Below are 144,179 nucleotides of genomic sequence, written 5' to 3'. Positions count from 1 at the left end.
TATTGGCGGCGACATTTGCCATTTACACCTGTATTGTGTGCGTGGCAGTCTAAGGTGACCTAAAGGCTTTTAAACAACTATTGAATTTTTTTAGATACATGGTGATTATATCAATGTATTTCATACCTAGTCACTGAACTATTACACAAGTGAATAGATGCATTATGCTATTAAATATATTTTTTACAGACACAAGGGAGGCAACATCAACAAATAATGGTGGTTTTTATGAGATTTGATGAATAACAATACATACATATGTAGCTTGATTATAGGATTTAAATATCAAGCTATACTACCTGGCATTGCCCTGGTAATAAAAAATCTTTAGACAGAAAACTTATTTTTATTTAACATACCGTATACAACATTTACCATTTTAACTTTTAAACTTCATATCATGAGAAAACATTTTTATGCAGTCCAAATAAATGAAGAGGAAAAACAAAACAACTGTACAAGTTTTCAAGCTTTTTCAGAACGTTTTTACAGAACTACAATTTTTAAATTCCATATAATGAAAGAAGTGTTTTGTTGAAATAAATTAGGATGAAAAAAAACTTTAAATGTGTTTAAATGTAAATGTTAAATCATTAGCAAGTAATGGCTAAATATAATCTGTTTAGCTATGATTACAATAAAAAATTAGTACAATTAAATGGTTACAATAAAATAGTCTTTGGACAGACAATTTATTTTTATTTAAAGTATAACAACATTTGCCACTCTAACTTTCAAACTACATATTATGAGAAAAGTGTTTTGTGTAATTGAAATAAATTAAGATAGAAAATAAAAACAACTGTAGAACTTTTTAAACTTTTACAAACAACTGTCACTTTTAAACTTCATATCATGAGGAAAAGGTTTTGTGCAGGACCACTAAATTAAAAATAACTTTACATAAATCTTATTTTAATGAAAAAAATTATTTTGGGTTTCAAACAACCACACACGTCGCTGAAAGTTATGAAATTTTAAATTTACAGTGGTTTGAAAACCTTTACAAATGTTTCATTTATTTGTAATTTAATTGTCCTGCAGAAAACCTTTCTCTCATGATATGAAGTTTGAAAGTTACAGTTGTTTGATTTATTTTTAAGAACTTATCATTTTACACAAACACACTAGACTTTTGTGTACTCTGCATAAAACAGTTGCATCTCATATATACATAAGTCTTAACTAGAACAACAAACATCTGATCCTCTTCTAGTGTAGCAAAACGTACTAAACTAAACTATGCCAGATTGTTGTTTGAGATAGTATTACTCAACTCCCTTCAGTTCTCCTTTGAACAGATTGTAACGTTTTTTTTGTGTGAGTGAAATGGCTGTAGCATTTCTCATCGCAGCTGAAGGTGATATCATATTGAGATGTGTTGGTGGTGGTAGAAGATGATGATGCTCCCAGTCCCTTAGAAGATCTTTGCAAATAGAGTCTGGATAAACTCCTTTGTTGCTCAATATAATAGTTAATATATTGCTGAGCATAGGACTCAGCAGTGCTGAGCCGCTTGGATGATAAAACAATCAAGTTACAGTTGTCATTTTCTGATTTATTTCTTACACTGAAAAGTATTTCAACTTGCAAGCATGCATGCAGCCTACACACTCAGGCCTGTATTCCCTGGTTGCAAGTTGGGGCTGCAAATGTTAGGCGACTAGTTATGAACAGTTGGGGGTTTAGGGGGCAGTGTTAGCCCCCCTCTTCAACGGGATACGGAGCAGCGCCTAGGAGCTCTGGACTTTTTAGGCATCAACAGCCCTCAAAGTATGCATATATGCAATCAATTGGAAGCATCAAAATCTACATAAATATATTGCTAGTCAAAACTTTTTCTTTATTTAACGAATGATATAAAACTCATGACAATACAGATTTCTGTAAAAAAAGCATTGAAAGAACAAGAGCTATTACTTCTTTATTGCAATAGCTTTTGTTCTGTCAATGTGTCCATGGCAGAAATCTTTCACAACTGATTCTGTATCTACATGTATTTCAACATCTTTATATATGTGTAATATTAGAAAATTATTTAGACGAGCCTGCCCGATAGTGCTCCTCATCGCTGTTTTGATTTGCTTCAATGCAGAAAAGGATTTCTCACTCACTGCATTAGTGGCAGGCAAAACCAATACTAGATTAGTGAGCCTCATCGCTAGTTGCACTAGAACGCAACTAGCCCTCGGAATTAGTAGTTGGAAATTCCAAGTGAATGAGCTTATACTGAAATTCTTAGTACTTAGCCGTTAAAAATTACTAAAAGGCTAGGGCGGCTCAGCCGCCTAACCGCTCCAGAGAGTACGCGCTACTTTCTTTAGTAATGACAAACTGGATCCCTCATGGTTTACATGGCGTAGTAATTATGAAACTGTGACTGCGCGTTGCTAAATAGTACAACTGTATTTTTAACTTCTTTACTAGAAATGGCAAGTTTTCAGTTTCCCAAAGTTTAAGTTTAGTTAATTTATGCTACATTAATAATTTTCAAGCAATCAAAAAAAATTCTGCTGGCCGTTTTCTGCTCTTTTACGGTTAAGCATCACATGCACTGGACTGTCATTTCATCTAGAGTTTACAGAGGAAGCGAGTCAACTAACGAACCGTTGTAGCGAGAAACGAACTTTTTCGATAGGAACTACAGATTTCGAAGTTTTGTAAGGATACTTCATCCGGGTTCTCTTTGCCGTTGCCAGGACGCTTTATCCGGTTTCTTGAGCGTATCGATTAAGTATACATGTATATGAGCAATCTTTATTGTGGTAATCAATAGTCATATTTTACAATATGTTTCCCACAATGTACCACAGCAAGTAAAGATTATTAATTAACAGAAGTACTTAATAATCTCCTATTTTAACTGCATGTCCAGAAGAAAAGGTATTGAATTCAACTTCAGATCAATTGAGATTTCATGGGTAAGTAGTAAGCTAGTTGTGTCGTTTTTAGCGCGGTACTTTCTCTTGATATACATGTTTATATAGTTGTTTGTGCAGAAGCTTCTGGTTATCTTTTCTGTAAACCTACATGTATGGCCTTTTGAGTTTATTAAGTTACTGCATATAATTATTTTAATAATTTTTTATCAATGTTTTTTAATTGTGCCTCATTAATTCACCGCCTCATAATGCGGTTTTGTTGCCTGCAAAATTTAGTTGCTTTACATATTAAACGCGTTCATGCATACCAAACAGATTATGTGATAAAATGGTCAGCACAAACGCTTGATGCGCTGTATACGCTGTAAGATTTCATAGTGTTAAGCTTTTGATAGTGCAGTCTAATAGTGCTACTTGTTTATTGACCAATTACCTGTCAGTCAGATAGCATTACTCCACAAGATCAATTAAACAGAATAGAATAGTGGGCCAGCGATTGCCCACTAAGCTTTCATATAGATAAATGAACACACATTTCAATTTTATCCCGTAGCTACTTATACAACCTATCATTTGGTGGGTACCCACTACTACATTCAGATAGTGTTTTTTATGTTTAGAAGACAGTGTTTCAGTTCATGTGATCAATGATATACAGCCCCCCCCCCCCAGTGGGGGCTGTATATCATTACTATGATATACCTTGTTATGATATCATTGTTATGATATACAGCCCCCCAGTGGGGGCTGTATATATAACTGTATATATAACATATATTATCATTGCTGTAATATAATTACCATATTAGAATTAAAATTCAAAAGGCGAATGCCACACTATATATGTTAATGAAAATTCTAATTTTCTGCCCAATAAATTTCCTTTTTTAGTTTTTGCCTGACATTAATGGAGTGCGTTTTTGGAATATGATGTCCATTTAATAAATCATTGATTGATGAATATGAAAGAATTAATACAAAAGCTTTTAGGTGGACTTACCATATAAAAATATGATAATAACTCATTGTAAATGCAAGAGAGAAATGGCCCACACTGATCTCGAGAAGAGAAGGGTATCTCTACCATGAATAAGATACTTTCTGGGGAACTCAAAGTTGACTATAATAAATTCCTAATCCTCAACAAATTGTACGAGACAAAAGTGTCGTATTGTGTTTAGTATTAGGCACACCATGAGTACGGACTTTATAAAGCATTTATTTTTCAGTTGAACCGTTAAACCTTAGTCACACTTTCGGTACGTCACACTTCAAAATGCTTAATGTCAACTAACCATGTCAGTCTATATGCATATTTGCTTTTCTGAACCGAGAACCTCTCAGTACCCTAGGACACTTATGTATTCGCGGCATCTAACTTTCGCATTTTCGCGGTGTCATCCTCTCGCGAAAAATTCATGAGCGAAACTAAACTATCATAACGAACGAGCGAAAACGCCGAAATTAAATAGCTTTGTTCATTGATATCCATAATAAAATCTTCATATCATAAATGCAAGCAATTTTCGTCTGTGGTTGGGCTCAATGGGAAATTTCTGGTAAACTCATTATAGCTAATACACCGACTGAGCAGCATGGCAAAGCAAATTAAGATGATATCAGTTTAGTCACCGAATTTGTAACTGATGAAGACGAAAGTCTGGTAGGTGAAGTCATAAAATTGAAGAATAATTATTGTAGTGAAGAATTTTATTACCAACCAAAAAAAATATCAACCCTCACCAGGTCCAACCACATTATACAGTTTTGGTTGTGAACAGACACATTAAAGACAGTGCTGCTACTTTAATTATCTGTATAATCACGAAAATCTAAATATTCATTGGCTATAATGTCATCAACAACTAATTACCTGTTTTATGACTCGCGCGCGGTAGTTAATGAACTCACAGAAAAATGTTCGTTTGTAGATTAGAAATTCTCAAACAAAAGTTTGAAATTGTGTCGTTGTTTTAGGCTGATTTTATAGAGAAATCTTTGGACAACACAGTCAATTTCATAAAACTCTTAAGGACCGTGGGTTATGTGATCAACAAATAATAAAATCAGATTACCACGCAATTGCTAAGAAAGTCCAAAAATGCGTTTATGGCAGTGGCCCCTAGAAAACGCATAAATGCGTTTATGGCTGCCAAAGGGTTATACAGTTGTGAAGTTGGTTGTTACCTATATATTTTCTTCTTTTTGGGATTCGAGTGTGAAAGTCACGGCGGGAGGGACCTAGACGTCATTGATAGTCCAAGAAACAAATGGCAGCAAGTGATCAAATTGAATTATCGATCTCACCCACACATTTCAACTTGCGGTTTACAAATACGAACTAGTCCCAAATTGAATTTTTTCCTTATTAGCAAACTGGACCTCAGGAATGTAATCTGTTTTTTTCCACTGTATTTATTTTCACATCACTATATTTTCGCACTCATCAGAGCCGCGAAATTAAGTTGCAGCGAAATTTTACTCTGTGTGCTACTCACGAAACTAAATACTAGCGAAATAAAAGTGTCCTAGGGTAACATTTTACTTCCTCAGACCTAAATTTCTCACAGGAATTATACCCGAGAGAGAGAGAGAGGGAGAGTGAGGAAGAGAGAGGAAGAGAGGGCGGGAAAAGAGCTTTTGCACAGTGATTTGAACATGCGCTGCTCGCCTCTTTTGTGTCATGCGCTGAGTTACATACTTTTGTCATTTGCTTTTAGTAATGTTGGCGATATATTTAGACGATCATATCTAACTCAAAATTTGGAGTTGAATATGATGCATGCACATAAATCGGCTGAACTTCCGTCGATAGGTAGTTGCTGGTGAGATGGCAATACTCCTAGTTGATTTGCATAATATGATCATACATTTTAGCTGCTCTAAGGCTTTTGAGACAGCTTGTGACAATCTGCCCCTTGCAGAGTTTATAATCCGTCTAAGCTCTACAATAGTAGAAAAAACATGCAATCTCTTCTAAGTCGTGTAGTTTTTTTCATACCCCAAGACAGCTCTTCATTTAAATGTTAGCAAAGTATTATGGATAGCAATAAACACCCCACCATATACGAAGTGGACAAATTAGTTTTATATCTTAACTTACAATGTACTGATAATCTCGGTAATTACACACAGTTTAGTAATTGCTATATGTGCGTTTGTTTTGGTAGTATGCACAGTGCACCCTCAGGATACGATGCTGATCCGTTGCAGGGTTGGCATCATATAGTGAAAAATTTGTATGTAGGGTTATAGAATCCATTGTAATTATACAATGAAACATCCCCTGATGAAAATGTAAAAAATTTCTAAAAATGTGTACATATTGAAAATTAGTAACAAAATAGTGTGCTAACTTTAGTAATTATAGTTATCTGCAGTAACTGTATTGTATTTAGTGTATTTTAATGGTTATGGTCTGCAATAAAATGCAACATTATAATGTGTGTGCCAAATGCAAGTACGTACAGTAAGGAGTTTTTACCTTCAAGATGTACATATAACATAAACTTTGAATTCACTTCAAATAGGTTTAGCTTGCTAAACTCACCCCTAAAACTAAGTTCTAGTATGTATTTTTAACTATTTCACTGAATTTCAACTTTTTATCACAAAATTTTTATCCTTCATCAGTTTCTGTCTTCACTTTCACTATAACATTTAGCGTGTCTGGTTAAAACTTTTTTCAACCTAATTCAACAAGAAAGGCTGAGCGATGCAGTTATCGAAAGCGGCCTCTCGCACACTCGACCATTTAATGACTATCGAAAAGAAAAATGAAATTTTATTTACTATACATGATGTACATACCTTTGGAGTAACGTGACTTGAGCTGGTACATGTAGCGAGTAGAGCAGAGAGGAGGCAAAGACGTATCAATGCTAATTATGTTACTGTACGCTTAAAAATAAACTTAATACGTAATGAAATGGAATTTTTTTCAGCAGGCTAAAAGAAGTTGTCTAATCCTGTTCATTCTTTTCGAGTGGTTTTAAAAGAAAACGTTTATCACTTTTTGAGTTCTGAAAAGCAGAAATTGCTAGGAAGACACAGCTTTCCTGTTGGTGCAGAGAGTGCTCTAAGAAAACAAGCTAGTTTAGTGCAATGTAGAAGATACTATACTTGATCATTTATTATGGATGATGATTGCTGGTGCAGTGTAAATGCTGGTGCAATGCAGAAAATTGCTAGCTAGCCAACGCTTGTAAAAGGATCCAAATAAGGTTGTACAGTAGTTTGTCTTGTATGACATGTGAACAAGAATCAATGTAACCATACATACAGAGGTTTCTACGTAATTATACCTTAGAGGGCATGGCTTTAGCGAGTTTTAGAAGGAAATGCTGACAAAAAATGTAAATAAAACATGAAATGAATAAAACATGAAAAACACGCCACACAAAGAAGATAAATTAATGATATACGTGATACATACATTGTACAGTATCATTTTTATGTACCAGTCTACATCAGTAAATTAAACACTTGAAATGTTTCTACCTATGTAGGTTTTTTTGTCTCTTCTACTACCTTTCCACTACTAAATGGTTGCTTCACTTGAATATTAATATATTAATCTCGGGCATGCTCTCCAACTCCTTCAAGTCATCAGTCGTAAGCTCCTCCTTGTGCTTGCTTTAATGGATTTCTCGTTTTAATAATAATTGCAATTGTGGATTGGTCGCGAATTATCCTTAGCATCATTAACAATACGAGCGCCTCCTTCCCATTTATTTATGACCTCCAACTTTGTTATCATGGAAATCAAGTTTCCTCCATCTTGTAACGTTTGTATCGGTCTCAGATTTCATAGCTAACTAGTTAAATATAGATACTTGCAGTTATATACAGTCATGTGCGAAAGTATGGAGCCGCTCTGAAGTATTTACAATTTCAAACTTCAAGCTGTTGTTATTCAGCTTAGAATATAGCTACAGCGAATATATTAGTATATCAATTAATATATCAGTTTGCTTCAATGAAGTTCTTGTTTTTAATAACAATAATCGCAATTGTTAATTGATTGCGACCATTTTCCTTGACAATATTAACAATACGGGCGCCTTCTTCCTATTTATTTATGACCTCCAACTTTGTTGTCATAGAAATAATTTTTCCTTCGTTTTGTAACGTTTGTATCGGTCTCAGATTCCGTAGCTAACGAATTAAATATAGATACTTGTAGTTATATACGTATTCTGAATAAAAGCTTATAGCAAAATGGAGTATAACGCTAAAAATGAATTTTTGCTCTAGCTTACGCACTTTTCGCAAAATTTTCCACGGGAATGCCGACCTGAGAGAAGTTGGTCATTGTGTCTCTTCTAAACAAATGTAAAAATGTTTTCAGCGAACCGCATTTCGGCGTCTTTGTTATTTTGATGTATGTAATAAGCACACGGACTGCCAAATGTGAACTCCAGCGAAAGGTTGTTTGAATCGTATGCTGGAATAAAATTTGTATGGTGAGGTGAAAATTTCACCATGTTCAGCTCCGTAAGGTGAAAAAATTGTATATCAGGGCAATCGTATCCTGAGGGTGCACTGTAGAACGTCAAATCAATAACTGGCTCAGTGAAACTTCATAAGTTAGAGCTGGTAGAGTCTTGAGTCTAAAAAACTTTGGTGAGAGTGCCATAATCAAGCCTCATAGAATTTATAACTGTTAATATATAAATTATTAACTTCTAAACCGTTAAATGCACATGCAATAGAACATAGTTTTATGTATTAAAGTTCCATAACTTCGTTAAATTTTATTATTGTGTGTAATTTGGGACTAGAAATATGTAAATGATACAATGTAGTTACATGTTTGCATAGGTTGGCTGATCCCAAATGCTATTATCGTAGTTTTCACTCTTCTTTCTTCGTTAATTACTGGAATTGCCTGATTCATTTGTTTAATTACAACCTTATCAAGGTGTTTGACTTGAAAGAAATTTAATTGATGCATTATTAATAAAATATCTTCTTTTAACCGAGCCATATCCTCGACTTGGTTAAAAGGTTGATGAACTTCCAACTTGAGCGCAAAATGGGTGACATAATTGGTTCCTGATTGGTTTGAGAATAATTTTACCAAGTCAAATGATAAGAACATTGTGTAACATTTCCAAAGCGATGCGGACTCAAAACTGCGGATCAAAACATGACGCGTACTTATCAAGCAGTGTAATCATATTGCTTAACAGCTTGTTTACTGGAAGAATAACCACCCTATACATTCAACCTCGACATACGAAGCTGATCTGTTCAATTATTTGGTTTGTATTTTGGGTGCAGGTTTGTATGTTGTAGGTTAAAATATTTTTATTTTGATGACTTACTCAACACAACTCAGTTATTGTTTTGACATGTGATGTTATCACGTGAATTGAAAGGCCAATAAAATGCTCAATATAAAACAACTCGTAGCACTAGTTTATGACAAATACTTCGGGTTCTACCGGAAAGCCTGTATCAAATATAGATGCTCGCTACTTTACAGTTTCGTTTCAACTTGGTCTTATCATCTAGTCGTAATCTGATCGTGTGACCCATACTTCCTGCCAAATGGCGCAAACAATTTCTGCAGCATTTTTCCAACTATCACAGGTGACCAACAGACTCGTCGTGTTTATCATAGGATGATATGCACTCCTTCGAGCTAAGGTTAAAAAATTAAACAAATTTTCAGGTTTTGAAATATCAGTGCTCAAAGCGACAGCATTACAATGATGATAAAATAAACACGTAAGGACAATAGACACGGTTTTATTGAATGCGTGAAGTATATTTATGAAAATATTTTGACGATTGAGGTTGCGTGAAAGTGTAAACAGAAGCCATTGTGTTCAGGTACGTCTAGCCTGTCTTGACAAACTGTTGTTTTTGCGGAGTTGTACCCCCGTCGAGCGGGCGAGCAACACAACAGCTTATCAAAAGATGTACTGCACCTGATGCATCAGCTGCACTTATAGGAAGTTGTTCTCTTCTGTCTATGTGGTTTGGTTGCGATGTTATGTCGGTTGCTCCATTGGTAATCATAACGAATTTCGTGCAAAATTTTTTTTAGAAAAACTAAGATTACAAAACGTTTAACCAGCAACCAGTCTCTGCGGTAAACTTTAGTAGAACTTCAGAACTTAGGCAACAACTGCGACTAAAAATGTCGTTATTTGTGCGCTCAGTCAGTTTTAATTCTATTTTTGTATCAGTTAGTTTTATGTGTTCTTATAGATTTTATTTTCAATTTACTTTATTCTTAAATTCTATTAACATTTAAAAGAGACCGGTCTTTGGTTAAACGTTGTAATCTTATTTTTTTCTACATAAATCTTTGCGCGAAATCCGTAATGATTACCAATGGAGCGACCGACATAACATCGCACCCAAGCCGCATAGACGGAAGAGAACAACTCCCTATAAGTGCAGCTGATGCATCAGGTGCAGTACGTCTTGTGACAAGCTGTTGTGTTGCTCGCCCGCTCGACGGGAGAACAACTCCACAAAAGCAACAGTTTGTCAAGACAGGCTAAGGTATGTCCCATTTGAGCCGTTTTGGAAAGAGATTCTAATCTATGGAGGTTTTGTGATGGCGGCGATTAACTGTTCGTTTTTGAGATTTTAAGAGCTTTTAATCACACTGCCACATATTTTGTACCTACAACACAGCAGAGTAAGACATGGTGAATCTTTTGATGCCAAATAACTGTAATGTGGATTTTGTTGCAAGTCAACCTTTAAATGCATTTATTGTATTTTATTTAAACAACAAAAATTTACTTGAGGAAATTCCATATAGAGCATTGAAACAGTTGCTTTACATGAAACTACGTGAAAAACCTCAATTTTATACAAAGAATTAAGTTACTCGAGTAATACTCAGCAAATAGCTTTTTATTGATATTTCACCTTAAAATGAGTTTTGGGTTCAACTTTGCTCAGAGTTGGTGGCAGAGAGAGTTATGGATATACATTATGTAACTTACTCTAGTTTACACTAGGTAGAGTTTACATTACCTTAATTTGTGTATTGTATTGTTCACCATAGTAACCATGTTCACCATTAACCTGAGTAATACTCAGCGAATAGGTTTTTAATGATACTTCTCCTTAAAGATATGATTGCGCCAAGTTCTAGCTGATTTTAAAAGAAAGTATCGATGTTTTTCTATCATTTGAGATGTTGTTTGATGTTTTAGGCAATCTCACTGTTAAGATATTTGAAGTTTAAAATCGATAAAAATTGATCATGGTAAAAACGTTCAAAAAAGAGATGTGCCCTGACTTCCCCAAAAATGATGTATGTAGTGGGATAGATATCGGCTATTGCGATAAACGTCTTGTCCTACGAGGCTCTATTGGCATATATTTTATTTTGTAATTGCTCATGATTGCTAGCATCAAATTTTCAATCTAGCTACAGATACGCTACTATAAATGTCTCAAACGCTTCGAATAAAGATAGTTACAAATTTTTCGTATTAGTTTTTTCTAAATGCTCTCTAAACATCTGCGTACCGACTACGATTCTGCCAGTCTACGGTAATTAGGTCTTCGAGTTAACTGATTTCATTGCAGCCTTTGTATTAACGAAGTTCTCAGTCCGCTATCCACACCGGAAACTAGCTACTGGATAAAATAAGCAAGCCACATCTTTGAAAAGAATATGTTTGAATATATGGTGAAATATATATCTGCATCCCTAAAAAGTCATGTATAGTCAACATTATCTAGTCATTATTAGTATCAACTAACTGTACTACCCGGCGTTGCCCGGGTAATAAAAAAGTCTTTCGACAGAAAATTGATTTGTATTTAATATATAACAACATTTGCTATTCTAACTTTCAAACTACATATCATAAGAAAAGTGTTTTGTGTAGTTAAAATAAATTATGCGTAGAAATAAAAACAACTGTAAAGATTTTCAAACCTTGTCAAACAACTATAACTTTCAAACTTCATATCTTTAGGAAAATGGTTATGCAGGTCAAATAAATTTAAAAAAAATTACTGTTCCATCAAAAACTTTCCAGCAAAACTTTGAATACGACGATATTGGTACTTCTCGATACTGGTAAAAATGAGATATCGTACTGTCTTTGTCTGACCGAACGCAGGGAGAATGTCGAGGCTTTTCCTACGGAGATAATACAATTTTCCGTGTGAAAAGAATTGGCTTTGACGGCGGATGTAGCAATTGAACTTTACGAAAAACCGAAAATAGTAGTTGAAAAAAGCATCGTGTTTCATAGAGTTAAAATAACTCATAGAGTTTTAAATAATACATCATTTAGCATGTGCATACGCTATGTGGTATATGATAATGTCTTTGATAAATACGCCCTGTATTATAGCTCGGTGGTAGTGCGCGTGGGTTTAAAATTTCGGTTGCTATCACCTAGCATGCAAATCCATCAGAATGCGAAATTTTAATTCCAAGGTATTAATAGCTATAGCTGGACATACACAGCGACAAAAACACACACAAACTTTGAAAAATATAGATTTGTAGAAAAAAAAATTATATGGTCACAGTTGATTAGTTAATTCAAGTATAAAACCAATGGTTTTTTAGTTGACCAAAATAGGGAACAAAGCAAAATTTGTTTGAAATCGAAGTCAATTTCTTTGAAACCAATTAACCCACCGATTTTTGCAAATGGTTAATAAAGCCATTATTGCAACTGTTCTCACTTACTAGTATGGAGCATAACATTTTTTGAGTAGCTCTTGATATTTGGTCTATTGGAATTGAGTCAAGCTAGGCAAAAATACCTGTCAATACAGCTCTAATTACACTTCATAAATCCATCTATCAGACCAGATTTCAGCGCAGATGGCAATGGGGCTATTATGTATTCAATATGTTCTGCAAATAATTTTTTACATCATCTTCAACATTATTATTTTATTATGTTATTTTTACAAGCCAAAAACATTTCATCTCAGCGAAAAATTTTCATTAAAACCATCCATCCAAGTCATGGCCACTCACATTGTTTCAGCTCATATATAAGAGGACAAAGTACTCTACTGCAGTAAACTCAAACTTTATCATATATGGATATTCCTCTTCCTCTTTAGTTCTAAGAGATGTAGCTCTCATTATGTTGTATATGCAGGTTGGTAGTGATCACAACTCTGCTCATATAAGTCCTTCTGGGTATGGAAAACAGAATACCACATATCATGGTTTGTGTCGCAGACATTCATGTCTCTCTTTCCTGTGTATGGCAGTTTCCACACTGACACAACTGCTGCACTGGTGACGCCACATAAACATGTTGTAGTCAATAAAACAAACGTAATAATTATATGTCATTCATAGATATGTCGTTCTAACGTGTATCCACTGAAAGTTTTTAATTTGGGAGTTAGATAGTATGCGAGTGTAATTGGCAAGATGAACCAATGTTTAACAAAAGCATAAGTACGTCAAGCCAACAATTCGAAGCTTTGTTTCTGGGAGTTAAAGATGAGCATGGAACAATCCATTTTCCTCACTTTCTACGAGTAAGAAGTAAACATAATTCTAATCATAAGTCTAATTTACTAGCTAAAACTGCCAAAGAAAATTTGAAGCAAATATTATAAACTATATTGTTAACGATAGAAAAGTTATGGAATGATGGTTGCTGATAGCAAAAGGTTATAATTTTATTAATTAGTAAATGTATTCATGAGTAGTAAAATTACTACCTATAGTTTAGTATATATAGGAAACTCAAAATTAAAGATAGATTTACCTCCATTTTCCTATCTTCCTCTACAGCATAATGCTGCTGACGTCTGTCAGCCCCAATCATAGGCAGTCTGCCCCAAACTTTAACCACCTGTTGCTCAGAAAACTCTGAGTCACTTTCGATGGAACTAGAAGCATTGTTAAAATTCTGTTTTTTGTCAATTAAACGAGTCGACGCAGCATGTGCCATTTATCAATTCAATAAATTTCCTAACGACGAGAATGTTCGATATCACGGACAATGCATTTTACTAGCGATAACATTTGTTATGACCGATATAAAAATTTTGTGCTGATGATTGGCTAAAGAAGAGATAGTATATCTATCGCTCACGGTCTGTTTTACATACGCTCACTATACGCATCACAAATAAAGCTCCCGCCTGAATCTGAGCGTTTCAAAAAGGGATCTCATTCAAACGCTTATATCTCTGGAAAAGGTTAGTCTACAAAGACAAAAATTACATCAAATTGTAGCTTATGTTTTAGCCTTATATTGGTCTTGATTTCATTTGAATGACTTCAATAGTGCAATCACATCTTTAAATAGAATTTCAAGTTCAACTTTGCTCAGAGTTGGTGGAGGAGAGAGTGATGGAAATACATGATGTAATTTACTCTAATTTGCACTAGGTTTAGTTTAGATTACCTTAATTTATGTATTGTATTGTTCACCGTTTTTCAAACCATCTGTTTTAAGGCAGATGTTCTGATGTACTTCTGACCATATAGCTAATTTGAATGCGTAATAGGTGAAATAAAAAGTTGGAGCAGTTAGGTAAGATCTTTTTGCACACTTGCTGGCTTCAGCCTACAGCTGAGTTCATATGTAAGCCTGTTACACCAGCTAACACATCTAGCAGCAGGAAGGCTAGTGAGTTTGTAAGATGAGTTGGTTTCAGAGCTTCGATATAGAAATGGCTATCATTTTTGGCTCAGTAGAGCCACTTCACCTTTCTCTTGTGTTGAAGTAAGGTCTTTGTAAAAAAGTGAACTTTTTAGAGAGTAAGATCTTGATAAATGTTCAGCCAACCAGCTTTTTGCTGTTTATAAAGTTAGCAATTAAGTACGTATTAAGAATGGCTTACGATAAGTAGGGAGTTGTCTACCACTTTTATCCTTTCTTATCTTCATTTTTTTCTTTATCTCCACTTTTATCAATTATATCAATTATTTACTTAAATGGTGAACGATTTATAGTTGTAAAACTTTATAGAGCTTCATCAGAGTGTATCATATCACACCATAGTCATGTTGAAGGGATTTTAGCTATATTGTTAAACCATAACTGTCACGAACAGCTTTTATCATATTTATTAGGTAAATCAGACACGCTGATTCCGATTTTGTACTCAAAATAAAGATTAGTCCACTAACCTTCAAAGTCATTTAGGCTTTTTTAAAGCGTTTCAATATCCGCTTCGAAAACAACACAATCGGCATTGCAAGCTCCGCCCAAAAATATGTGACGAAACCTAGCTTTTTCAGGAACGGAAGTTAGGAATGTTTAGTCCAATTTAGAAGAATAGAGATTGGTGTCTTAAAACCCATTATTATCTAAATCCAGCCTGTAAAATAATTTCAGTTTTTTTATGAAAGGTATATAAACTATTTAAAATTGCTCGTAGCTTGTTACTTAACCATCCCTACGTAACTTCTGTTCCTAAAAAACTAGGTTACGTCACGTATTTATGGGCGGAGCTTGTTATGCCGATCGTGTTGTTTTCGAGACCGATATGAAAACGCTGTAAAAAAGCCTTCATTACTCTGAAAGTTAGTGGACTAATCTTTATTTTGAGTACAAATTCGGAATCAGCGTGTCTGATTTACCTAGTAAATACGATAAAAGTTGTTCGTGACAGTTATGGTTTAACAATATAGCTAAAATCCCTTCAATCATTATGGTTTAAGCATTTTCCATCATAAACTCTGTTCTTTACAACTGCAACATCAGCTAATACTTTACATTTGATCTGTTGGTTCAATGGTTTCAGATACAAGGTATTATTTGTCATGGTGGGATGAAAATGATGAGATCAATGATCTCTCAGATTGGCTGCCATTCAGGGATGGAACATTGGACTGCGATTACAGTTCCTTGCCAAGATTGGCATATTACACTCGGAACCAGTTAGAGGCAGAGTTCAATAATCGTGTGATCACACACTTAAATCTTACAAAGACACATGAGCTACCTTCGGAAATATTCCATCTCACACCTGATCTAACACATCTTTCGATAACTCAGCGAAGCATTGACAATATTGAAAGGTTGTTAGAAAGGTTAGTGCAATGTAATCCATTAGCATTCCTCTTCTATGTGATCTTTGCCATGGTAAGTCATTAGGCAATAAAAATATTACAAATATAACTGGTTTTGTCTAGCAAAAACTTTTACATAATTTTTTCTCATGATAATAGTTGCATGCCAAGGTATTTTATTAAATAAAACTTTGTTTACTAGAAATCTTTGTCTATCATGCTATCTATCACATGTATAGCACATGCTATATATCATGTATAGCACATGCTATCTATCACATGTATAGCACATGCTATCTATCATGTATAGCGCATGCTATCTATCATGTATAGCACATGCTATCTATCACATGTATAATACCGGAGACTAGCAACAATCACAACTAGGATCAGAATATAAGTCATTAGCTATAATCATATGCATTACTTGTAATGCTGTATTGTAGACATCCAGGTGGTTTGTTAAAGCTAACGTGTCTGGTTGTATCCGGACATATTTCTGATGAATTCCTGGATCAGCTATCTAAAGTCTTCCCGTCACTCAAGGAGCTACATCTTCAAGTTGACAACACTCCACCTGAAAAGTATGCAGAGCAGTAAGAGTTAAAGGAATTTATGATTACTTCAATGTATTTTGGCTAAAATGTCCTTTTCCAGGTTTTAACTTCTGCATCTATAAATCTCAGTGTTGGTTGTCTGTCATCCGTAGGTCCAGCTATAGTGATAGTGTTCTAGGAACGGAAAATCTACTTCGTGCTAGATCTGAACTCGGAACTTCCAGTTCTGCAGGCAGACATACTATCTATTACAAAACTCGTCCAACTGACAATATTAATGAATAATTGTACTCCTACTTATTACACCCTTTAAAATACGCATGGTTAAAGAGCTTGCAAAAATACTATTAGTTACTACTAGCACGCTTGAAGATTATGATTGCATGAGAGGTTATGATGTGTAGCTTAAAGGTTGACTTGCAACAAAATTCACATTACAGTTATTTGATAATAAAAGATTCACCATGTATTACTCTGCTGTGTTGTAGGTGCAAAATATGTGGAAATGTTATTACAAGCTCTTAAAAGCTCAAATACGAACAGTTAATCGCAGCCATCATGAAAACGCCGTAGTTTGGAATCTCTTTATTTCGATGACGTACTCAAACATTGTGGTTATTGTTTTGACACGTGATGTTATCACGTGAAATAAAAGGCTCGATATAAATTGTCTCGTAGCACTAGTTAATGACAAATACTCAGGATTTTACCGGAAAGCCTGTATCAAAAATGCTCGCTACTTTACAGTATCATTTCAGTCTGGTCTAACCATCTAGTCGTAATCTGATCATATGACCCATACTTTCTGTCAAGTTGCGCGAACAGTGTCTGCAGCATTTTTGACTATCACAGGTGACCAACAGGCTCCTCATGCTTATCAGAGAAAAATATGCACTGCTTCGAGCTAAGGTTGAAAAATTAAACAAATTTTTATGATAGGTTTTGAGGTTTAAGTGCTCAAAGTGACAGTATTACGATGATGACGAAACAAGACTTATGCTTTTGTATGATGTTTTTTTGTCTAGTGTTATTACAATGTCAATTAGTTTGAATTCAAAACCTTTTTTGGAACACTAGTTGTCATTATTTTAGGTCTTTGCTATCGATAATTATATCTTGAACGATACAAATTTATTTGTTAGTCAACCTTACATTTTTAGGGCTTCACTTCCGATTTATTTTCTATTCATACTACATTATATAAATATGTGTTAACTAATCTAGCTTTTTCAAACTGTTTTTATGTTATCTTAACACTTCTAGCAGTAAAATAAATGGCTAGCATTTATGGAATATGAACTAAAGCCCTGGCAGTTGTACTTTTTTTCAAAAACATGCTTTTTAGTAATTGGCATCATCTGGTTTGTAATAAGGTCATCTAAGTCAGGTACTATTGGTCTTCCTCTGTTGTTGAAAAGGTTCTAATGATATATTGTTCGTTTGGGTTAGCTAAAACAAGTAACAACAGAGCAGGAGCCAAAATAAGATGCAGCATTTCTGAGTGAAAAAGTGGCACTTGGCGCAACGAGTAACGCGTCAGTCAAAGGGTTAAGATAGTTTTTTGGTTGGCCTCGTGCCCATTTCCATCTGCTATCATGGCAAAAACCACAAGTCAAAGATGTGCTATAAGAATCAGAGAAGGCAGAAAGAAGTATTCAATGATGAGATTGAAAATCAAATGGACAGCCTCTATCTCAGTTCATTTTGAAACGTCCTGTCCTCAGTAAACATGGACAGCATAGACTCATCACCAAGGCATCAAAGGCTAGGTTTGTGAAACTCAAAGTGAACAACCTAGCTATATTTTTAAAATTTCAAGTATCAGCTATTCTGGAGGAGATGACGAAGAGTATAAGGCTGCATTCAGAAAAAGAAGATAGTGTTTTTTGCAGCCAGCAACATTCAACTAGTAACCAAAGGTGTAGCTACCGTGTAAATGCTATCCGTGTCTAAAATGATAAGGAAGACTATGTTATTAAAAGTCTGAGTAGAGCACTTATTGGGAAACCAGCAGGAAAAAAGGTGAATGTCTTTGCAGTAGTTGATGTTTTATACTGTGATTAGGTATGAGGAAATCAGAATTTAAACTCGAGTTGAATGGTGGTTTTACTACATTCGCTCAGGCTGTGTCAAGGGGAGCAACGGCAGCGAGGTGACGTGCTCTTTAAGATGTGTTGTTCTCCTTTGGATAAGGTAGGAATCATAGAAGGAATAGATGTGCCAACGGAGTTGTCCTTCCTAAAAGGAATCGCAAGATTAGTATGTATTGACTTCACATGGCTGAACAAGGAAGTTACCGTAAAACCTCTAATTGAACGCCACCTCTATTTGACTGCTACTACGAGAAATGGGTTAAAAAATAGAGCGCCAACCTCTATTTGAATGTCACCTCCATTTGACAGCCACTTTGACAATCTCTGATTTATATGAACCCATAATATCAAGTGATCAATAAAAAGTGTCCACAAAATCGTATTAATAATGAATCGTTTGCATTACCCTAGGACACTTATGTATTCGCGGCAGCTAACTTTCGCGTTTTCCCGGTGTCATCCTCTCACGAAAGTTTCATGTGCGAAACTAAACTATCATAACAAACGAGCGAAAAAGCGAAACTAAATAGCTTTGTTCATTGATACTGTAGAATGGAATTTTATAATGACATTTATTTTAACGTTTTTAACGACCACTATAGCATCGTTAAAATATAAACCAACAAAATAATTTGACTGTCAAAATTTATTACGTTATTATTTTGCAATTAATTATGATTATTTTCCCATTAAGAATGATTTATAATGATAGGAGTTTGATGTCAATGCACACGAATTAGTAGATTATCGTTTGCTGGGGACATCAATCAATGCAGTGAGCACCGTGTGTTGAAAGAAAATAAGACACATGCACTGACACTCGCAGTACTACACAAGCAGCATGGCTCTGGAAAGGTTTGGATTCACCACTGACACCTCTTCAATAACTTGTAATTTTTTGAGATTTCTTTTGTTTTAAGTGATGTGACTGACGAGACCTTTTTAAATTAAAATAGGCAAAACATGACCGCAGTTAAAACGCTCAGAAAAAGACATCTTTTTTCTTTTGAGCGCTTTAACAAAGATCAATTTTGCGGATTTTATTTTAAGTTCATTTGGAGGCTTTTACGTTTTCGATGGGACATGGCCAAGCGGGTGTTTGATAAAACTTAATCTTCCGCAAACCTTTATAAAAGTCGTTAACAAAAATATTTTGCTTCTGATGATGATAATAATGATGCCTAAGAACTACTAGAAGTTGATGTTTGTCTCTATGGCTTGGAATGAAGTGATATTCCACAGCGATAAAAACCGCGTCCATGGCCGTTGGGCAAATAACTTTTCGAATAAATGATGTTGAGGTCGAGTTATCTGAAGGAATCTATCATTGCGTTGGAACTGACCAAACAAATCCGTTTGAGTTGACCTTGTGTTTGAGATGAAATGTTACATTTTATCTGAGGACGAGTTATCCAAGCTGGACTGCACTTGCCGTAAAAAATTCCCAAAAAGTTGGGGCGGCTCAGCTGGCCAGCTAGCTGTCCCAGTGAAAACGGGCCTGTTGATAGTCCAAGAAACAAATGGCAGCAAGCGATCAAATTGCATTATCGACCTTGCCCACACCATTCTACCTGCGGTTCACAATTACAAACTAGTCGCAAATTGAAATTTTTTTTTATCGGTGAACTGAACCTGAGGAATCTAATTATGTTTGTTCCACTGCATTTATTTTCACATCACTATATTTTCGCACTCATCAGAGCTGCGAAATTAAGTTGCTCCGAAATTTTACTCTGCGAGCTACTCACGAAACTAAATACTAGCGAAATATAAGTGTCCTAGGGTAATAACAATCAATTCTCTCGATGTCCAACTCCAAAGCTTTCGCGTTTTTCGTTGAAACTTTGAAAGCTATGCTATAGAAATAATCAATAACGGTCTCAGGCTAAAAATAGGTCCTACATCTTTGTTTAACGCGGCTTTGATACTTTGATGTACATATATAAAAACCGGTTTTAATTGGAATGGAAGATCAACTTTGAAAGCAACACCATAGAAATAATTAATAACTGCCTCAGGCTAATAGTAGTTCATTGTTGAACGTTTTCTTAATACTTCGATGTACATGTATAAAAAAATGACTTGCAAGTTTTGGATCAAAGATTACGTTTAGTGAGCAAAACTTTTACGCATTGCATTTGATATAAATACAGCACGTAAAAGTTTGGCTCTGCCAAAAAATTGTTTGGCCGCTAATATCGACTAGTTCAGCAGTGCAAATGAAGAGTTGAGGTAAGAAGACATTGTCGAAGGTATTGGACAACTAGATGATGTTCGTTCCCTCGAAAGCATCAATCAGAATGCAGCTATCCGAGCAAACGATGAAAATATTTGTTTTAAAAACGTTAATTTTTGTTTCTGCATGTAACAAGAAGTGTGGTTCGTTTATGTCACTCATTCATGAATATATATTTGTAGCATTTGGTAGATTAGCATTATATAACTTACAAATAGCATATTATATAATAGCATCATCGCCGTAATCGGATCATACAATTGATCGACACTCGTAACTCCTTTTTTATTGCACATAAAAAGCTAGTTTTGGCTGCAAACTGTAGCAAACATCAAGGAATGCAATGTTTTTATGCAACATTGGCAAATATAAAATAAAAATTTCTTAAAATTTAGAATGAATTAAAAATGCCACACCAATTTCAAAGAAGGAAACATGCTATAATATCAACGCATGTCAATTGCAAGCCATAGATATCAACTGGTAAAGATATTTCTCGATTTCTCAATGCATATTTATTAAGAGATCTTTGACAAGTTGGAGGTAAGTTAGCAGATTTATTGCATCCAAAAGGTTTAATATCACTCCACCGGAAAAAGAGAGCAGAATATGTATAGGTGACATTCGCTTCGCCCGTAATAGGGGTAAATTTATTTTCCCAAAATTCTGATGTTCCATTTGAAAATTACATCGCCAGCCTGTATTTGAACACCACCTCCAATTGGTCACCACTATAGAAAAAGAGTAAAAAATTAGAGCGCCATGGCGTTCAATTAGAGGTTTTATAGTAAATGTGCCTACCACCTACTTAAACAACTAATAAAATGTTTGTGGCTCTTGGTAACTCGAATATTTTTCTATGTTAGATGGAAATAGCTGATATTGGCAGGTCAGGCTTTACCCTGACTTTCAGAAATGGACGACTTGTACCACACATTTTGGTAGGTACATATGCAAAAGATTTATTTTTAGAATTAAGCTCAATTCTAAAGAAAGTTGATTTTAGAATTAAGATTTCAATATAATGATACAGAATTCTATCATAGGAAAATGTGAAAAGTATTAAAAGAACTAAACGGAGTCATCTGCCATACGGAAAATACATGTCCATGTATCTTGACGCACAGCTTTGGCATGGAAAATCATCTCCGGAAGATTAAAAAAGTGATGACCATGCTAATGGCTGCTGGGATTGCCCTGAATGAAAAAATATGCATTTTTTTAAAGACAGATGCAACATTTGACAATCCATCTTGATCCAGGGAAGGTAAAGGCTACCAATAATTCATAACTCCAGCATAGGTAACAAGTTCGAAAGGATTTGCCGGTGCAGTGAACTACTTGAAAAAGTTCTCAACTTTGCCAGTTGATACTTAAAATCCGAAGTTTCTTCTAAGAATGACAAAGAATAATGACTAGATATGGAAAATGACAAAGTATTTTCAGAACCTAAGAGAAACTGTGAAATCTTCCTATCTTTGTTCCCTTCAATCCGAATTCTGAGACTTGAATGTCTACAGATGCTTCTTTATTTGGATTAAGCCAGGGGTCGGCAACCTGCGGCTCTGGAGCTACATGCGGTTTTTTCATCCCCCCTGAAACTCCTTCCAACTTTTGATTTTTTCCATTTTTTTCTTTTAATTTTTTTTACCATATGATAAGTACATAATTCATAAAAAATATAAAAGTTTTATCACTAGATTTTGCAATATAATTTAAAAAATTGTAATTATTGTGTTAAATCAAACATTGTCGCTTGAAAATGATGACAGCTTGGGATCCCATGTAAAGTTGAAGGTGAAGTCATACAGCCCCGAGGTACAGATGCTATGCGATGTGGTCCAGGAGCAGAAATCACATTAACCAAGTATTATAGCTTAATATTTTAACTGGCTATTTTGCATATATTCATATTTTGTCATTGTTTGAATAAATTGTTTTTCATTATTCAGGTTGACAGCTTACTCATCGTATGCGCCAAATGACAGCACACAGAAGAAATGTAGCACATTTACTGCAGTTAAAATTTAAGTTCAACGTCTTATTAAAAGAAGGACTGAATTAAACATGATGCTGCAATCTTTTTTGAAAGTAACCTTAAAAACAACGTAATATTTTTACGTTACGTTCAAGTAATTATTAGCTATTTTATTGTTCTTTGCAAAAATGTAATTTTGTTTTTTCAGCAGTTAAATAATTATACATGCCACACCTTTTCGTTTTATGGTGTAAATATTGTATAAAAGCATTAAAAGCTAAACAAAAACGTTACTTGTAGAATTTTTTTTAACGCAAAATATCAAAGGGGGTTTGTGGCTCCCACTGCGTTCCTTCCTGCGGAAAACGGGTCCAAATGGCTCTTTGAGGGGAAAAGGTTGCAGATCCCTAGATTAGGTGCTGCTATCTTCCTTAGGACAGATGTGGGGCTTAAGCCAGTAGCGTTTACCTCTAAATTGATGACGGAGACAAACAGCAATACGTTCAGGTGTAAAAAGAAACATTGGCAATATGCTGAGCTACCAAGAAGTTTTACTACTACCTAGCTGGTAGGCAAATCAGCATAGAGATTTCTCACAAACTTTTAGTGCGAATACTCAATGAACTGGAACTGTTTAAATTTCCTACTTGTGTCCAGAGATTCAGATTACATACGATTTTATTATCAAATAAAATATCATAAACGCCTGGAGAAAAGATGACATTATGTATGATCTTTTTAATTAGTGGTATAGTTGGTGATCTAAAGGTTGTTTAAAGCATCTACATGGAGTGGATTTAAAATTATTTATTAGGTTGTGACTGTTTTTTCTGTATCAATAAGTCTTTTTGCCTGATTTATATATACCGGTACATACGTAATAAAGTTTGGGTACCCCCTTCAGCGAATATCAGTTTTGAGTTTTTTCAAGCAGAGAGTCTCTGCAATCAGTGCAACACAGAACAGAAGTTGTGAATGTTTGGCAACTCAATATGTGCTATCAAGAGTTATGAACATAGCATGTCTTGATCCCTGTACGTAGCAGTAATAATTACCTTCCATCGTTGTACTTACGGCAAACGTCTTTACTTTTATATACATGCATGTATGTATATCATGATCTATGTCGACGCTTATGATTGGCATCATCCGTTTGTCTGAACAGTATTTAGGTGCAAGCTGGACAGAATGAGGTATAGTTACTGAGATTATTATAGCAGTTATCAGAGATGTTTATAAGGCTTTAAAAATTACCTGATTCAGTTCTTATCAAAATATAATCAATTCACTTCCCAATTCTTCAGCATCATTTGTCGTGTAAGGATCGATTCAATTTACAATTCATTGCAAAACGCCACAGTTCAATTTTTAATACTTTAGCTGTCCTGCCTTCATTGACTCAGTTCAATTCAATTCTCCCAAAAAACAAAATCACTTGTCTATCAAATCGGACCAAAAATTGACTTATGGCAATATATAAAAGATAATAATTTACCCACAATTGCTAATTTAGCTTCTCGCATGAGGTTAGTCCATTGACTATTTGTATAGCGAATATCAACTATTTCACTACAGATTTCTTTTTTTAAAATCAACTCAAGTCATGTTTAATATTTCAAGCTGACATACACTCGATATTTTTGTTAGAAAAGCAGAGGTTCTATCTTATAATTTCAACTTGAAGCTTTTTAGAATCGGCAAAAAATTCTGCACATGAATCAAAGCATTTGAGAAACAAAATGCCTGTTTAATATTTTTGTAGTTTGGTAAAACCACTTGCAAAAGAAAAACGCCATCAATTTTTGCAGTTTGACCAAATTGCAGACATGCATTATCTAATACAAAATGTAATAGTCAAAAATATCTTTGGTCCTTAGATCCACCAAAGATATTTTTGACTGGTGTTGAAGAATTTCCCTAATTCTACTGGTGTTGAAAAATTTCACCAGCAGAAATATGTTAAGGTTGCTCTTTACATTATTGCTTTTATATTGCCTAAACCAGAAATAATAAAAATGAAACCACCATTTTATGCTGTTTTGTGAGTAAAGAAAAAACTGTTTAACTAGTTCATTTTTGCTAAATAATAACATAACTTCCTAAATTTATCGGGACAAAGTTTGGAGTGGATCTGTTAACGCTGTAGTTCGTGATCATAGATTTTGTATAGGTACAAAGATGAGTCATTATAATTGCTTTTTAGCAGAATGAACTGTATAATTTAGCAGTTATAATAAAACTTATAAAGAAGCTTATTGTCAGTGCGCAGGCAAATCATAGAGCTATACTATATTACTGCGTTGTACATATTATTGACCAATAAAATATACAAAATGATATCGAGGTCTTGTAAGAACTTGTGCGGCTGAGAACAAGGGACTGTACTGACATCTTCGCTTTGATGCACATCAAGTAACAGATTGGGTTGCTTAAAGGTTTTACTTGCAACAAGATTCGCATTACAGTTATTCGGTATCAAAAGATTCACCATGTCTTACTCTGCTGTGTTGTAGGTGCAAAATATGTGGAAATGTTATTACAAGCTCTTAAAAGCGAACAGTTAATTTCAGCCATCAAGAAAACGCCGTAGATTACGTCATAGAGTACGTCATCAAAATAAAGCGATTCCAATCTACGGCGTTTTTGTGATGGCTGCAATTAACTGTTCGTTTTTGGCTTTTAAGAGCTTGTAAACACATTTCCACATATTTTGAACCTACAACACAACAGAGTAAGACATGGTGAATATTTTGATATCAAATAACTGTAATGTGAATTTTGTTGCAAGTAAACCTTTAAGGCTGACTCGAGCAAGCATGTTAACTCGAGTGTCCATTTCTGGCAGTTATCAATTCAGCTTACCTGATGAATGCTTCTCATGATGCTGGGGAGGGAAGCAGACACTGTTCTCTCCCATCACATGTTAAAACTAGATCCTTTCGTAATGATGATTTTTGATTTTCATTGTAGCATTTCTCAGTTTAAATATTTGGAAAAGCTGGCGGTATCATTGTCGCTTAAACACGATCCTCGCTTCCTTACAAAGGTTCCAACAATTCCATCACTCAAGACCCTGAGTGTTAATCGGTTTCTCTTGAAACCAGCCACCCTGAGGTTAGTAAAAGCTGGTATGTCACTTACTTATGTTTGTTTACAACTCAATTGTAAGTGTGTTAAACATACCAAAGTACAACTTACATCATCTCAATACTTAAGTACAGATTTTATTCACCCAGCCAATATATAGAATATATAGGAAGGTAGATGCATACTATTGAAAGTAATGGATAACCTAGCTACTTTCTCACTAAACACTTCAGATGAATGATGTTAGAATATTGTTTTAGGAGCATTCACAAAACTTTGACTCTCTTAAAATATAATCTAAAGAACACCCTATTCTTTTCTGATGTTGGCTGAAATGAAAAATAAGACATTGTATAATTTCATGCTTCCTAACTAGTGATGTACAGTTGTATGTGATACATTCATGCTTCCTAACTAGTGATGTACAGTTGTATGTGATACATTCATGCTTCCTAACTAGTGATGTACAGATGTATGTGATACATTCATGCTTCCTAACTAGTGATGTACAGTTGTATGGGATACATCATGCTTCTTAACTAGGGATGTACAGTTGTGTGTGATACATTCATGTTTCCTAACTAGTGATGTACTGTTGTATGTGATACACTCATGCTTCCTAACTAGTGATGTACAGTTTTATGTGATACATTCATGCTTCCTAACTAGTGATGTACAGTTGTATGTGATACATTCATGCTTCCTAACTAGTGATGTACAGTTGTATGTGATACATTCATGCTTCCTAACTAGTGATGTACAGTTGTATGTGATACATTCATACTTCCTAACTAGTGATGTACAGTTGTATGTGATACATTCATACTTCCTAGCTAGTGATGTACAGTTGTACGGGATACACTCATGCTTCTTAACTAGGGATGTACAGTTGTGTGTGATACATTCATGTTTCCTAACTAGTGATGTACTGTTGTATGTGATACACTCATGCTTCCTAACTAGTGATGTACAGTTGTATGTGATACATTCATGCTTCCTAACTAGTGATGTACAGTTGTATGTGATACATTCATGCTTCCTAACTAGTGATGTACAGTTGTATGTGATACATTCATACTTCCTAACTAGTGATGTACAGTTGTATGTGATACATTCATGCTTCCTAACTAGTGATGTACAGTTGTATGTGATACATTCATACTTCCTAACTAGTGATGTACAGTTGTATGTGATACATTCATGCTTCCTAACTAGTGATGTACAGTTGTATGTGATACATTCATGCTTCACTTTGTGAACAATTACCTAAATATGTGTAAATTGTGTATATCTCCTTTAGCCCACATTCTTCTTGTCATTCTTTACACTGGTATTATAATTATATTAAACTAATTGTATACACATGACTATCTATGAATAAGTAATATTGTTACAATATCGTCAGCTGCATAAATAACTGTAGAAAACCCTCACCCAAAATCACTTTTAAAAAATTTAAATTTAGTTTAACAAACTCCCCTCTGCACAGCTGCTGAACAAGTATTGCAGTTGAACCAAAAATATTACAGTTAAAATTCGTAAATTGATGCCATTTTCTGTATAGAAATTTCTACTCACGATCATTTCAACATTCAAATGTTTCAACATACATTGTATGTAAAATTGAGTAAATATTTTCATGTTTTAAGTTTTTATAAGCAAATTAATTTTGAACATACCATTGCTGCTTTTGCTGACAAAAAGTATAATATGGTGATTATACAGTTTAAGTTAGTACACTAGTAATAATTCTAATTAAAAGACATAGTTTAGTAACAAGTTATAAGTTAATATAATGTTAATATCATCTAATATATGTTAGACTAAATTGTCTATACATATTTCTATCTGCATCTCTACCTCCAAATCTACACACTTCCTTGTTTATACACATATTTTCCCTATCTCTTTTGTAACAGTAATACTTCTTTTATTCAGATATACTTTAGTTTAATTTATACTTACAACTATGTAGTTTTTTATGTCCCAGTTTTTATTTTGTTTTATAAAATTATAAAACATATTTGTATTGCTGTGTAAGTATTTGCAGTATTTGTTATAGAAGTTCAAGTGGAATGAACTATATAATTTGTAGTCTACTCCTATAGGAATCTTTTCTCCCCCGTGTTCAACTGTTAAACAAAGGAAACTTCTTAATATATGAGCTTCACATGGAGCAGTTTGACTGCATACATTTAGTAATATAAAAGGTGATAAACGCAATTGTTTTTATATATATAATAATGTTACGCGCATGTATAGTAATACCGCACTGTAACACAGCCCAGTAATACTAATGCTAATACTGTAATATACCACCACTGGAGCTACTAGTAATATTATGTACATGTATGTTTGTGCTATTTATTACATATAGTAACACCAATAGTGGTATGTGTACATCTTTCATTAATAACAGCGCTGAACTCTCTCATCTGACCAACTTGGAGATTCTCGACCTGTCAGGCTGTCATTTCACTGATGACATAGATAGATGGGGATCAACATTGTCGGAGTTAACATTGTCGGAGTTGCCAGCTGACTTTACATTTCCTTCATCACTTAAGCAGCTTAATCTGTCCAAGTGCAAATTGTCTAATCTGCCAAGGTAAGTTGATTTGTAATTATAATCTACAAGATCTCGTGAAACATTTTTATAAACTTTTCTGCTGAGTCACTTTTATTTGAACAAAATTGTTCAATCTTTATTCAGTTTACCCTCTGCCTTAGTTATACAGGCCATAGTGTAGTATGATATGTTATGATATATAAATACATATAACTACAGTGGAATGCATGAGCAGTTTCAATTGTTTCATATTTTAGGTACTTTTCAAATTGCTCAGCTTTAATGTATGATTGGTTAATAATTGCTACAAGCCTGCAGACCATATACTTCAACTTTAGCAAAAATGTACATGTTATAAAATGGTTTTGTTGATGTCAGCATTTAGTCTTATTGAATGATGTGATTGAAAAATAAACATTCTAGATACTGTTAACAATAAACAATTAGATACAAGGTATGATCCTAAAAAAAGAAAATTATTTATAAAATATATATTACTAAGTCTATTTTTAAATACTAGCATTGTTTATCATAGTAAAACTAAGTAGAAAGTAGTAATAACAGCACTTCCTATCATAAAGCTTTTTAATGCTGCTCCTGTTCATCATAGAGTAATGCAAGTTGAACTCTACTTGTATGATTTTACCTTTCCTGTATTTAATATACTTTGTATACCTACTGTATTTAATAGCTGGTCGATTATACCAGATTTGGTCTTTAAGATCTGTCATTTCAAGGAACATAAAATTGTTGAGCTAAGCGACTGTCAACTATTTGTGGTGCCTCAATGGTGGTTGCTAAAAATTTTTTTACTAAGCTGTAAACCTTATGTATAACCGGTTTGCATATTAAGATAAATATACAGTGAAACTCGGATAACTCAAACTTCACGGGACAGAGCAAAAGTGTTCGAGTTATCAGAGCGTTCAAGTTATCAGAGCACTGTCACAAGTCTGTGTATTTATCAGTAGATTCATGTACATATACTAACTATATAAATCAAAAGCATGGATTGCTTGTTGAAAGTTAAAGGGCCTCTCATGTAGTTTTAAATACTTTATCAGAAGGTATAGATATTTTTCTATCATTTGAGATTTGTTTGTTGTTTTAGGTGATGTGACTGCCATGACGTTTTCAGATTAAAATTGGCAAAGCTTGATCGCTATTAAAACGCGCAAAAAATAACATCTTTTTCTCCTGAGCGTTTTAACCAATATTAATTTTGCCAATTTTACCTCAAGTTTATCCAACGTTACATTGCTTTTCCATGCTTTCAAAGGGCCATCGCTAAGCGGATGTTTGGTAAAATTTGATGTTTTTCAAACTTTTAGACAAGTCGTTAACAAAAATATTTAGCCGATGATGGTAATAACGACGCCTGAGAACTACTAAAAGTTGATGTTTATCTCTATGGCTTGGAATAAAGTGATATTCTAAAGTGATAACAACCATCTCGGTAGCCGTTAGGCAAAAAACTGTTTAAGTTAATGATGTTGAGGTCGAGTTATCTAAAACAATTTATCATTGCGTGGGAAGGGACCAAACAAATCCGTTCGAGTTAACCATGTGTTCGAGCTATCCGAAGGCGAGTTATCTGAGTTTGCCTGTATTAAAATGTTTTGTGCGTAGCCACTATTATTTAATGACACACCAGATACGATGCTCATTGACTCGCTTACCTAGGGTCACGTAATTTATCTGGTAATCTTTTTGGAAACTGAATTTTTGGAAGATTATACCAAATTGTCCAATCCCAAGGAGCTGGCTCTTATCAAATACTCAAATGTACCATCTACTAGTCAGGTCATACAGCACTTCACACTTTTCATTACATTGATAGATGTCTACATGTATTTCTTTGAATGTGATACTTTGTTAGGGGCTTGGTATATTTACGTATTTTCAACTGTCTTTTTATCTAGCAATAACTTGTAGAGGTATTTTTCAACGCCATTAAAACATTCAAGGTTTTGTGCCAAGCTCGACAGTATAAATTGTGTCACCAATATGCTAATTTATAAACTGATTCCTAGATTTATCATTAGATAAATAGGTATATAGTGAGCTATTTAATTTTTTATAATTGTTCACGATGAACATTCAATGAAGTTCTGTGTATGGAGTTATCAATACCTTGAAACCTGTTATATTTGTAGCTGAATAAACTTATTGTTTTTAATCTTCAACAATTAAATCAACTTGGTCCGATTGTTCAATATTTTTTGTTGGTTTTAGATATTAATACATTTAAAACAGAAAATTTAATTTGGCAGTCTATAGCCAAGTATAAAAATTTTTTTACAATTTCCTACATACAGTGCATCCTCGGGATACGATTACCCTGATATACGATTTTTTCACCTTCCGAAGTTGAACATTGTGAGATCTTCACCTCACTATACAAATTTTATTTCATGATATGATTTTGAGAAAAGTTTCGCCCGAGTTAAAATTTGGCGGTCGGTATGCTCATAACGCACGTCGAAATAACAAAGATGCCGAAACACGGTTCGCCGAAAACATTTTCAGAACTTTTAGAAAAGACGCGATGACCGACTTCTCTCAGGTCAGCATTCTGCGTGGGAATTTCGTGTAAAATACACAAGCGAAAGCAAATATCCATTTTTAGCGTTATACTCTCTTTTACTATAAACTTTTAATCAGCATACGTATATAACTACAAGTATCTATATTTAATTAGTCAGCTATGGAATCTGAGACCGATACAAACATTACAAGACGAAGGAAAAATTATTCAAGGAAAAATGTAAAAATGTCAACAAAGTTGGAGGTCATAAATAAATAAGAAGAAAGCGCCCATATTGTTAATATTGTCAAGGAATATGGTCGCAACCAATCAACATTTGCAGTTATTATTAAAACAAGAACTCCATTAAAGCAAGCACAAAGAGGAGCTTACGGCTGACGATTCGAAGGAGTTGGAAGGCCATGCACGCGATCAGCATTTAAGAGGAGCAACCCTTTAGTATAGGCGAAGGCTGAGGAAGTAGAAGATACAGAAAAACCTACATTAGCAGAAATATTTCAAGCGTTTAAATTACTAATGTGAACTGGTACATAAAAACAATGTGTGTGTAATGTATATCATTATTTATCTTCTTTGTGTAGGATTTTTTTCATGTTTATTCATTTCATTTTATGTTTTATTTATTTCATTTTGATTTCATGTTTTATTTTCCTGTTTAACCATGTATTTGCAGTCGGGCCTGTTCTCTACTACGTAAATGCATCTCATCATATGTATGTAACTCATATATAACTAGCTACTCAAGATAGTTGACGCATCCACATTACTTTCTGGAACTTGCTAAAGCCCTGCCCTCTAGGGTATAAATACAAACAAACTTTGTATGTATGGTTACATTGATTCTTGTGCACATTTCATACAAGACAAACTACTGTACCACCTTCTCTGGATCCTTTTACAAGCGTTAGCTAGCTAGAAATTTTTTCTTTTAAACCAGTAGAAAAATTGGACAGGAATGGACAACTTCTTTTAACCTGCTAAAAAAATTACAATTCATTACCTATTAAATTTATTTTCAAGCGTACAGCAACATAATTAGCATTGATACATGTTTGTCTCTTCTCTGCTTTACTCGCTACATGTACCAGCTAAAGCCACGTTACTCCAAAGGTAGATACCTCCTGTATAGTAAATAAAATTTCATTTTTCTTTTCGGTAGCCATTAAATGGTCAAGTGTGCGAGAGGCCGCTTTCGATAACTGCATCGCTTGGCCTTTCTTATTGAATTAGGTTGAAAGAGGTTTCAACCAGACCCGCTAAATTTTATAGTGAAAGTGAAGATCGGAACTGCCGAAAAATAAAATTTTGTAATAAAAAGTTGAAATTCAGTAAAATAGTTCAAAATACATACTAAAACTTAGTTTCAAGTGTGGGTTTAGCAAACTAAACTTACTTGAAGTGAATTCAAAGTTTATGTTATGCGTAACTTTTGTAGGTAAGGACTCCTTTCCGTACGTACTGCATTTGGTACACACATTATAATTTTGCATTTTATTGCAGATCATAACCATTAAAACACATTAAATACAATACAGTTACTGTAGGTAACTGTAATTACTAAAGTTAACACACTATTTTGTTGCTAATTGTCAATATGTACACCTTTTTTATAAACTTTTGACGATTTTTACCAGGGGATGTTTGCATTGTATAATTACAATGGTCTCTATACCCCTACATACAGATTTTTCACCATGCGATGCCAACCCTGGAACGGATCAACATCGTATCTCGAGGGTGCACTGTAGTTGGAAACATCAAAACACTAGTGTACAGTCAAACATGGATAACTCAAACTTCACAGGACCGAGCGAAAGTGTTTGAGTTATCAGAGCGTTCAAGTTATCAGAGCACTGTTACAAGTCCATGTGTTTATTAGTAGATACCTGCACATATACAAACTATAATATAAATCAAAAGCATAAATGGCTTGGTTTGAATTAAATGCTTCTAATGTAAAGTTTAGAAATTTTTTACCAGAAAGTATAGAGATTTTTCTATCACTTGAGATTTGTTTGTTGTTTTAGGTGATGTGACTGCCAGGACGTTTTTCAGATTAAAATTGGCAAAACTTGATCGCTGTTGAAATGCTCAGAAGAAAAGACATCTTTTTCTTTTGAGCGTTTTAACCACGATCAATTTTGCCAATTTTTCTTGAATTTTATGCCAAGATTACCTCGCTTTTCCTTGCTTCCAAAGGACCATCGCTAAGCGTATGTAGAGTAAGAGCGTATGAACCGTTCGAGTTAACCATGTGTTCGAGCTATCCAAGGGCGAGTTATCCATGTTTGACTGTATTTATATAGATATATAAATATATATACAGTATATGATTAGCTTCAGAACTACAAGCTGTCAGTCTATTAAATGTGGAGAATTTATATTAATTATTAGCTCGATCATAATTGTGCTTCACTTAAATATCCTTTATTCTAAAATGTTAGTTTTATTTAAGATAAACTTTATTATTCCTTTAATGTCTAGAGACCATATGATTAAATCTTGTTTATATTGTTATATAGTGTATCACAGTTGACTAACCTGGAGATACTAGACCTGAGTAGTAATCAGTTTAGTGCTGGTTTACCAGATATTATTGGGAACTTGAAATCGTTGAGAGAGCTGAATCTGTCTTCCTGTGATTTGACAGCTCTACCTGAAAAGTATGTAATTATCTATGATAATATTTATTCTTTTAGTGTCTAGAGACCATATGATTAACTCTTGTTTAAATATTGTTATACAGTGTGTCACAGTTGACTAACCTATAGGTACCCTACTTGAGTAGTAATCAGTTTTGTACCAGTCTCCTTGAAAGGTTTGGAATTATTTCTAATATATCTTTATTTCTTGTATGTAGCAAAGCTTATTTAATAGCTACTTTGTTCTCTCACCTTCAACACACTGTTGATAGTCAATCACAAGGAGACTGCTACCTTGGGTATACGTGAAATATATTTGACAAAATCTTGGGGTATTGGGTTACGTGTACCTACACATCAAAAGTTGAAAATATTTCTAAAAATATATTTCAGTACGTCTATTTTACATACTAGCATTGTTTATAATGGTAAAACTAAATAGAAAGTAGTAAGCAGCAGCCTTGGCTGTCATAAAGCTTTTCAATGCTTTTTGAATTTGCTGATAATTTATTTTATCTACCCAAAAACCAGTGAGCAAGAAGAAGAAAACCTTTTTCTTATCTCATAAACTTTAAGATCTTTCCTTTCAAGTAACTTGAATTCTTTAAACGAAGAAACTGTCAACTAAGTGTGGTGCCCCAAAGATGGTTGCTAAAAAAATTTGTAATGATATGAAAATTGTCTTTTCATAATTTTCTAGTTTTGAATATACAGTGAAACTCGGATAACTCAAACTTCAAGGGACCGAGCAAAAGTGTTCGAATTATCAGAGCGTTCAAGTTATCAGAGCACTGTCACAAGTCCATGTATTTACTCATTTATTAGTAGATACATGTACATATACAAACTATAATATAAATCAAAAGCACAAATGGCTTATTTCAAATTAAATGCTTCTAATGTAAAGTTTTGTTATGTTTCTGCACAGAAGCAATTAAATAGAGTATTAAATTAGAGAAATGGTTTATTGCACACTCCAGAGACAACTGATTTGATAACAGAAAACCCAAGTATTTATATGTTTGGTCATAGAAAAGCTTTGTAAAAAGCTACAAGCATTATTAATAGCTATAATGAGACAGTACTATATAATATTAGCTTGTATAAAGCTTTAGCTAAAAAGCATAATGTTTGTTGGCAAAGTACCAGTAATACTTGGCACTTGCATGACACCTCCTCACTAAGCTAAAGGTTCTTTCTGGTTCTCTTAGACCTTCGGGGTTTGTCTCTGCTATACTCATCTCCATCAGGTAGACGAGGGTTGCGTGGTCTTCTTCTAGACGGAGGTTGCTCTGTTACAGTTGTAGGGGCTGGTAGTTGCAGTTTTGTCTCCTCTGTTATATCAGGTTTATCTCCAGGGTCTTGATCTTCTTCTGTTGAGTATCTTGGTCTGAGTTGTTCAACATGTCTTCTCCAAGTAGGTCCCTTTGGTACCACTTTGACATTGAGACTACGAGTTCCATATATCTTAGTAACAATGGCTGGAACCCATCTAGGTTGTCTGTTGCGTCTAGGTCCATGATACAAGGCATAGCATGGTGCTCCAAGATTGTAGTTTTGTATCTTGCTAACTGTCTTTTCTGCCGATCGGTTGACTTCTCTGGATTGATGAAACTGTGCTATGTGTGCGGGTGATGGCAATAGGGTGTCAATCTTGCATCTCATCTGTCTTCCATTCAGCAGCTGACTGGGAGAGTATCCTGTAGGAAGTGGTGTCCTTCTATAGTGCATCAGGAACTGTTGTAGTGCAGATTTAGGTGAGAGTGACGATTTCTTCATGGCTTGTTTGAAGGATTGTACTAGTCTTTCAGCTGCGCCATTTGTAGCTGGATGGTAGGGTGCTCCAGTGAGGTGAACAATGCTTCTCTCTTGACACCACTGCTGAAACTCTCCTGAGGTGAAGCTGGTAGCATTGTCAGTGACTATGGTGTGAGGGTATCCAAAGTGTGCGAATATCTCCTCTAAGATGTCTGTGGTAGCTCTGGTAGAAGTAGATGACGTCCTGTGTATGCATGGATACTTTGAGTAGGCATCTATCATCACTAGCCATTGGCTGCCCATGAAGTTCACTGCATGATCTAAGTGAAGACGACTCCATGGCTTCTCAGGTAGCATCCAGGGATGTATAGGATACTTCTGTGGAAGCTTCTGGTGTTCAGCACAGGCAGTGCACTGTCGGCTTGTCCCCTCTATATCAGAGTCAATGCGAGGCCAATAGACAGCAGTTCGAGCTAGCTTCTTCATTCTTTCCATTCCAAAGTGTCCAAGGTGAAGGATCTTTAATACTTCCTGTTGTAACTTGACAGGAATGACTACTCTGTTGCCATATAGAAGACAACCTTCAGTGATAGAAAGTGAATCTGAGATCTTGTGGAAGAGTGACAGCTGAGTCTCCTTCATCTCTTTGTTACCAGGCCATCCTTCTGCTGTGTAGCGCATTACTGTGGCTAGTGTTGGGTCTTTCTTTGTCTCCTTTGCTAGAACATTGTAGTCTGTAGAGTTGAGCTGTTGTCCAATAGTGTGAATAGTGCATACTGTATCAACATCATCGTCATCTTCTCTTGCATCAAACTCTTTATCAGGTCCAACTGACAGTCTTGAGAGGACATCTGCATTTTGATGATGCTGGGTAGATCTGTATTCTATGGTGTAGTCATACTGATTTAGTACCAGTGCCCATCTTGCTAGTCTGTTGGCTGCTAGAGCTGGAACTCCTTTGGTAGGTCCTAGAAGTGTGAGAAGAGGTCTGTGGTCAGTTACCAAGATAAACCGTCGACCATACAAGTACTGGTGATACTTCTTTAGAGCAAATATGATTGAGAGAGCTTCTTTTTGTATTTGTCCATATTTCCTCTGTGTGCTGGTCAGTGTTTTTGAAACATTGGCTATTGGTCTCTCACTTCCATCAGGATAACGATGAAATAGTACAGCTCCCAGTCCAGTTTCTGAAGCATCACATGAGATTCCAATGTCAAGATCTGGGTTGAAGTGTGCTAAGACACTATCAGTTGATAGCATATCTTTCAGTTTGTTGAAGCTCTTTTCTTGTTCAGTGCCCCACTTCCAGGTCTCTCCTTTGCGTGTCAGTTTGTGCAATGGTCCTGTGAGTTGTGACAGATTGGGTATGAACTTGCTGTAGAATTGTGTAGCTCCTAAGAAAGATCTTAGCTGAGTTAAGTCTGTTGGGACTGGCATCTGTTGTACTGCATCTGCCTTCTTTCCTTTAGTGATTCCCTTTGAAGTGAGTTTGTGTCCCAGATACTCTACTGTAGGTTGAGCAAAACAGCACTTGTCTTTTCTACATCTGAGCCCTCTTTCTTCTAATCTTTGAAGAAGTCGACGTAAGTTTTGTAGATGGCTCTCTGCATTGGCTCCACTCACTAGTATATCGTCTAGGTATACTGCTACTCCTGGGAGGTCTTGTGTCAGTTGCTCCATGATTTCTTGAAAATACCCTGCTGCTGAGCTTATGCCAAAGGGCAACCTCTTCTGTAGTAGTACTCCTCGGTGTGTTGATAGTGCTAGTCGTCGTTGACTTTCTGGTGCCAACAATATTTGATTGTAGGCATCTGCTAAATCAATCTTTGTGTAGCAATAGCCTCCACCTAGTTTTCTGATTAGATCTTCTGGTAGTGGGATAGGTTTCCTATGTGTTTCTAGCTGATTATTGATAGTCTTGGAGTAGTCTCCACATACTCTGATCTTCCCTGCAGCTTGACCTGTTGTAGATTTGCGTACAGGTACAACTGGTGTTCTATACTGGTTGAATTGAGTTGGTTCCCATATGCCTTTAGCTACACCTGCTTCGTATGCTTGGTTGAGCTCTTCTGTCAAGGCAATAGGAACTGGTCTGGGTCGGCAGAAGACTGGCTTTGTTGAAGGTTTGAAGTTTATCTCTAGTTCAAAGTTCTTGAGACATCCTAGCTCGTCTTTGAATATTTCTGGAAATTCTTTGCACATCTCCTTACACTTGATTTGTAACCTCCCATCTGGCTGGTTCTCTGTGATTGTTGATACAAGGTTCTGTTGTAGCTTGTCATCAATAGAGATGCCTAGTTGCTGTATAGCAGTTCTTCCTAGTAGGTTGAGATCTTGTACAGCACCAATCACAAATGGTAGTCTGACTTCTTTCTGTGCATCCAATTGGGCAGTTAGCTCACATCTGCCAAGCGTCTCTATGAGATGTCCTGAGGCTGATTTGTAGTTAACTGTAGTAGGTTTTAGGTTTGGCTTTCCTAGCTTCTCCCATATTGATTTACAGATGAAGTTGTCACATGCTCCAGTGTCCAGTTCAAGTGTGAAGTTGTCTCCCTCCAGTTTGATGTTTTCAGCAAGTTTCACCATCTTGGTTGATGTGCATTCTATCATCTTTACTGGTTTTTCTGCTGCAGATGATTTCTTTTTCTTGCATGCTCTTTCTATGTGACCTTGTTTAGAACAAAAGTTGCAGGTGGCTGCTTTGAATCTGCAGTCATCCGCTGTATGGTTAGTTCGGTCACATCTGTAGCATAGCTTTCCTTCCTTCTGCTTGTCAGGTGTAGAGTTGTTTTTCTGGATTGGTTTGTATCTTGATTTCTGTTGAGCAACCTTGTTGACTTTAGACGAGTTTCCATAAACTGTCTCTTTGGCAACTTTAGCTGCTTCTTCAGTTTCCTGTGCTACCTGTATAGCTTTGTTGAAGTTGAGTTCATTGTCCTTGACCTTGAAGAGAGATTTGAGAACTGCTTCATTGTTTACAGAGCAGATAAATCTTGTTCTGAGAGCCTCATCTAATGGATCTGTAATGTCTGTGAAGGCACATGTAGTTGCATCTTGACGAATTCTGGCAGCTAACTCTTGAATAGTTTCTCCAGGTTTCCTCTGCATGTCACTCCAATACTTGTAACGCTCTCTAACAATGAAGCGCTTAGGGTCATACTGGTCTTTGAGAAATTCCAGTATTTCATCCATGTTGAGATCGTTGATCTGCTTGGGTGTTGAAAGCTGAGCTGCCATATTACTAAGCTGCTTGTAGAGTGTAGGCTGTTGGTTGGTGAGAAAAGTGCCAGCAATCTTGTCTTGATGAATAGAATTTGCTGCAATGAATGTGTTGAATCTGTCTATGTAATCTGTTAGTAGCTCTGCTGTTGGGTCAAAACCTGGGAAGGCTGGAACAGCGGTTGCAGCTGTTTCTTGTTTCCGTTGTAGGTTTTGTAGTAGTAGCTCCATCAGAGCACTGTCACAAGTTATTAGAGCACTGTCACAAGTCCATGTATTTACTCATTTATTAGTAGATACATGTACATATACAAACTATAATATAAATCAAAAGCACAAATGGCTTATTTCAAATTAAATGCTTCTAATGTAAAGTTTAAAACGTTTTTATCAAAAAGTATAGAGATTATTCTATCACTTGAGATTGTTTTGTTGTTTGAGGTGATGTTATTGCCAGGACGTTTTTTAGATTGACATTGGCAAAACTTGATCGTTGCTGAAATGCTCAAAAGAAAAGACATCTTTTTCTTTTGAGTGTTTTACACACGATCAATTTTGCCGATTTTTCTTGAAGTTTATGCAAAGATTACCTTACTTTACCTGGGATTCGTTAAGAGCAACACTCCGAGGCAGTTCAATTATAAGTTTTACGAGGTTTTACGGTACATTGTATATCACTCACGCTTTTGGAATGGATACTTATTGAATGTACACTCGTATTCTGTGTTCAGGTCAAACGATGAATAGTTTTTTTTAGCTAAGACAACGTATACGTTTAATTACAACAATTTTTAAGACGTTTTAAACATTCAACATTCCGACGTTGATTCAACACGGAATCAACGTCGGAAAACTATTCATCACGGGTTAGCCAGGTCACTCACTCGAGGATTTTCGCCACGCAAATACAAAACAAACACAACATGCTGTTTTTGTTTTGTATGTGCATGGCGAAATCCTTGCGCGCGTGACCCGGCTAGCCCGTGCTATTCATCGTATAGCAGTATAAATCAAATTTCACCAAACCTTTAGAAAAGTCGTTGACAAAAATATTTTGCCGATGGTGGTAATAACGACGCTTATGAATTACGAAAAGTTGAGGTTTACCTCTATGGCTTGGAATAAAGTGATTTTTTAAAGCGATAGCAACCGTTTCGGTAGCCGTTGGGCAAAAAACAGTTCGAATTAACAGTGTTGAGTTCGAGTTATATAGAGCCATTTATCATTGTGTGGGAACGGACCAAGCAAATCCATTCGAGTTAACCATGTGTTCGCTATATCCGAGGGCGAGTTATCCATGTTTCACTGTATTAAAAGTTTTTGCGTTTATCCGCTACTATTGCTCGTCACACCAAGTCTGTTGCTCATTGACTCGCTTGACTGGAGTCATCTAATTTATCTAGTAGTTCTTTTAAAACTTTGAATTTTTGGAAGGTTTTACTCAACTATACTAAACGATTTTACCAAACTGTAATCCTAAGGAGCTGCATCTATCAAATACTCAATTGTAGCATCTACCAGTCAGGTCATACAGTCAGTTAACACGTTTTTCATTACATGGATAGAGGTAATAATAGTTATCTTTATTTATATGTACTATGTTTATGGACATGAGTCTTCGATAGCGTGCCAGAGCTGTATACCTCATTACCACATATCCCAATCCATATTAAAATGTCTTTAAAAAACTTGGTAAGGATTGTATAATGTACTGCCCGATTGCGCCATTGAATCTACTGTATAGTTGAATTTTTGACAACATTTTAATCGAGACTCACAGTCACCACAAGAAGCAAAAAACTGTGAAGTAACAGCGATACTCTTTTTTATACATAGTGAGCCAGTTTGAGTAAAAACAAATGTAACCTCTGATAGAAATACTTTGGTTTATCTTGTCACTTATCTAAAAACAGAGTTATGGAGTGGCTAGCTTTAAAATGTTTCAAGGAAATATTATGACCGAAACAATTTAGTAAATAAACTTTCAACAAACAACAAGCTAGTCTAGCAATGTTTGTTGCTCATAAGCTAACAGTGCACCTTTTTATTCGCTCGAAATATTGTCGAATTTTTGTTTACACCACATCCTTCTTCTGTGATATGTATGTTAACCTTGAGACTATTAAACCATAACTGTCACGAACAACTTTTATCGTATTTACTAGGTAAATCAGACCCGCTGATTCCGATTTTGTACTCAAAATAAAGATTAGTCCACTAACCTTCAAAGTCATTTAGGCTTTTTTAAAGTGTTTCAATGTCCGTTTCGAAAACAACACAATCGGCATTACAAGCTCCACCCATAAATATGTGACGATACCTAGCTTTTTCAGAAACGGAAGTTCGGAATGTTTAGTCCGATTTAAAATAATAGAGATTGGTGTCTTAAAACCCATTATTATCTAAATCCAGCCTGTAAAATAATTTCAGTTTTTTATGAAAGGGATATAAACTATTTAAAATTGCTCGCAGCTTGCTACATGACGTTTAAATGGGCTGGACGCCGAGAAAAATTAGCTCAAAAAGCGCGGTTTTATCACAAGCTAGCGTTGTTATCGCGCTTTTTAAATATGCAATGCTAAATAGCTTATCTACCTTTCTGAAAAGACTGATATTATTTTTAAGGCTGAATTTAGATATTAATGGATTTTAAAACACCCATCTCTATTATTCTAAATCGGTCTAAACATACCTACGTAACTTCTGTTTCTAAAAAGCTAGGTTACGTCACGTATTTATGGGCGGAGCTTGTTATGCCGATCGTGTTGTTTTCGAGACCGATATTAAAACGCTATAAAAAATCCTTCATTACTCTGAAAGTTAGTGGCCTAATCTTTATTTTGATTAAAAAATCGGAATCAGCGTGTCTGATTTACTTAGTAAATACAATAAAAGTTGTTCGTGACAGTTATGGTTTAAAAATATGTGACTAACTTATTCTACAAAAGGTTAGTTGTAAAGTAGCGAGTGGTTCATCCTTTATTCTAAAGTGTTCAGTTCATTAAAGATAATCTTCATTATTGCTTTAGTGTGTAGAGACCATATGATTAACCCTTGTATATATTGTTATATAGTGTATCACAGTTGACTAACCTGGAGGTACTAGACCTGAGTATTAATCGGTGTATTACTGGTCTACCAGATGGTATTGGGGACTTGAAATCATTGAAAAAGCTGAATTTGTCTCGTTGCTGTTTGACTGCTCTCCCTGAAAGGTATGTAATTATATCTTATACATGTATCTCTTTATTTCTTGCATGTATCAAAGCTTATTTAGTAACTACTCGGTCCCCTCACCTTCAACACAATGTTGATAGCCAATCACAAAGAAACTGGTAGCTTGGGTATAGGTGACATCACCTTGGGTATTGGCTGACACGTACCTACATGTCAAATACTCATTCAAATATAAAATAGCAAAGTCACAGTACAGTTGTTTTTGCATGTTTATAGCATCAACACATAGTTTTACACTGACATATTACCTTCATAAATTTTTATTCTCATGAAATTATTTTTTAACTTATTTCTTTAAAAACTTTCTGCATTAAGCTTGACTTTAGTTCACTTTTGTAGATTTTCCTTTTTTCCAAACACAAACTTCTCTATTAATTTGTAGTTTAATTTCAATTGTCCTACTCTTTTCATATAAATAAAAGTATTTTGTAGCCAACTACTTTCACTACACTAGATGTTTTTAATAAATCTCAAGCTTCTAACTAAATGTGGTTGTAATACTGGAAAATGAGTTCCTTCAGTTGTGGTTTCAATCTAGTCATTTATTATTCCTTTATTGTCTAGAGACCGTATGATTAACACTTGTTTATATTGTTATATAGTGTGTCACAGTTGACTAACCTGGATATGCTCAACCTGAGTGGTAATCAGTTCAGTACTGGTCTACCAGATAGTATTGGGAACTTGAAATCATTGAGAGAACTGAATTTGTCTTTCTGCAATTTGACTTCTCCCCCTGAAAGGTATGTAATTATCTCTGATAATATTTATTTGTATGTAACAAAGTTTATTTAGCGACTACCTTTTTCTTTCACTTTCTACATAATACTGATTGTCATTCTGACGGCTGTAAGAAAAGAAGAATTTCTTGCTCACTTTTAATTGGTTTCTTGCTCAACGAAAAATGAAAGAATTGCAAAGGGTAATGTCTCCCTGTTTTCTATGTTCCAAGGCAATTTTGCACCATTCCTGGTTTATATTTTTGAATGGAAGCATTGGTTTGTGGCTGTCAAAAAAAATTATGATATAGCAAAATGACATTATATGTAGTCCAATAGAAAACAAACTAAGGCACTGAACTTCAACATTTAACAATTGCTCTGAAAACATCTTTCGTTGTTTAGTCATTCATGTTCAAGAATGGCTTAGATTGAAACCCGTTAGCTAAGGTGTTGTATAAAGAGTGTAAGCACATATTGGCATATACAGTGGACCCCTGTCATACAATATTAATTTGTTTCAGTGTTGGCATCGTAAGGTGAAAATATTGTATAGAGGGGTATAGAAACCCATGGTAATTATCTAACGCAAGCACCCCCTGGTAAAAAATATGAAAATTTTATATACGTACTGTGCATATTGAAAATTAGTCACACGTATAACATAATCGTTGAATTTAATTTAAACGAGTTTAGCTTAATAAACACACATTTAAGCTAAGTTTTAGTACTGTATGTGTTTTACTGAACTAAACATTAATTTTGTCATCGTCTAAGAATTTATCGCCTATCTGTTTCCGGTTTTGTTTTCACTATTACTTGAAGGAAATAACGCTGAACAGAGGAAAAGCGAGCAGCATATCACTCAGGCGTTGTGGGAGGGATTTTGGCAAATAGCATATCGGCATCCTTATTCTGACGTATTCAGCCCACCGACTGCCGAATTTGAATTTCAAGAAAAACTTTCGATGATATCGTATGGCGAAAAAAAAAAGTCGTATATCCGGGACGAAAAATCATCGTGTGTGACATCATAAGCCAAAAACATCATATAACAGGGAGATCGGAACTCGGGGTGCACTTGTAAATGTTCAGCTTTGGAACTGCTTGTATTTAGGCTATTATCATATTAGATGTGGAGAGGTTATCGAAGTGGCTCTGTAAATGGGATATTTGAAGGCTTGTTCAACAACATTTTATTCTAAAGTGTTATTAAGTTTTATTAAAAATAATATTTACTATTCCTTTAGTATTTAGAGACCATACGATTAACTCTTGTTTATATTGTTATATATAGTGTTTCACAGTTGACTAACCTGGAGATACTAGACCTGAGTATTAATCGGTGTATTACTGGTCTACCAGATAGTATTGGGAACTTGAAATCATTGAAAAAGCTGAATTTGTCTCGTTGCCGTTTGACTGCTCTCCCTGAAAGGTATATAATTATATCTTATACATGTATCTCTTTATTTCTTGCATGTATCAAGGCTTATTTAGTAATTATCCTATCCTCTCACCTTCAACACAATGTTGATAGTCACTCATAAGGAGGCTGATACCTTGGGTATAATGTTCTTGAGTCTGATCAGTAGATACCCAGTAACTTCTCATGTAGGTAGCTTATGATATCCCATGTTCCTCCATATTATTCATAATTGTATACCTTCAACCATTGCTTTTGAATCTTTGAAACTGAAGTAGCTGTGGTGCTACTAGCCTGGCACAGACAGACTATGTAATATAAGGAAAAAATATGAATATAAAGGCAATAATATAAAAACCATAATATGAAGAAATAAGTATTTGCTGATGCTTGGTGTTCATTGGCCATCATGTAATTATCTCGTGACATCTGTTGCTTATCTATTAGTTGTTTGTTAAGTTCTCCTTTTATTCTTATCTATTTGGGTATTACCACTTATAGCATTTTGCGTATTCCCACTTATAGCATTTTTCCAGTTCTAAGCAGGATTTTATTAGGAAATGTGGTGGAGACCAGCAGACCATTAGCATCGAGTGTTCAAGCGAAAAGGTTAACTAGTTACATAGGCTATCAGCCAGAGTGATCGTAAACTAGCCAGTCGGCTGAGTACAATCGGCACAGCTGTAGCCAGCTCGGCTTAAGCCTGGTTCCCATATACCTTACAAAGCACTGGCGACAACACCACAGGCTATTAGCGGTGAAATGAGAACTTAAGCGCCGGTAGGTAGGTAGCGGTACCTACTGCCGGTAGGTACCGCTGGTAGTTGCCGGCGCCAACGCAAAAGTTTGGCGCTGTTCAAATTTCGGGAAGAGCGGCATGCAAAACCTTCTCGAAATGCATTGTACAGGTGAAGGTCAGCATTATCAAAATGGCATGGCGAGCGAACATTTTTTTGCCGTTATTGGCGATGCAGCTTTATGTGAACATAAGCCGCCTAGCGTCGCAAGCGTTTTTTTGCGCAATTTTACCGCTGGAGTCTCGCAATCGATATGGGAACCAGGCTTTACAGGACCAACGTTGGCACGGCGGAGACCATCTCAGCTATGAATGACAAAGTTGACTCGGCTATCAAGGCTATATCCGGCACGACTAAGGCTAGACACATTATAGCTTATAAAGCTTAGCTGGTTGATCGTATGTAGTGACTCAGCTGGCTGAGTCACTACATACGATCAACCAAACATTTGTCTATTAGAGCTTATTATATAAATCGCTCTCAAGACTGAAATACTTTTTTCAGTTATATCATTTGTGTGCTATTGGTTTTTCAAGATGGTAAAATATAGTTGTACAGAATTTATAAATATGTTAGTAAACCGCAACATACATGTATATTTGAATTAGTTTGAAGCCGTGACTTTTTTAATCTAGCAAAACAAAACATTTGTGTTATTCAACTTTTATGGTGGTGAAATGTAATTGGCATACGAGTGTCTCAACATTCAAGATATTTGAGACACGAGGAAAACTCCAAGCAAATTTTTACCTTGAGGTGCGAGACAAATTTAAGATACGAGCATATGAGATGGTTCTCGATGCAATCGCTAACTGGACAAGTTTATGATTGGCCACCTATATGAGAACAGCATTATCCAGTCTTTTCCGCTGGATCAGTTTGAAAATTATATAAAAAGCTAGCTAAAAGTGAAAGAGAAAAAGAGGCAAAAAAAGCCAAGCTGGTAAAGAAAAGTAAAAATTGAAGCTCAGTTAGTAAGTTAAGTTTATTTAATTTAATGTTTGTTGTGTTACGTAGCATCAAAAAAGTGTTGCGTACTGGATGTGTTGCTATCAAATCTCTCACACCACCATTAGCCGTACCATCCGTCTCAATGATAAGAACTCTATACCTTGCTTTACATAATAATGATGCATTTTGTTGCAGATAGAATCGCTAGATACATAATCGCTAAATAGATATTTGTTATTTTGGGAGCGTAAATGGTGAATTAGAACAATTAAAAACACAATTTTCAATGTAATATCCTGTTTTAGGTGTTTTTTTCAGAGTGTGAAAACAGATTAATTTGTATTTGGCTATGTTACGTAGGAAAATTTGCTTTGAGATATGAGAGAATTGACATATGAGCTCATTTCCGTAATGCATTAATGTCGTATGTCGAGGTAGGACTGTATTTCATGTTTCAAAACTCCTCATTGACTTAAAAAAAATAATGCTTGGTTTACATATATTTAGAATACGCTGCACTATTTACTAACTGAAGTAGAGATATATTAGGTGGTGTGAGATATAGTTTAGTATGCGTCTCCTCTAACTTTCATAGCAGTTGTATCCTGATAATTCCAGCCTTATTCAAAGCTAGTAAAGAGTTCATTGAAAATTATCTAAAAGGCATCAGCACCCATGGTTAAATGTTCTATCAATATTGATGTAGAGATTAAAAGTACTTCATTTATAAAGATGGGAACTACACGTCTTTCTTACAGTTTAGGAACTCTGACTAAACTGGAAGATCTGGATCTCAGCCATAATCAGATTTCTGAATTCCTAAGCCTCATCACTCAGCTGGTGAAAGTGAAATCTCTCAACTTGGAATCGTGTGAGCTCATTGATCTACCTGTTAGGTAAGTTATGCATTGTAACTAGATTTTCAGTGACTAGTTGGAATTGGAAACTTGGTGAGTTACATTCCCTTCAATGAAAGTGTTTCTTTCCTTCAAATATATAGTTAAATGTTGACTTGCAACAAAATTCACATTACAGTTATTTGTTATCAAAAGGTTCACCATCTTTTACTCTGTTGTGTTGTATGTGCAAAATATGTGGAAATGTGATTACAACCTCTTAAAAGCTCAAAAACGAATAGTTAATAGCAGCCATCACGAAAACACCGTAGATTGGAATATCTTTATTTTGATGACGTTCTCAAACGATGTGGTTACTGTTTTTGATCACAAGAAATTAAAGGCTCAACATAAAACGCCTCGTAGCACTAGTTTATGACAAACACTTCGGGTTCTACAGCAAAACCCGTATCAAATATAGTCTCGCTACGTTATAGTTTTGTTTCGGCTTGGTCTAATCATCTAGTCGTAATCTGATCATGTTACCTATACCTCCTGCCATATAGCGCAAACAATTTCTCCAGCATTTTTCGACTATCACAGGTGACCCACAGGCTCGTCATGTTTATCAGAAGATGATATGTATTCCTTCAAGTTGAGGTTGAAAAATTAAACAAGTTTTTACGGTAGGTTTTGAGATATCAGTGCTCAAAGTGACAGCATTACAATGATGATGAAATAGACGCATAAGAACAATAGACATTGTTTAATTGAATGCGTGAAGTATATTTGTGAAAATATTTCGACAAATGAGGTTGCAGGAAAGTATAAACAAAAACCATTCTGTTCAACTATGTCCCATTTGAGCCGTTTTGGAAAGAGATTCCAATCTATGGCATTTTCGTGATGGCTGCGATTAACTGTTCATTTTGAGCTTTTAAGAGCTTGTAATCACATTTCCACATATTTTGCACCTACAACACAGCAGAGTAAAACATGGTGAATCTTTTGATACCAAATAACTGTAATGTACATTTTGTTGCAAGTAAACCTTTAAAATCAGTAATCACTGGGTTTCTTTGCTTCAAAGATACCTTCATTCCATCTTTTCTTGTTGTTTTATCAGAACGAAAGTAACAAATATAAATGCTAACAATGCAAAACCTCATGAAATCTTTTAATGCTATTTTTATCTAAAAGTATAATAGCATTCAACTTTTATTGCTTTTATTTAACAATCAACTTCCTCAACACAAATGGTCACTGTTTTTAGCATTTATTTTTGTGACCAAAGATTCGGTCTTTGATCATTATTGCAAAAAATTGACCCACAATCATGGCTTATAATTTATCACTTTTTTCTCAAATGCAGCTAGCGCATGCTCTCGACTCGAAGGCGAGCGAGATGGTTGCTTGCTCTTGGAACTCTCCAGAATTTCTTTTTCTCACATTACACACTAAGTGGCTCACACTAACCCTGCTCGCCTGTTAGTGGCTCATGTTACTTAGCTATCGAGTTAATTTAACTCCTGCTTACAATTACACAATAACTTATGGGATGTAGAGGTCAAAACATACTAATATACAACTTCCTTTGAAGGATGAAATAGTTCTTAATTTCAAGCGAACAGACTGTATTTATTGATTTAAGAAATGTGACTCTGTAAAAACAGAATATATCTCTATTACTTATATACTAATCATTTCTTTATTTTCATTGTTTATATATTAATCATTTTTTTAGCTTTAGAAATCTTGTCCATCTGAAGGTTCTAAGTATGAGAGAGAGCAGGTTGTCAGAGTTACCGCAATGTGTGTATGAGTTGTCCAGCCTAGAAAGACTGGATTTGTCAAACTCAAGTACATTGCAATCTCTACACCCTAAGATAGTCACAATGGAACACTTGAATACAATCGATATCATGGACTGCAAATCGTTGATATCTCCGCCTGCCGCTATGTTACTTCAATCTTCACTATCACAACTGAATACTGTGCATCAATACTACCGCGATGAAGCCAGACGTGCCGAAAACCGACCATCAATTGTCGTTGCGAGTGTCATTGGCTGTTCCGGTGCTGGTAAAACTTCTTTAATCAAAACGCTGCAATCAAAGACGAAGCAAAGGGTGCTCACTGAATCAGTTGGTGCATCTACAAAAGTTTTCAGTTTTGAAGAGGTTTTTCTAAAAAACGCTGACAAGACAATCTTACGATTTATTGACATGGGAGGCCAAAATATCTACCACCCCGCTTATCATCTTACTTTCCGTAAAAAATGTCTGGTAATTGTGGTGGTCAACATGAGACAGTACAAAACACTAAAATCTGCATATGGAAAAAAGGAAGCTGTAAGGCGGTCATATTTTGATTGGCTGGCCCATCTCTATCTCTCTGAGCCTACCTTGCCTCCTCCCAAGCTGGTGCTAACTCACAAGGATGAGTTTTGTGAGAAGGAGTTTCAAGATTTGAAGAAAAGTATCACATCTACATTCAATTCCTTGCGAAATGAGATTGTGGCTGAAGACAAGCGCACACACGCGCGACCTCTCTCATCCAACAACTTTGGGCATACTGATCTACCCGTGTTTTGCGTAAGTGATGTGTTTGAAGTTGGTCAAGAGCAATGTTATGATGAGTTTGAAAACTTGAAGGATTCACTCTCTCAGGCCTGTTTGCAATATGTTGAAAAACCAGAAAAGGATTGGATGGCTATTGCCACTACTATTAGTCAATTAGGTGGCTGTTTTCTGGATCGAGCCGAAACGTTTGATAAACTTCGTGAAACCTACTCATTGAATCAGAAGCAGCTTGAGGATGTATTGGAGTACATGCATGACTCTGGTCAAGTCTTATGGTATAAAGATTTGAGTCCACTTTCGCAAACCGTCTTTCATAAAATCTCAACAGTGACAAGCCTGATAAAGGTGTTCTACGATCATCAAACGATTGCTAAGCAAGAAAGTCAAGAGCATTCACTCGTCCCTTGTCTCAATGATGTTGTTCAGAAGTTTCAATTATCTGGGATCATAGACAAAAGTTTGCTTGGGGATCTTATTCATTCTGAAAGTGAGTTTAAGACAGATCTCCAAGTTGATATAGCAATAGCTCTGCTACAGTCGTTTCATCTTCTTTACGGACCAGTTCAACTCACTTCTCATGATAAAAGTTACTTGCTCCCTTACTACTTTCAAGGCTATATGGAGAGTTTCACACCTCCAGATGAAAATTTGGTTTTTCGAGTTCAGCTAGAATTCGGAGGCTATGCATTGCCTCATACTGCGTTTCATAGCATGGTTCTGATGTTCTTGGAAAAGTTTTTTCATCCGCTTGATAAGGTGGTAGTGAAAAAAAATGGAGCAATGGTTGAATCAAGTCACACGGACTTTGCAGTTTCGTTTGTGCATGATATCAAGGGCCAAGTCGCTACAATAGAGCTATCTGATAAGGCACACAGTATCAATGATTTGTGGAAGCAGCTGGATGTCTTCACCGATGAAATCATAACCAAGGTACTGAATACCTGGAAGGCAGTCAGAGTAAAATGCATTTTCTTCTGTCCACATTGCCTACTAACGTCAAAGGCTCATCCTAAAAAGGAGACGAATCCTTTCTGGTGCTGTCTCTCACCTCAACTTTCACGCGATTCAGATGGAACTCGGCTGGTCTCATGTGGCGAAGAACAAGGCATAATGTCTTGTCTTCGGTATCCATGTAAGCGGAATTTTCATTGCATATTTGATGTGTTTGGTCTTTTGATGTGCTTTATACTTCATAGCTATTGTGATGTGTCAACACAAGTATCATATTGTCTTTCAGCATTTAGATTGGCCCATTGTAGCAGCTAAATGACTGCAGGCATCTACTTGGTTTGTTTTTCTATTTTGTACTCCGGCTGTTATGTGTTAATTTACAGGCAAACCTCTTACTTCTGATGGGATGCGTAACCTGGAGAACTACATCAGGAAAGTAACTACACCGACGACAGGTACATTTTTAGACTGTCTAAAACTATAAGTGAGTCAATTATGAGTATCAGCTTACATTAATCAAAGTAAACACTGTGTAAACTGTGATAAGACATCAACATAACATAAACTGTTTCCAAGGGCAGGACGAGAGATAGCATAAAATGTATTAATATCATCAATAAGTGTTCAGACACAAATCTAATTGGTTGTTGTTCAATGCAGCCAATTACTGCACAATTCATGTTAAAAAAATCCAATAAAAAGTTAAATTATAGTTTAATGAAAGGCATGGTTTTGATTTTTTGGCTGTTTTTAATGGTGACTATGTTCTTAGATGACATGATAACGATATCTCAGCTGAGGTGATGGGACTTTTTCCTGGTCATATTTCAGGTGTTCAGTGCTCTGAAGACATGGATGATGATGCTGCCACCAGATTAGTGGGTGATGAGGATGGAGTAAGTGACATATCAGATGGAGAAGACTACTTGTATGGAGACCAGGGTGAGGGTGTTGATTTTGTTAATATGGAGACTATTTCTCTCATTCCAACATCAAGGAGAAGCATTAGAGAGCTCTACCTTAACACTGATCAGGTAATTGTTTACTGACTGTAACTATCAAACTACAAAATATTCTACTGGATATGGCCAACTCACACACTCATCTGCATCACATTTTTTTAAGACTATTTTATACCCTCTTTCCATTAGAGACGCCATAACATTAGTTTTTATTAAGCTGTACGATGTTCCTAAATAGTACATATTCTCATCATTCATTGAAGCAGTTTACTTTATGGTCTTCATGAAAATAGATTGTAGATAGTAGAAGTAGATAGAAAGTAGATTGTTATTTTATTAACCGTTTACTGTCTAACCTTAGACGTCACGTTTTATGGTAAATATCATAATACTTTGAAGGTTGACTTGCAACAAAATTCACATTACCGTTATTTAATATGAAAAGATTCACCGTGTCTTACTATGTTGTGTTGTAGGTGCAAAATATGTGAAAAGGTTATTACAAGCTCTTAAAGGCTCAAAAACGAACAGAAAGTCGCAGCCACACGAGACCGCTATAGTTTGGATTCCCTTTCCAAAACAGCTCAAATGTGATGTAGTTGTGAGAGATGGTTTCTGTTTACACTTTCTTGCAACCTTATTCGTCGAAAAATTTTCACGAATATGCTTCACGCATTCAATAAAACTATGTCTATTGTTCTTACGCGTCTGTTTTATCATCATCGTAATGCTGTCACTTTTAGCAGTGATATCTTATAACTTACCGTAAAAATTCGTTTAATTTTTTAGCCTTAGCTTGAAGGAGTACATATCATTGTCTGATAATCATGACGAGCCTGTTGGTCACCTGTGATAATCGAAAAGTGCTGCAGAAATTATTTGCGAAGTATTGGGTCACATGATCTATATTTGATACGAGGTCTTCGGTAAAACCCGAAGTGTTTGTCATAAACTAGTACTACGATAAGTTTTATATTAAGCTTTGTATTGGCCTTTCAATTCACGTGAGAACATACGTGACAAGACGTTCACCAAATTTCGTGGCTACGTCAGAGAAATAAATAGATTCCAATCTACGGCGGCTTTTCGTTTTTGAGCTTTTAGGAGCTTGTAATCACATTTCCACATATTTTGCACCTACAGCACAACAGAGTAAGACATGGTGAATCTTTTGAGACCAAATAACTGTAATGTGAATTTTATTGCAAGTCAACCTTTACTAGTATGTATTTACAGCCTTTTTGTTGAAAAATCTTCTCCATACAACATTGTTATACAACTTGCTTCATGAAATTTTTATTATTAAGTTGTGGTTATGATACAAGTTTAGTTTATAGAATAGATCTGTTTCCATGTTGATTAGTTGAAGAGCTGCCATAGATAAATATTGCTAGGTGCAAGCTACAGCAGTTTTGCAAAACACACACAGACAAGATGTAATCTAGGAGTGTGTTAATCTGCTCTGTCATATGCCTATATTATATGCTACAGAATGCAATTACAAAATTAACTAACTTGTTTAATGATGCTAATTATGAAAAACTAGTTTGTAAAAAACTAATCAAATAATAGTAAGATACATTTTTATTAATTATTGTAGCAATTTGTTCCTATTGTGTAACCAAATTGGGTACTGGTCACAAGGTGGCATAACTTGCACAAGGTGTCATCACTTTTACAAGGTGTCATAACTTGCATAAGGTGTCATCACTTGCATAAGGTGTCATCACTTGCATAAGGTGTCTTCACTTGCATAAGGTGTCATCAATTGCACAAGGTTTACGTAAGTTTTACTTAAGAGAAACAATATTCGATGTGTTTTGAATATTTGTTAATGTTATTTTAGTGAAATTTCTGTAGCTGAACACCTTTCTCATAAATTGTGTTGTCGGAATTTCATAAATCTCTATCATCTCTTTTTTGAGAACGTAACATTTTCTACATACTGATTGTCTGTTTAGCCTACCATTTGCATTGTTTACCTCTGGCTGTTCACTTCACTGGACAGGTTTATAAGATGTCGTCTCCCCTGAGAGGCAGAGCACTCATTATTAACAACAAGACTTTTTCTGTACCTGGATATTCCATGCGAGTCGGGTCAGATGTGGATGTGCAATATCTGTGTGATCTATTCACTGGTCTTGGTTTCGAGTCCATTGTGAAGATGGACTTGACTGCTCAGGTTTGTCAACTAAATAATAATACCATCTAATGGCATAATACACCATTTCTAATTGTTTTTTACTTACATGTAATGTAAGTAAAAAAACAATTAGTAACTTACATTTTACTCTATGTACTTTTTACATGTATCTAATATAAGTTTAATAATAGCAGGTATTTGTTACAGTGGATCCCTTCACATAGTCCTCTACATGTATTAACTTTGTAGTGATTGGGAGAATTCTTTCAGAGGCCTCCGCCAATTTGTAGTGTGCTCGATATTTATTAAATACATATTAATATTTATTTAATAATGATAATTATCTGGGCAGTTTTTAAAAGTTCCTTATCATACATTAGTCAAATAAAAGACAGCATAAACATCTCTATTCTTGTTTAACCATTGTGAATCATCCGTGAGTCGCAATAGTTAATTATATCTTCATAGTTGTTCATTGTTTGTGATCACACACAACATCCATGCTGGTGACTCGAGTATTTGATAATCTTTTGAATAGTCAGGTCTAGCAAATTTATATTTGTGTCTATAGGCTAACTGTTATGTATTGCTGTGCAGGATATGAAATCTGTGATCCGTGAGGAGACAAGAAATGAAGACCATGGTGATTATGGCATGTTTATACTCGCCATCATGAGCCACGGTAGTGAAAATGATCGCATCTCTGGTACTGATGGACATGACATCAAATTGTCAGACGTTCATGATTTGCTCTCTGCAGGCAATTTCTCAGGAATGAGAGGAAGACCAAAATTCATCATCATTCAAGCTTGCAGTGGAAGTATGTATTAATAAGTACAACCCCCAGAGTCACTGTTTCATCACCATTCAATCTTTGAACATTTCAACGTTCTAGGTTACCCTCTTCTTGTTGTGTTCGTCCATTAAACTTAACATTTGTTCTACATCTCATAAAGGTGGTGACTCAGACAGTTCAACATTGATGAGGTCATGTGAAGTGATAAATAAGGCAAGTTGAATGGGCAAGGAGTAACTTTGAACACAAATACTTGTCCCAGGGTGATAGATAACTGGCTAAAATACTCAATTTATATCTGCATGTTGAGTTACCTGCTTCGGGTGATGTTTGCAGCTTTCCCTCAGCTCCCTTCCATCTCTAGACTAATCAGACTATAATATAACATTGCTGAGGCAATTATTATCAATAACTGCTGGAGATGAAAATGTCAGTTCCATGCTCTCATATCTCATATTATCAAGAGTCTCTGTCTACTGGCTAAAATACAGTGAAACTCGGATAGCTCGCCCTCGGATAGCTCGAACACAGGGTTAACTCGAACGGATTTGTTTGGTCCGTTCCCACGCAATGATAAATTGCTTTAGATAACTCAACCTCAACTTCGTTAACTCGAACATTTTTTTTGCCCAACGGCTACCGAGACGGTTGTTATCGCTTTAGATTATCACTTTATTCCAAGTCATAGAGATAAACATCAACTTTTAGTAGTTCTCAGGCATCGTTATTACCATCATCGGCTGAATTTTTTTGTTAACAACTTTTCTAAAGGTTTGCAAAAAAAATCAAATTTTACCAAACATCCGCTTAGCGATGGCCCTTCGAAAGCAAGGAAAAGCGAGGTAACCTTCGAACAAACTTAAATTAAAATCGAAAAAATTGCTCTTGGTTAAAACGCTAAAAAAGTGTATTTTCTTCTTAGCATTTCAACAGCAATCAAGTTTTGCCAATTTTAATCTGAAAACGTTTTGGCAGTCACATCACCTAAAATAACAAACAAATTTCAAGTGGTAGAAAAATCTCTATACTTTCTAAGAAAATTTTTTTAAACTTTACATTAGAAGCTTTTTAATTTGCAACTAGCCATCTATGCTATTTATTTATATTATAGTTTGTATATGTACATGTATATACTACTAAATAAATACATGGACTTGTGACAGCGCTCTGATAACTTGAACACTCTGATAACTCCAACACTTTTGCTCGGTCCCGTGAAGTTTGAGTTATTTGAGTTTGTCTGTACTCAATTTATATCGTGCATGTTGAGTTACCTGCTTTGGGTAATGTTTGCAGCGGTCCCTCAGCTCCCTTCCATCTCTAGACTAATCAAATTATAATATAACATTGCTGAGTCAATTATTATCAATAACTGCTGGAGATGAGAATGGCAGTCCCATGCTCTCATAACTCATATTATCAAGAGTCTCTGTGATACAGTATAATATATCACACGCTGATGTTTGTTCACAATTGTTATTAACGACTGTTTATTCCACTCTTAGTTTATAACAGGTAATTGCCAGTGATCGATAGAAAAGGTATTTTAATTCAGTTTCAGAGTTACTAAGTGTTGGGTAAATGTTCTTTCACAGTTAATGAAACAACTAGTAATTTTCACCTATGGTTTTATATACCATATTTTTTGGACTATTAGCCGCTACTTTTTCAGATGTTTTGAGCCATGCGGCTTATTTAGAGGCTGCGGCTATTCTGTGTTTTTTTTCACAGCTAGGTCGTACTAGTTGGAATCTCCAGTTAGTGCGCAGCGTCTAGCGGTGAAAGAAACGAAACAATGCCTAACGGTACTGTTCCATTAGGCACTGGGTTAAAAAGCGGTAGTTAATACGGAACAATGCCTAACGACACTGTTCCGCTTTAACCAGCAAAGTTGCTGACGTGTTAAAAACCACTGATATGAGCTCTGTGGCCTATACAGAAGGTGCGGCCTATGTATTGTATTGTTTTATTATCAGTTTTTTAAAAATAAAGCAGATGCGCTTATATAGGGGTGCGACTAATGGTCCGGAAAATACGGTGTTCAGCTTCTGCAACATTTTACATGTATTCTACTGTACTTGGTTTACACAAATGAGACATGTGCTTAAATAGCTTTGAGACCCTTAGCCTGAGAACTTACAGCAAGACATGTCATGTCGGGTTTGTTCAGTAAACCCGCTATAAACTCTGAGCACGTTTATCAGGATTGTTTGATAGGGTGACACGTAGGACACCATTATCTTGTAGACAGAAGAGATTTGGGTGTAGAGTCAGCGGTCAGACATTCTCGTGACTCGCAGCTGACTACTGATGCTCCAAGCATTGCGAGTGATGTCAGGCATCTCGATCCAGATGATTTGATCTTCATCAAATCATCCTTTGAAAGTAAGTCTGTTGCATCACTTACTGCCAGGTGCCAGACTTCCAAGCGGTCCTTCTTAAAGATTGGCTGCAGTAGCTACATTACTATGAATACCCACATGTTGAAATCTAAATATCTGAGGGACATGTTAGTTTACTGTAGACATGTTTCTATAACTTCTTTGTTACAGAAGAAAACATGAAAATTTGAAAGAAAAAACTATGTCACTGATATAGCAACCATTACTCAGTTTTACTGTCAGTATTTGCTGAAAGTCAACCTATAGTGAGTCTTCGCTGAAGATTCTTTCAACTAGTTAAAGTGGTGCCTTTACATCTTTCATAATATTACTACATTTCTTGATTTATATTACAGCTTATGTGTCACTGAGACATGAAACAGGTGGTTCACTGTTTATTCGATGTTTAGTTGCCACCTTTAAGAAGCACGCCTGCCATCGGGATATTCTTGCTCTGCTAGAAATCGTGAGTTTGCTCGTAAAATTTCCCACCTTTAGTAACCACTGATGAAAACATAACATTTTAACAATTGCCTTGATTGTTACTGATTTCATCTTTTAGGTTAAGGAAAGAGTGAGAAAAGGAAGCCTAGAACTGTCTAGAATATATCCAGAGGTAGCCAGTGGTCAAATACCAGTGTATTGGAATACTTTGACAAATTACCGAAAGGTTTATTTCTTTCCTGGTTTACAAGCAGCAAGGTTGTCTGGGCTGGAGAGTTGAAGGTTTAATCATCTTCAATGTGAACCAAGATTGGAAAAATATGCACCATTCTCATGATTATTGATATATTTTACAAGTATTATTATATGCCTTTTGATACTCCGCATATGTAATACTAACGTTTCATATCACATAATGAGTATATAAATGCTTTATACGGCAAGAATTGCTTTCAATTTTATCATTTAGTAATCTTATTGTAGATTTTGTATGCCTAAAATATAATATTTAAAATGTTTTACAATGAGTCCAGTATTTATCAAAGAATAAAAGCTGTTCACAAAGGAGGTATGACAACTGTTAAACGGATGCCTTTTTGGAACTTATTTCAGGGTATTTTCTACATTAGTCTGCAAGAGTTTGGCCGCTGTTGTATCGTCTATGGATATCAAATATCATCAACTTGAAGTACTCTACTGATTAATATGTTGACTTTTTATTATTAAGCAGTTTTGTTAGGAGTTGTCACATATGTGACAACTGTTACACGGATGCATTTTAAAATTATTTTTGGACATTTTCTACACTAGTCTGCAAGAGTTTAGCAGTTGTTGCAAAATCGCCCGTAAAATATCGTCTATGAATATCAAATATCATCAACTTAAAATACTCTACTGATTAAAATGTTGACTTTTTATTACCAAGCAGTTTTGGTAGACAATGCTAATTTAAAGCTGTTGTGTGTTCTTTTGCAGTTTGCCTGTTATATTATGGTTGATTAATTTATGAAACTGTTCAAGTACAGCATCAATAGAAGCTGTTGTTTTTCAATTTTGACCAGCCTAAAATGTGAAAACTGCAAGGTAGCTGTGATGGTTTCTATGTTCCATCAGACAAAAGCAATGCTGAGACTGATACTCTAATACTTGCACTAATCGACCACTTTTAGGTATTTCTGAATAATTGTAGAACTATGTAATTTCTGTGCTTTATCAGCACACCTGATACTCTAGATGATAATGATGACATATCACATCTCATCGAGATAACATACTGATAGCGAGTTGTGATACTGTAGACTGCCAAGATACTAGTATATGTAGTTGAGATACCCCAATATGTGGTATTCATGCCAAAGTGCAGCGACAAAGAAAATTATGTTTTTAAGGCTAACTATAAGACGCTCGTTATTCAAATTGATATTAAGAACTCCACTGACTTGACGCTTGACGTTATATAGAATATTTTATGTGGTAGGAAACAAGAACAGGACATAAATTATTTACGTTATAAGAAATTCACGTTACCGAAGTTTTACATTGTAGAAGTGTCTACTGTCGCGCCGAGCGACAACAATCACACATTTTCACCCCGAGTAGACGACGATCGCGATGTTGCACCAGATATAATAACCAGTGTTAGCTAAGGTTTTGTCACTTGAGAGCCTGATAGTCAGTGGTACAGATAGTTAGTTACATGTATATGAATGATATCATTGTAAATGAAGCTATTGTGAGCGCTAGCTAATTACGGCTAGTTACCAGAGATCTAGTGACATTAGCAGATGCTCATATATTAAGACTTACTGTAGTTGACAGTTATAAGCGAGTATATACACGTGGCTCAGTATCGCTATTAGTATTTGAAACAGCAAAAGATGATTTGCAGTCATTGTGGGGTAATTGCTGCTTGGCCATCTCAGAGGCCTAAACTTAGCAATCATGTGAGAATAGAAAACTAGAAATTATGACAAACTCAGCAAATGTATATAAATAGATTAATTCAGCAATCATGTATAGCCATCATCCGAAGGTTAGTGATTTGACCAGAATGCCTGAAGACAACTCGAGGTGATCACCAAGTTAATCAAAGCCTATTCAAACAAAACTTCATATTATACGGATCTGATCGGAGGACAATAAAGCTGAAAATTCAATCGGGAGTTCCGAAGAGATGGCTCAGGCAAATAGAACAAAAGTCCAGTGTAGATGAAGTTGAACGAGCGCTGAATGGCGATGTTTCAGACGTCAACAGAACTGCCCCAATTTCACCAAACTCATCACTTAGGTATCCAAATGATGATGTATTTAGCTGATGCAAGAATTGAAGACTGTGTTTCCAAGAATTGGTAAGAGCTGAACGAACTTGGTGCAAATTAGCAGCTAATATACCTCATGTAAACCGTGTACCCTATTTGACAATTACCGATTGCCAACCCAGCTGCTTCGCATTATGGTACCAGTTCAAAGATGAGAAGGCTTGGCCAGTGACACAGACTCTGTTAAAAGTATTTTGTTACACAGAACCATCTCAGGATTTTTTATCTAATAATGGACCTTGCTTTTGAAGTGATCAGTTCGTAGCAATTTTATGCAAAAATAGAATGTGCACCATTAGTTTAGTTGTGATTATTGGCCGGCGGTCAACGGAATAGTTGAGCGTAACCACAAGACCATTAAGAAGACGGTTAATCGCTCTGACAAAACTGTTACCAAAATAGTATTTTAGACACCACACCTGCTAAGGACAAACTTACTTTAATTTTAGCCAAAAAATGAGAGTAGATTCAGCTGCAGTAACAACTGGCAGAGACATACATCAGATTTTTAGGTATATATCGGCCTTAAAATTTTATAACCAAATCCATTTTACAAGATCATGAAAGTTACTAGATGTCACTTTTGAAATTTTGAAAAAAACTGAATTAAACAAACTTCGTCGACACCAAACATTAAGTATATAATGTCAGTGGTTAGAGTACGACCTGATTAATTTCCTAAAGACACAAGACAACTGAAGTGGACAACTTGACCTAGTCTGCTGTCAATAGTTGTATTGATCAACGTTCTATGAGTAAAAATTTGGCAAAACTCAGAAACAAGTTGATATGTTAAGGAATTGTCCATCTGCGCACTACACTTTCATTGACTGAAATGCTATGGAAAAACGTGTTGATTAGTATATAATAATGCTTTTTATGGAATCATGGCAAACTTGTACTTAAGGAAGTTCTTACTATTCTAACAGACAGAAATGACATAAAAAATATTAAAATAGTTAACATTATTAAGATAAATTGGTTTCTAAAGAATAACTTGAGTTTTGCAACTGTCATGTCAACATTAACTTGTTACATTTGGATTGTCCATCTGATTAAGTCATTGAGTAGTTCAACACACAACATATAAACTGTTGCTACAGGCAAGATTGAGCCAGTAAATCAACCAATAATTGCTCACTACTGTGTAAAAAGTTTGAGTAAATGTTCATTCACAACATTATTTTATAGTTTGGTAGATTCAGTCTTGAATTAGGTGTGTCCTAGCAACAAATTCGGAGCAGTGTGCAATTATTTCCAAAATGGAAGTTTGTACAAAACAGTTGATGAATTGCGAGAAAGTAGAAATAGCTGGGTGGTGAGGTGGTAAGTCAACAAGACGCCATTAAAAACACTTTATCCAGCTTTAGTAGGTTATTGGGTATTTAAGTCATCAACGATTATATTTTAATTGAAGATGGCGAGAAAAAGTCATTTAATGCAACTTCAGATAAACTTAAGATACTTTATGGGTAATCTCACTGTTGCATTTCATAATACAGTATTTGTCGTGTCTCTGTTTACCTTATGCTCTGAAAACTGGTTTTTTTTGTTAAAACTGTTTATGTTTCACTTTTCTGCAGAAAATTTTGCTTTTTGTTGTGAGGTAAAATATATGGCCTTTGCAGGTTACTTAGGTATGTAATTATTTTGCATTCATCATCCTGTTGTTGATGAAAAGATTTAGTCTCATTACACCTGAAGTCGCTTCACAATTCATGTGTAAACACATATTAGACAGGTTTTTAATTTCATCAATTTAATTATTTCATTATCTATCAAGATTTATTCCCTCTCTAATTCATGGCACTTCATTCTGTACCAGATTTATCCTGGAACTGAATATACTGTAACCCTTTGTGCATGAGATTTGGTACAGAAGTAAATGTGGCTGGATGCCTTTCCTAACAGCACCAATGGTCCTTCTGTGATTCGAACTACTGACCTTCTGATTATATCAACTGTGCACTAACCACTGAGCTACGGTTGCTCAGTATGTGATCAGAGGTTATGTGATCAGATGCTAGTAATAAGCTCTTGACAGTCAAACAGAATTAGTGTTTGCATGCACTTAAACTGTCACACAGCAGGTGTACTATTATTATCGGACAAGTATAACTGGAGTGGCTCAGAACATGGTCACTTGACGGGGGAATTTTCTGTTTTTGTCACATGTCTTGCACATGCCCAGTTGCATTTAATCATGTATCATGATTAATATTAGACACTGGCCACAATGCTATATTCTATCACAGCAATATTGCAATAACCCACTACTAATAACACAATACTGTTAAGAAATATAAGATAAGATATTATGCAAAAATGTGCATAAATAGTTGCAGAATCTTGCATAAGATTGTTGTACACAGAGAGGTATTTGGAAAATGTATAGAAAAATAGAGAAATGTGTAAAAAAAATATAAATCTCAAAAAAATTGGTAGGATTTGGCATGAGATATTAAATATTAGACAAAAACAGAAAATTTCCCGTCACGTGACCAGGTTCTGAGCCACTCCAGTTATACTCGTCCCTGGATATTCACCTAGTATCTAATAATTTGTCAAATATTTCCAAATTATTGTTGAGTGATTTTTTATTTAAGTTGTGCTCACAAGGCAAGTAATTTAGTTTTTAGATATCATGTTGATAATATGCTGGCAGCATTTATGTTGTGTTGTCAGTTAGTAAACTTTCATTCAATATTCTCATGTTTGTCTTGTTTGTGTTTTGAATGTGCCTCACAGGTGGACAGCCTTACTTAAAGGTGGACCTTACATAAATATAGATCACAAAGCTAGTCACCTGAGCAATTCACATCAGTAACCAAATCACAAACATGATTCCCAGAGTGAGGACCTAGTATTGCTTGATTAACAATTTACAGTCACGCATGAGCCGAACAAAACGAGCCTCAGTGTGGAGTTTCTTGTACTCAACCTAATCCAAAATAGCACTGACCTGTCTAATCAATAGAATAGATTCAAGGATGAGTTCAATTTATGTCTCACAGGCGCAGAGAAAATAAATGCTGATGACAAAATATAGGTAGAAACTTTTGACATGCATTGGTCCACTGGCAAATGATATCTTTTGGACATTCACATTTGGTACTGGCAAATCAAAAGATGTCTATTAGGATGTCACTGAAAAGTTTGATGCATCCTGTAATCATCACACAAATAAATTAGTCAAACAGCATCAACTATTCTCACTCAAACTAAATGCCAAGACAATCGACAAATATGTCACAGCGCTGCACAATGGTGCACAGGAATGTCAATTTGATCAGATGTAGGATGGTGTCATACTTCGGACTCTCTTATTAGACATTAGTAATGACCATTTAAAGAGAAAGTTATTTAATGATGCTGGAGGTGATACATGGCTTAGATTGAAACAGGCTATAAAAAATAGAACAGGCTATAGAAAACTGAACAAATGGCAAGGCATAACTACAGTCTGGAGAGTCAGCGTAGGATGTTGCTGGTAAAAATAGATTCATGAAAAAAGGTGAGCAAGATGGCGCAAGGTCCTTTTAGGCAAGAAAACAAAGAAACAGAAGAGTACAAAAATTGTGGACAGTCTCATCCTTCATGAAATAATCCAGTTTGAGTCACAAGTGTTATTGCTGTAAGAAATACAACAACTAGAAGGACAAGTTCACTCCAAATGATCCATGAATTTGGTGGAGGATACAAAAGGTTAAAAACTTTCTGTTATGCATGCAAGTAGTGAGAAAAAAATAGAGCGCTATGTTACACTATTCATACTTGAGTCAATAGTAGTCAACAGCACATCAGGTTTCGGCTTGTCACAGGTGCATTCTGCAATATCTTAAAACAGTGGCCTTTCTTTGATCTGGCAGATCTGGGAAAGTCTGCTGGTAGATAGAAACAAGAAACTTGAAAGAATTTGATGGCTCAGCAACAAAAACTCTGGGTGAATGTGAAGTTACAATGACTGAAAAGAATTCTGCATTTTCTGGTACACAAAACCCACAATGAATGCTTGTTGTCATTTGATGTTTGTTTATCAAATCTATCAATATCAATGCCGATCGATCAATATCTGTCACTTATGAATAGGTGAATTTGCTTAGCGTATATAGCCTGCATGAAATACTAACCAGCTATTCTAGTGTGTTTGAAAGAATAAACTGTTTGCCAAGAGAATACCACATAAACAAGGAAACTGTACCAAAACAGAGCCACAACAGGAAGGCACCATTCACCATGATGACTGAGTTGAAAGCAAAACTAGAAAGCTACGTAAAGAAGGAAATCTTAGCATCAGCTGGGTATCCTACTCAGTGGATACTTATTAATGTCAATATCATGAAAAGAAATGAGTCTCTATGTGTTTGTCTAGATCCATCTAATTTTAGCAAGATTATTCAGAAAAAACATTTCCTAATGCTAACTCTGGATGATGGACTCAGGGATCTAGGTGAAGCAAAGTCTGACACAAAATGTAGCCTTTTCAAGTGAAGCACGGTGAGACATCAAATGATGTGACAACATAGTGGACCCCGTTTGCCAAACACAAGTATGTAGTTATGAATACCATTTGGGTTTCAACAAGCCCTGATAGTCAGAGAGCAAGATAACCCTATTTGTCATAAAAATTATTTTTATTCCCTTTCTCAACTTATGCAATTTTTTGAATTGAACTAGTAGTTTTAGACCTAGTAGTAATAAAATTAAGCCTTGCACCCGGTACAACAGTTATGCTGCTGTCGGCAGCACTTGAAAGATTATTCGGAGTTGTGTTACCCTTTTCGGAGTTGTGGGCCCTTTTTGCCATTAGGTTTGCTTGTTAAAAGAACTAAAACCAATTCAGGTAAAGAGTTCAGGGTCGAAAACTATTCAAAGAACACTTAATGATATTTGTTGTAACAAATGAATTTGGTTAAAACATTTGATTTTGTTTTATTAAATAATTATAGTTGCTTTACATCTCCTGAGATAACTCGAATGGAAACATACACTTTCACTCGTTTGATGTTTCATGATCAATCGGCTTCATCTGCAAATAAAATAACATACATAATAGCGCCATCCCTCCTGATAACAATTTCATTTTGCTGACAATTAATGTTTTGAGAATAGCAAACCTTCTAAATATCAACAACAGTGATGAGCTACCAGTGTGACAACACGTAAAAACTAGTGTTTGGGGCGTTGGTGGAATCTTTCTCAATGCTCGGTTAAGAACTTAAGCATATTATGGATACACTCAGGTTAGCTTTATTGCTTTATTGCAACATACAGTATAGGAAATAGATTACATTTTGCCTGATGGGTCACACCACACACAAACACACACCAGGCTACGCTAGTCTCTACTATTATTAGGATGTATAATAGTATAAGCTGCCAGACCAACACACTAACCTTTTAGCGTCTGAGACAGAATCATTTTTTACATTCCGGTTTGAACAGCTATTCATAGAGCAGGCGCAGAGGTCAGTGCCAGGTAACCCTTACTTCTGGCAAGAGCACCTCCCAACACATGAGGTCTTGCATTGGCAGAACACAGTCTAAAATAACACCAAATATAGTCTTACAACTTGGAGAAAATATAACCATTCTATAATGTTTCAGCCATCTTTTTACTGCGTTTGGGAGTTTTGGATTAAGGTCTGTAACAAAGTCAAATACTGCAACTGAAATACACCAATAATAAATGTTCCTTTCAACGCATTCATATACATTTAAGAATTTTCCACACTATAATAATGTATGTGGTGCCTGCGAACATGAAATATGTCTTTTGAAAAATCACTATAAAATAACTGTGCCAAGCTGTGATTATTTAATGGTGGTTGAAGTCATTGGTGCGCTTATGATCTATTCTTGACACATGTTCCGGCAGAGAGGGTAAGGAGAGGAAAAGAAATTTGTTAAATTTGACTGCTTTTTTAGCACTAAAAGCATCAAAAAGTTTACTATTTGATGCATATGAAGAAAAAACCTTACCAGCATTGATAGTCTGTGCCTTACACAGCTTGACATAGATGCGTTTTCCCTTCCGCATAACCCTCTTTGACTTAGCGTCACCACCAAGTATGACACATAATGGATCTAATATTTGACTAGAGTCTGTCTTTGGTCGTTTGGGACGAGACCCATATGAGTCTTAACAGGAATCTGAGGCCTCAATACTCAGGGGTGTAGATGTACTTGGCTATGAAAATAAAACATAAATTAAGGAATTAGCCTATAGTCTATAATTCCCTAGTCAGTCTCTAAATCTAGTTTTCTTTCAGCCTGTTTAGCTAGGAAAACATTGACAAACGTTTGAAAAGAATGCAGTTTGTAGTTTGAGACGAGTAGTGTAAGCTACGACGCTGTGTCTCACATGATAAGTCATGAAACTTACTTGTTGTTCAGAATGTGCTCTCTATAAGTTTCTGCTAGGGGTGAACTTAATGTAACAAGGTTGATGTGCTTGAACCTTGTTATATTAAGTTCACCCATAGAAGAAACTTATAGAGAGCACATTCTGAACACATCACCTCTGTTCATCAAATCGGTGAGCGCTCTAAAAACATTTCGGTTGTAGAGCCAACCTTGTTTTGGCTATCCCGAACACAAACTAGGGTCAGGGTTGGAGATATGGCCAGTCATGGTTAGTGCCAATAACAACAACATCAAATCTGATTCATATAATATACTACTGGGCACTAGTAGGCAGATCATATGACAAGAAAGCAGTAAAAAAGTTAATAGCTTATTGAGTTGAGTCTGAGCATTTCCTCATGTTAAGTCCTCAGTTCAAATCATGTTGATTGGCCTGATTGATAAATAAATCATCACGATCATGAAATTCAAACGAACAAAACAGGTTACAATGTAATATTTACTACATTACATGTAGAATCTAGTCTGTGATAACATCTGCTAGTTGCTTGGAACAAATTGTCAGTCAATAGGGATTGAATCATCATATTAATATAGACATCGTTCTTGATACTCAATGACAATGAATTAATAATGGCTATCATCGTGAATGAACGAGGTCTTCGGTTTGATCATTCAAACCGTAGGTTTGATCACTTACCTGCAGCAATAGCTATAAATAGTTCCAAATGGTTGACCTTATAATGGTTACCACGTTCAGTTACCATTTTTATTTGTTGGGGTGATAGGACTGCTAAATCACTTTGTCAAATTGATTGGTATATAGAAACTCAATGTATTGTGCTTGAGTATGGTATATATTGAATGAATACAAGTAGACTGTTCTTGACAACACTGGGATATTAATTGAGGACACATTTCACACAGGATGATAAAAACAACACGAGGAAATAGGATGTGATACACCACAACTAATGACCATAGTTAACCCACCAAATGACCATAGCTAAACAATGTTAGCTTACATCATATTATGACATCTCTTTTTTATCCAAAATAAGATTTGTGATTGTTTGCGTTGTGAAAAAATTCAAAAGCAATATCCACCCAATCCAAACATCAACAGTGTCTGTAAGCTAAAGATAAAATAAAGCTAAAATAAAGCATGAACTTATTCATGCTGCTTGCGATCTACTTTACTACAGATATAATATATGATAGCTAACTCCATGTATAGTAGCAATAAGCCATATTAGCCATAATATATGCTAAGCTAAAACATGAAATGATTCATGCTGCATGCATACTACCACTACAAGTATAATATATATATGACAGAAAACTTCATGCATATGTAGCTAGACAAGTAATATCATAATTTTAAAATGTCACTTGAAATTGTGCAGAATTTTTCATGATTCACAGCATTTTTCAGAGCAAGTACCAACTATTTGAAGTAAACAATTGTATCCTTATATTTGTATGGCAGCCTATGTTCAAGCTGCGGTCGCGAAGAATGAGAGGGATCTCGGGCAGCTATATCTTCTGGTGGCACAACCACTGCCATCTCCTTAGCACTTACCTCCTCACCATCCATATTAAACCTCACCTGCATCACTAGACACATCACTCTCACTTACCTTTTTAGCTTTATGAATATCTTTTCGATTTCTCTTGTACTCTGTTCAACATGCCTTTCTGACCAGATATGAATGCTCGCTTACCTGACTACCTACTTTTCCTCTAACCCACGGTCCTTTGGCCATTTAAAATAGCAATCTTGCCCCTTGTTTAACTGTAACTTTTCGTTTCCAGCCCGACTGTCAAAGTAAAACTTGTCTCGCTCTTTTTGTTCACCCAACTGCTCTTGTAGCTTCAGTAAGTCATATGGCTGCACTGCATATTGTTTAGCGGCAACTGAAATTTTATCCCGTAGCACCCTACCTTGCAAATACTGAGCAGGTGATCGCAAGCCATTTGCTATGGGAGTTTTCCTAATAGCCAACAACCCATCGACCCAATTGTCACCTGCATTCATGCACTTTTTCATTATTGCCTTGACTGTACCTATACACTATGTTTCCATGATGCGCAGTACTGCGAAGCAGCCCCCTCCGAAGTCGAGGGGATTGTACGTTTCCATGCTGCGCAGTGGTTTTTAAGCAAATACCGCAAATTAGCCAGAGAAGAGAAATTGTATAAATCGAATCGCCTGATGGAGAAATAGAATCGATCACGGATACCGAACGCCATAAACGGTCTTTTTATGATTCTGTCGTCATTATACTTTTATTTACAATACACATTTACAAGGTTTTACAAACCTTACCACACTTTTTACATAGTAATGTATTTTTAATAAGTATTTTTAAGTAATATATTATTTAAACGTTTATTTAGGACTTGCCACCTATTTTTCGAAGTGTTGGCATCGATAACAAAGTCCAGGAAAGTAATCACCTCATCATCCTCGTGAATGCAGACCATAATTAAATTTAGGTGAAAGAAGATCGGAAGAATAGTAAAAAACAAGATTAGCAGGACAACCTTTGTACTAGTTTATGGCCCTCGAAGAATCCGTCTCCACGGCATGAGAGCTATGCGCAGCCACTGCGCAGTCGCTGTTTCCTTGCTGTGAATTTGCACTGGCTTCGCACTGATCAGTGCGCAGTGATTTCAGTGCGAAGACGCCGTTCCCATGATTCGGAGATAGCGCAACTCCGAAACACTGCGCATCATGGAAACATAGTGATAGTGCGCTGAACTTGGCCATTACCAGATGCATGCAATGGAGAGCTGGTCCTGTGCATTACACAATATTGTGAGCAAAACTGTTGGAACTCTAAGCACGTAAACTGACTGGCATTATCACTTATTAGCTTCTCTGGACCCCAATCAGCGAAAATCTCTCGCAAAGCCTGTATCACACACCTACTAGATGTTGCCTGTCTCAGGGCCTTAACAATGGGCCATTTAGTCAAGTAGTCTACTGCCATAAGGTAACTCTTTCCATTTACATAGAACAAATCAACACCCGGCGCTTGGAATGGGTTTCGGGATATTTCCATTGGGATCAGTGGTTCTTTTTTACTTTCTCTAGTAGTGCACAAACATGCATCACACGACATACACTTATCTTCCACATTTTTCTCATACCCGGCAAAAAAACACTACCCTTTGCCCTCTGCAACATCTTGGTTATCCCCTGATGAGGCGCATGCAATTTCTGCAACACTTCGACTCTAAGGGATGCAGGATTGACAACCCTTGAACCATACATTACCAAGGCATTAACCTCTGACAGCTCATATCTATAATTGTAATACAGAAGCGCCAGACTGGAACAAGATTTACAACAGCATTTGGCAACAAGAGCATTTGGCCACCGTTGTCTAATGTATTTGAGCACTACAGAAAGCTCATTGTCGCACTGAGTAGCCCCAGTGTATTTCCTCATTGCATCATCGCTGCTAATTATCACCTGGCACACTTGTAACAATGGGTCCGCACCTAAATCATCATAAGCATCAATGCCTTGTGGGCACGTGCGAGATAGCAAATCAGCTACTGTCATGTCTTTGCCTGGTGTGTACTTGAGCTCTAGTGTAACTGGATGGGTCAGTATTTCCAACCGCATTTCAGCTAACCTAGGATACAGTTCACTGATAGGCTTAGTTAGCAATCCTAATAGAGGTTGATGATCAGTCTCAACAGTAACAGTCGCTTGCATGCAAACACAATTGCTAAAAGTTCTTTCTCAATTTGAGAATATCGCTGTTGTGTCTCAGTGAGAGACTTGGCAGCATGCCTTGCATCAAAACAGTCCATAAGCTATGTGCGCTACGTCTGCTGAAACCACAATTGGCTTGTTTGTGTCATAGTAGGATAGCATAGGTGCATGAAAACAGCATTTTCTATTTGGTCAAATGCATCCTGCTGTGGCTTTTGCCACATGATTGGACAGCTTTTTTGCACAACTGTCTCAGAGGCACGGTTATTTCCGAAAGGTTGTTTATGAACTTAGCCAGATATCCCACAAAGCCAAGAAAAGATTGAACAGCCTGTTTGTTTTGTGGGACCATCATATTTTGTATAGTGTCTATTTTGTCCTTTTGCACACAGATACCTTCCCCAGATAGCTCATGGCCCAGAAAAACAACCCTTTTTTGACAGAAAACAGTTTTTGCTTTGTTCAAAGTAATGCCAGCTTCTGCAAGGCGCTCCAAAACAGCTTCCAATCTTGCATCATGTTCATCTAAAGTTTTTGCATGAATCAGCATATCATCAATGTACACATCTATACCGGCAATACCTTTCAGCAAGGCCACCATCAGTTGATGAAAAATTTCAGGTGCATTAGTGATGCCCATTGGCAATCTCAGGTATTTAAATTTCCCAAATGGTGTTAAAAACATGTCAGCTTAGATGACTTTTCATCAAGAACGAGCTGGTGAAAACCTTGCTTTCCATCTAGACATGAAAAGTATTTGGACCCATGGATGCGTGAAAATATTTCTGATAGAGTGGATAAGCAGCACTGCGTTCTTACCAGCTGTGAGTTCAAGTACTGAGGGTCTAAGCACAGCTGAATGGAGCCATCAGGCTTGTTCACTATTACTGATGGGCTGAGCCGTTCTGATGCATTGTTGTCTCGAACTATAATTTGTTCTGTTTCCATCTGTTTAAGTTCAGCTTCTAATTTGCTATGTGCCTTGTCTGGCACCATTCTCACTGGTGATGCTTTAGGAACTGCGCCTTCTTTGAGTTGAAGAGTAATAAGTTTAGGGTACATACCTAGACCAGTGAACACATGCTCATATTTATCAATCACACTAGCACCTGACTGAACTTGAGTACCTACCTGGCCTATGTTGGCTATCAGCTGCATAGCATTTATTGCAGGCATTCCTAACAGTGTTTAGGAATTCTGCTCAACCACATAAAACACTTCCTTGCATTTTTTGAGTCTGCCAGCATGCACAACCGAAATGGCAATCTCTGCAGTGCCCAAAAGTGGAATTGATTTTCCAGCATAGCCTGTGACAACTGCAGTTGATTTTTTAACACTTGTTACGCCCAAACTCTTAGCAGTGGTACGAGACATCACCGAAACCTCTGCCCCAGTATTAACCTAGCCTCAAATGTCTGGTTATTTGCTCTGAGTTTAATCAACCACTTAGAATTACATTCAGCAGCTTTTATTTCATGTACAAAAAGACATAATGTATCTAGATTCAAATATTGAGCATTTGACTCACGCTCTTCGTGCTCATTAGAAACATCGACCGCATGCATTTTTCTTAGATTTGATTGACAAACAGAATAGAAATGATTGAACCTCTTACAGTTTTTACATCTCTTTCTGTATTATTGCATGAGGCCCTCCACAGTATTTACAGTTTTTGATAAAGTCACTTTGCGTCTGCATCCTTGTGCGTTCAGGCTCAGCACTGCTTCTGCTCTTGTCAGATTCACCCGTGCTGAGACCCCTACCCAGGGACTTTTGGGTAGTCGGGTTGCTTCGCCATCGGAGAGGAGCCACTGTTTTTCTCCATCTAACTCCAATTGTTGATTTCGTAATATAGCGTTAACCCATTACAAGGAAGAGTGGTTATGACTGATGGAACTTTATTTCATCTCACACAGTTCTCACTGTAAAAACTGCAACATTTATGGAACAGTTTAAACAATAATTCTAAGGCTAAACCTTACATACAATAGTCTTTTTTGCAGCACTACTAATCCTACTACCACCACTAATAATATAATAAAAGCACACACAGACCAGAAGTATAATCCAGAAGGCAATACTAATTCATAATATTTGTTCGAAAAGTTAACATTTCTGTTAATAACATGTTATCCCACTTAACGAAACATACATTGGTTAATACAAAATAATATGAAGTCCATACACTAGTGTAAACATTCATGTTGTGTAATTCATGAATTGAAGGTTAAAGTCCAACATAGATATTTTACTGGCACAAGATCTACGTAATATAAGTGAAACAAAGCCTTACAAATGATTAAGGCTTTATAAAAATTGACATATGGTCATAAAAGGCTATAATATAATGATGCAAAAGAAAACATACCTTGTGCTCTCTGTAACAGATCAAGCTGAGCTTTGAACATGGTCTTTTGCTAATTACCACAATATAATAAAACTATATGTACTGCATATAGTCAGTATTTAAATGTTGAAGTAGAAGATTCGTGGATCTTCTGGCAAAGTTTGTGTTATACTATCTGTTGAATCTTGAAGTGCTGCTTCTTATATACCTTTGGCAATCTTGTAAACAACCAAAAATTAACAAAAACGGCTTACTAAAAAACTTTTGCAACTGGTACGCAATTGGAAGCGTGATTCAGATTTACCTTTTCTTTTGGTACAAAAATGACCCTTTTAACCTATTTTTAATCATTGTTTTCAACTTTGAATGATGACATCAGGATTCGCACTCTCATACCTATGGTCATCGGCCATTGCATATAGACTATACAAACATGCTGCCAGTGAGCACACAGCGCCCACACGTGTAATAATAGGTGAATCACTAGAGTGAAACAACAAAACAAGATGAGTAAAGGAAGCCCTGTAGTTACACTGTAAAATAGTCTCTTTTGCTTTCATTTTTGCATTGATAGTGTCCACAGTTACATCTGCATCAAGTTGTAACTCTCTCGAAAGAGCTTTATCCTCCATTCCAGCCAGTAATCTCATTTTTAGCATAATATTTTGTTTTTCTGGACTGAATCCACACTCACTGATTATCTCATACAATTCACAGATAAATTGTTCATTCGTTTGTCCCATAACTTGCACACAGCTGCCAAGAATAATCTGATAATAATGGGTACTGCTGGTTAGATTGAAGTAATTGTTGAACTCTTCAACTGTATTGTCATACAACTTACTTGGGTTGGCTGTTGCTTCTTCTGTAGATGGTGTTAATATTGTCAGTTGTGCAAAAACCTTTTCTGCTTTGTCTCCCATTACATAGATTTAAGTGTCTACTTGTCTACTGGCACTTTTTTCATTTAGTCCACTGGCTTGTCTGGATCTTTGGAATCGTTTGATCCTATCGCTCCAGCTTTCCTGAGCATTGGTGAAATCCAGCGGGTCAGGATGTCTCACTCCAGTCATCATACTTGATATTTGACTTGAATATATCCTTTGCGATATTTTATTATTCTCCAAACTATTTTGTCTGTGGTATCAGTATCCTGCCTACGACGCCATGTCAAATTGATGCGCATATAGAAACTCAATGTATTGTGCTTGAGTACAGTATATATTGAATGAATACAAGTAGACTGTTCTTGACAACACTGGGATATTAATTGAGGACTCATTTCACACAGGATGATAAAAACAACACGATGAAATAGGATGTGATACACCACAACTAATGACCATAGTTAACCCACCAAATGACCATAGCTAAACAATGTTAGCTTACATCATATTATGACACACTTGAAGTTAGTAACGCGCACACACAGTGCAGACAGCGCATGCTACCGTCTTTGGCCGCCATTACTAAGCAAACTAGCGGGTTATGCCGTTTTGTTGCAATTATCCAATCAGTGTCTTTGAAATTCCTTGTCACAATGTCAACAGTAATAGACTTGTTTATTGCACCTCTGCCTGTTGATGAGTATGTAATTTAAACATGAAAGTATATAAGAAATGACGTTACAGAGTGCAACGGGCAAACGGACATTATATAAATCTTGAGAAATTTCTTGCATGCATCATAGTTTAAAAGTTGAATAAGGGAATACCAACTCACAATTGAGTTACTCTGCTGCGAGACTATGAGGATTGTCTAATGACGGTTATTACCGTATATGCACCAAATGCTCTACAAAAAGTAGGAGTTGTGGCACAAGAGATTTTGATCTTTAAAAAAGGATTAATACATGAGGAGCCCGTTTTAGAGCATAATCAAAAGCCTGAGAAATCTCTGACTCGGACAAGAAGAGTCAGCCGAAAGCTGAACAGAGAAAAGTACAACCTTATGTTGGATTCACTGCCATATTTTGGTCATATACCGTAAAACCTCTATTTGAACGCCACTTCTATTTGACTGCCACTACAAGAGAAGAGTTGAAAAATAGAGGGCCATCCTCTATTTGAACGCCACCTCCATTTGAACGCCACTTTGAATATTTTTGATCTTTACGAACCCATAATATCAAGTGATCAGTAGAAAAGTGACTACCAAATTGTATTAATAATGAATCGTTTACATTAAAAACGATCAATTCTCTTGTTGTCCAACTTCACAGCTTTTAGCTATTTTTTGTTCACACTTTGAAAGCAACACAATAGAAATAGTCAATTATGGTCTTAGGCTAATAGTAGTTTCTTGTTTAACACGGTCTTGATACTTCGAAGTCATGTGCCTACATAAAAAACGGTTTAAATTTACGATGGTGGATGAACTTTGAAAGCAACACCCTAAAAATAGTTAATATCTGTCTCAGGCTGATAGCGGCTCATTGTTCAACGCGGTCTTGATAATTCGAAGTCATGTGCCTACATAAAAAACGGTTTAAATTTACGATGGTGGATGAACTTTGAAAGCAACACCCTAAAAATAGTTAATATCTGTCTCAGGCTGATAGCAGCTCATTGTTCAACGCGGTCTTAATACTTCAAAGAGCAGGCATATAAAAAGGTTTGGAAATTTTGAACCATAGGTTACGTTTAGCAAGCAAACTTTTGCACGTTGCATTTGTGCTAAATGCAATGCGTAAAAGTTTTGGTCTGCCAAATAATTGTTTGGATGCTAATATTGACTAGTTCTGCAGTGCAGAAGAAGAGTTGAGGCCAGAAGATATTGTGGGATGTATTGGACAACTACAAGGTGTCCGTTCCATTGAAAGCAACAATCAGAACGCAACTACGTGAGCAAACGATGAAAATATTTTTGTTTTAAAAACGGTAATTTTTGTTTCTGCATGTAATATAAGTGTGGTTCGTTTATGTGATTGCTCATGAATATATATTTGTAGCATTTGTTACATTATCATTATATAATTTATACATTTGCAGATTTATTGCATTTTATTTAATAGCATCCTTGCGACTATCTTAACACGGCTTACAATGGATCAATGCTCATACCTCCACTTCTATTGCACATTAAAAGCTAGTTTTTGCTGCAAACTGCAGCAGACATATCAATGAAAGCAATGAGCTTTTACACAATATTATTAAATTTAAATATAAAATAAAAATATATCTCCACATTTAGAATGAAATAAAAATTGAAACTACCAATGAATTGCAAAGTGCACAGGCTATAATATCATCGCAGGTCAATTGCAAGCAATAGATATCAACTGGTAGAGATATTTTTCATTTTCTCTATGCATATCTATTCAGAGAAATTTGACAAGTTAGAGGTAAGTTAGCAGATTTATTGGAAATATATGGTTTAATATTGCTCCACCACAAAAAGAGAGCACAACATCAGCAATATTTGTTTCGCCCGAAATAGGGCTAAATTTATCTTCCCAAAAATTCTGACGAGCCATTTGAAAAATACACTGCCAGTCTCTACTTGCAGGTCACCTCCACTTGACCGCTACTATAGAGGAAGGGTTGAAAGATAGAGCGGCATGGCGTTCAATTAGATGTTTACGGTGATTTGCTTTAGAGAAGTTGGCATTTCTCACCAAAGAATCGAGATTTATAAACACCGTATCATTTTTTGCTCACCAGCAATCGAATGGTAAAGCAGAGTCATCGGTAAAATCATTTAATGACTGATGGGAAGAGCAAAAGATTTATATTCGGGTTTGCTGGAGTATCAAAATAACCTACAGCTGAAATGCATTCTTTACTAGCTCAGATGATGCTCGATCGAATCACTTATTGAATGCTTCCGACACACACCGATACAGACCATTGAGATTCTGAAGCAGAATGTTAATCTGACGTTACAAACACATGAATATTACAACAGATCTAGTAAAGATCTGTTAGATTTAGCAGTCAGGACCTCAGTGTTGCTGAGGAAGATCTGATAAAAAAGATCAAATGATATCAGGAACATGTGATATATCAACTTATCAGAAAATTCTCAAAGCTGTCTTGAACAAAAATACACAAACAGCAGTAAGAAGAAACAAGGCTGATCTGAGACCAAAGCCGTCAATCACAGAAAACGGCACACAAGAGGGAGTTGTGCAGTCAGTGAAAAAGCTGACTCAAATATGCAGGTTCCAACAAAAACTCGGTCTCCTGAATCTGTAACTCACTATGTTAATACAGGTCTAGTAAGAGATGGGAATACTGTTGTTAGGAGTGTAACACATCAACTACTTGGCCGAGAACTGGACCACCTAAGCTTCTAAGCGAATGTAACAACTACGAGGTATACCAGAAGCCCTCTGAGGTAGATGATGCTAATGATGAGCTCTGGCAACGACTTTTGCAGTCTTTCACAATCTAGTTGGGTGGTGTGTTCGTGTTATGATGCATAATAGATTCGTATTGATATATTACTTGTAATTTAATGAGACCAGATGCCTAAATCTGCCATCTTGAAAGGAAAACACAAGTGTAGAATTTATGTCAAGTGAGAATTTTAAAGAATTAATAAATTTACAATATTGTTTAATATTAAACATACAATCTGTAAAGAATTTGCCTCTGATATATTGGTGAAGTTGTTTGAGGGTGCGCGCTGATTGTCATTTACTCCACCAATATTCAAAAACAAACCCTAGTTCTATTGCGTAATGTCTGGATTTTAGATACCAACAACCCAAACTCAAGATATGCAGTTATCATTTTGATGCATCGACATAGTTGCATGAAAGTTCATTGACCTTGCGAATTACCCCCAAGACAAAACTTGTGGGGTAACTTACCAGCTCAATAATTAAACTGTTTCAGCAAAGTTCACAATGTTCTATTTTTAATAAAGACAGAATTTGTCAAAGAACAATCAGTCACAAAATATTAAGTGTAAGATACTATTTAAGTAGTTAGAACAAAATGAATAAAAATAAAAATCAGTAAAACAAGAGAAAAAGTTAATAGATTACACATGATCCAAGACTGTAAGTTTAAAATAAGTTTATAACTCCCAAATTGTAGGACTCAGCAACTGCCTTACATTATATTGTAAAATAGCTCAACTTGCCTTGCTCTGTGTAGATCCAGTGACTGAATGCTGAACTTAGAAAAATGCTGCAGTATTTATTCTGTTTTTACTATTTTTGGGAGATAAAAATAAGTCAGGGTATCATTAACTAAAAGAATTGTGACGTGCAAAAGATTACAACATGTGAAAGATCCTTTGGAAAAATTAAGAATATTAAAATTTCAAAAATAGTTACTTTTGTGGCTGTGCCTGATATTAAATTGTCATTTCTGGCTGATAATTTCTTGCTTTGGTTTGGTCTTGGTTTGGACGTTTAGAGGAGGTAGTCCCTGGGCATCGTCACAGGTGTGTATTTCGCTGGCTATCCTTTATTTACTGGATTTGGTCTCTCCTAACCCTTGGTCTGGTAGCTCAGGTGTTTGAAGAGACAGGTCTTGTTACCGCATATGAGATATTAGAATTGCAGGTTATGGTGGTGTTGTCTTTCACGAAGTTGCAGCGTGTGTAATTTCCTAGCCATGGGAATGATCCTTTAGGTGTCGGATAATTAGGTTTTCATAAGTCAAGACTTCTCCGGTTGGTGATTAATTGCAGCTTGTTGTTTCGGAGGTGTAGTGCTTTCTTTTTCAAAGGCCTATGTTCAAACAGCATTTGGACAAGATTGGCAGTAAACGCTCTCTTTTCCAAAAGCATGTTTATAATACAGTATATAGTAATAATAGAATGAATTTTCCTTTCACTTTCAAACTGATATAATCAATATCCTACTGTGTGTTTAATAGTGAAGTGATTATGCTTAATGTTGTTGTAGCTTATTTTGTTGTAAATGAGCTATCTACCTTCAGTATTAGTATGAGTCCAAATCTCCTTATATATTGATAGTCTTCACTTCAGTTGTGTTTGTAGTTAGGTGCAGAGGACTCTGGTTAGCTGGTGCTATAGTGTTATTCACCGTCTATGTGAGTGTCGATGCCGATAGGTGAGAGGTAGTCTAGTGATGGTCAGGTTACGGTTCTACAACAAGGCTAATCCAATGCTATAGTTCATGTAACGATGCCTCATATATACGCTAATGTACGTACACTTCCAACCAACCCTCTAAAGACTGGGTTGGGGTTAGATTAGCAGTTTAGACGTAAGATATTATGATATAATATACATGTTGATCGATCAACTATTAGTATACAATTAAATGATGTTGCTTCCTTAGTTGCTAGATATGGAAAGAGTATAACTATAAAGCTACTTCTATATACATGTAAATAGATAGACTGAATAGGAGTTGTGTTCCTACTATAGTGTTGCTATGGACTGAGTAAATAATTCCCAACTCCACAATCAAATGGTAAGAATATTGTACACGTATGCAGCATGTAAGCAATGGTTGTTGATGCATACTTGTTTCCGTTAGTGGGAGATAATATATGCTGTGGGAACGTATTGTAACTGCTAAGTTTCCTACCTATTAACTAATCTCTTGACATTTACGTTTGTGGGAACATTGCTAATATACAGCTATTTCAAAAACATGATTTTCAGCTATAACAATGTTTTACTGCAATGGTTAGTTTCTATAAATTGACTTCTGTTTTTGATACTGTAAAGGATTTTGCCGACCTTTAGTCAGATACGATCTAGATTGGAATAAATGTTGCATAAATGTAAGAGATATGAGTGGGGTTTTTCGTTAGTTTACCTCCGAAGAAAATTTCATTAGTCGTGGAGCTGCGACTACTTTGCCCTCCTATCGAAAGGCACTTTTACTCCCGGATCGTATAGTGGAACCGAGTAGGAAGCCATCTATGAATAGCAATTAATAGAGTCGCTAACTCGTTGGCTTAGTTTCGGCCAAACTAACAAAGCGATAAGACACAATAAAGACAGACACAATATACAAAATACATGTATATACCGGTATAAGAGTAATCGTATGCGTGTATGTATATAAAACATCAGTAATAAATTTGTGGCCTGGCTTCCGCCACAACACAACCATTTTTGACCTCAGCTTAGGTGGTACATTTTGCTCCAAAAGATTTGTTATAGTTTTACTATTACTATTTGATGTTGTAGCTTGTTGGCATTCGAAAAGTCTACTAAAATAGCTGGCCAAACTATAATTTACTAGAATGTTTACAGAACCGCTCATTAGTAGTTGCCGCCTTCACACCTTTTTTTAGTTTACTCGTTGTTGTGCAAGGGCCAATTGTCCTGAATTATGATTGCCAGATAACATTAATTTTTTCAATTGATTCACTAAAAGTTTCTAATAACAGTAATACAAATACAACAAAATTGTGACAGGAAATCAACCTGTTTTCTCAGTATTAATAATAAAGTTTGAATAAATGTTTGTGTACAACATGCTTTCATGTTTTGGCGGATTACATTTCAGGTACAGAAAACTTTTTCAGGCGTTTGCTATTAGCAACCAAATCGTAAGAGCGCACGATTAGTTTCGATGTTGCAGCGTGTTACGAAACAACCGGCGAGTTGCGAAAATGTAGTGAACGACACGCGGTAAGGCGGTAGTATGCCAGACCATAGACCGCTAGATGTATGTTTTTTTTTCAATCGTACTTTATCCGGGTTCTCCGTGTCGTTGCCAGAACGCTTTATCCGGGTCCCCGGTATGGTTACCTGGACGCTTCACCCGTATTCTACAGCTGACATGATAAATTACGGATGTAGTTAATCATGTTCTGTTGTAACTACAGGTTCAGAAGAAAAAGTATTGAATTCAACTTCTGATGAATCGAAATATCATGGGTAAGCTAGTTATGTCGTTTTATAGTGCAGTACTTCCTCTTTGCCCTGAACGCCGATTTTTAAGCTGTTATATATTTAGTTATTGTGCAGTAGCTTCTGGTTTGTTATCTTTACTGTAAGCATACCTGGTTTTTTGAGTTTATTAAGCTACCGTATATAATTATTTTGCAATATTTTTATTTAATCGCATATAAGGTCACCACCTCGTAACGAGGTTTTGTTGACTCACAAAATTTAATTGCTTTACATCTCAAATGCGTTCACGCATATCAGACAGATTATGTGATCAAATGGTCAGCACACACGCTTGATGCATTGTATGCGCTGTAAGATTTCAGGATACTAAGCTTTTGCTAATGCCGCAAATGTCTAATCGATTATTGACCAATTACCAGTCAGTTAGCATTGCTCTACAAAATCAATTAAACCGAATAGAATAGTGGGCCAACAGACTGGCCACTAAGTTTTGATATAGGTAAACCAACTCACCCTTCAATGCTACCTGTAACTACTTATACAGACTATCATTTGATGGGGTACCCCATTACTACATTTACATGGTGTTTTTTATTTCAAGGTGTCAGCGTTTCAGTTCCTGTTACATAACAACCAAATTAGAATTAATTCAAAAGGTGAAAATTAATAGAAAAACTTTTAGAATGACATACTATTTAAAACATATGATAACATCTCATTGGAAATGTCAAAGGGAAGTGGCTCATACTGATTGTGAGAAGACAAGGACATCTCTCCCATGAATAAGAACTTTCCTGGGAAACTCAAAGTTGACTATGATAAATTTCTAGTCCTCAATAAATCGTACGACACAAAAGTGTTTAATATTAGGCACACCATTAGTACAGACTCTTTGAAGCATTCATTTTTCAATCGAACCATTAAACCTTAGTCACACTTTCGGTACATCAAAATGTTTTATGTTAACTAACCATGTCAGTCTATATATGCATATTTGCTTCTCTGAACAGAGAGCCTCTCAGTAACATTTTACTTCCTCAGACCTAAATTGCTCACAGTAGTTATCCCTGAGTGAGGGAGAGGGCGGGTGAGAGAGAGTTTTCGCACGGTGATTTGTACATACATTGCTCACCTCTTTTGCGCTGTGCGTTACATATTTTTGTAATTCGTTTTGGATAAAGTTGGCGATATATTTAGACTAGCATATATAATTCCAGATTGGGAGTTGATGATATTGCATGCACCTAAATTGGCTGGACTTGTGTTGATAGATATTTGCTGGTAAGATGGCAATACTCCAAGTCGATTTGCATAATATGATGTATGATTTAGCTGCTATAAGGCTTTTGAGACAGCTTGTGAAACTCTGCCCCTAGCAAAGGTTGTAATCTGTCTAAGCTCTACAATAGTAGAAACAGAACGCTATATCTTCCAAGCCGCGTAGTTTCTCGCATACCCCAAGACAGCTCTTCATTCAAATGTTAGTAAAGTATTATGGATAGCAATAAACACCCCACCATGAACAAAGTAGATGAGTTAGTATAATATCTTAACTTGCAATGTATCGATAATCCCGGTATTTACAGATAATTTAGTATACCTAATTGTTATATGTGCTTTTATTTTATATAGCCACCCTATACATTCAACCACGACATACAGAAGGTGATCCGTTCAATTATTTGGATTTTATTTTGGGTGTGTCCTATGTTGAAACAAATATTCTTAAAAGCATTTATTGTATTTAATTTAAACAACAAAAATTACTTGAATAAATTGCATAGAGCATTGAAACAAATACTTTACATGAAACTACATGAAAAAAACAGATGTATAAACCTAAATTTTGTATAAAGAATCAAGTTACTCGAGTAACACTCAGCGAATAGGATTTTATTGATATTTCACCTTAAATAGAGTTTCAAGTTTAACTTTGCTCAGAGTTGGTGGAAGATAGAGTTATGGATAAACAGGATTTAACTTACTCTAGTTTACACTAGGTATAGTTTACACTACCTTAATTTATGTATTGTATTGCTCACCGTTTTTCATAGAGCTTCATCAGAGTGTATCATATCACTCCCTAGTGATCTCAAAGGGATTTTGGCTATATTGTTAAAGGTTGACTTGCAACAAAATTCACATAACAGTTATTTGGTATTAAAAGATTCACCATGTCTTACTCTGCTGTGTTGTAGGTGCAACATATGTGGAAATGAGATTACAAGCTCTTAAAAGCTCAAAAACAAACAGTTAATTGCAGCCATCACAAAAACGCCGTAGATTGGAATCCCTTTCCGAAACGTCTTAAATGGGATGTAGTTGAACACGATGGCTTCTGTAGTTTTGTTTACGCTTTCACGCAACCTCATTCGTCAAAATATTTTCACAAATATACTTCACGCATTCAATAAAACCATGTCTATTGTTCTTAGGCGTCTATTTCATCGTCATTGTAATGCTGTCACTTTCAGCGCTGATATTTTATAACCTACCGTGAAAATTTGTTTAATTTTTTAACCTTAGCTCGAAGGAGTACATATCTTTGTCTGATAAACACAACAAGCCTGTTGGTCACCAGTAGTAATCGAAAAATTCTGCAGAAATTATTAGCGCTGTTTGGCAGGAAGTATGGTTCACATGATCAGATTACGACTACATGATTAGACCTGGCTGAAACGAAACTGTAAAGTAATGAGCATCTATATTTGGTACGGGCTTTTCGGTATAACCCAACTTGTTTGTCATAAACTAGTGCTACGAGACGTTTTATATTGAGCCTTTTATTGGCCTTTAATTTCACATGATAACATCACTGTCAAAACAATAATCACAATTTTTTAGTACATCATCGAAATAAAGAGATTCCAAACTACGGCGTTTTCGTGATGGCTGCGATTAACTGTTGGTTTTTGAGTTTTTAAGAGCTTGTTATTGCATTTCCACATGTTTTGCACCTACAATACTGCAATGTAAGACATGGTGAACCTTTTGATACCAAACACTGTAATGTGAATTTTTTTGCAAGTAAACTTTTATGCATTTTTCATCATAAAACCTTGTTCTATACTAGGGGAGAGCGGGGTAGGTTGGACCCCTTTTTAGGTTTCTTGCTATTGCTGCTGTGTTTTTTATCACATTTTCATGGAATTTTGTGTGACACTACATTCACTTGTTGACACCACTGTGGTCCTTTGTTAAATTTCTGGGAATTTTTTTGAAAGAGTTATTCTTGCTCTTGCACAACAAGTTCAAAAGTCCAACCTGCCCCGCATGCGGGGTAGGTTGGACCCCATAGTGGGGCAGGTTGGACTATCCATTATTAAGCTCAGGTTATGCGCAAAATAAGATGTGATATGAAAGTTTTATTTAACACAGCCAAGGTGAATAAGATAAAATTGAATTATGGTAGAAGACAGAATTATTAAAACAGTGAAATAAAATGTTCTATACCATAAAGTTGGTACCAGAACCAGAAAAAGTCCCAGCAAAGAAGTGCTTTTAAAACAGAAATACATAAAATCTTGCTCAATCTTTGTATCCAATACAGAGAAATAAAATTTTACTCAAAATTGGTATCTAATAATCAAGTCATCTCAGATCGTCATAGAACTTGCTCAAATCTACGTTGAACATGATGCGTCTTATTGCTCTTAAAGTTCCCCCTGTAGATACTGGGTCGCCCAAATTTAACACAATATCATCTTTAGGTATGCAGTCACGGTCCTCCTTATCTGGATACTGAAAGGCACATTGTCTACTGCTGCTGACCTTGTGTAGAAAGTTAACTTCAAATCTGTCATCCTCTTTAACATCTAATACAAACCCGGCATAAAATATTGTCTTCCTGCCAGCAGGATATTTTACTAGCACATAGCAGCCTTTGGTAATTTCCCCCAGATCTTCCTGTTGCTGTTCAGGATCGAACGGATCTTCTCCAGACTCCGAGTCCGTTAATGCTATTGGCAAGATATCATCGTCATCTGAGGATTCAGGAATGGGTGTCGTTTTTCTCCTCTTTGCAGGTTGTTTGGATACTTTTGCTGCAGCATGCTCTGCAATTCTGTTTTTTTCCGGTGTATCAGTTAGAATAGCAGATGCTACTTTCCTTCTTTTGGTGTTCTTTTTTTGGCGAATGCCAGCTTTAGGCAATGGCATAAGCTGCTCTGGAGTTATATGCGAGGTTGATACTCGCCTCTGCTCTATTGGTGTTTGTGCAGATGTTGATGGTATTGGTTCACCTACATGTATATTACTGGAAGAAGGTGAGGGATGAGTAGATGTAGAAGCCTGTGGCTCTACATGTGGCTCTGGATCAGACTGTGGCTCATTATCTGGTTGATGTCTAGCATCCGGTTGTGGCTCTGCATCCGGTTGTGGTTGATGTCTTTCAGGATCTGGTTGGTCGGTCGCATCAGCAGGGAGAAACTCACTGTCGTCGAATATGTCTGCATTGTAGGGATATATGCCTGTTGCGCTAAACCCAGCTATAATGTTAGCATTTGTGACACTCTTTGTAAAAGCTACACCTGATAGCTGTGCCATTTCATATATGGTTATAGCACGCCCAGGATTACTTCGCTGCCATTCATCCATAGTTGAGTTAAGGTAACGCTTCAGAGGACCATATACACTACGATCTAGGGGCTGAAGTCTGTGGGAAGTGTGAGGAGGGAGAGTTAATAAGATGATATGCTTCTCTTTGCATAATTCGATTGACTGAAGAGATATATGTGAACTGTGATTGTCAAGAATTAGCAGAGTTGGTTCGCTGCTGCATGGCTTTGCATGACTAATGAAGAATGGTAAGTATTCATTTGTAAATATATCGCTGTTCATATACCCAGTTTTACAAGCCACTCCCTTTGCACTTGCAGGAGCCCCATTTAGAAAGTGTTGTTTCATATTCACCCTTGGGAAAATGTAGAACGGTGGTAGAGAATTACCGATAGCGTTTACAGCACAACACATTGTAACCAGTTCACCACGCTCCTGAGATGCAGTAGCTCCTACTTGCTTTTTTCCCATCACACTTATCACTTTTCCAGGGTTCTGAACCGTGGTCACACCAGTCTCGTCTAGGTTGTAGATATTCTGTGGTAATATTTGGAATCTGAAACAAATAGTTCTTATTTGAAAACCAGAAACATCATAATTTAATTCACTAAATGTTAGGCTACTTATAATTTGTAGTAGAAGTCTACAAGATCTATAGCTGGCCTGCAGTATTATAATGTGAGTATTTAGTATTGATGAACTTGCCGCGGCTAAAAACTAATTATATGCTGTAGGCTCATAATAATTTGTTACATTTTGCTTACCTAGCAGTTACTTCTTTGAGCTTGTCGAAGAACAGGTTAACTGCTGGCCTATTAAATGCTGACTGTCTGGCTAACGAAGTGGCCTCTGGTGTTCTTATTGATAACTTGTGTCTCTTCATAAAAGCAGCAAGCCAATCTTTGCCAGCTGACTTATTTGTGTGCCAGCTCTCAGGTACTTTTACTTCGGTTCTGTTGTTGATAGCATATTCATATGCTAACTCACGACACTTAACAGGTGTTAAGCCATGGAATCGCGAGTCTAGGTCTTTAAGATGTGTAGCTAATGTTTGTTCCATGGCTTCGCTAAACACCATCTTCACTGTTTTACAACGGACATAGCCCTCACCAGCATTCTTTCGATGTCTTTTAAGCGTGGTAGCTGAAATTTTATAAGTATCTACTGTTTGGTCTAAAGTAGCCCCTTCACTCCAAAACTTGAGCGCAGCATCAATGTTCTCTTTGCTGGCCCCTCTCTCTGTCTTGCGTTTATAATTCCTAACCATGGTTGCCTACAATGGTATTAGTATGCATATATTAATTGTACTAATTGTCACTAAACTGAAGTAGGAGTCAAACAGGCAAAGATTATTATCATTTTCCATTATAACATTGTTGCAGGGGCAGGTTGGCCTACAGGCCAACTTGCCCCTTTCTCAAAAGGCCAACCTGCCCCTTCTGACCTTTGCTAGCAAGATTGTATTTTTTTTTAATTCAATATTGTTTAGCTGTAAAATTTTATCTGAATTTTGCTGAATACATGGTAAACATCCCTCAAACAGAGTTTGGGGGCAAAATAACAATTCAATCTAGAATAAATTGCTAAAAGTTTTTATTTCTTATAGTTACTTTTTAGGCAGAAAATATAGATTTGAAACTTATTTACTTACAATTGCACATGTCTTGTTCAGTCATTGACAGGAAGTGATGAATTGACCTTGACCTACATATAATGTGGAAAGATAACTCTGAAAATGCACATATTGCTCAAAATTTACAAAGTCCAACCTGCTCCAGGGGTCCAACCTACCCCGCTCTCCCCTACTGTAAAATCTGCTAATACTTTACATTTGATTTATTGATTCAATGGTTTCAGATACAAGTTATTCTTTGTCATGGTGTGATAACAATGATGAGATCAGTGATCTCTCAGATTGGCTGCCACGAAGAGATGGAACATTGGACTGCGATTACAACTTATTGCAAAGATGGAAATATTACACTCGGAACCAGCTAGAGGTAGAGTTCAGTAATCGTGTGATCACACACTTGACTCTTACAAAGACACATGAGCTACCTTCCGAAATATTCCATTTAGTTCCTGATCTGACACATCTTGCAATAACTCGGCAAAGCATTGACAATCTTGAGAGGTTGTTAGAAAGGTTAGTGAAACCTAATCCATTGGCATTATTTTTCTATGTGATGGTTGCCATGGTAAGTCATCGAGCAATAAAAATCTCACAATTGAAGCTGCTTTCGTTAAGCGACAACTTTTAAATAGAATTTTCTCACGATAATAGCTGCTTCTCAGTACATTTTATTAAATAAAACTTTGTTTACTGGAAATTTTTGGCTATCATGTTATCTATAACATGTATATAATGCTGAAGACTAGCAACCATTACTGTGCTTTGATGTTATGATACCAGATACCAGGATCAGAACATAAGTCGCTAGTTATAGCCATATGTATTACTTGCAATGCTGTATTGTAGACTTCCATGCGGCGTGCAAAAGCTAGAGTGTCTGGTTGTATTCGGAGATATTTCTGATGAATTCCTTGCTCAGTTGTGTAAAGTCTTCCCTTCAGTCAAGGAGCTTTGTCTACGAGATCAAGACAGTTTTCCTGAAAAGCATGCAGAGCAGTAAGAGTTGAAATAATTTTTTTACACTTACAAGTTTCTTATTACTTCAGGGTAGTTTGGTGAGAATGTCCTTATCCAGATTTTAACCTACACATCTATTAATTTCAATGTTTGTTGTTTGTCATCTGTAAGTCCAATTATAGCGATGAAGTTTTAGGAACGAAAAATCTGCTTTGCACGGGGTTTGAACTTTCGACCTTCAGTTCTGCAGGGGTAGACAAAAGCTGCTTCGATGGCGTTGCTGTCTTGGCTGGTTCTGGTCTCGTCCTAGGAGGAAAATGAGCAGTCCCGGTCATGTCGGGCTTGACTGAGATGTGGCAACTCGAGGCCAGCATGAGGCTTTCAGCTGGTGTTCTTTTTCTGTCCTTTGAGTAGTAACAGACCGGGCTGCTGGCTCTGTAGTGAGCGGTTGGCCACAATCGACATTGGCTGGCAGGGCAGCATTTCTAGGCTGACCGGCAACTCTCTGACTTGCAGAAAGGATGTCTAGCGGGCCAGGGATACTGCACTGCCGCACTCGGTAGCTTGGTGGACTATCAACTGGTCCTGGTAAACGTATATCAAATGGCACGGGCAGCCATACAGCTCAAAATGCTGCACCGCGTGCTGTCTCACATAGGCATAGGGGCCAGGCTCCTTCAGTGCTTATTCCACCCACTCATATGTGCTACTGCAGGCGTAGCGCTTGGTATGAATTACCTCCTCTGTCCATATTTTGGCCAACTTAATTTGCAGCTTCTGTAAAGGTTGCTGCATGGGCACTGGCAACTAAATGGGCTCGGTCTCAGTCACACATGATACCTGAACTGGCTCCGCCAACTTAGCTCTCTTCACTTTTTATCAGTCAAGGCGTTCATGAATTTTTAATGGCGTTTCGGTGAGTGAACTTGCAGGCATCTTCTTAAAAGGCATAATGTGAGCTGGTATTGTCTGATCGATCATGGCTTGAGTGTCAACCAGGTGTGTTTTAACTCGAGCCTCTCTGTCGGTAACGGATTAGCTCGGGGAGACAGCCTGGCCAGAGCAGACCTTTGAGTTACCAAAGAGCTCATCCTTACTCTCTTGGGCAGCCGGGCCCATGCTCTGACGCGTGGACACGGTCTCTTCTTTCAAGTCTAGTAAACCCACCATCAACTCCTCTCCTGTCCTCACAGACTCCAGTAAGTTCAGCATCTCAGCTAAGGAGTCGAGATTCTCGCCTGAACTTGCCATCGTTGTAACAAGCTCTGGAATAGATTTAATAGTGTCTGTAGAAATAGTGCTGTGCCTTTGTTATCAAACTGATTCACTTGAAGGTGTAGAAACAAAAGATCTTGTGTCATCAATCCCCTCAGCACCCCTGTTTACTTGGCTCTGGCAGCACTATGCCTGTGGCAATCCTGATTGGCTGTCATCACGGTTAGTCACGCCCACTTTCCATACCGGTCTGTTGGCCAAGTGCTCTAGACTGGCCGGAGGTTATGCCGGTAGACCGCAAGAGCCTTTATTCAGCCTAGGATGCTGAGCTGGCGAGGGGCTTAGCGGACTGGTTCTTCCGGAATTTCCTGCTCCTGCTGCTTCTCTTGCCTTCGTCGGAGCTTCTGCAGCCGGTCTTCCAGTTCCTTGCTGAAAGCAGTGAAGGTGTACGCCTTTTTCCTCTGCTTGGTCAGCTCTAACTCGTTCTGTTCCTCCTGCCTCTTAGCCTTTGCCCCTTTCATATTGGGCTCTATGATGGCCAGTGCTTGTCTGAGCACTTCCGGGCAGGCACAGAAAGGCTTCAGTCTGCTCTCACTTTGTACTGAAGACTAGCCCTGTCGCTCTATCAGCCAACTATGGCTTGGTCAGACCTTTACGACCTGTAAAAGCCCTACAACTTAGCCTGCAGTTTAGCGTTCTCCTCGTCTTCTCCTTTTGTTTAGGAGCCAGACCTAGTCTCTTGGTGCATACACGGGAGGCTCTTCTTAGGCTTCTTGCCGGATGGCCATCTGCTCCTCTTAGATGGTGATGCGCGCTTCCTCCAGCCTTTTTTCTACCATGTACTCATGTGAGGGCTGGGCCTCGATGGGTGGCAGGTTGAACTTTAGCTCTAGGCTGAACTCTATACGGTACTTTTAATTTGAAACCTTTCTTTGTCAGAGCAACCAATCTATATTAATAAAACTTCAAGTATCAGCTATTTCAGAGAAGATGACTAAGAGTGTCAGCCCGTGTTCAGAAAAACAGAGTGTTTTTGGAACCCAGCAATATTAAACTAGTAATCAAAGGTGTAGCTACCGTGTAAATGCAATCCATGTCTTAAATGATAAAGAAGACTATGTTATCAAAAATCTGAGTAGGGCACTTTTGGGAGACCAGCATTAAAGAAAAAGAATGTCTTTGCAGCGGTTGATGATGTTTCATACTTGGATTCCAAACTTTAGGTATGACTCGGTGAATCCAAACTTTGCACAGACAGTTTATTTTTATTTAACATAAAACAACAGTTACCATATACATAAGTTATATAAGTTACATATACATATAACTTTTCAACTTCATACCATGAAAAGAGGGTTTTGTGCATTGTAAATAACCTAAAAGAAAATAATTAAACAGCTGTAAAGGTTTCAAATTTTGCCAAACAACTGTAACTTTCAAACTTCATATCACGAGGAAAATGTTTTGTACAGGTCGAATAAAGTAAGAAACAACATCAAAAACTGATAGTGTTTAAATGTAAATGTGAAATAATTAGCAAATAATAGCTAATAGTCTTTTTTTGCTACAATTACAATAAAAGAGGATTTGGTAATGATACAATTAATGTGAACTGAGAAAACAAAATAAAAATCCTGAATATGTTGAATTAGTAATCACAAATTGTGCATAGAAGCATGTTTGTGTATAAAAAGGTTACTGTTTCATTAGACGCTATCCATCAAAACTTTGAATACGACGATATTGGTACCTCTCGATACCGGTACAAATGTATGAATGAGATATCAGATTATTTTTGCCTGGTACTTTGTCTGACCGAACAGAGAGAGATTGTAAAGGCTATTTCTACTCGAGATAATACAATTGTCTGCGTGAAAAGTATTAACCTTTACCGATTTAGCAATCGAACCTTATGAAAAACGGGAAATAGAAGTGTAACCGCAAATTTGAAATGACAAATTTAAAAGTTACAAATTTAAAACAAATAGGTAATGATAGCTAAAAATTAGTTTTTAAACAGTTTCAAAAAGTAACACATGCCAAAGGTAATATTAGAAAATAATCAAAAGTTCACATTTAGCATTTGCATATGGGATACGGTATATGATAAGAGCGATAGAATGCCAAGGACCGTATAGCTCAATGGTTAAATGTGTGGTTTGAAACCTGCAGTTGCAATCTATGTGAGTTTAAATCCAGCACGCAGTGAGCTTTTAATTCAAAATTCTAATAGCTATAGCTGGACATGCAAAGACACACCAACTGTGAGAAATATACAGTAAATATATAGATTAGGTATGAGAAAATCAGAATTTAAACTCAAGTTTAATAATGGTTTCACTACATCCGCTCACGCCGAATCAAGGGAAGCAGCGGCAGCGAGGTAGCATTCTCTGCAAGATGTGCTGTTATATGTGGAGAAGGGAGGAATGAGAAAGAATAGATGGGCAAACAGAGTTGTGGTCTCCTTGCATTGCAGTTCTTGAAAGGAATAACAAGAGTTGTGTGTATTGGCTTCACATGGCTGAACAAGGCAGTTGAATGAGCCTACTATCTACTTACAGCGACCAACAAAACTTTTGCAGCTTCTGGTAACTCAAAGATTTTCTCAATGCTGGATGGATACAGCTGATACTGGCAGCTCAAGCTTCACCTTGACTCTCAGATATTGATGACCATTATCACACTCTTTGGTAGGTACATATGCAAAAGACGTCTTTCAAGGGTTTTTTCTGCTCTGGAAATCTATCAGAGGAAAATGCGAAAATCATTAAGGCTAAACGGGGGCATCTGCCAGACAGCTTCATATGCGGCTAAGACATGGAAATCATCTCCAGAATATTAGTAAAGTAATGGCCAGGCTAATGCCTGCTGGAATTGTCCGGAATGAAAAAAATATGCAAATTTTCAAGACAGGTGCAACATTTAAGCATCCATCCTAACTCAAACAAGCTAAAGGCTAACAACTTACTCCTAACTTCAACATGTGTAAAAAGTTTCAAAAGATACACTAGGGTACAGGGCATCAAAAAGTTGACAAACAAAGTGATTTATTCCTTTTAAAGGTGGGCTATGTAATAAGAGAGGCACCTAGATCAGAATTTCGAGCTGATTTCAGATATCTGGTTTTTTCACCTCTCAGCTTTTCCATTTTTAAGCTTTGTAATTAATATATTATTTTAATTAAATAAATGTCCGTAATGTTTTATGTGCTTCTATCAACAATGTGATAATGGAAATGGCATATAAATACAAAATAAGTAGCAATAACCCAAGTTGGAATCAATTCTGATAACACTAAAATATTTATGATTCAAATATTAGAGTAATATTATGATTGTATTGTATAATATTATATATTCCCAGTCTGGTTGATATTGAAGCAGCTTTACAGTTTGTCCTTGTTATTCCGCAACTCCTTTATCATTACATATCTGCAAAACAGAATGAAAATATTTTTAAAGACTCAGACCATGTATATATAATATTTTAATATACATATATTCATCATAATTGCTTATTATGTTGAACCATGTACTTTATTATGCAAGTGAATTCGCAATTTCTCAGTCCGTTATGCGGTATGACATATACGTATATGTATTCTAATCAAACATGAAGCACACCTCTGGTTACAATACCACTCAAATAGTAATTAATCTTCTAATTCACAGTCATCTGTGTCTTCTGCATCACCACTTTCATCTTCATCCTCTTTATTTCTATTGGCACAGCCGCTGCATCTGCACATGTCTATACACTTGAGATCTGTCTAGTTGCACTGACAGCGACGAGACTGGCACCCAAATTTGCATCGACAAAACATGTCCATGAGAACATCAGGAGGTGCTGGTTGTTGTGTCATCCATTTAGGTTTGAGCTCTCCATCTTCCATAAACTATCAAAGTTGCTGGGGAGATGGGACATTGGTGATGGTTTGCTTGGCTTTTCTCCATATCGCGGCCTGTTAGGCAGCCCTAAATATATGGAGATTCAACTCATCTAGTGGGGGTGGTAGATTTGATTGTGATGTGCGAGACGGGGAGCAGAAGATCTTATACCATGCTTCATTGATGGAATTTGTCTCTTCACCATATAATCTGCATATGAATGTCTCAATAGATTGTCTTATTGCACTATCAACTTCAAAATCTATTCCTTATGATTTCAGTGTGTTACAGAATTCAGGATTGTTCTTTAGCAGCTTGAAGAAAGTTTTTTCCTTTTGGAATAGAATGCGCTTACACTTTCACATCCACTTAGAGCATGGAGCCTGAGCACTGCTTTGCATCGTTCGGGTGTGAGGACGGTAGACAGACAGCCTATGTTTACATATCTCAACCACTCCTTGCCACAGCAGTAAATGAGTTCCTGTGATGGCAGCTCACCCACTAGAGATAGACAGCGTAGAAAAACATCTGTGTCCTGGCACTTGACTAGAACTTTTAGCTGGGTTTGTCTTCCATTATCTTTCCGATATGTGATAACATGCGCGTATCTGCCTCTTCGTGGTCTGATGTCAAACTATCTATTTGGTTTACAGCAATTGATCCATCGAGGTCATAGCTGATCATGTGGCATTCTTGAAAAAAAAGCTATTACAAGATCTAGTTTCTGTTTCACAGTTGACTTGCTCCATGTATCCTTCAAAAATTTCACTAGGGCAGTCTTGTTTGAGCCATCTGCTAAAGTTTCAGACCACTTTGGCACTGATTAGTTCGAACTAAACACAGCAAACTTTTGCCTTCCTTTCACATTTCTACGACTTCTCTCACCTCATTTAATGCTGATATCAGGGTATGTGTCACAAACAACATCTACACGACATGCATAATACACGCTTGCAATACTAACTATCCGTTGCAAAAGCTGACTTGCAGCCATGCTAAATGTTGGAGGAGCTTTCAGGGTCTGAATTTCGGCCATAGTATCAACCACAACAGCGTCAAAGACTGGTAGCTGATCCTGGTTAACATAGATTGATGGTTGATCATCAACATCTCTCTCAACAGCAGCCATCAGAGCCGACTTAGCAGCTTTCAATATAAAGCCATCAGAGTTAGCCAGGGACCAGCCAATGTTGCCAAGAGAGAATGATAACACTTTTCTCAAATCCAAGTTGTGCTGTTGGCTGATCACTCACAAATTCTCAAACAGTCTGCACGAACACTCTAGGACTTTTTCTTTTGATTTCTTCTCAGCTGATGGTAATATGGTGATGGTTTTGAGCTTATTTGACTTGATGGATGCATTGAAATCAATCTCTTGGGTGCTTAACCTCTCCTGGACAAATTCTGAAAGCTGTTTCTCTCCTATCACATTTTCCATTCCAAGATCCTGCTTCACTTTAATGGAGGCTTTTGCACCACTGGTAATATGTACTAACTTCTTGGTTTGAAACGCAAACGATTCTTGCTGTTATGAGTCTTTCATGACTTCCCTCATTTTTCCATCAGCCTTCCATGCTTTTTCACGCATCTCATAATTTGCTGCATCTGAATCAACAAGCACTAGTATCTTTTTCGTGTCTGTATGTACAACTGTTCGTTCCGGGTGAGATAGAGTCCAGGTTGAAAGGCCGGTGACTTCCTGATAAACCCTATGATTCCACCGTGAGACTTTGAGTCTCTTTTAATTGTTTGCTCAATATATCGATCACAAGCCATAGAGCTGAGTGGACAGTGATGTCGTGATTGATAAGTAAAATACCTCTTTATAAGAGCCTCATACACCTTGCTATGCGACACTTTCAGGTTAGTCATCGCTGCATAGTACAGCGTGCCATATCTAGCGTAGTTTGTGTGGTCATATGCAAAAAGCCAAGGAAGGATCTTACATGTAATTTATCTATACATTTATGTCCAAATTGTAGGCTATAACACGTCATGTAAACTGCAAAGAGTTAGTTTGGCTGCTCTCGAAATGTGCAGACAAAGATGAAAATGTTTTTTTTTTCTCCCACTTGAGTACCATCATTATGGAGTAATCATCATGGATTTGTGAAGTAATAAATATCTAGTCTCACCTCTTCTGCTGTGTCACATTCTTCCTGTCACTTCTCATGTCTTTTCTTAGCTCTTTCCATAACGAGTTTGTTGCAATACTTTTTTTTAACAGGCATGATGACTTAACAAGTCTGAACTCTCATCAAAGTTCTCAATATTTAGCACATTTTGAGCAATTTGACATTGAATTCTCTCTTCTTTCAATATCAACCATCTGTTTGAATGCTGCTTGGCTGCTTCAAATTGAATTTTAGTCATTCTGATTAGGGTTTCATTCACAGACTAATAAAGATAGTGAAACAAGCAGTCTTGCTGCATTCTTGGCATAGGTTAAAAAATGCTGCAAGTTGACTCATCTAATCTCAAATAAAAGCATTTATTATTTTTCGAGATTATAAAATAGTTTTTTTTGTTTAATATGAAAGGTTTTTCAAGCAAACTTGGAGTGGCCCCTTCCCATTTTGAAAGTGCTCTTTAGCTCAGAAATGCCAAAACACATAGGTGTAAAGACATTATAATTAAATTCAGCATAAAACTATGAAACATCTTTGTTTGCACAGCCCAGCCTCTGTAGGAAAAAGCCGAAAGATAAGCTTATGTTTCTACTGTACTACTAGTATGGTGAATTATTTAGAAACGTCCTTCTTAACTTTTCAAATGTAATTTAACTATGAGGTCTTTTATTCAAACAAAGAATAATAACTGGATTTAAAAAATCAAAAAGGAATTTCAAAACTTAAAAAAATACCAATCTTTCCATCTTTGCGACCTTTAACGCCGAGGCTGAGACTTGGATGTCTACTGATGCTTCTTTGTTTGAATTTCGCACTGCTATCTTCCTGAAGACAAAAGTAACTCAAGATATATATAATATATATGATATATATGATAGAAAAGTTCTTCTCAATTTTTCCAGTTGTAATTTAACTCTGAGGTCTTTTCTTCTAACAAAGAATAATAACTGGATTTGAAAAATCGAAAGGGAATTTCAAAACCTAAAAAAAAAGCGCAATCTTCCCATCTTTGTGCCCTTCGACTCCGAGGCTGATACTTGGATATCTACTGATGCTTCTTCATTTGAATTAGGCACTGCTATCTTCCTAAAGGTAGATGAGGGACTCAAGCCAGTAGCGCTCACCTCTAGAATAACAACGGAGACGAACAACGATATGCTAAAATCTAAAAAAGCATTGACTGGTAGACAGTTCAACATAAAGACAGATCACAAACCTCTATTGCAAATACTAAATGAACTGGAGCTGAGCTTCCTCCCTGTGTCCAGAGATACAAATTATGTATGATGTGATTCTTTGTACAAATTATCATATAAACCTGGAGAAAAGCTAGTCATAGCTGATGCGTTCAGTCATTCGCCAAAAAATTAGAAAGAATAATAAAATGATTGCGATGGAAAACAAGATCAAGTGTATCGACCCTAGTGTCTCACAACAGCTTTGTGACTGACATCATGTAAGATCTTTTTAATTAGTGGTGTAGATGGTGATCTGCAAGTTGTTACAAGCATCTACGTGTAGTTGAATTAAGATTATTCATTAGGTCGTTGCTGCTATAGTCTGTATCGATGAGTCTTTTAACCTGACTTGTCTACACAAAATGTTAAAGTATTGGTACAACTCTTGAGCGGATGTCGATTTTGGGTCTCTTCAAACAAAATTTCTGCAACGTAAAACAGAAGTGACGACCATGTGGCACCTCAATATATGAGGTGAAGAGTTATGATTGTCACATATCTTGATACATGTGTGTAGCATAAATGATTATCTTCCTCCATTTTTGTACTTATGGCAAACATCTTTATTTTTATGTACACTCATATACGTATAGCAAGGATTATGTTGTCGGTTATCATTGGCATCAACCACTTGTCTAAAAATAATTCAGGTACAAGCTAGACAGAATGAGATGTAGTTACTGATATTCTGACAGCAGCTATCATTTCAGTTTATCTGATGAATGTTTCCTATGATGCTGGCGAGGGAAGCGAACTTGGTTATCCCATCACATGTTAAAGATGGATCCTTTTGTAATGTTGGTTTTTAATTCCCATTGTAGCATTTCTCGGTTTAAATATTTGGAACAGCTAGCAATATCATTTTGCGATGATTGTATTTACACTCCTACAAAGATTCCAACACTTTCATCACTCAAGACCCTGAGTCTTAATCGTGGTCTCTTGAACCCAGCCATGCTAAGGTTAGTAAATGCTGGTATATCATATTCCTATGTTTGTTTACTATTTGATCGTGGGTTAAAGATGCGAAAGTACATCTTATAGCATTTCAATACTTGAGTACAGATTTTAATGTATTTATTCAGCTAATATTCAGAATACCATAAAACCTTTATTTGAACGGCATGGCGCTCTGTTTTCCAACCCTTCCGCTGTAGTGACATTTTATTAGAGGTGGCATGCAAATAGAGGGTGCGTTGATTTTTTAAATAGCACGTCAGATTTTTTCGGGGCTAAATTTAACATTTTTTACGACTGAAGCGAATGTCACATATATTTTGTACTCTCCTTTGGGTGAAGCAATGTTGACCCTTTAACTCGTTGCAACCATCGCGAGTTAACCCGCGAATTTCCATCGTAGCTAGGCTACCAACGCGAGTTATCTCGCCTTGAAAATTTACCTATTCCGAGTACAATTATTTCTAAGTTTCAAAAGAAAATTTTTGATTAGTTGTAAATAAAAATTTCTGGCTAATCAGAAAAACTTACAATTATGCCTCAATGATATCTCTGGCAATAGTTATAACCAAAATATACTTAATCAATATCGACGTCTACCTAAACCGGAGATTATCATGGCGACTTAAAATTTTATCATTTGTGATCAATTTTTTCTCAACTCCAAAAGTAAATATGCAGATTCAGAAATGGTAAGACAGTGAAAGACTGCATAAATCAAATTAAAACATTATTTTTAATGTTTCAAAGTTATTATTAACTTTTAATTTTGCCAGTTTAAATCGTTATGCTCAAATCAAAATGCACTTTTTAGGTAGTTAGCCGTATTAAAACTAAAGTTATCTCTCACCTCCGATAGGATCGTATTGATTCTTAGAGACGTTTGTGAAGTCGGAAAAGTCAAGGACAGAGTTATTGAACACATTTTAATTATTTGAAACATGTTTATGACAGTTTATTTGAGTTATATTGGCATGTAGATTTGCTGTTTTGGTTTGAAGGATGATGCCCGCAAGGAAAATTTCGAAATTAAAGTTTCATGATTTTCATTTTCATGACTAACTGTTATATATAAAAATATTATTTATAACTTTGTATTGTACATAGCAAAACAATAATTTAAACTAAACTACTTATATTCTTATTGTGAAATTCTAGCTTTGATTCAGCAAGTGAAGGTTTTTGAAAATCAGAAATATTCCAACACTACCTTCTTTGAGACACATGACTACATGTAACTACTATAAAGTCTCTATTTGAATTTCACACCATTTGGAAGAGGTATGGTTCTTGATTGGTTATTTTAAAAATTGAATGGGTAACTTATTTCAGTTCAGTTTCTTGTAGATGTAAGTTAAATTATAGCATTATCCTGATAAATGACTAGTATTTAAAGTAGATCGCATGAAAGTTAGTCGGTTGGTAATGAGTTAAGATGCAAGAAATCTGATAACTTCCCTCCAACTTTTTGTAAATCTCTGAATAAATATGCATTGGGAAGCTGAGAAATATCTATATCAGTTGATATTAATTTTATTGCTTGCAATTAATCTATGATGATCTTATAGGCTGTGCCTTGCTGTGCAATTTGTAAGAGCCGTCAATCTTTTATTTCATTTTAAATGTGAATGCATATTTTTATTTTTCAACTATCTATAAGAGCAGTTTACTTTTTAAGTTCGTTTATGTTCTAGTGTTGCATCAGAAAGTGTCTTCGATATCTAAAATTTGTTACCAATCTATATTATCATTAGTTACAGTAATTTAAATTAGAAAATGCATATTTCTATGCAGTAATTATATTAGTAACAGTAATCTATAAAATGGTGCAAATATATACATGTATTTAAAACAAGTGACATAAACCGTATTTATAATGCATGCTAAACAAAAATTAACATTTTTGAAACAAAAATATTTGCATCATTTGCTAGGCCAGTTGTGTGGTTTGAAACCATTACATCATCTGGCTGTTCAATATCTTCCAAAGCGTATTCTGACTTCAACTCTTCTGCATTGCTGAACTAGTCAATATTATTTTCCAAACCATTTTTTAGCAGAGCAAAACTTTTATTCGTTGCTATTTGGAAAACTTATGGAGAAAATAGCAAAAAATATTTTGATCGCATGCGCTAAGCACAACTTTCAGTCTAAAAATAGTTGTACAGAATCCATCATAGTTGTAAACTGTTTTTCACATACGTTAAAGTATCAAGACCGCGTTAAACAAGCAACTACTATTAGCCTGATAGAGTTATTAATTATTTTTATGGCTTTTGCTTTCAGAGTTTTAAAGAAAAAACTAAATTTTGGAGTTGAAAAATGGACTTCAATATGAATAGCAACCACAAAAGTATTATTTTTAATGATGTAGCCCCATGGTTGATACTCTGAACGAAACACCCACCTGGCTAGGCTCAGACTTGGATATTGTACCCCCAATCACCTGGTTGGTCAATTTGAGATACACCCCTTAAACACTGGGAGTTCCCTAGGGGGCGCCCAGGTTCCACGCCCCGCTAAACATCCAATATGATTCAGAAGCTATAAAAATAATTTCCACGGGCCCTTTCAGTGGCTTGGCTGTGGAAACCCCCCCCCCCCCCCCATTAAGTAGCAAATTCACTGACAGTGCCCCATAGTCTGAAAACCTCCCCTAAAACGTGATTTTGGGCTGAGCCTAATGGGCCTTTTGGGGGAGTATCAGCCCTGGAGACGTAACAGGGTTTTTATTAGCAGCATTTTGTGGACACTTTGCTTCTTATTATGGGTTTGTACAGTTTGAAGAATGTCAAATTGGCCATTAAATAGAGGTGGTGTTCAACTAAACAGCCTCTATTTTTTAATCCTCCTACAGTGGCATTCAAATAAAGGTGGCATTCAAATAGAGGTTTTACGGTATATAGGAAGGTAGATGCATACTATTAGAAGTATTAGATTAACTAGTTACTTTCTCACTAAACACTTCAACTGAATGATGGTAGAATATTGTTTTATTGGCGTTCACAAAACTTTGACACTCTTAAAATACGATCTAAAGACCTCCCTGCTCTTTTCTGATGTAGGCTGAAATGAAAAAGAAATCAATGCATAATTTCATGCTTCCTAACTAGTGATGTACAGTTGTATGTGATACATTCATGCTTCCTAACTAGTGATGTACAGTTGTATGTGATACATTCATGCTTCCTAACTAGTGATGTACAGTTGTATGTGATACATTCATGTTTCTTAACTAGTGATGTACAGTTGTATGTGATACATTCATACTTCCTAACTGGTGATGTACAGTTGTATGTGATACATTCATGTTTCTTAACTAGTGATATACAGTTGTATGTGATACATTCATTCTTCCTAACTAGTGATGTACAGTTGTATGTGATACATTCATGCTTCTTAACTAGTGATGTACAGTCATATGTGATACATTCATGCTTCTTAACTAGTGATGTACAGTTGTATGTGATACATTCATGCTTCTTAACTAGTGATGTACAGTTGTATGTGATACATTCATTCTTCCTAACTAGTGATGTACAGTTGTCTGTGATACACTCATACTTCCTAACTAGTGATGTACAGTTGTATGTGGTACATTCATTCTTCCTAACTAGTGATGTTCAGTTGTATGTGATACATTCATGCTTCCTAACTAGTGATGTACAGTTATATGTGATACATTCATGCTTCACTTTGTGAACAATTACCTAAATATGTATAAATTGTGTATATCTCCTTTAGCCCACATTCTTCTTGTCAGTCTTTACACTGGTATAGCAATTATACTATACTAATTGTATACACAGTACTATCCATGAATAAGTAATACCATTACAATATATTCAGTTGCATCAATAATTGTAGAAAAACCTCACCCAAAATCGCTTTTAATATCATAAAATTAATCTAGTCACACTCTCTTCTTCACTACTGCTGAAGAAGTATTGAAGTTGAATCAACACCATTACAGTTACAACTCTTAGAGTTGTGTCATTTTCAATATACAAACTTCTACTCGCGATCGCTTCAACATACAAATGTTTCAACATATGATGTAAAACCATAGATATATATACCTAGATTGGCCAATAATAGCTATTCCCATCGGTTGCCTTGTCAGACATAAATAGCACGACGTAACGTCACTGTATTGTACCTCACACTTGACTGCACTGCTGTTTACAATGAATCTAATGGGAAGAAGGTAACAAAATTACATTTATTTTCACATAAAAACCTTCTTGTATACATAATCAAGTAAACTAAAGCAATTCTGTGATAATATCTGATAACCACCATAGATTGAAACTATAAAAGCTATGAACTGTTGCACACAAATCATGAGCCATCAGGGCTTTATTTGCAACCCTCTCCTATCCCCATTCTCTCTTTTCCCCTTCTCCAAAGAAGAAGTAAGAAAGGAAAAAGAGAGAAGGGGGAAAGGTGAGGGGGGCAAATAGCCAACCCACCCAAAGAGCCAGACACTGGCTAGGTAAAAGACTAATATCATGTTGAACTAAACATTACTAAGTACAGTAATACTTCAACTTACGAGTGCTCCAACGTGCGAGAAACTTGAGATACGAGCCAGCTTTTAAGCAAGTTTCAGTACTAACATATGAGCCATGTTTGAGATACGAGCACGTGAGTCAGTTGCCAAGTATGCCGAAGGTGTTTTATGAGAACAGCATCACTCTGTATTTTTCAACTACTCAGATTTATACTTTGGTACTGCGTTTTTGTGCGCGATTTTCAGTGCAGAATTACACTGTATGTGAATTAAAAGTACTCTGCGTTGACTGAAAGTTTGCCAGTAAAATGAAAGATGATGCAAAGAAAAAGCAAATGATAACAGTTGATATTAAACAGAAAATTATTGAAAAATATGCGAAATGTGTACGCGTGATTAAGCTAGCTAAGCAATATGACAGAAATACATCCACAATTATCAAACAGGATTATATTCAGGGCATTTAGTTCGCAAAAGGACTAATCATAGTTTCTAAACGGCGCAGCGATCTTCACGACCGCTGATGGAGAGACTGCTCAGGCCTTTAATTGGATAAAAGATAAACAATTGTCCGGTGACAGCGTAACTGAAACGATGCTACGTGAAAAGGCCGGTGCTATCTATCAAAACTATAAAAATAGACATTCGGACAAGTTGGCTAGTGGTTGTGCTTTAATCCTTTGTGATGACACCTGCGTTCGTCCTAATCGCAACATGTTGAAAGGGCGACAAAGGCGAACGTATTTAGATAGATTTATTTTAAGACGGCCGGCTAGTCGTGAAAGCGAAACAAAGGAAAAATTAGCTAACCAGCGAGAAACTTTAAACTACGAACGCCGAAGAAATTTTAATTACGTCAAGTTAAAAATGAAAGTTTGCTTTTAGGTTTGCTTCTGAGTTTGTCTTTTAAGACATTGATAAAATTCAAATTTATCAAAGACAACTGCTGTAATGAAGGATAACTTATATCTCCCTCCCTCGCAAATGCTAGCATTAGCTGCTATTGTATGTATTTAATTTTACATTTTAAATAATCACATTTTTTGTATTATTTTTTAATTGTTGCTTTGAAGGCATGTGGTAAATTATGACAATAACCAACATGTTCTTTCTGTTACAATATCTTGTTTTGAGTGTTTTATTTGCATTTTTAGAGTATGGAAACAAAGCAATATATATTTAATTGTTCGATAAATAAATAAATTGCACCAACATGCGAGTATATTAACATACGAGCTCAGTCTCGAAACGCATTAAGCTCGTAAGTTGAAGTATGATTGTATAAGTTTTTAGCTTTTAAGAGCTTGTTATCACCTTTTCATATATTTCACACCTACAACACAACAGAGTAAGGCATGGTGAATCATATGATACCAAATAACAGCAATGTGAATTTTGTTGCAAGTCAACCTTCAACTTGCTTTTGCATATTGTACAAATAACTTGGTATTGTCCTTTCGTGACTGGCTTCTTAGTGGTGGCAATTAGTGCTAGCCTGGCAAAGTTTTTCACCAATCCAGCACTATTAAGCAACACTCTTGTCGCTTTCTCGCTGTGGTTGCAAACCTCAATCACCACAGGCGAAGACAAAGTCAAGCCACCCTGATTCTTAACTGTGATTAGGGAGTTTGTTGCTTGGTTTACATCAACGTTGGTAACATCCACGATGCTAGTGATACAATCATTACACTTCAGCTTTGGTGACCTAGCCAGCTACATAGCCAGCTGTAAAATAATCATTCTGTCTCATTTTTGACTTCAGACATACTTGCATACTCATCATATTTAGTCATGTTTAGTTCAGCATATTTGTCTATTTACCTAGCCAAGGTCTGGCTCTTTGAGTGGGTGGGCTATTTCCCCTCTCCATTCCCCTTCTCTCTTTTCCCCTTCTAACTTATTCTTTAGAGAAGGGGAAAAGAGAGAATGGGGATAAGAGAGGTTGCAAATAAAGCTATGATAGCTCATGATTTGTGTGCAACAATTCATAGCTTTTATAGTTTTAATCTATGGTGGTTATCAGATATTATCACAGAATTGCTTTAGTTTACTGGATTATGTATACAAGAAGGTTTTTATGTGAAAATAAATGTAATTTTGTTACCTTCTTCCCATTAGATTCATTGTAAACAGCAGTGCAGTCAGGCGTGAGGTACAATACAGTGACGTTACGTCGTGCTATTTATGTCTTACAGGCTTTTTCCCTATTGGCCAATCTAGGTATATGTATCTATGTGTAAAACTGAGTTAATGTTTTACCCTACACGCAAATAAATTTTTAGCATACCATTGCGTTTTTGCAGACCAACATATATAATATTGTTGATTATACAGTGTAAGTTAGTAAGCTAGTAATAATTCTAATTAAAGACATAGTTTTGTAACAAGTTATAAGTTGATATCATGTAAATCTCATCTAATATATGTTAGATGAAATTGTTTATACATACTTGTATCTGCATCTCTACCTCCAAATTTACACGCTTCCTTGTTTATGCATCTATTTTCCTTATTTCTATGGTAACAGTGGTACTTCTTTTATTCAGATATACTTTAGTTTAATTTATACTTACAACTATTTAGTTTTTTATGTCCAGCTTTTTACATTGTTTTATAAAGTGCATTTTATTGTTGTGTAAGTATTTGCAGTATTTACTATAGATTAAATGAAAAGAACTCGAGTGGAATGAACTATCCAATTTGCAGTCAATTCCTATAAGAATTTCTCCAGTGTTCAACTGTTTTAATATAGAAGGAAATCTCTGAATAAATTTGCTTTGTATATAGCAGTTTGACTGCATACATTTAGTAACATGAAAGGAGATAAACACAAATGTTGTGTATGTATAATAATGTTACGTGCTATAATGTTGAGTATGGTAATACCATATCTACCTGTATACATGCATGTTTCGGTTTAAAACAGCACTGTAATGCTAATACTGTAATGTACCACCACTGGAGCTACTAGTGATACTATGTACATGTATGTTTGCGTCATTTATTACATATAGTAACATCAATAGTGATATGTGTACATCTTTCATTAAAAACAGCACTGAACTCTCTCATCTGACTAACCTGGAGATACTTGACCTGGCCAGCTGTGGTTTCACTGATAACATAGATGGATATGGTCCTACATTGTCGAAGCTGCCAGATAACTTCACATTTCCTTCATCACTTAAGCAGCTCAATCTGTCCAAGTGCCATTTGACTAATTTGCTAAAAAGGTAAGTTAATTTCTAATCATAAATCTTTAAGATCTTGTGAAACAGTTTTATCAACTTCCCTGCTGAGTCACTTTTAATTGAACAAAATTGTACGACCCTTACTCAGTTTACCCTCCATCTTGATTATATAGATCAAAGTGTAGTATGATATGTTATTATGTATAAATACGTATAACTACAGTGGAATGCACGAGCACACTTCAACTATTTTATACTTGAGGTACATTTCTAAATGCTTAGCTTCAACCTTAAAACTATTAGCAAATCTGTGATAGAAATACATTTCTTCTATGAAAGTTTAGTGGTGAAGTAGTGAGGAGTCACTGTATTACTTATCCTAATGTGTTTGTTTTATTAAAGATAATCTTTATCATTATTTTACTGTCTAGAGACCGTATAATTAACTCTTGTATATATATTGTTATATAGTGTATCACAGTTGACTAACCTGGAGATTCTCAACCTGAGTATTAATCGGTTTAATACTGGTCTACCAGATAGTATTGGGAGCTTGAAATTGTTGAGAAAGCTGACTTTGTCTTCCTGCTGTTTGTCAGCTCTACCTGAAAGGTATGTACATGTAATTATCTCCGATATTATTTTTTATATTTTTTCTTTGCTGTCTTTGATTTACTCGCACTGGTATTAAAAATAGCTTATAAGCTGTGACAGGTAATGTAGTTGTCTGCCACTTGCCGTTCCTGGCAAATGGCAGACACACACTGCCTGGCACATTGATAATGACTTATTTGAGCTCGCTACTATCTGTATTGCTAAACTTACTAATGAAAGGCGTGAGAGTGAGCCTTAGTGACGTTGGGTAACTAATGCAGAGTGTTATGTGTATTTTAACCTACATTAAGGCTCATATCTCCTACTGAAATCATTGCATCTCGTGTAGCTCAATTGGTAAGATTATTGCTTCGTGTACTGGAGGTTCTGAGATCAAATCTGTCATGAAGTGGATGTTTCATTCCTACATTTTAATAGCTATAGCTGGACAGATTGAATAATGGACTTTGAGATTTATATATATATATAGACTAGATGAATGCCAGGTGTTGCTCGGGTAATAAAAAAGTTTTTGGACAGAAAATTTATTTTTAATTAACATATACAATATTTGCCATTCCAACTTTTAAACTTCATATCATGAGAAGAGTGTTTTGTGTGCAGTTCAAATGAATTAAGAGAAAAATAAATGAAACAACTGTAAAACTTTTTCAAACAGCTGTAACTTTTAAATTACACAATGAAAGAAGTATTTTGTTAAAATAAATTAGGAAGAAACATAAAACTGTAAAAGTGTTTAAATGTAAATGTGAAATCATTAGTAATGGCTAAATATACAGTCTTTTGCTATGATTACAATGAAAAAATATTTGGTATACGATTATTTGATTTTAGTGTCGGCATAGACGTATAGAGTGGTATAGAAACCCATAGTAATTATCAATTATCAATCACCCCCTGGTGAAATTCATCGAAATCATCATCATTAAAAATAGTAACCAAACAATATGTTAACCTTAAAACAATAGTTACCTACAATAACTTATTTGCATTTTGTGGTTATGATCTGCAAGAAAATGTAACATTACATCTATAACATGCAGAGTTCTTACCGTCGAGGCAGACGTGTAGCACTATCGCTGAATCTGACTTAAATGAATTTAGCTTACTAAAAACATACAGTACTTGAAGAAAGTTGTTGTATGTATTTTAGTAAACTTAAAACTTCTAACTAAAGTTTTATCACAAATATGTTTGCGAATCCATTTTTACTATAACGGTTAACACTCTTACTATAAATGAATAGCAGCAAAATAGTACTTCAACATTTTTTATTTCATCATAATCAGCACAACAATCGCCAAATTTTAATTTCGAGAGAAGTTATTGTTGATATTGAAGGCAAATTTACCATAGTATTGTGAGGCCAAAAAAGGATCGCGTTTGATAGTCAGACAAAAAATAATTTATAACAGGGGCATCGTAACCCATGGGCGCAATGTATCAATTAATACATCATTTAGTGTGTGCAATCAAGAAAAGGGTATATGGCATATGATAAGAGCCAAATAATTGTAAGGACTGTGTAGCTCAGTGGTTAAATGCATATGGTAAGAAACATACGGTTGCATTTTTCTTGGGTTCACATCCAGCAAGAAGCGGATTTGAACTCACGAAGAAGCGGATTACAAGATTTTAATGGCTTTAACTGGACAAACAGACATCTGAACAGATACACAGTTAACTTTGAGATTCATATACGAGGTCTGATCCAAAAGTTCCAGGAATGGAGCTAACTCAAAATGCGTTGCTTCAATTAACCTCTCTAGTTAATCCCCTTCAAACTACTTCCCTTGGCTACCGATACACTTGTCCCATCTCTTCTGCCATGATGCCATGCAGTGCTGAAAGCCATCGGCTTTGATGCTGTTTAGCTCTCTCGTTGTTGCACATTGAATCGACTCCATACTGTCAAATCTGGTTCATTTCATAGTAAGTTCTAACTTAGGAAATAGCCAGAAGTCACAGGGAGCCAGATCTGGTGAATATGGAAGATGCGGTAGAACGTCCATATTGTTTTTAGCGCAATATTGCTTCACAGAAAATGCAGTGTGGACGGGTGCGTTATCATGGTGCAGCACCCATGAACCTATGTGCCACAATTCAGGTCTTTTGTGCCTAACTCTTTCCCTAAGACATCTCAAAATCTCAATATAAACATACTGATTCACAATAGTACCCTGTGGTAAGTACTCATAATGTACTACTCCATGAATATCGAAAAACGCAACCAGCATGGTCTTTACACCTGACCGAGACATCTTCACCTTTTTTGGTCTTTGGGAGCCCGAAGACTTCCACGGGCTACTTTGGAATTTAGTTTCTGGGTCTTAACTATTATACACCCAAGACTCATCTCCAGTTATTACCTTCAAAAAAAAGTTTTTATCATTCCTTAAAGCTTCCTTGAAATCGTTGCAAGCATGCACCCTGGGCTCCTTTTGGTCATCTGTTAGCAAGCGTGGCACGGACTTTGCTGTGACTCTTCTCATGTTCAAATCGTTAGTTAAAACTCTTTGGACAGTTCCAAAACCAAGTCCAGTTTCTCCAGATACCTTTCTAATGTTTAACGACAATCTGCCATGACTAGTGTCATCACACTGGCAATTGATGAGCAAGTTCTTGCCAAGTCTGGTCTGCCAGACCTCGCATCATCTTCAGTGCTGTCTCTACCCTCACGAAAACGTTTGTGCCACTCATAAACTTGTGTTTTTTTAGAGCAGCATCTCCAAAAGCAATATTTAACACGTCAATGGTCTGAGTACTTGTTTTCCCTAATGTTACACAAAATTTAATGCAAACGCGCTGTTCCGATTGATTAGACATGACGATAAATTTGTTACAGGTTGACTTGCAACAAACTTCACATTACAGTTATTTGGTATCAAAAGATTCACCATGTCTTACTCTGCTGTGTTGTAGGTGCAAAATATGTGGAAATGTTATTACAAGCTCTTAAAAGCTCAAAAACAAACGGTTAATCGACCCTGATAGATTGGAATCAATTTATTTCTATGACGTAGTCAAACGATTTGGTTATTGTTTTGACACGTGATGCCAATTGAAAGGCCAATAAAAGGCTCAATATAAAACTTCCCGTAGCACTAGTTTATGACAAACACTTCAGGTTTTACCGAGGAGCCCTTACCAAATATAGACGCTCGCTAGTTTACAGTTTTGTTTCGGCTTGGTCTAATCATCTAGTCGTAATCTGATCATGTGACCCATACTTCCTGCCAAATAGCGCGAATAATTGCTGCAGCATTTTTCGACTATCACAGGTGACCAACAGGCTTCTCATGTTTATTAGAGGATGATATGCACTCTTTCAAGTTAAGCTTAAAAAGTTAAATGGATTTTTACAGTGGGTGTTGAGATATCAGTGCTCAAACTGACAGCACTACAATGATGATAAAATAGACGCATAAGGACAATAGGCATGGTTTTATTAAATGCGTGAAGTATATTTGTGAAAATGTTTCGACAAATGAGGTTGCATGAAAATGTAAACAGAAGCCATCTTGTTCAGCTATGTCCCATTTGAGCCGTTTTGGAAAGGGATTCTTATCTAAAGCAGTTTCATGATGGCAGCGATTAACTGTTCGTTTTTGAGCTTTCAAGAGCTTATAATCACATTTCCACATATTTTGTACCTACAACACAGCAGAGTAAGACATGGTGAATCTTTTGATACCAAATAACTGTAATGTGAATTTTGTTGCAAATCAACTTTTAAAAAATCGCCGGAAGCACCTGACAGGTCTTGACATATCATCGGCCCACGTGAGTATGCGTTGTCATAGCAACCTGAAATTTTGTGACAACACTCCAGAGGTGTTTCCCGGCAAACGCTCCATAGGGTTTTTCCATCGTGGAAATATGCAAGTGTATACAACTTCATTCCGGGAACTTTTAGATCAGACCTCATACATATATATAGTGTGTCACAGTTGACTAACTTGAGGTATTACACCTGAACAACAACCAGTTTAGTACCAGTCTACCAGATAGTATTGTGAACTTGAAATCATTGAGAGAACTGAATTTTTCTTCCTGCTATTTGACTTCTCCCCCTGAAAGGTATCTAATTATCTCTGATAATCTTTATTATTCCTTTAGTGTCTAGAGACCATATGATTAACACTTGTTCATATTGTTATATAGTCTATCACAGTTGACTAACCTGGAGTTACTCAACCTGAGTGATAACCAGTTTAGTACTGGTCTACCAGATAGTATTGGGAACTTGAAATTGTTGAGAGAACTGAATTTGTGTTCCTGCTTCTTGACTACTCTCCCTGAAAGGTATCTAATTATCTTTGATAATCTTTATTATACATTTACTGTGTAGAGAATATATGATTAACACTTGTATATATTGTTATATAGTGTATCACAGTTGACTAACCTAGAGATACTAAACCTTCGTGGTAATCGGTTCAGTACTGGTCTACCAGATAGTATTGGGGACTTGAAATCATTGAAGGAACTGAATTTGTCTCGCTGCCGTTTGACTTCTTTCCCTGAAAGGTATGTAATTATCTCCAGTATATTTTTACTTTTTCTTTAGTGTGTACAGACCATGTGATTAACCCTTGTTTGTATTGTTATATAGTGTGTCACAGTTGACTAACCTGGAGATACTCAACCTGAGTAATAATCAGTTTAGAACTGGTCTACCAGATATTATTGGGAACTTGAAATCATTGAAAATGCTGAATTTGTTATCCTGCAATTTGACAGCTTTACCTGAAAGGTATGTAATTATCTCTGGTATATCTTTAATATCCCTTTGGTGTCTACAAACCATATGATTGACTCTTGTTTATATTGTTATATAGTGTATCACAGCTGACTAACCTGGAGGTACTAGGCCTTCATCATAATCAGTTTATTGCTGGTTTACCAGATGGTATTGGGGACTTGAAATCATTGAGAGTACTGGATTTTTCTTCTTGCCGTTTGACTTCTCTCCCTGAAAGGTATGTAATTATTTCTGGTAATCTTTATTATCCCTTTAGTGTCTAGAGACTATATGATTAACTCTTGTTTATATTGTTATATAGTGTTTCACAGTTGACTAACCTGGAGATACTAGACCTGCATTATAATCAGTTCGGTACTGGTCTTCCAGATAATATTGGGAACTTGAAATCATTGAGGAAACTGAATTTGTCTTTCTGCCATTTAACTTCTCTCCCTAAGAGGTGTGTAATTATCCCTTATTTATCATTATTTCATCATTTATTTTGTATGTATCAACGCTTATGGAGCTTATTTAGTAACTGCCTTGTTCCTTCACTTTCACAATATTGATAGTCACTCATAAGGAAGCTGCTACCTTCGGTATAGTGTTCTTGAGTCTGATCAGTAACTAGTCATGTAAATCTTTTATTACGGCTGCTACCTTCGGTATAGTGTTCTTGAGTCTGACCTAGTAACTAGTCATGTAAATCTATTATTACCGCTGCTACCTTCGGTATAGTGTTCTTGAGTCTGACCTAGTAACTAGTCATGTAAATCTATTATTACCGCTGCTACCTTCGGTATAGTGTTCTTGAGTCTGATCAGTAACTAGTCATGTAAATCTATTATTACCGCTGCTACCTTCGGTATAGTGTTCTTGAGTCTAATCAGTAACTAGTCATGTAAATCTATTATTACGGCTGCTACCTTCGATATAGTGTTCTTGAGTCTGATCAGTAACTAGTCATGTAAATCTTTTATTATATATATATTCCTCTATATTGTTTATAATCTTTTATCTTCAATCACTGCTGTTGAAGAATTGCAACTCAAGTAGCTATGGTGCTACTTGCCTGGCACACGCAGACCTCTGACTATATTATGTGGGAAGAAATAAATATTTGCTGATGCTTTGGTAACATTTTGGTATATAAAGGTTTTGAAGAGAAATATTTCATCTTTTTGTTAAATATTTTGTGTTAACTTACCAAGTATTAATAGTCTACAGATGGCTTTAATGTAATCAGACAAGTTAGCTGATTGTTAGCAGACTAGTTTTACAGTCAACTCTTATTAAAACAGACCCTGTTAGTCTGGATATCAGATATGATGGACACATGTGGGCAGCTGCGATCAGAGTGCAGTTACATACATTTGGTGATTATACATGCATGTTAGAAAAACACAACATAGGTCTGAATTAGTGTTAAAATGTAACTCATTTAATTTTCAGCAAAACAAAATAGATAACTTTGTGTGAATGGAAATTTTTACATTCAATTTCCTGTTGCAGAAGTTGCCTAACTTTTTTTTATTTTTAGTAATTTTGCAGCTTATTAATTTTGAGGAAATATTTGTTTGCAGAAAGTATTATAACTTTAGTCTTACTTCAGACTTATTTTTTGCCATGCCTTCATGAGGCTATTTTTATAAAGTAACTAAATTTTTAATTTCCTTTTTTTGTATCTGAACTGTAATATTTTTTCTTACAGGCTAACAAATTGTAAGTACTTGTATGTATATAATGGTACGCAGTATATAGTTCAATGTTTAATTATAGGCCTTATTAATGTGATTTGCTTTAGTATAGATCTTTATGTAGACGCATTAATTAAACCGGACAATTGGCTAAACCAGATCCCCACCACTCCTGCCGGTCTATCACTCTATCCTAACGTGGGTCGATTGTATTTTATGTTTATAAAACTATAATTGTGCACAAGCAAATGATCAGTTAGTTTTGACTAAAATATGGAAGAAAGCAAAAGTTTGCATCACTATTTAAGTTATAAGATTTTACAATGAATGCTGAGTACATTTTACATAGCCAAAGTGAATGCTGAGTATATTTTACATAGCCAACGTGAATGGCGAGTATATTTTACATAGCCAAAGTGAATGCGGAGTATATTTTACATAGCCAACGTGAATGGCGAGTATATTTTACATAGCCAAAGTGAATGCTGAGTATATTTCACATAGCCAACGTGAATGCTGAGTACATTTTACATAGCCAACGTGAATGTTGAGTACATTTTACATAGCCAACGTGAATGTTGAGTACATTTTACATAGCCAAAGTGAATGTTGAGTACATTTTACATAGCCAACGTGAATGCTGATTTCACTGAGAACAGTTGACAACGTAGTTTCACTTAATATGCATTGAAATAAATACAGCAGCAGCTGACCATTGTTTTTTGGTAATTTCAGTGTGTTTCACTGTTGACATTAGTTTTGTACGTCTTAAAGTTTTCTTTGGTAATATGCATATCAAATTCTTTGAGAACATTCCAGAACACCACTGTCCATGTTATTTATAGCAAAAGCTTGTTACGAGCATTGGAATTAAAATGAGCAACATATCTTTGCTAGTTCACAAGGTATAAGATACAACTTGATATCGATATACCTGATTTCTATCATCTACAAACCTAGGCTGACATTTAGTCTATTTTCAAATTTATCATCTACAGTTATACCTTCGCATACGAGTGTCCAATGCGACATGCGACAAATTTGAGATACGAAAAAAATTTCGAGCAAATTTTGGCTCTAAAATATGATTTGACTTTGAGATACGAGTTGATTGAGATACGATTTGACTTTGAGATACGAGCTGATTGAGATATGATTTGACTTTGAGATACGAGCTGATTGATATACGATTTGACTTTGAAATATGAGCTGATTGAGATATGATTTGACTTTGAGATACGAGCTGATTGAGATACGATTTGACTTTGAGATACGATTGAGACGCTTCTTGATATGGTCATTAAGTGGCCGAGTACACGAGATGTCTCCTGTGAGAACGGCATCGCCATGTCTTTCTCGCCAGGTCAGTTTAACAAAGTTTTAAAAAGCCTAGCTAAAAGTGAAGGCGAGAGAGAGAGAGAGGCAAAAAGAGCCAAGTCTGAAAAAGAACAAAGCAAAGAACTGAAAACGAAAACCAACAGAATTAAGTTTAGTGTAATGTCAGATTAAAATGTCTTTTCAAGTATGTGTATAGTAAACTAAGTTCATTTGAGTTAAACTTAATTCTTGCAATATTACGTAGTGTCACAAAAGTATAGCGTACTGAATGTGTTGCCATCAAATCTCTGTCACACCACCATTATCCGCTATTGTCTCTCTCGAATGTAAGAACTCCTTAAAATACTGTACATAATGTTACATCTTAGTGCAGATCATAACCCCTATATAAGTATTCAGTACTTTTTGAGCCTTGGCGCCGAATTAGTGCAATTAAAAATCCATTCTTCCATTGTAATATTCCTTTTTTTTATGTGGTTGTTTCAGAGGGTGGGAATGAATTAATGTATATGCAGGTATTTTATGTAGGAAAATTTGATTGGAGATTTGAGATAACTGACATAGGATTAGACGCGCATCAATTTAAAGGAACTACATGCTTTTTCACAGTTTAGGAAATCTGACCAAACTGGAAGATCTGGATCTCAGTCATAATCAGATTTCTGATTTCTTAAGTTTCATCACTCAGCTGGTGAAGTTGAAATCTCTCAACTTGGAATCATGTGAGCTCATTGATCTACCTGCTGGGTAAGTTATACGCTGTAACTAGGTAATAAGTAAATTCTACAATATAACTGACCCTTAGGGAAATTTTATGTGATTAGTTGTAAATTGGAAAATTGGTGAGTTATATTTCCTTCATTGACTGTATTTCTTTGCTTCAAAAATATAGTTAAGATCAGTAATCACTGGGTTTCTTTCCTTCAATAATACCTTCATTCCATCTTTTCTTGTTGTTTTATCAGAATGAAAGTAACAAATGTAACTGCTAACCATGCAAAACCTCACGAAATCTTTTAATGCTATTTTTATCTAAAAGTATAATAGTAGTCAACTTCTATGCAGTTATGTTTTAATGTAAAATCCCTTAACACAATTTTATAATAGTTATTATGCGTAGTAAACTCGAATGAATGGTCATGGGTGAATATACTACACTCATCTTTTAGTATAAATTAGATATGGCTCATATCAGTTGATGTCCTGGAAGGTACTATTCGTATAAGGCTCACCCGTAGAAGTCATTCTTTAGAGAATAGATGCTGTGGAAGAAGCTCCTTAACCAGTTCCCTACTTTTTAAATTTGGTCATTTCCTTGCTTTGACTTACGTTATGAAGCAATATGAACACAGTGATTGTGTCTTTGTCTTTGATCGCGGCGATTGATTAAAGATATAAGATGTAGCGACACTTTTTATAAAACATAGTAGAAGTTACAGAGTAGAAGTTTGTAATAATTGGAGCATATTTTAAAGCCATTCATAGAAGCCGCGTAATGGTCTGCATTAAAAATAAGTCACCTTGCAAAAGCAGAAAACTCCAAAAGTCAAATTCTCACATTAATTATGTAAAATAATGTTGGGCACGGGTAATAAAACTCGTTGAACTCGCGGATTTATCTTCTCTCGAGTCTCGGGCAATAGAGATTTTGAGCATTTCGATCTTGCAAGTTTGGGTTTTGACTTGCGAGTTCGGGTTTTGGTACACGGATCCGTCGAGTAGAGTGGACAAAAACCCGGTCTATTATGCTATGCGCTCTAAACACTGTTTGATAATCCGTCTGTTAACCCTTTGAACCCTGGCTTTTTTGTCAATGCGCCTCAGTAACCCTGGGCAATCTGTCCAACGATCCGAAGTTTTAAAACCTTCATTATCTATATCTGAACGTGCTCATAATACAATGATATTTGGAAAAACACTAGTAAAAAAAAATCAGGCAATCCACAGCAAATGTCATCAAACAGAAAAAAACAGTACTTTACTATTATTTGGGCTGAAACTATAAAAGTTTGTACGATTTTAAAAAAACACGTAAAAAAACATTTACAATAGCATCATATCCATTGAGCACATGTTCATCATTATTCTATGACTCAAAATTTACTGGAAAATTATAATTAGTATTATAAAATTCTTTATTTGCATCATAATCATTTATGACCAATCAACAAATGAGTCGTGTCGATTTTTTTGCAATATCGTTCAAATAAAATTTGTTATTAAAACAAAGGAAGTAGGTAAAGATATTTGAAAACTGCTACAAATGGAAGTGAAATTACTGATCTAATATATTGTGCAAAAATTAATTTGATTGATTTACGCTGTTACTTAGAAACGGCTTTTGTAAACAAAGCCATGTGAATGCCGGAATTTTGGCCGACAGAGATTCTGACACACCCTACGCAATGCTTGAAAACTGACAGTTGGGGTTCAAACTTTAAAGGGCTAAGGCTTCAAGCACGAATATCGGTCGTTGGAAATTAGTAAAACACATTAAATAAATTGAATAGAATTATAAGTGCATTGTAAATTTTAGAATATGTCTGATGTTTGGAAATTTTACACATAAAACCCTTATCAACAAACCCGAGAAACCCGTTGGCCAATAAGTACTCGTACCAACCACTACCATCTACCCGATACTGTAAATGTCAGCCATCTACCCGATCTACCACGTCGGCCATCTACCCGACGGCCGACGAATTTAAATTCGTCGGCCAATAAGTACTCGTGCCAACCACTACCGTCTACCCGATACTCTAAATGTCAGCCATCTACCCGATCTACCACGTCGGCCATCTACCCGATGGCCGACGAATTTAAATTCGTCGGCCAAGAAGTACTTGTGTCCAGCACTAATGTGAAACCCATCTATTCAATGCAATTAAATTCCGTGAAGAACACTAGTGAGCGTTATGTATTAGTCATTGAACATTGTGTTATAAATATTTGACCTATAGACTAACGGCATAGAGGTTCTTACTATTCTTAGTACTGAGAGCTGTTTTGTTACTAGCTGAGCTAATTCTACTAAAATTTTGGTACTAAAACAGAACCAATGTAACAGACTCAGTCAATATCAGCAGAATGTATTTACTGCCTGTTACAAGTCGTGCTTGGGCCACTTCAACCTGGAGACCCTTGGCCAAACCACCAAATAGGAAAATATTACAAAACAGAAACCACAAGCTATTCTGTTTTTAGGTGTTGGGTTTTGCGGATGGTTACAACTTGGTCTGTTTTTTAACATAATGATGTGGTATCAGTATTTCTAGCATTTCTTTTGGCAATCAAAGATTCCATCTTTGATCTTGTTTGCAAAATAAACTGCCCTACAGTCATGGCTGTAGGGCATGTGATGAGAAAGAAAGTTCTCATCACTACTCATCACTTTTTTGTCATGTGCGGGTAGATCATTCTCTCGACTCATAGGCGAGCACGATGATTGCTTGCTCTTAGATCTCACCAGAGAAATTTTCTTTTCACATGACACACACCGAATGCTTCACACTAACCTTGCTCACCTTCTAGTGGATCATGTCACAATGCTATTTAGCTATGGTGTTAATTCAACTCCTGCTTACAATTAAACACTAACTTATGGGATGCAGAAGTCAAAACATATACAGTAGACGTTCCTATGACGTACACCTCCTATAACGTAAATTCCAGACAACGTAAAAAGATTATGTGAAGTTCTTGCTTCGTGCTACGTAAAACATTCCATATAATGTAAAGTGTCAAATCGGGTGAGTTTGCAAAATCAATTTGAATGTTAGTTTGTTTTATCGGACTTGCGGAAGAAAAAAATGCCGTGCGCTTAGCGTACTATTTATTATATATAACTTTCGCGACATTAAAGTTCGTCGTAATAGATCGTTAAATGTGTCGACAAAAAGGCAAATAGGATAGCTGCGCAATTGTTCATAAATACAGAAGTGATTGGTAAGTGTAGGTGTTACAGCGTCGGTCTACCAGTCTTCAGAGTATCGTCAAAAATTATCTTAATCCTAGCCTTAACCCCTGGATACAGATAGACGACGAACAGGTAGAACTGCTTTTTATAGCAAAAGTATTTTGTTGTTTTGCCTTATTGTAGCCGTACAAATATTTATTATTAACTTTACTTTGCAGAATAAACTTTGCCGTTTAGAAAAATAAGCAAATCGTTGTATATGAATGACGAAAATGTGCAGTTCCTATCAACTTGTAAATTTACTGCAATCATGGTCTATAAAACCAGTGAGATCGATCATAAAAGGAGAAAATTTGTTGATGCAAACCAATAATTCTGCAGTTACAGTGCAGCTCACAAATTAAAAGAGTTAAGTAAAGTTTTTCCTATTTTGAATGGCCGAAGGGATGAGTTTGAAAAGTTCTTGGAACAGATTAGACAATTTACATGTATTTTAATGTTCTTATAACGTAAATTCCCTATAACGTAAACGTTCCTGGAACGGATTATTTATGTTATAGGAGCGTCTACTGTACTAATATGCAATTTCACTAGAAGGGTTAAATGCAAGATTTTAATTTTGAGCGAACAGACCATACCCTCTTTTATGCTATATTTATTGATTTAGGAAATGTTATTTTACAGAAACAGAATATATCTCTATTACTTATATATTAATCAATTATTTTCTTTAGTTTTAGAAATTTTGTCCATCTGAAGGTTTTAAAAATGAGAAGGAACAGGTTGACAGAGTTACTTCAGTCTGTCTGTGAGTTGTCCAGCCTAGAAGAACTTGATTTGTCACACTCAAATACATTGCTATCTTTACATTCTAAGATTGTCACAATGGAGCACTTGAATATACTCAATGTCTCCTACTGCGATTCGTTGATATCTCCGCCTGCCGCTTTGTTCCAATCTTCACGATCAAATCTGGAAACTGCACGTCAATACTACCGCGATGAAGCCAGACGTGCCGAAAGTCGACCATTAATTGTCGTTGCGAGTGTCATTGGCTGTTCCGGCGCTGGCAAAACTTCTTTAATCAAAACCCTGCAATCAAAGACGAAGCAAATGGTACTCACTGATTCGGTTGATGCATCTACAAAGGTTTTCAGTTTTGAAGAGGTCTTACTCAAAAACACTGCTAAGACAATCTTACGATTTATTGACATGGGAGGCCATGATATCTACCACCCCGCTTATCATCTTACTTTCCGTAAAAAATGCCTGGTAATTGTGGTGGTCAACATGAAACAGTACCAAACACTAAAGTCTGAGTTTGGAGAAAAGGAAGCTGTAAGGCGGTCATATTTTGATTGGCTGGCCCATCTCTATCTTTCTGAGCCTACTTTGGCTCCTCCCAAGCTAGTTCTAACTCACAAGGATGAGTTTTCTGAGAAGGTGTTTCGAGATTTGAAGAAAAGTATTACCTCCACATTCAGTGCTCTGCGCAATGAGATACTGTCCGAGGACAGTCGCACATATGCCCGATCTCTTTCAGCCAATCATGCTCAGAATGTTGATCTACCCACATTTTGTGTAAGTGATGTATTTGAAGTCGGTCATGAGCAATGCTATGAGTTGGAAAAATTGAAAGATTCACTCTACGAGGCTTGTTCACGATACCTCGAAGAACCTCAAAAGGATTGGATGGCGATTGCCACTACTATTAGTCAATTAGGTGGTTGTTTTCTGGATCGAGCTGAAACATTCGATAAGCTTCGTGAAACCTACTTTTTGAGTCAGAAGCAGCTTGAGGATGTGTTGGAGTACATGCATGACTCTGGTCAAGTCTTATGGTATAAAGATTTGAGTCCACTTTCTCAAATCGTGTTCCATAAAATCTCAATAGTGACAAGCCTAATAAAGGTATTCTACGATCATCAAACGATTGCTAAGCAAGAAAGTCAAGAGCATTCACTCATCCCTTGCCTCAATGATGTTGTTCAGAAGTTTCGATCATCTGGGATCATGAACAAGAGTTTGCTTGAGGATCTTATTCGTTCTGAAAGTGAGTTTAAGACAGATCTCCAAGTTGATATAGCACTAGTTCTGCTACAGTCATTTCATCTTCTTTACGGACCAGTTCAACTCAATTCTCATGATAAAAGTTACTTGCTCCCTTACTACTTTCAAGGATATATGGAGAGTTTCACCCCTCCAAATGAAAATTTGGTTTTTCGAGTTCAGCTAGAATTCGGAGGCTATGCATTGCCTCATCCTGCGTTTCATAGCATGGTTCTGATGTTCCTGGAAAAGTTTTTTCATCCGTTTGATAAGGTGGTAGTGAAAAAAAATGGAGCAATGGTTGGATCAAGTCGCATGGACTTTGCAGTTTCATTTGTGCATGATATCAAGGGTCAAGTCGCTATGATAGAGCTAACTGATAAGGCGCACGGTATCAATGATTTGTGGAAGCAGCTAGATGTCTTCACCGATGAAATCATCACCAAGGTACTGAATACCTGGAAGGCAGTAAGGGTGAAATGCATTTTTTTCTGTCCACATTGCCTACTTACTTCAAAGGCTCATCCTAAGAAAGAGACGAATCCTTTCTGGTGCTGTCTATCACCTCAACTTCCACGCTATTCAGATGGAACTCGGCTGGTCTCGTGTGGCGAAGATCAAAGCATAATGTCTTGTCTGCGGTATCCATGTAAGCACAATCTTCACTGCATATTTGATGTGTTTGGTATGCTTTTATACTTTATAGCTATTGTGTTTTGTCAACACAAGTATCATATTGTCTTTCAGCATTTAGATTGGCCCATTGTAGCAGCTAAATTACTGCAGCCATCTACTTGGTTTGTTTTTCCATTTTTCATTCGGGTTGTAATAATGTGTTAATTTACAGGCAAACCTCTGACATCTGATGGAATGCGTAACCTGGAGGACTACATTAGGAAAGTCACCACACCAACAACAGGTACATGTTCGGACACGAAAACTATAAGCAAGTCAATTATGAGTATTAATTAATACTTATTAATCGGAGTAAACGTGTGAACTGTGATAAGACATCAACATAACATAAACAGTTCTCAAGGACAGGATGGCAGACAGCTTAATAACTCTTAATGTCATCAATAACTGATGACAACACAGATCCGATTAGTTGTTGTTCAATGCAGCAAATTGCTGTACAAATCATGTTTAGTTTATTGGTTTCCATTTGTTGTGAATTTTATAAGCATAATTTTTACTTGGCGTATATCAATTTATCTTTGGAGCTTACAATACAGGAGTGTTGAAAGTCGCATACTCTGTATTTGGCAATAAATTTGTTCAATATATAAATTACAGCATTTTTAAATACTGCTCTCCTTCAGTTCATAGCATTTCTGAAAAGCATTTTGCAACCAGTTTACCAAATTCCTAGCTTGAATTAGTAGTATCTCATTCAAAACACTAAACCGTAGAACAGACATATTAGCCTTGACTCTTTTAGTGCCAGCATCACTTGTCAACAATTGATCCTTGTTCTGTACAAGCTTTCAATCCTTTTATTAATTTTAAGCAATCTACAATTTATTTTTAAAAGTTAAATTATAATTTGGTCAAAGGCATGATTTTGATATTTTGGCTCTGTATGCATCGGTGACAATGTTCATAGATGACATGATAAGGATAATTGGCTGAGGCGATGGGTTTTATGAGTGGTCATATTTCAGCTGTTCAGCGCTCTCAAGACATGGATGATGAGGCTGCCACCAGATTAGAGGGTGATGAGGATGGAGTGAGTGACATATCAGATGGGGAAGACTACCGGTATGGAGACCAGGGTGAGGGTGTTGATAGCGTTAATATGGAGACTATTTCTCTCGTTCCAACATCAAGGAGAAGCATTAGAGAGCTCTACCTTAACACTGATCGGGTAATTGTGTATTGACTGTACTTATCGAACTACAAGATACTATACTAGCCATGACTAACTCATACATGCATCGATATCACATTTTTAAGGCTATTTTATGTTCTTAAATATTTCTAAGGTATTTTTATATTTTATAAGCTCTATTCTTTAGTTCTTTTTCCAGAGTGACGTTTTATTAGAGGTGACGTTCAAATAAAAAGTAGCGCTGTATTTTTCGACTAGCTCATCAGAGTGCTGGGACAATAAATTTAACCCTTTTACGGGAGAAGCTATGCTAATGTCGCCTGTATTTTTCACTCTCCTTCAGGGGGAGCGACATTAATGCCATCAGCCTCAGCATTTTTGTTAAACAATTTTTCATTTACGTAGAGTTATCATACGAGTTAAACAAGGAACTACTATTGGCCACATAAAAGAGTTATTAATTATTTCCATAGTGTCGCTTTTAAAGTTTTAAAGGAAAGCCGTAAAAGTTTTGGCATTAGCAAACGGACTCGGATACGCCATAACATTAGTTTTTATTATGTCTTTTGGTGTTTTTAAAGAGTGTTTTTATCATTCATTGGAAGACTTCACTTTATGGTCTTCACAATAGATTGTAAACCACATTATGGATGAATCTGAAGACAATGGATCAGAACTAGACCTTAGTGACTTCCAATCAGAGTGTAGTTCTGATGATTGTAACGGTCGATCTTCTCAGGTATATCGTGATTACAACAACCACTACAGCGACAAAGAAATAATTGATTGTTTTTCATGTAACATTATTAGTATTGTTATAGTTATTGGAAGTATTGTTGTAATTAGAATAACATTATTGGCACCATTTTGTGGATGCTTTTCTATTGATCACGTTTTATTATTGGTTCGTAAATATCAAAGACTGTCATAGTGGCGGTCAAATAAAGAGTGCTTCAATTGAAAGTGGTGCTGTAGTTTTCAACCCTTCTCTTAGAGTGGTGTTCTATTAACTCTTTCACTAATGCATTAAATTCTGACCTAATGATTTTTCTGCCCAAATTAATTCAATTGGATTTTTCGAACAACCGATATACCGCTAGTATTTAAGCAATATCTCAAGAATCAAAACAAATATTGTTTTACTGTAAAATTCATCTTATTCAGAAAGAAATTCTCTACAAGATAAGTATAAAATTGTTTAATGAATCTCCTCTCGCAAGGTTTCTGACGCTTTATTTGCATTGAGCAAACGTGGTGTAGTTTTTATTGCCATGACGATAACGATCTGGTTTTCCTGTTTTGAAAAATAATTAGAAATGGAATTGCAAAACTAAAAAATTTTATTTTTGTTGCACATGATTGGCAACAAGGTTGGAGACAAAATTTGATCGGTCTAGCTAATGTGTGGCCTTGGTTATGAAAAGAAAAGTGAAACCCTATTTATAAGCTGATACATTGTCTAATTGTCTGTTCTTATTTTACCGTGAATTGTTGAACCAAAAATTTTTCTATTGGTTTCATGTGATTGGAAACAAAGTTTTTTTATTGAGACAAATTTTGATTAGTCTAGCTAATGTTTGGGCTTCATAATGAAAAGAAAAGTGAAACCCTATGGATAAGCCGATACATCGGCTTACCACCAGTACTTGTACTACCACGAAAGCCGATACATCGGCTTGCGGTAGCGCAAGAGTTAAATGTGGCATTCAAATAAAGGTGGCATTTAAATAGAGGTTGCATTCAAATAAAGGTGGCATTCAAATAGAGGTTTCACGGTAATTCAAGGTTTAGTAAATGTAGATATTTATAATATTACAGCCTTTATGTTCAAAAACCTTCTCTAGACAATATCTTTATACAACTTGCTTTATGAAATTTGTCATATTTTTGTCCTAGCAATTTGTTACTATTGTGTAACCAAATTGGGTACTGGTCACAAGGTGTCATCACTTGCATAAGGTGTCACCACTTGCACAAGATGTCACAACTTGCACAAGATGTCATTACTTGCACAAGGTGTCACAACTTGAACAAGATGTCACAACTTGCACAAGATGTCACAACTTACACAAGATGTCACAACTTGCACAAGATGTCATAACTTGCACAAGGTGTCATAACTTGCACAAGATGTCGCAACTTGCACAAGATGTCACAACTTGCACAAGATGTCACAACTTGCACAAGATGTCACAACTTGCACAAGGTGTCACAACTTGCACAAGATGTCACAACTTGCACAAGATGTCATAATTTGCACAAGGTGTCATTAAGTTTTAATTTCAGATAAACAATATTCGGTGTGTTTTGAATATTTTTGATGTTATGTTAGTAAAGTTTTCTGTAGCTTAACATCATCTTACTCATAATTTGTGTAGTTTGCATTTCATAAATCTATATCATCTCTTGAGTGTGTAAGATTTTCTACATACTGATTGTCTGTTTAGCCTATCATTTGCATTGTTTACCTCTAGTTGTTCACTTCTTTTGACAGGTTTATAAGATGTCGTCTCCCCTGAGAGGCAGAGCACTCATTATTAACAACAAGACTTTCTCTGTACCTGGATATTCCATGCGAGTCGGGTCAGATGTGGATGTGCGAAGTCTGTGTGATCTATTCACTGGTCTTGGTTTTGAGCCCATTGTGAAGATGGACTTGACTGCTCAGGTTTGTCAACTAAATAGTAATACCAGCCAATGGCATAACACACCATTTCTAATTGTTTTTTACTTACATGTAATGTAAGTAAAAAACAATTAGTAACTTACATTTTACTCTATGTACTTTTTACATATCTAATATAAGATTAATAATAGCAAGTATTTGTTACAGTAGATCCCTTCACATAGTTTTCGACATGTATTAATTTTGTAGTGAATGGGAAAACTCTTTCAGAGGTCACTACCAATTTGTAGTGTGTTCGATATTTATTAAATACATATTGATATTTATCTGGTCAGTTTTCAAGAGTTCCTCTGCATACATTAGTCAAATAAATGGCAGCATACGTATCTCTATTCTCCTTTAACCATTGTGAATCATCTGTGAGTCACAATGATTAATTATATCTTCAGTGTTGTTCAATGTTTGTTGTCACACACAACATCCTCATTTGCTGGTGATGTAAGTAGTTGATAATCTTATTAATTTAGTTCTAGAAAATTTGTCGTTGTCAAATTTGATTTCATCTTGTATACGTATATTGTAGAGTATATTGTAGAGTATATTGTAGAGTATATTGTAGAGTATATTGTAGAGTATATTGTAGAGTATATTGTAGAGTATATTGTAGAGTATATTGTAGAGTATATTGTAGAGTATATTGTAGAGTATATTGTAGAGTATATTGTAGAGTATATTGTAGAATATATTGTAGAGTATATTGTATAGTATATTGTAGAGTATATTGTAGAGTATATTGTAGAGTATATTGTAGAGTATATTGTAGAGTATATTGTAGAGTATATTGTAGAGTATATTGTAGAGTATATTGTAGAGTATATTGTAGAGTATATTGTAGAGTATATTGTAGAGTATATTGTAGAGTATATTGTAGAGTATATTGTAGAGTATATTGTAGAGTATATTGTAGAGTATATTGTAGAGTATATTGTAGAGTATTTTGTAGAGTATATTGTAGAGTATATTGTAGAGTATATTGTAGAATTAGTGATTACGACCAAAGTTCTCAACTAGTTGAATTTTAATTGTTTTAAAATTCCATCAAACTGAGTTGAATTCTTTTTACTCAAGTGCGATTACTAAAATGATGACATTTGTGTTTTCTTAATCGCTTCTGGTTTCTTCACCAGTCCCATTTTGCATTGAAGAAGACTGTTTCGATCCTAAGAAAAGAATACATGTAAATGCTATAGAATTGGTCTGTGGCTCAATTGTGGAGGTTTATATCATTTGATATGCATTATTGGCAAACTAGTTTTTGGGGCTCAGTAGTATACGGTTTACCTATTGTATTTTTAAACAATGTTTTGTTGTACATTAGATTCGATGTATTAGATTTATAACATTATTATTCTTAGTTTGTAACGCTGACAAATGATGCCTTTAGATAGTTTGACATAGGTTTCACGCAGGAGTACAGTCATACCTAATACAAGCCTAATAAATTCTGGGACTGAGTTCATAAATCAGTTTTCGCGTTATCTCAAAGCAATATTTTCTATATAAGTCGAATACAAATTAACCCGCTCCCATACTTTAAAAAAGTATCAGAAAAAAGGATATTACGATGGAAAATGTGTCTTTAATTGTCGTAATTCACTACCTACGCTTACAAAGTAACAAATAATTTAGCCTATTTAGGGGTTACAATCTGTAATAACTGTAACACTACTATGTACAGTACTGTATGGAGCTCTTACGTTTAAGACAGATGTAGTGGTTAACAGTGGGGGAGAGAGACGATACAGTAACGCTTTCGGTATACTAGACTCTTGTGACGCTATGTAACATGACAAACTTTGAATTTAACTTAAATGAAGTTGGCTTATTAAACACTGACTTAAGGCTATGTTTTAATCTATATACAGTGGAACCTCGGTTCTTGGTATATATATCTTCTTATATACGGCGGAACCTCGGTGAACAACCGAGTTGTTCAAGATCCGAAACAACTTTTATTATTAGAATTATTGTATGTAAATTTTAATCCGTTCCAAATTGAGAAAACAACTTCGGTAAAGTATTTTTTTAACGTTTTACACCATAAACTGTACTGTATGCTATAAATAAAAACGGCTAGATATAGATCGTGCTTAATTTTAATAAAAAAATTTCTATTTATGATGATGGGAAAAAACAAAAGTAAACATTTCATGTTTTGCTCTTAAAACATCGAAAACATTAAAGGTTAAGATACAATACCAAATATTACAGAAATTGATAATGAAACAGCAAAAATTGCAACAGATTAATCACATTAAAAATCGTGCAAAAAAAATATAAATAAACAGCAATAACATGTTTATTTCACATCTTTGAAGGAGAATTCTCCTGCAAAACGATTTAGGGTAACTCGACTGGAGAAGTTTTCTCCTTAGCAAATCTCTTCGGTAGAGGATACGTCGTCCCAGATGGTTCCTTCCATTTTGTAAATAATTTATGAAGCGTAACTTGCTTCTCCCTTTGTTTGAGAACTTTCAAAAAGTGGCTCTTAATTGTATAAACAGCTCTACAGCTCTCTTCCATGTTGTTTCCGGAGCTGTTCCAAACGTTTAATTCCAATGCGCATGCTCCAGTTTGGTCGAGAACCGAATTTATGTTCGAGATCCGAAATGATCAAATCTCAAATTTTTTGGTCAAAAACTGAGTTGGTCGAGAACCGAGGTTCCACTGTATATATAAATCTAGATATGTGTTTGTCTGTCTGTCATTGTTTGTATGTCCAGTTAATAGCTGTTATAAGTCAATTAAAACATGCATGCTTGCAGTTTAGTTGTGAGAAATCATGATGTATAATGTTTATACAATTCTTCCCAAGTTTGGCAAGGTGACTGCATGGTTTAGTAGTAGTGTGCTTGGCTTCACATTTGTACATGCAAATGTACGACCTTGATTCCTGTGAGGTGCAATCTTTGGCTTCAGACAAACATGACTCTTATTGTGGTAAAGATTAAAATATTAGCTTAAGTTAGTCAAATTCATGGTATAAAGAAACTTATATAATTGCAACTACATTACCTGCCACTATTTATAAGCTATTTTAAATATTGAGCGAATGTGTAGCATAAGAATTATGAAATGTTTTACAACAATCTGCTTTAGCTATGCATTGAGCTCTTGAATATCGAATGGCACAGAAATAAAAAATACCTTCATCACAATGTTAGAGCGGTCAATGTTGTATAAATTGATCAAAGATAAATTTTCTATGCAAAAGCTTTTTATTATCCGTGAAATGTTGGACATTCCGCTGGTCTTTTACAAACCTTAGCTCTGATTCAGTCTTCATTTTAATTTTTTGTCATTATTTGTTTTCGGCTTAGCATTTTTTGTTGGATTGTCACCATAATTTTCAGCCAGTGTTTTTAAAAACTTTTTTCAAAGTGATACGACGAGAAAGACCGAGCGATGCTGTCCTCGAAAGCATCCTCTCACATACTTGGCCACTGAGTCGCCGCATGGAGAAGCGGCCTATACAGTTGTATCTTAATGTTGTTTCGTATCTCGAGGCAAAAACTTACTCGAAGTTTTGCTTGTACAGTAAGTGCTCCTACAACGTGTATAATCCGTTCCAGGAACATTTACATTATAGGGTATTTACGTTATAAGAACAGTAAAATACATGTATATTGCCTAATCCATTCCAAGATCTTACCAAACTCACCTCTTTAGTCATACAAAACGGAAGAATTTGACTCATTTTTCTATTTGTAGGCTATACAGTAGCTGCAGTATTATTGGTTTGTATTCACAATTTGTCTCCTTTTTGGTGATCAATTTCACTGGTTTTATCAACCATGATTGCAATAATTTTACAATAAATTGATGGAGAGCGCACATCTTCGACGTTTATTTACAAAGATTTGCTTATTTTTTCTAAACAGCAAAGTCTATTCTGCAAATTAAAACTAATAACAAAAATGTTATACTTCTACAGTAAGACAAAACAAAATCTTTTTACTATAAAAAGCGGTTGTACCTGTTCGTTGTCGGTTTGTATCCAGGAATCAAGGTTATATTTAAAAAATAACTTTGAACGATACTCCAACTCATGTCATTCAGATTGGTAGATCGACGCTGTAACACCTGCACCAATCAATCGCCTTCAAATATTTAGGAACAATTGCGCAGCTACCTTATTCCCAGTTTCGTCGACATAGATGACGATCTATTCCGACGAACTAGAATTTCGCGAAAATTATATGTAATAGATATAACGCTATACGGAGGTTGTCTTTTCTTCCGCAGTGCAGCAAGATAAATTAACATAGAAATCGATTATGAAAACGCGCCCGATTTGACACTTCATGTTATATGGAATTTATGTTATAGGAGGGTCTACTGTATATCAATTTTCTCGTATGTTGAGGCACTTGCATGTCAAGGTATGACTGTTTTCAGTACACTTCTATGGGCTAACTGTTATGTATTGCTGTGCAGGGTATGAAATCTGTGATTCGTGAGGAGACAAGAAATGAAGACCATTACGATTATGGCATGTTTGTACTCGTCATCATGAGCCACGGTAGTGAAAGTGATCGCATCTCTGGTACTGATGGACGCGACATCAAGTTGTCAGATGTTCATGATTTGCTCTCCGCAGGCAAATTCTCACGAATGAGAGGAAGACCAAAATTTATCATCATTCAAGCTTGCAGTGGAAGTATGTATTAATATGTACAACTCCTAGTGTCATTGTTTCATCACCATCAAATACCGTATTTTCCGTACTATTATCCGCTACTTTTTTCAGATGTTTTGAGCCATGCGGCTTATTTAGAGGCTGCAGCTATTTTGTAGTTTATTCTTTCACCGCTAGGGGCACTCTAACCGGAATTAGAATCGTGCACTAACCGGAATTCATTATTTTCAAATTCTTGCCCAATCATTACGGAACCTAAATGAAGGAGTTCGTATGAAGCAAGTTTTAAGCTGAAGGCCATCAATCTTGCTATCCAGGAAGGAAACCTCGCGAAAACTTTGTTCAACTCCAACACAGAAGAAGACGACTTCATGGGTTTCAGCGAAGATGATTAATGTGAAGCGGGAGATACTGGTTATTTTCTATTGCTTCTGTGCCATTTTAACCAGCAAAGTTGCTGCCGCGTTAAAAAGCACTGTTATGAGTTCTGCGGCTTATACAAAAGGTGCGGCCTATGTATTGTTTTATTATCGGTTTTTCAAAAATAGAGCAGATGCGGCTTATATAGGGGAGCGGCTAATAGTCCGGAAAATATGGTATTTGAACATTTCAACCTTCTAGATTATCCCCTTCTTGTTGTGTTCGTCAATTAAACTTACAGTATTTGTTCTACATGTACATCTCATCAGGGTGGTGACTCAGACAGTCCAACATTGATGAGGTCATGTGAAATGATAAATAAGGCAAGTTGAATGGGCAAGGAATTACTTTGAACACAAATGCTTGTTCCAGGGTGATAGATAACTGGCTAAAATACTCAATTTACATGTATATCGTGCATGTTGAGTTACCTGCTTTGGGTGATGTATACAGCTTTCCCTCAGCTTCCTTCCATCTCTAAACTAATCAGACTATAATATAATATTGCTGAGTCAATTATAATCAATAACTGCTGGAGATGAGAATGGCAGTTCCATGCTCTCATAACTCATATTATCAAGAGTCTCTGTGATACAGTATAATTTATCACAGTCTTATGTTTGTTCACAATTGTTTATAACGACTGTTTATTCCACTCTTAGTTTATAACAGGTAAATGTGATTGATTAATACAAAAGGTATGTTAATTCATTTTCAGAGTTACTAATTGATAAGCAAACATTCTTTCACAGACGATGAAGCAACCAGTAATTTTCATCCATGGTTTTATATACTCAGCTTCTGCAACATTTTACATGTATTCTACTGTACTCGGTTTACATAAATGAGATCCGTGCCTAAATAGCTTTGTGGCCCTCAGCCTGAGAACTTACAGCAAGACATGTCATGTCGGGTTTGTTCAGTAAACCCGCTATAAACTACGAGTACTCTACTCAAGATTTTTTAACAGGATCACATGTAGGACACCATTATCTTGTAGACAGAAGAGATTTGGGTGTAGAGGCAGCGGCCGGACATTCCCGTGACTCGCAGCTGACTACTGATGCTCCAAGCATTGTGAGTGATGTCAGGCATCTCAATCCAGATGATTTGATCTCCATTAAATCATCTTTTGAAAGTAAGTCTGTTGCATCACTTACTCTCGGGTGCCAGACTTCCGAGCAGTCTTCCACAAAGATTGGCTGCTGGAGTCGTCTTACTATAAATACCCACGTGTTGAAATCTGGATATCTGAGGGACATGTTAGTTTATTGTAGACAGGTTTCTAAAACTTCTTTGTTACAAACAAAACATCAAAATTTGAAAGACAAACTATGTCACTGATATAGCAACCATTACACAGTTTCTCTGTCAGTATTTGCTAAAAGTCAACCCTGAGTGAGTTCTTCACTGAAGATTCTTTCAACTAGTTATAGGGGTGACTTTACATTAGTGCTGCACGATAACACGATATAATTCGATATGACGATATATTTCAGTGGATGATTTTATATTTGGTCAGTTTTCAAGTCGATATGAATATCGAAGCCGATATTTTATTGAAACATTTTATTGAAATATCGGCTGATTTTATTTTGCAAAAATGGAGTTGTCTATTTTCTTTATTGTAAAGAAGGGACAACTCCTGTTTTTCAACCTATACTAACCAATATTTTCTCATATCGTTCATATTAGAGTCTAACACTACATATGGAGAGAAGACAACTCCAATGTTCGATATTTTTCGATATATTTTGAGACCAAATAATCGAATGTACATGCAAAGATATCATGCAGCACTACTTTACATCTTCCATAATATTACTACACTTGTTGATTTACATTACAGCCTATGTGTCACTGAGACATGAAACAGGTGGTTCACTGTTCATTCGATGTCTGGTTGCCACCTTTAAGAAGCATGCTTGCCACCGAGATATTCTTGCTCTGCTAGAAATCGTAAGTTTGCTCATAAAATCTCTCACTTTTAATAGCCACCAATAAAAACACAATAGTTTAACAATTGCCTTGATTGTTATTTATTTCACCTTTTAGGTTAAGGAAAGAGTGAGAAAAGAAAGCATGGAACTGGCCAGAATATATCCAGAGGTAGCCAGTGGTCAAATACCAGTGTGTTGGCATACTTTGACGAATTACCGAAAGGTTTATCTCTTTCCTGGTTTACGAACAGCAAGGTTGTCTGAGCTGGAGAGTTGAAAGTTTAATCATCTTCGATGCGAACCAAGATTGGAAAAATATGCACCATTCTCATGATTATTGTTATATTTGTATAAGTATTATTATATGCCTTTTGATACTCTTCATATGTAATTTTTACTTTTCATATCACATAATGAGTATATAAATGCTTTATGTGGCAAGAATTGCTTTCAACTTTATCATTTAGTACTAATCTTATTGTATATTTTGTATGCTTAAAATATACTATTTAAAAATGTTTTACAATGAGTCCAGTATTTATCAAAAAATAGAAGCCGTTCACAAAGAAGGTATGACAACGGTTAAACGGATGCACTTTTGGAACTTATTTCAGGCTATTTTCTACATTAGTCTGCAAGAGTTTGGCCGCTGTTGTATCATCTATGGATATCAAATATCATTAACTTAAAGTACTCTACTGATTAAAATGGTGACTTTTTATTATTAAGCAGTTTTGGTAGACAATGCTAATTTAAAGCTGTTGTGTGTTCTTTTGCAGTTCGCCTGTTATATTATGGTTGATTAATTTATGAAACTGTTCAAGTACAGCATCAATAGAAACTTGTTTTTTTCAATTTTGACCAGCCTTAAAACAGGAAAACTGCAAGGTAGCAGTGATAGTTTCTATGTGCCATCAGACAAAAGCAATGCTGAGACTGATACTCTAATAATTGCACCAATCAACCACTTTTAGGTATTTCTGAATAATTGTAGAACTATGTTATTTCTGTGCTTTATCAGCACACCTGATACTCTAGATGATAATGATGACATATCACATCTCATCGAGATAACATACTGATAACGAGTTGTGATACTGTAGACTGCCAAGATACTAGTATATGTTTATGTAGTTGAGATACCCCAATATGTCGTATTCTCGCCAAAGTGCAGCGACAAAGAAAATGATGTTTTTAAGGCTTGCTATAGGACGCTCGTTGTTCAAATTGATTTTATAAGCTCTATTCTTCAGCTCTTTTCCCATAGTGGTGTTTTAATTAGAGGTGACATTAAAATAAAAGGTGGCACTGTTTTTTTCGACTAGCTCATCAGAATTTTTGAAAAATAAGTTTAACAGTTTTACAGGCGAAGCGATGCTTATCTATATATTTTTTTTTCAATGTTGGTTGTGTGTGTATTCGTCTGTCGTTGTGATTGTCCAGCTACAGCTATTATTTTAGTATTGCGCCCACGCTTTACGATGCCCTGTTAGGAAATATTTCGGGACCTAAGTATATGCAACACAATGCTTCTTCGTCGTTTTTTTGTTAAGGCTAGTTTATTCTGCCCCGCGGTATCGACAATAGTTTATCTGTTTATTTGGCGATTTGTGTACTGGTTATATATACGTTATTAAGAGATATACATTGCTCACCATGACAATTTCAGCATTATCCGTTATGGTAAAAACCGATAAAACGGATAAATGATAAAATTTTGGTTAAAAGTTTGAAGTTTAATAGAATACATATTAAAACTTCCTGAAAGTGTGTTTAGTAAGCTGAATTCATTCCAGCTAGATGCAGCGTTTATGTTACACGTCTGTCTCGAAAGTAAAAACTCTCCATGTAGTACATTGTAATGTTATGTTATCTTTCAGATCATAGCCACAAAATGCATAAAGTAATTGTAGGTGCCTTTGGTTACTAAGGTCAACATATTGTTTTCTTACTATTTTTAATGATGATGATTTTGATGACCTTTACCAGGAGGTGATTGCATTAGATAACTACTATGGGTTTCTATACCACTCTATGTACGTCTATAGCCTATGATATTTTCGCATGCCAGTGTTGGCATGCCAATTTTTGCATGCCAATACTGAAATGAACTAAAATCATATAATTGTATACCAAATAATTTTTCATTGTAATCGTAGCAAAACAGACTATATGTAGTCATTACTTGCTAATGATTTCACATTTACATTTAAACACCTTTACATTTGTATTTTTCTTTCTAATTTGTTTTAATGAAACACTATTTTCAAGTTATGAAATTCTAAACTTACTGTTGTTTGAAAACCTTTAGAGTTGTTTTATTTATTTTTAATTTAGTTGTCCTGCGCAAAACCATTTCCTCATGATATGAAGTTTGAAAATTACAGTTGGTTGACGGAGTTTGAAAACCTTTACAGTTGTTTTTTATTTTCTTTATTAATTCATTTCAACTATACAAAACACTTTTTTCATGATATTTAGTTTGAAAGTTAGAGTGGCAAATGTTGTTATATTTTTAATACAAATCAATTTTCTGTCCAAAAAATTTTTGTTACTCGGGCAACGCCAGGTAGTACAGCTAGTGGTGTCTATATTTTTTACTCTCCTTTGGGCAGAGCGAAATTAATGCCATCGGCCTCGGCATTTTTATTAAATCATTTTTCATTTACATCGAAATGTTAGACTGAGTTAAACAAGGAAATTCTATTGGCAGCATACCATTATTAATCATTTCAATGGTGTCGCTTTTAAATGTTAAAGAAAAACTGTTAAGGTTTTAGCGTTAGAAAACGGACTCGGATACGCCATAACATTAGTTTTTATTATGTCATACGGTGTGCCTAAAGAGTATTCTCATAATTCATTAAAACACTTTGCTTTATGGTCTTCACAATAATTTGTAAACTACATTTGGAATAAATCTGAAGACAATGGATCGGATTTATACCTTCATGACTTCGAATCAGAGTGTAGTTCTAATGGTTGTAACCATCAATCTTCTCAGGTACACCGTTACTAAAACCATGGCAACCACTACAGCTACGCCGAAAGAATTAACTGTTATTGATGTAACAATATTAGTACTATTATACTTGTAAGTATTGCTATAACCTATATATATATTTCTCAAAGTATGTCTGTCCCTCCAGCTATAGCAATTATTAGAATAGCGTAGCTGGGCAACAATGCTGACGCAATGTAATTACCTACCAGCATTAGAAGCTTACTAACTAGCTTAGTGGAATTTTTCATTGGCAATGTGCCAGGCCACTTGGCAATGGCCTGCCACTTGCTGGAGAGTTGCCTGCCAGCGAGTGGTAGGCAAATCTCATCACTTCTCATTGTTTATAAGCTGATTTTTAATACCCAGGCAATGCCGGGAGGCACAGTTAGTTATATTATAAAATTATTAGGCATTATTAGCACCATTTTGTGCACACTTTTTTACTGATCACTTTTTATTGATGGTTCGTAAAGATCAAAGTGGGGTCAAATAAAGATTGCTTCAATTGAAGGCGGCGCTGTATTTTCAACCTTTCTATAGTGGTGTTCTATTAGGTGGCTCTCAAATAAAGGTGGCATTCAATAAAGGTGGCATTCAAATAAATGTAGCATTCAAATAGAGGTTTCACGGTAATCCAAGATTTAGTAAATGTAGATTGTTATTTTAATAACTGCATATCCTTAGGCATCACGTTTTATGGTAAATTTCATATTACATTAACAGCATGGAATTACAAGCCTTTTTGTTAAAAAACCTCCATACAACATTGTTATACAACTTGCTTTATGAACTTTGTAATATTAAGTTGTATGTAGGATACAAGTCCAGTTTATAGAATAGTTATGCTATATTTTTAGGCGCAAGCTAGTTTTGCAAAACACAGGCAGACAAAATGTAATCTACAAGTGTATTAATCTGCTCTGTCATAGGCCTATATACGTCATGGAATGCGATTCCAAAATTAACTAACTTGTTTAATAATGCTAATTATAAAAAACTAGTTTGTAAATAATTAATCAACTAATAGTGAGATACATTTTTACTAATTTTTGTAGCAATTTGTTCCTATTGTGTAGCTAAATTGGGTACTGGTCACAAGGTGTCATCACTTGCACAAGGTGTCATATAATGCATAAGGTGTCATCACTTGCACAACGTGTCATCACTTGCACAAGGTGTCATCACTTGCACTACTTGTCATCACTTGCACAACGTGTCATCACTTGCACAAGGTTGGCATAAGTTTTAATTTCAGACAAACAATATTCGGTGTGTTTTGAATATTTTTTAATGTTATTTTAGTAAAATCTTCTGTAGCTTAAAGGTTGATTTGCAACAAAATTCACATTACAATTATTTGGTATCAAAAGATTCACCGTGTCTTACTCTGTTGTGTCGTAGGTGCCAAATATGTGGAAATGTGATTACAAGCTCCTAAAAGCTCAAAAACAAAAAGCCGCCCTAGATTGGAATCTCTTTATTTCTCTGGCGTAGTCATGAAATTTATTTATTGTCTTCTTATTATGTTCTCACGTGAGTTGAAAGGCCAATAAAGAGCTCAATATAAAGCTTATCGTAGCACTAGTTTATGACAAACACATCGGGTTTTACCAAAGACCCCGTATCAAATATAGATGATCGCTACTTTACAGGTTTGTTTCGGTTTGGTCTAATCGGCAAGTCGTAATCTGATCAAGTGCCCCAATACTTCGCAAATACTTTTTGCAGCACTTTTCGATTATCACAAGTGACCAACAGGCTCGTCATGATTATCAGACCATGATATGTACTCCTTCAAGCTGAGGCTAAAAAATCAAACAAATTTTTACGGTAAGTTATAAGATATCACTGCTAAAAGTGACAGCATTAAAATGACAATAAAACAGACGCGTAAGAACAATAGACATGGTTTTATTGAATGCGTGAAGTATATTTGTGAAAATATTTCGACGAATAAGGTTGCATGAAAGTATAAAACAGAAACCATCTACCGCAGCTACGTCACATTTGAGCCATTTCAGAAAGAGAGTCCAAACTACGACGGTCTCGTGTGGCAGCGATTAACTGTTCGTTTTTTAGCTTTTAAGAGCTTGTAATCACATTTTCACATATTTGGCACCTACAACGCAACAGAGTAAGACATGGTGAATCTTTTGATACCAAATAACTGTAATGTGAATTTTGTTGCAAGTCAACCTTTAAATATATTTGAGACCCTCAGCCTGAGAACTTACAGCAAGGCATGTCATGTCGGATTTGTTCAGGAAACCCGCTATAAACTTTGAGTACTTTTCTCAGGTTTTTTTAACATGGTGACACATCGGACACCATTATCTTGTAGGCAGAAGAGATTTGGGTGTAGGGTCAGCGGTCAGACATTCCCGTGACTCGCAGCTGACTACTGATGCTCCAAGCATTGCGAGTGATGTCAGGCATCTCGATCCAGATGATTTTATCTTCATCAAATCATCCTTCGAAAGTAAGTCTGTTGCATCACTTACCCTCAGGCGGCAGACTTCCAAGCAGTCCTCCATGAAGATTGGCTGCAGTAGCTACATTACTATAAATACCCACATGTTAAAATCTAAATATCTGAGGGACATGTTAGTTTACTGTAGACATGTTTCTAAAACTTCTTTGTTACAGAAGAAAACATGAAAATTTGAAAGAAAAAACTATGTCACTATTATAGCAACCATTACCCAGTTTCACTGCCAGTATTTGCTAAAAGTCAACCTATAGTGAGTTCTTCGCTGAAGATTCTTTCAACTAGTAAAAGTGGTGACTTTACATCTTTCATAATATTACTTCATTTGTTGATTTACATTACAGCTTATGTGTCACTGAGACATGAAACAGGTGGTTCACTGTTCATTCGATGTCTGGTTGCCACCTTTAAGAAGCATGCCTGCCATCGGGATATTCTTGCTCTGCTAGAAATCGTAAGTTTGCTCGTAAAATTTCTCACTTTTAATAGCCACCAATAAAGAAGCAACCTTTGACCATTGCTTTGTTATTAATTTCACATTTTAGGTTAGGGAAAGAGTGAGAAAAGGAAGCCTGAAACTGGCTAGAATATATCCAGAGGTAGCCAGTGGTCAAACACCTTGGAGTTGGAGTTTTTTGACGAATTTCCGAAAGGTATATCTCTTTCCTGGTGTACGAACAGCAAGGTTGTCTGAGCTGGAGAGTTGAAGGTTTGATCATCTTCGATGCGAACCAAGATTGGCAAAATATGCACCATTCTCATGATTATTGATATATTTTACAAGTATTATTATATGTCTTTTGATACTCCGCATATGTAATACTAACGTTTCATATCACATAATGAGCATATAAATGCTTTATGCGGCAAGAATTGCTTTCAATTTTATCATTTAGTACTAATCTTATTGTATATTTTGAATGCCTAAAATATAATATTTAAAATGTTTTACTACGTGTCCAGTATTTATCAATGAACAGAAGCGGTTCACTAGGAAAGTATGACAACGGTTAAACGGATGCATTTTTGGAACTTATTTCAGGGTATTTTCTACATTAGTCTCCAAGAGTTCACCAGCTGTTGTATCATCTATGGATATCAAATATCATCAACTTGAAGTACTCTACTAATTAAAATGTTGACTTTTTATTATTAAGCAGTTTTGTTAGGAGTTCTCACATATCCTTTTTGTTCACAAAAAGGATATGTGACAACTGTTACACGGATGCATTTTAAAATTATTTTTGGACATTTTCTACACTAGTCTGCAAGAGTTTAGCAGTTGTTGCAAAATCGCCCGATAAATGTTGTATATGGATATCAAATATCATCTATGGATATCAAATATCATCAGCTTAAAATACTCTACTGATTAAAATGTTGACTTTTTATTATCAAGCAGCTTTGGTAGACAATGCTAATTTAAAGCTGTTGTGTGTTCTTTTGCAGTTTGCCTGTTATATTATGGTTGATTAATTTATGAAACTATTCAAGTACAGCATCAATAGAAGTTGTTGTTTTTCAATTTTGACCAGCCTAAAATGTGAAAACTGCAAGGTAGCTGTGATGGTTTCTATGTGCCATCAGACAAAAGCAATGCTGAGACTGATACTCTAATACCTGCACTAATCGACCACTTTTAGGTATTTCTGAATAATTGTGGAGCTATGTAATTCCTGTACTTTATCAGCATACCTGATACTTTAGATGATAATGATGACATATCACATCTCATCGAGATAACATACTGATAACGAGTTGTGATACTGTAGACTGCCAAGATACTAGTATATGTAGTTGAGATACCCCAATATGTGGTATTCTCGCCAAAGTGCAGCGACAAAAAAATGATGTTTTTAAGGCTTGCTATAGGACGCTCTTTATTCAAATTGATTTTAAGAACTCCACTGACTTGACGCTTTACGTTATATGTAATATTTTATGTAGTAGGAAACAAGAACAGGACATAAATTCTTTACGTTTTAAGAAATCCACGTTATCGACATTTTACATTGTAGAAGTGTCTACTGTCGAGTGACAACAATCACACATTTTCACCCCGAGTAGACGACAATCGCGATGTTGCACTTGAGATAATAATCAGTGTTAGCTAAGGTTTTGTCACTTGAGAGCCTGATAGTCAGTCGTACAGATAATTATACGAATGATATCATTGTAAGTGAAGCTATTGTGAACGCTAGCTAATTACGGCTAGTTACCAGAGATCTAGTGACATTAGCAGATGCTCATATATTAAGACTTACTGTAGTTGACAGTTATAAGCGAGTATATATGTGGCTCAGTACCGCTATTAGTATTTGAAACAGCAAAAGATGATTTGCTGTCATTGTGGGGTAATTGCTGCATGGCCATCAGCCAGGCCATCCCAGAGGCCTAAACTTAGCAATAATGTGAGAATAGAAAACTAGAAATTATGACAAACTCAGCAAGTGTATATAAATAGATGAATTCAGCAATCATGTATAGCCATCATCCGAAGATTAGTGATTTGACCAGAATGCCTGAAGACAACTCAAGGTGATCACCAAGTTAATCAAAGCCTATTCAAACAAAACTTCATATTATATGGATCTGATTGGAGGACAATAAAGCTGACAATTCAATCGGGAGTTCCGAAGAGATGGCTCAGACAAATAGAACTAAAGTCCAGTGTAGATGAACTTGTACGAGCGCAGAATGGCAATGTTTCAGACGTCAACAGAACTGCTCCAATTTCACCAAACTCATCACTTAGGTATCCAAATGATGATGTATATAGCTGCTGCAAGAATTGGAGACTGTGTTTCCAAGGAATGGTAAGCGCTGAACAAACTTAGTGCAAATTAGCGGCTAATATACCTCATGTAAACCATGTACCCTATTTAACAATTACCGATTGCCAACCCAGCTGCTTCGCATTATGGTATTAGTTCAAAGGTGAAACGGCTCGGCCAGTGACACAGACTCTGTTAAAAGTATTTTGTTAGGCAGAACCAGCTTACGAGTTCTCATCTAATAATGGACCTTGGTTTTGAAGTGATCAGTTCGTAGCAATTTTATGCAAATATAGAATGTGCACCATTAGTTTAGTTGTGATTATTGGCTGGCTGTTAACGGAATAGTTGAGCGTAACCACAAGACCATTAAGAAGATGGTTAATCGCTCTGACAAAACTGTTACCAAAATAGTATTTTAGACACCAAACCTACTAAGGACAAACTTACTTTAATTTTGGCCGAAAAAATGAGAGTAGATTCAGCTGCAGCAACAACTGACAGAAACATATATCAGATTTTTAGGTATATGTCAGCCTTAAAAGTTCTATAACCAAAGTCCATTTTACAAGATCATGAAAGTTACTAGATGTCACTTTTGAAACTTTGAAAAAAAAACTGAATTGAACAAACTTCTTCGACACCAAACATTAAGTATATAATGTCAGTGGTTAGAGTATGACCTGATTAATTTCTTAAAGACACAAGACAAGTGAGCTGGACGACTTGACCTAGTCTGCTGTCAATAGTTGTATTGATCAACTTTCGATGAGTACAAATTTGTCAGAACTAAGAAACAAGTTGATATGTTAAGGACTTGTCCATCGGCACACTACACTTTCATTGACTGAAATGCTATGGAAAAACATGTTGATCAATATATAATAATGCTTTTTATGAAATCATGGCAATCTTGTACTTAAAGAAGTTCTTACTATTGTAACAGACAGAAATGACATAAAAATATTAAAATAGTCAACATCATTAAGATGAACATTAAGATAAATTTGTTTCTAAAGAATAACATGAGTTTTGCAACTGATCTTTGATACTCAAACTATCATGTAAACATTAACTTATTACATTTGGATTGTACATCTGACTAAGTCATTGAGTAGTTCAACACACAACATATTCATATACATGACAGCACCTACACAACATAGCATCTGAGTTTACAGTTATACTATAAAGAATTTTATGAAATCAACTTAAAATGCATATGTAAGCAATTGAACCGTTACGCCTTTGCTGCGGTTTTAAAGTTCACACTTGCGCACTTATAAATCAGACAAATTCAATGGTGACAGGGTTATCGTATATAAATTATCACATGCAAATGTTTTTTGCAAAAACGTTTATTTAAAAAAGTAAACTGTTGCTACAGGCAACATTGAGCATGTAATTCAACCAATGATTGCTCACTACTGTGTAAAGAGCTTGAGTACATGTTTGTCGCAACATTCCTTTATAGTTTGATAGATTAAGTTTTGAATTAGGTGTGTACCTTCTAGCAACAAATTCGGCAGAATCGGAGCAGTGTGCAATTATTTTCAAAATGGAAGTTTGTACAAAACAATTGATTAATTCTGAAAAAGTAGAAATAGCTGGGTGGTGAGGCGCTAAGTCAACAAGACACCATTAAAGACACTCTATTCGGGTTCTGTAGTTTATTGGGTATTTAAGTCATCAATGATTGTACTTGCTGCAAAGATATAATTTTATATATTTTAATTGAAGATGGCGAGAAGTCAATTAATGCTTTTTCAGATAAACTTATGATTCTTTATGGGTAATTTTGATGTTTCATTTCATAATACAGTATTTGTCGTGTCTCCGTTTACCTTATGCTCTGAAAACTGTTTTTTGTTAAAACTGTTGATGTTCCGCTTTTCTCCATAAAATTTTGGTTTTTGTTATGAAGTAAAATATATGTCCTTTTCAGGGTACTTGGTTATGTGATTATTTTGCATTTGTCATCGCGCTGTTGACTAAAAGATTTTGTTTCATTGCACCTGTTGTGGCTTCACAGTTTATGCATAAATACATATCAGACAGGTTTTTAATCTTAATTTCATCAATTTAATGATTTCATTATCTATCAAGATTATTCCCTCTCTGCTGCATGGCACTTCATTCTGAACCAGATTTATCCTGGAGCTAAATATACTCCAACCGTCTGCGCATGGAATTTGGACAGGAGCAATTGTGGCTGGATGCCCTGCTTGTTACCACTAATGATCCTTTTGGGACTCGAACTACTGATCTACTGATAATATGCAAGTGCAGTAACCACTGAACTAAAGTGGCTCAGTAGGTGATCAGAGGTTAAGTTATCAGATGCTAATAATAGGCTTTTGACACACCTTCGCACTACATGACTTCATATTACTGCACCATTACGGCACACTTTTGTGTAATGATTTTTATACGCGCTCTCGTCTTTTCCATGTTGCTTGCTGAGTTATACATTTTGTTTGTCATCTGTTTAGTGTTTGCATGCGCTTAAACTGTCACACAGCAGGTGTACTATTACTATCTAGTAAAGCATTTGTTGGAGCAAACAAAAAACTCGATTTGTCTCCTAAACATCTTGTTTATATCTCATGTGTCCTCTGCTCGAATAGTTGGACACAACAGTTTGCTTCTAGTAGATGTACCTAAGATGATGATGTCATTCCTCTAGTTGGGTAGGTCTATCTTAATTTAAAAAGAGGGCAGAATTTATGCCATGAATGTAAATCAGCTGGACTTGTGTCGATAGTCAGTCGCAGCCAAAAAGCAATAGCAAGAGCTGTATTCGCTGTATTGCTGGCGATTCGCAAATTTGAATCGAATAATTTTTGCCAATGCTTAATTGATAATTGCCAATGCAATTATCAATGCAAAAATGATTATCATTGAGTGCAGCTTTGGTACTATCATGCTGGTATTAAAACGCCTATCCCAATGTTAGTTCCCGGTTCTGTCAATGATATTTGTTACTAAGGAAAATCAACTTCAAAATGGCTTTCAATACTGGTAGAAAAGGGAAATTTCTGAATTTAACTATTTAATTTACTTACCTTTTGCGAATTTGGACATTTTTGTTTTGTTATAACTTGGTTAATTCAGTCGGTTAGTTATCTCACTGTTTGTAATCATCATATAATAACTTGTAAATTATTATTATACTATTACAAAGAGTTTTACAATTGGTATGTTTATATCTGTAGAACTTTATTACATATGGTGTAACTCTTAGCTCTGGAAATAGTACAAACGCTGTTTAATCTTGCTCTGAGTTAGCCTGTTTTGACAAACTGTTGTTTTTGCGGAGTTGTCCCCCGGCGAGCGCGGCGAGCAAAACAACAGCTTGTCACAAGTGGCACTGCACCTGATGCATCAGCTGCACTGAAAGGGAGTTGTTTTCTTCCGTCTATGCGGCTTGACTGCGATGTTATGTCGGTCGCTCTATAACCGATTTCGCACAAAAAATTATGTAGAAAAAATAAGATGTAAACATTTAGCTAGAGACCAGTTTCTGCAGTAAACTTTAGTAGAACTTAAGAATAAAATTAATTAAAAATAAAATCAATAAGAACAAATAAAACTGACTAATACAAAAATAGAAATATAACTGACTGAGCGCAAAATAACAACATGTTTAGTTGCTTTTGTTGCCTAAGTTCTTAAGTTCTACTAAAGTTTATCGCAGAGACTGGTCTCTGGTTAAACGTTTTTATCTTATTTTTTTCTATATAAATTTTTGCGCGAAATCGGTTATGATTACTAATGGAGTGACCGACATAACATCGCAGCCAAGCCACATAGACAGAAGAGAACAGCTCTCTTTTAGTGCAGCTGATGCATCAGATGCACTGCGTCTTGTGACAAGCTGTTGTTTTGCTTGCCGCGCTCACCGGGGGACAAGTCCGCAAAAACAACAGTTTGTCAAAACAGGCTAGCTCTGAGTCTATTCTCTATTTCCCCACATCTGATCCAATAGCAGCTTTTTTAGTAAAAGCAGGTCCATATTGCGTACAAGGCGAAGTTACCTAACTGTAATGGCAACAAGTGGTATCATAAGTGTTTTAAATATGTTGTCTTTGCCAACAGCAATAAATTTGTTTTATTTTGAATATATGTTTTGTTTACTGTTGTTCTCATTTTAAACTGCAGGAAATATACTCAACACATCTATGAATGCAATCCAAAAATAGAAATATTTCATTGGTCATCTACTTATTACAATAACTTGTACGGAGTATAATATATAACATTATTGATCAATGAGGAAAAGAAAAAAAGGATATTTATGATAACCTATTCTATCTCGTGGTCATTTGCTTTGCTTCTTAAATTTACTATTTGTTTTATATATAAATCTCAGGATAGCGACGAAGATTCAGAAATGAAAAATCTACTGGGCACCAGATTTGAACTCAAACCTCCAGTTCTGCACACAGGTATGCCATCCAAACACTACACTGTCCAACTGGCTATCTTATGGAAAAATTGTGCACATGAGTATTCCACCAGCCAATCTTGCTTGGCTTCACGCTCAACATTTCAGCTAGTAGTATGCATGAAGCCATACTAGAAGAAAACCCGTGCCCATCTGTGAAGAAAATTTTTTAAACTCATATGGCCAACAAAACTATTGCAATCAGTATATAGAGCTGTAGTAGGCACTGCAGCCGATATAATGTGAGTTACACATGAATAAACACAGTACACAAAAATAAACAAACACCTTCATTTCAATATTAAAATGGTGAATATATGATGATCAAAAATAAATTTTGTGCAAAAACCTTTTTATTACTCGTGCATTGCTGGGCATTTCACTAGTATCTAATAATTTGTCAAATATTTCCAAATTATTGTTAAATGATTTATTATTTAATTTGTGCTTGTAAGACAAGTAATTTAGTTTTTAGATATCATGTTGATAATATGCTGGCAGCATTTATGTTATGTTGTCAATTAGTACACTTTCATTCAATATTCTCATGCTTGTGTTTTAAATGTGCCTAAAGCAGACCTTACATAAATATAGATCATAAAGCCAGTCACCTGAGCAATTCATATCTGTAACCAAATCACAAACATGATTCCCAGAGTGGGGAACTAGTATTGCTTGATTAACAATTTACAGTCACACATGAATAAAATGAGCCTCAGTGTCGAGTTTCTTGCACTCACCCTAATCCGATATAGCACTGACCTGTCTAATCAGTAAAATAGATTCAAGGATGAGTTCAATTTACATGTATGTCTCACAGATGCAGAGAAAATGATTGCTAATTACAAAATATAGGTAGAAACTGTCGACGTGTATTGGTCCACGTGTATTGGTCCACGAGCAAATGATATCTTTAGGACATTCACATTTGGTAGTGGCAAATCAAAAGATGTGTATCAGGATGTGACTGAAAAGTTTGATGCATCCTGTAATCATCACACAAATAAATTAGTGAAGCGGCATCAGCTATTCTCACTCAAACTAAATGCCAAGACAATCGACAAATATGTCACAGCGCTGCACAATGGTGCACAGGAATGTCAATTTGATCAGATGTAGGATGGTGTCATACTTCGTACTCTCTTATTAGACATTAGCAATGACCATTTGAAGAAGAAGTTATTTAATGATGCTGGAGGTGATACATGGCTTAGACTGAAACAGGCTATAAAAATGTCGGATCACAGAAAACTGAACAAATGACAAGGCATAACTACAGTCTGAAGAGTCAGCGTAGAATGCTGTTGGTAAAAAGAAACTCATGAAGAATGATGAGCAAGATGGCACAAGGTCCTCTTAGGCAAGAAAACAAAGAAACAGGAAAGTTTGCAAAAATTGTAGGCAGTCTCATCCTTCCAGAAATAGTTTGGTCTGAGTCACGAGTGTCATTGCTGTAAGAAATACAACAACTACAAGGACAATGTCACTCCAAACGACCCGTGAATTTGGCGGGGGATAAAAAAGTTGAAAACTCTCTGTTATACATGTATGTAAGTAGGGAGAAAAAAAACAGAATGCTACTCTACACTGTTCATAATTGAGTCAATGGTAGTCAGAAGCACATCAGGTTTCAGCTTGAGACAGATGCGTCCTGTTATATCTTGAAACAGCAGTCTTTTTTTGATCTGGCAGGTCTGAAAAAGCCCGCTGTTAGATAGAAACTAGAAACCTAAAAGAATTTGATGGCTCAGCAACAAAAACTTTTGATGAGTGTGATAATAAATTGACTGGAAGAATTTTGCTTTTTCTGGTACACAAAACCCATAAAAAGCTTGTTGCCCTTTGATGTTCGTCTGTCAAATCTATAAGTATCGATAGATGAATATCAATCAATATCTATCAAAAATGATTAAGTGGGTGTTATCAACGGATATAAAGAGCACGAAATGCTGACCAGCTATT

At 35.8% G+C, this 144,179-nt stretch overlaps 5 protein-coding genes and 1 long non-coding RNA gene across 6 annotated transcripts; 5 read left to right on the top strand and 1 right to left on the bottom strand.

Annotated features, from left to right (window-relative positions):
* Positions 1-15,598: 15,598 nt before the first annotated feature.
* Positions 15,599-57,276, top strand: LOC137393964 (malignant fibrous histiocytoma-amplified sequence 1 homolog). Its single transcript, XM_068080680.1, has 16 exons — positions 15,599-15,897; positions 16,323-16,472; positions 25,711-25,854; positions 28,247-28,435; positions 41,638-41,778; positions 42,403-42,543; positions 43,817-43,957; positions 46,452-46,589; positions 48,274-50,243; positions 50,446-50,517; positions 50,894-51,096; positions 53,033-53,206; positions 53,765-53,987; positions 56,211-56,348; positions 56,701-56,810; positions 56,907-57,276. The coding sequence occupies exons 1-16, from the start codon at positions 15,599-15,601 to the stop codon at positions 57,066-57,068; spliced, it is 4,395 nt and encodes a 1,464-aa protein (XP_067936781.1). The 3' UTR covers positions 57,069-57,276.
* Positions 57,277-82,937: 25,661 nt separating this feature from the next.
* LOC137393963 (uncharacterized) lies at positions 82,938-85,186 on the bottom strand. The gene is made up of 2 exons (XM_068080679.1): positions 84,668-85,186; positions 82,938-84,459 (listed from the first exon to the last, which is right to left on the bottom strand). Exons 1-2 carry the CDS (start codon positions 85,168-85,170, stop codon positions 82,938-82,940), a joined length of 2,025 nt encoding a protein of 674 aa, XP_067936780.1. The 5' UTR covers positions 85,171-85,186.
* A 564-nt stretch (positions 85,187-85,750) lies between these two features.
* On the top strand, positions 85,751-118,742 carry LOC137393962 (malignant fibrous histiocytoma-amplified sequence 1 homolog). The gene is made up of 13 exons (XM_068080678.1): positions 85,751-86,049; positions 86,383-86,532; positions 95,787-95,927; positions 103,492-103,668; positions 104,098-104,238; positions 108,406-108,546; positions 108,631-108,771; positions 108,857-108,997; positions 109,083-109,223; positions 109,308-109,448; positions 112,633-112,770; positions 116,674-118,629; positions 118,736-118,742. Exons 1-13 carry the CDS (start codon positions 85,751-85,753, stop codon positions 118,740-118,742), a joined length of 3,714 nt encoding a protein of 1,237 aa, XP_067936779.1.
* Positions 118,743-118,849: 107 nt separating this feature from the next.
* On the top strand, positions 118,850-127,176 carry LOC137393961 (caspase-3-like). The gene is made up of 4 exons (XM_068080676.1): positions 118,850-118,907; positions 119,653-119,855; positions 122,314-122,487; positions 126,943-127,176. The coding sequence occupies exons 1-4, from the start codon at positions 118,859-118,861 to the stop codon at positions 127,174-127,176; spliced, it is 660 nt and encodes a 219-aa protein (XP_067936777.1). The 5' UTR covers positions 118,850-118,858.
* Positions 127,177-127,531: 355 nt separating this feature from the next.
* Positions 127,532-129,799, top strand: LOC137393960 (uncharacterized). Its single transcript, XM_068080675.1, has 4 exons — positions 127,532-127,649; positions 128,565-128,702; positions 129,414-129,523; positions 129,620-129,799. The coding sequence occupies exons 1-4, from the start codon at positions 127,532-127,534 to the stop codon at positions 129,779-129,781; spliced, it is 528 nt and encodes a 175-aa protein (XP_067936776.1). The 3' UTR covers positions 129,782-129,799.
* A 5,054-nt stretch (positions 129,800-134,853) lies between these two features.
* LOC137392730 (uncharacterized) lies at positions 134,854-135,606 on the top strand. The gene is made up of 3 exons (XR_010978235.1): positions 134,854-134,987; positions 135,341-135,450; positions 135,542-135,606. It is a non-coding gene; the product is annotated as an uncharacterized lncRNA (long non-coding RNA).
* The last annotated feature ends 8,573 nt before the right edge of the window (positions 135,607-144,179 follow it).

Source organism: Watersipora subatra, chromosome 4, assembly GCF_963576615.1.
Source record: "Watersipora subatra chromosome 4, tzWatSuba1.1, whole genome shotgun sequence".
NCBI lineage: Eukaryota > Metazoa > Bryozoa > Gymnolaemata > Cheilostomatida > Watersiporidae > Watersipora > Watersipora subatra.
Note: the sequence above shows the minus strand (reverse complement) of the source record. Positions and strands in the feature narration are given on the sequence as shown.

What these genes read in the sequence shown, in the direction of transcription:
- LOC137393961 (XM_068080676.1), top strand. Translation starts at nt 118,859, where the DNA reads ATGCGTAACCTGGAGGACTACATTAGGAAAGTCACCACACCAACAACA. An exon ending in AGTCACCACACCAACAACAG is followed by an intron (nt 118,908 to 119,652) that starts GTACATGTTCGG and finishes GTCATATTTCAG; the next exon opens with CTGTTCAGCGCTCTCAAGAC. An exon ending in TCTACCTTAACACTGATCGG is followed by an intron (nt 119,856 to 122,313) that starts GTAATTGTGTAT and finishes TTCTTTTGACAG; the next exon opens with GTTTATAAGATGTCGTCTCC.
- LOC137393963 (XM_068080679.1), bottom strand. Translation starts at nt 85,170, where the DNA reads ATGGTTAGGAATTATAAACGCAAGACAGAGAGAGGGGCCAGCAAAGAG. An exon ending in CTCAAAGAAGTAACTGCTAG is followed by an intron (nt 84,460 to 84,667) that starts GTAAGCAAAATG and finishes TATTTGTTTCAG; the next exon opens with ATTCCAAATATTACCACAGA.
- LOC137393960 (XM_068080675.1), top strand. Translation starts at nt 127,532, where the DNA reads ATGATTAATGTGAAGCGGGAGATACTGGTTATTTTCTATTGCTTCTGT. An exon ending in TTCTGCGGCTTATACAAAAG is followed by an intron (nt 127,650 to 128,564) that starts GTGCGGCCTATG and finishes ATTATCTTGTAG; the next exon opens with ACAGAAGAGATTTGGGTGTA. An exon ending in CATTAAATCATCTTTTGAAA is followed by an intron (nt 128,703 to 129,413) that starts GTAAGTCTGTTG and finishes TTTACATTACAG; the next exon opens with CCTATGTGTCACTGAGACAT.
- LOC137393962 (XM_068080678.1), top strand. Translation starts at nt 85,751, where the DNA reads ATGGTTTCAGATACAAGTTATTCTTTGTCATGGTGTGATAACAATGAT. An exon ending in TTGAACCCAGCCATGCTAAG is followed by an intron (nt 95,928 to 103,491) that starts GTTAGTAAATGC and finishes CATTAAAAACAG; the next exon opens with CACTGAACTCTCTCATCTGA. An exon ending in TTGACAGCTTTACCTGAAAG is followed by an intron (nt 108,998 to 109,082) that starts GTATGTAATTAT and finishes ATTGTTATATAG; the next exon opens with TGTATCACAGCTGACTAACC.
- LOC137393964 (XM_068080680.1), top strand. Translation starts at nt 15,599, where the DNA reads ATGGTTTCAGATACAAGGTATTATTTGTCATGGTGGGATGAAAATGAT. An exon ending in TTGACTTCTCCCCCTGAAAG is followed by an intron (nt 42,544 to 43,816) that starts GTATGTAATTAT and finishes TGTTATATATAG; the next exon opens with TGTTTCACAGTTGACTAACC. An exon ending in TTCTTGCTCTGCTAGAAATC is followed by an intron (nt 56,811 to 56,906) that starts GTGAGTTTGCTC and finishes TTCATCTTTTAG; the next exon opens with GTTAAGGAAAGAGTGAGAAA.